This window comes from Seriola lalandi, unplaced genomic scaffold (assembly GCF_002814215.2).
Source record: "Seriola lalandi dorsalis isolate HSWRI2012SDOR001 ecotype SW California unplaced genomic scaffold, Sedor1 jcf7180002054502, whole genome shotgun sequence".
In the NCBI taxonomy this organism is placed as follows: Eukaryota; Metazoa; Chordata; class Actinopteri; order Carangiformes; family Carangidae; genus Seriola; species Seriola lalandi.
Genome location: NW_019525055.1, coordinates 985,197 through 1,121,049, shown reverse-complemented (window position 1 = coordinate 1,121,049; position 135,853 = coordinate 985,197). Strand labels below are relative to the sequence as shown.

The window sequence follows — 135,853 nt, the reverse complement described above, 5'->3', positions numbered from 1 at the left end:
AGCAAAGCAAACCACTGCAGAAACATAAAAAAACGCAGGCAACATATAGCTATAAAAATGAATACATTTACATTTCAGTAGTCCACATGTACATTTACATTTAGGCTACTCATTTGGCTTTTATCCAAAGCGACTTACAAGTGAAGGACAACACTAAAACTTAATACTATAGTATAAGACGATACAAAATACTGTATCAATTGGGCAACAGTAATGAGAACAGTTATTCTATTTTCCAGCCCTTCACTGTCACCCCTGCCACAAGTCATTACACGCGAAAACGGAAATGGTAAGACGTGAACCCTCTTCCTTTGAACTACACTCTCTGGTATGGGCTGAGTATTGCCTTGACGCAGGCGCAGTTCGCACCCGCTGCACGCAACTCCCGCAGCATCATTGAAAAAAAAGTCCCGTTAACAGCTGACTTGAGATCAGCATTTTGCACCTTCACCGCAAATCTCATCCCATCATGCAGTTCATTCAAACTGTTCCGGGACAGGGGAGATACTTCAGCATCTGTGATGTTACATCACATCTGAGAACAGGAGAGGATGTTGACCTCTACTGTTGAAATTGCAATGAAATTCACAACCTGCGACTAAAACGCAGCTTCCTCTACGTTTTTACATTTCAGATACAAATAATGTAACTCTGTGTGTGTGTGTGTGTGTGTGTGTGTGTGTGTGTGTGTGTGTGTGTGTGTGTGTGTGTGTGTGTGCATATATATTCACACATATAATTTAAATTTAAATTGAATTTAGTTTATTCACAGAACACATTTAAAACAACCAAAATTTCCAAATTGCTGTACAATAGAATAACATAAAGAGAAATAAAATAGCATAGCATGGTAAATAAAAATAAGGTGAAATAAAATCTTTAAAAATTAAAAAAAAGAAAATATAAAATGCTTTAGTTCTGATATGTTAATTACACTTTGCTGAACGTACTGTTTTGGCTCAAGCAAAAGGTCTGAATTTCTTCAATCTTCCTGTTGTATACTTAGAATATGAAGGTTAAAAATGCATTAAAGTAAATATTTCCCCATATGTAACCATGGAGAAAATGTTTGCAACCCAGATTTGCAGTGACTAATTGTCATGAGGTGAACTAAACCAAAGTGTGATTCCATCAGAATGACATTTTCATCATCCTGTCAAATTACCCCGCTGTGAGTTTCTAACTGACATCAGTACAGAACTATCTGATTTAAGGTGAGTAGTTTTGTCACATATAAAACAGTATCTAAACTAACCTTGTCTTACCTTAGCTTCCTGGTTGTGGATGCAGAGCTGGGCTGTGAAATCTTTTGCAGTTTTGCTTAACTTTGTGTGCAGAATTCTGCAAAAACACAGCAGTGTGGTTGAGTTTTGGGATTGCTGCCAAAACCATAAGGTGCTTCCTTTGCAACCAGTATAGCCTGCAGCAAAAAAGTTCACAGTGAGACACTTCTTACCAAACCCCATTCACATAAATAATTTCATTTTTAATAATATTGTTTGCTTCTTATTTGATTTGCTCGCTTCTGATATACTTTTTTTTTTTTTTGTCACTTTACATGAATTTTTTTAGATGCCAGCCATATTTCTTTTCATTATACACCAAAATCTAAATGACATGAAATGAAACTTCCTCTACCTGATACATCACTGAAATCCCCTGATATGAAAACAACTTTTATCAGTGGATCAGGAAATTAAGCCATCAACCAAACACTTCAGCTTCATGAGTATCTTCCTGTTCAGTTAAAAGTTTAGATTTTGAGACAGAGTAAAAAGTCATCGCAATATCTTTTCAACTGAACATGTGTAGCTAGCTCAAAGAAGGGAGCCTGCAGTGACTGAGCTTCTGCTTGTGTTATTAGAGTGGCTGGTTATAAAAGAAATAGTCGTTGTAGCCACTAGATGTCAGTGTTTGTAACAATCTAAATAAAGTCACTAGTGTCAGTGAATTCTGGGTATTTCAGAGAAACGGAATACACTGTGGCTCAGCAGCAGACTTTCTCTGTCTGTTTTAAGAATCCACTTTCAATTCAATCTGTTATCCACAGTGTAAATATAAAGAATTTCAGTAACATGTTCAATGTGATACTTTACTTTTAATTTCTTTGCATCAATTTGTTGGTTAAAACAGATTTGAAAATCTTAAAAATATGTTATTTTAAAAATACAATCAAAACTGCATTTAAAAACGATGTTTAACAGATACATATTTCAAATTTGTTTATTTTTTTATAGATTTATTTATAAAAATGGTTTCAATTTAATTTTTCCACACAAAATGTATGCAAGCTGAATATAAAATTATTATCCCTATTATTTTCCCCATTTGTATACAACTGGTTTCATCACTGACTAAACGTTTTCTTCACAACAAACACACTTTGAACAAGGTATTCAAAGTTTTCACTCAAGTTCTACATTTCATTACTTTTTACTTTATTTGAATGTTTAAACTTGAAGTAATTTATTTAATTAAAAAACTTGAAGCTGGAAGCAAATATTCTGCTGTCAAAGAACCTGCATTTACTTGATTCTTTATGGGAAAGGATTAACATGCAAAACATTTAGTTTATAAGATTAACTTAGCCAGAGAGAAAACACATTTTATCACTTGCCAGGAGGACTTTATATTGAACACATATTTTTTTTAAAGTATATTGAATATTAAATACGGATTAGTGTATTTCTCAACAAAATGTTGAATATGTAACTTTTACCTGAGACAAGCTGCAGATTGACTTATCTGCTTTTTGAGACTGTTACCTGGCTCAGTCTTCAAATAATGCTGGATGGCTTTACTGTGAACTTTTTAAAGTTGTTTTTATTAGTTTTTGACACATTTTGATGCAATGTCAAACATTTTGATGAATTTAATGCTTTCAAGATCTACTGAAGGCAGCAATGGTGGGAAAGCGAGATTAATAACATTAATTGAAGTCACTAATTGCAAACAGGATGGCTCATAAATAAAATGAGCTGTCTCATGACAGACGAGAAGAGATCCTTTACTCATTCACCAACACCCACAGCTTGTTGTCATTAAACATAACATATTTAATTTATTTCTTGATGTGTATTTAGAAGTTTCCATCTCTGTTTTGTGTTCTTGCATCACTGAATCTCAAGTAACATTTAATCAACAGCTAGTAACATGTTTGTCGCCTGTCGGTCGCCTTCAGAGGCAGCCAAAATTCATTTCTAGATTATCCTCCAGTCATATCTGGATGCTCTGCTTTCATCCCAGAAGCTTCAAAGCCAACGCTACGCTCACTTCAAACAGCCGTCACCGAATGCCAATCAAATCCCGCTCCAGAAGACAACAAACACTACAGAAAAAGTTAATCAACCCGGGCCAAGCAGCACCAAAGTAAATAAAATAAATTGTAAACAGATGCCATGATTTGCAACATATGGATAAATAAGGCAGTATGTCATATTTCTTTTCTTTTTTTTTTTTTTTAATTCAGTGGTTCACACAGGGTCCAAACTCCTCTACTTCTTCCATTTCCCTCCATTCCAACCCTCCATCCATCCATCCCAAACCCTCTCTTATGTGTCAATGACGTCACTGCCTGCTGCTGCTTTTTCCAGCTCAGAGTAGAAGTCCATAACCCAGGCTCTTGGTAATACAGGGGTATAAATCACTTCGCTCATGTTCCTGTGTTCAAACAATCCGAGACCAGTAACCTTTTTACCTTCGTCTCTGTAGGATCAAATGCAACATTCAGCGAGCTTAAAAGGTTTATGTCGAAGATTTAATGGTTCGAAGTTTCCACTTCTTCAAATTTGGAGGTATTTCTGCCGTCAAATGAAACACTGAAAGAGATGACATGTCCAAATGGATAAATAAAATCACTCATTCAGTCATTGGGCACAGTCCAGAAGTATCAAAATGAAAACTACTGATGCAGAGCAAGTTGGGTTTCATGTCATGAACTGATGTCTTTCATTGTGAGACGCATGAAATATTTGTGCTGGTCAGGACCCATAAAACATTGAAACAAAATCTCCAACTGCACCAACATTGTGTCTGAGCGCTGGTGAGAGACATGTAGAACTGTTGTAATTCTTTTTTTTTTTTTTTTTAAAACAAATAAATGTATGCTTGGAAGTGATTCCTTCAACAATTAGAGTTGGAATAGCAAATGCTAATTTCTGAGCTGTAATCATAGCATGCTTGTTGGTTTATTGTATTTTTATTTATTAAATAAATCAGTTAACCATAGCTGACAATAATGTGCTGATCCCTCTTTGCCCAGTATAAATAACTGACCGCAACTTGTTCTAGGACAAGCCAAGTGATGTAATGTCTAGAACCAAACACAAACAAAGTGAACGTGTTTCACTAAACAACAAAGATCTGTCTGTCTTCAGTATTTCTTCCTCTCCACACTGTTGAGAGAGGTATCATTGTGCCATTGTTCTCCTATGTGAAAACTATTACATGAGGCTTTAAGTTGGTGTCATCTTGTGAATTAAATTTAATTAAAATCCATTAGAAAGTAAAGTTCTATAAATAACATGAAGTTAATGTGAAAAAGGGATAAAAAAAAAAAGTGGTGGCTCAGTTATAAAAATTCACTTCAAACTGGAAAACAGAATGGAAACAAGCAGTTTTGCTTTGTATTTGGTATTTCAATTAACAGGAATTCAAATTTCATATTATTTGTTTGCCTTTTGTGTTGTTTTGATCAGCGTCGCTGTTTATATGTGGTTGACACGATAGGAAAAGTGAGAGATACGTCGTTCCTGTCTGAACTTTGGTAAATAGATTGGAGGCATGAGAAAATGTCAAGGCTGAACTGTGGTCAGAGAGAACTGCAGTGAGTCATTTTCACTTTGCATGTGTATGTGTGTGTGTGTTCATGTGTGTGAGTGAGACAGAGACAGAGAGAGAGAGAGAGAGAGAGAGGATAGAGAGAGAGAGAGAGAGAGAGAGAGAGATGTGGCGTGTTGTACGTAGCAGATGTAGCGATCTTTATCTCTCATTCATGGCGTCCAAGGAAATGTAGCGTAAGCTGGTTAACAGTCATTTTCTCAGTATCTGCCTGGTAGAGATGTGCTGATAGTCACTGCCATGTCGCTCTTGCAGCCACCTGCTGCCTTGTTCTGGGGAAACTGAGGCGATGCTGTAGCATTGCCCAATAGTGCTTGTGTGCCCACATGCTGCTCCGTTCATTGATTGCTTTTTAAATGTTGCATAGTTGCAAGCAGGTATTACCCAATAGGAATTGCGATAGCAACTTAACTTAATGTATAGTGAAATAAGCTGCATTCACTTAGATATCAAATTATGGTTGAAATCACAGGTACAAGCATTATAAAACAGAGTATAACATTATTCTCAAAAAACAAACAAAAAACATATGACCCTTGTGGTACCCAGCATCTTTCATCTTCTGTATCTGAAATATAACTAAATGTTCAATTTAGAATCATCATAATCTAGTTCTATTAAAACTAAATGCAGACTTAACATATGACCACTGGTATTGTGTAAACTGTGACACTCTTTAAATTGACACTGACTTCGCTTTGTCAAAAGACAAGCCTTTAAAGATGGCACCTTTAAAGGCTTACCTACTGTAATGACAGAGCTGTATTGTAAGGGGGGGCTGGGCCACCACTGGTGGTTCTTTAGGACACTTTGGATAAAAGCATTCACCAACTGACATACAATACGCCAAACCATCCCAAGTAAAGCCTATATTTTAGGCCACACTGATCAGGAAAAGCTTATATTCTGATTCACATCTGCCATTGATAATCACAACATGAAACCACAGGCTTGGCAGACAGAGGAGAGCTGTGGCCCTGCCAGCACGTTAACCACAAACTATCAAACTGCCACGCCGAGCCTCCTGCGATACACTGCACCCAGCATCAGTGTGTGTACTGAATACAGGATCCTGTAATCAACAAATTCTCCATATTCTCCCCCTCAGGTGCCTTCGCCAACATCAAAGGAGGTAAAGGATGGTGTGGTATCTCTGTGTGCCTGTGCCTTCTACTGTATAAAACAGCCCCAAGACACAGGCGGGGAGCAGCCGAGGAAATTTGATTTCATGACTACCACGTTGCTACCTGGCAGGTAGGGCTGTGGTTCATGTGTTTTGTAGGTTTTGCCTGCAAGCTGATCACACCAAATGCCTCTTTAAAACTGCAGGATCAGATATGAAAATCTCTGTGCCAAAGATCCAAGTTTTTATGATTCTGTACGGAGCAGAAGTGGGGGAAAAAAAGTACAAAAAAAAGTCATTCAGTTTGACTGTTATTTTGGGGGAAAATTCACAAATCAACAATGTAAAGTTCTGCTATAAAATTTTTTTTTTTTAAAAGCGATGTAAAAAAATTACTGAGTGACCCTTTAAAAACCAATGGAACATAAGATACACATCAAGTACATCAACACAAAGCCTAACATTCTTCTGATTAACAAACTTACAAAGTGAAGTGAATGAAATGGAACATTTATCATTTTCCAGTGAAGTTCTTGTAAACAAGTCTTTCTCTACTCGGAAACTGATGCCAATTAAAATTTAGAAAACTTCACCCCAGTCAAACACACTTCATTGAAAACGAAAACACTGACTTCCTCCAACTGTACAAGCACTTCTAATATAGACATTCTTGAACTTATGACTTATTGATTTCTACACTTTATGTCTCCTGAAATAGAAGCATTATATGGTTTCATATAATATGGGTTTCTCCCACTGTAGATCACAACTTTAACTTGGCGTTCAGTCAGCATTCATTTTCATTTACGCATACCAAAAAACACAGGTGTTTGAAATCATTCAGCAGCTGAGTATAAGTAGATCCAAGTGTAAAGCTAATGACTTGACAGTATTAATATCAGTTGACTGAATTTAAATTTTCATGTGAGATTTGTGGGGAAATGTTTTGTTTCTCACCAGTGTGGCTCGCAGAATGACCTTGGTTGCTCTTTGACACTTTGCCCAAACGTTGAAGTTACTGAGGTTAATTACTGCAGCGAAGGCCCAGAGAGAGAACCTGTGCACCAACTGAAAATCCCTGGCACTGAACGCCAAGCCCCGAGCTAGTAACCTTAGTGTGCGTTTTGATCCTGACTTGAATTTCACATCAGAAAAATCACCAAAACTGGCTTTTATCTTCTCCGGAGTACAGCCAGATACTGAAAGGCAGATGCCTGCTTTTATCACCAGCAGACCTGACTACTGTAATGCTTTCTTTTTTGGGACATTCTAGATATGGTGCAAATGCAGAAGCAGATGTTTCATTGGTTGCCCATTAGATGCAGATTTTAAAGTTCTGTGATTGGTTTTGAACTAATTCCTAACTTCAGCCTGCTTTTAATAAATGTTCCCCCAGATTCATTCCATTGGCTCTGTGATTTCAGTTTTAGTCAGTTGTTTGTATTTAGCAATCTAGTTTCTATTATTCACTGTATTTATTAATTGTACTATTACAATATTGTTTATTTGATGAAATCTTCGCTGAGCTTTTTGGAATTCCTTTCACACCTGCAATCTTGCCTAAAAAAGCAAAGCACACTTGATTTGATTTGATTTGATTGCATTAATAAATCAACTTGTCTTATATAAATACACATGAATCAAAATTAAAATTAAAAAAATGCAAAGAATGACAAAATTCAACTTTGCAGGAGTCACATCCTTTGATTTTATGCCAATAATCATTCCACCTGAGTGAGCCTTGAACCGAAGCTTTTCCGTTTTGTTTTCCTTGTTTCAAGGATAATTTGACATTTTGAACTGTAGTCTTCTGCTTTCAACATGCACATATGGTCGCCTGCCTTACCTAGATTTGGTAGCAATGTGAATAATTTGTGGCTGAGCTTTGGTCAATGCTGGAAGACAAAATATGCAAGGTTTATGTGAACATTTAAAGTTATTGAAAATATGGAGCGGGTTAAGATTTTGTTGTTTCTGTGCATCTGCACAAGAATAGAAATGTATTCTGCCTCAAATGTTTGTCTTGAATGTTGCATTGATCTTACAGTAAAGCCTTGATGTTACAGGTTTATACCATTAATATACAGTGAGGTGCTTAGGGAAAGTTGTGTTTGTTAAATCACTTGTGCAATTTTAAATGTTGAAAATTCACTTTGAACCTCAATCAGTTCCATTCACAGAGCTCAGCTACCTGAGAGAGCGTTACAGTTTGGTATAATGAAGTGAAGTGGTAAAAAGACATTTTCCATTGGGGTGTATGATCAGCGCCTGAGATCTTCCAGTGGTTGTGTAATTCTGTATGTCCTTAAGAAGCACGCTTCAGTATCTTCAAAAAGCTTCTACTGTAGATGCGAAGAACTCTTTTCAACTGAAGGAGATGTGAAGAAATCAGACGAAATTGTTGTCTGGGTGTAAACATGCTGTTTGATGAGATGCTAACGGTTAAATCTAAATGCCAGGCCCACCTCAAGCTAACGTACAGACAACCACACACACAAACACACACACACACACACACACACACACACACACACACACAAACACACACACACACACATGAACAATCTCCTCAAACACCCACAGAGGCATGGACACACATATACACTAATGCTTAGAAACCCACCTAACGTGTGTCTAAATTTACTTCTTTCAACACTTCTTTCACCAGAAAGGACTACAGAAAATATATTTTCAGATATCAGTCACTCAATAAATGATGAGAACATGGAATCTAAAATTATTCACAAATCATTCGACTGTCTACAGTGTGAGAAAACATAGAATATATAGTATTTCAGTAACTCCTGTGTTGCTAGCCCTGAAGAGTCAATCAAATTACTATTTAATGATCACAAACCTCTCTGACAGAATAATCATGACGATCAGTGATTCGTGACACGTGCTCTCTGATGTGCTCTCAGCGAAGGTGAGTGATCACAGAGAAAGCTAGAGGCAACAAAAAGTTGCCCTCTTTTTGTTAACTTGAATTCACCCAGAGACAGCACAGTGAGAGCAAATACTGTTCACCATCAGTTACACGCATTCACACCTGGGAGCTGCCCAGTACGACCACAGTCTGGTCCGTCTGATGTGTCTGACACCACACTGTTCTGCCTTGGAAAGTCAGTTTTTGGGTGTAAAAATGTCATGTTTCAACTCGCTGTAGTCAAAGGCCAAAACAAGAGAAAAAAGATCTTTCATTTGTTTTATTTGTATAGCCTCTTTCATACGTATTTGGTGCATTTCAAAGTTTTTACAGATGACAAGCTGAAAGTAAGACAGTACAAATACAAACAGCAAAACCACTGAAATGTGCATTAAAAATAGAAATGATAAAAGTGAAATAATGAAGCCAATAAAAAGGGTAAAAAAAAAATCAGAAATCAAATAAATTAAAGACAATAAATATTTTTTAAAACAAGAATACAATAAAAAATGGCAATTTTATAATGGCCATAAAACAAACATCTAGAGAAACATAAGGAGAGGCAGTAAAACCATTCTAAGAAACAATACAAAAACTCACAGGTAAGAACAACGTAAAGACTGAGTGGAAGTGTAATGTAATGTAACATTGTAATGTAATATAATAATGTTTTTTAATTGGCATGTAGTAGTTTCCTGTTTTTACAGTTTTGGTTTGTTTTTCTTCATAAAAAAATGACAGTTATGCACAATATAGTGACAATATTTCTGTTAGTTAGCTTTAACTTCTACTGTTTCTAACAAAATTTTTACTTAATGTCAAAAGGCTCATGGGAATTGTATTTGTTGAATGAAAGGGGCCGTGACCATGACAGACATCTAAGTAGGAAATACTATATATATTCATATTTATATACAATAAACTATTCTTAAAAAATTCAGTACTATAGTTTAAAAAGACCCTCTAATGTTTTCTGTGTCTATATGTTCTTATCATTTAACAAGTAATCTGACCTACCAGCCAAATCATTTTAGAAGTCTGGGGTTTGGGGTCTGTCTAAACTTTTCCGTCCTATTTATCTTTGCTAACAAACATCCTAACTGCATCCAGAACCAGTCCTCGATATGGCAAAAAAAGAAAAAAAAAAAAGAAAAAAAACTTCATTTAAAACGTATGTTGTTCAAAGAAGCTTTCTCAAAAACAATGAAACTACAAAAACACATCAAATGAAATAAATGATAAAAAAGAGTTTATAAAATGCAGAGTTAGACAGAGTTTCGTAAAAATGTATTAGCCCATTCCTTCTGATGTTTTCCCAGAGCAAAAACAAACCAGTTATTTTCTTATCGATATGGTTTCACATATCACAGTGAAATGCTTCTTTAATTACATGTTATGACTGATATAATTCATACGGTCAAAGTCACATCTCCATTCAGTCAGGCCTCGTTAGCTGTGATGTAATACATTATTATCTTTCAGCTCCCTCAATGAGAAAAGACCAGCTCTGCTTTTCCTTGATACCACCGACTTTATGTCTGATGATGCAACCTCAAACCTCAGTTACTCTTCCCGGACATTTTGTCAATCACAAAACCCCAAATAAAGGTTTTACACAAACCTCTTAAAACCCTCAACAGCTTCACATCGCAACGGCATTCAAATTAGTGCCATATCACCCGAATCTCACCAGAAGCCACACATCAAGAAATGTTTGGGATTGTTTTCTGTGTATGTTTACAACAACCAACAGACAGAGCTGATGTGGAGATATGTGTGGTGACACATTTGTCGCCATCGCAACAGGGGCCCTATAATCTTCCCAATCAGGAAAACCAGAACAAATTAGGTTGTGCAGCACTTCCAGTATACCATCACTATAAATCATCATCATGACCCCCAACGTATACAAGTACACAGGGCCTGGGAGAATAATGTTTGTTCCCAAGATTGGTTGGCAAGTACTGCATGATATACTGTGAGAAGAGTCCCATTCGCATGTACTTCTCACACACTTATTGTATGGTAGAGTGAAACTACAGGTTACAGGGACTGCAGGGTTCGGGTTTGGCCCTCATCCTTTTTCATTACAGGCTTTGCTGGCTGTGAACAAGCATCAGGAATGTCAGTGTGATTGTTAACTGTCACTGTGAGAAAGCACAGTGCCACACACACAAAAAACCCCCACCAAAACAAAGACCTGACAAAGGAAATCACTTCAAAATCAACACAACAAATAATGAGACTTTTTTTTTTTTTTTTAGTCTATGAAACTTTCTCAGAAGCTAAACAAGACTGAGAGTTTAGAGCCAATGTAGCACTGTGAGGCTGCGCGGAGCTGTGCTTTGAGCATGCTAATGCTAGCATAGCAACATGCTCACAAACGACAACGCTAACATGCAGCTGTTTAGCAGGAATAATGTTTACAACGTTCACCATTTAGGTCTAGCATGTTAGCATGCTAACATGTGCTAATTAGCAGAACACAACTGAGGCTGATGGGAATGTCATTCGTTTTTTCTGTGATGGAAATGGGTTATACAAAGTGCAGAATATGATTTTTCTATTTCAAGGTACACCAAAGTATTGGAAAAGTTGAAATCTTAACCAGATGATAGCGCTAGAGAGAAAAATTAAAGGATCAGCCAACATTGTTATAATTTATCCTGAGGGAAACATCAATTTCACAGCAATTTATATTATAGTGTATAATATAAATTTTGCTAAAAACCGCAGAGGTGAACCTGCTGATGGCACAAAAGGGAAAGTGAGGGGAACACGAAAGCTAATGAGATCCATCCTCTCTGCACCATGAATGTATATACCAGACTTCATGGCAATCCATTGCTGCAGAGCAATGGGGATCCTAGACTCTGAGGGGCCCCAGGCAAAGAAGCCAATCGAAGCTTCTCCCTGCGACAATTTATAGATAGATAGATAGATAGATAGATAGATAGATAGATAGATAGATAGATAGATAGATAGATAGATAGATAGATAGATAGATAGATAGATAGATAGATAGATAGATAGATGGATAGATAGATGGATAGATACATAGATAGCACCACAAGCATTTCCCTGGTTTGCCTCTCCTGGCGGTGCGCCTCTGCTGCTGAGATGTTCAAGTGTGGACCAAAGTGATGACAGACAGAGCAACACTGCCATTCATAGAACCAGCTCCTCGAGATTCCTCAAGCATGATGTGTTCTCACACAGCAACTGTTGTTGCTATCATGAGCAGCTGTTTTAAAGTTGCAAATAAACACTAAAAAGCAAAAACAATATGAAACCATGATGAAGAAGATTTTCTGGGTAGTTTAGAACAAAAGTTGTATTAATATGCACCTCCATAATCTCCATATCAGTTTCAAGTTTGTTTTAAAGTCAAATAAGAAAATATTAATGACTGAACAGCCACAACAAGAAACTTCAATTTCATTCAACAGATGCTGTTTTTTTAGTCATTTGCTTCTTCTACGTGTTTTGAAAAGTAAAACTGCGTACTTTGAAGGAGAAACCTGAGAAAAAGAGAGAGGGAGAGAGAGAGAGAGAGAGAGAGAGAGAGAGAGAGAGAGGTGAACAGTCAAACAGAAAAAGGCAAAAGGAAGTAGTTAACCCAAAAAAGAGAAAGCAAGACGCTGAGGAAGACAGGAAAGAAAAATACTGCAGAGGAAGAGTGACTCGGAGAGGGAGAGCCAGAAAGGACCAGTTCAGCTCCAGTTGGATATTCAATCTGTGTTCTCAGTCTCTGAGTCAAGTAAAAACCATCAAAGCTTGAGGTTTGGGGACTCAAAAGTCAGTTCAATCTCCAACCATTTCCCACAGCCTTTCAAGGGCTGCCAAACGTTTATTTGTTTTGGATTAATGTAATTAACCCCCCCTTTCCTGGTGTCACACACAAGAAGCGAGTCACAGTGAAAAGATTACAAGGCCTCTGCTTCTCATACATCCAGCCCCGGCCAGCCCAGCCCAGTGGCTCATAGATTTCATATCAGTGGATTATACTTTTCTTTAGCTTGACATGTAAATCTCCCTTTAACAGTTCTCACAAGCACATCGGCAAATGCTTTGCAGTCCATGCTGTAAAAAGATAAACTGGAGCGTAGGAATGATGAATGCCTCTGCAACGTATGTGCCTTCAGAGTTACTTATACATGTGCACAGTAACTTCCAGTTTTGTTTTGGGTTGTGAACGCTTGTCGTATTTTGAAATTTATAGATATTTATTGGAGAATTGTTTGTCCTCTCGTAGAGTTCACGTGACTTTATGGCAGCTGTTAAAAAAATTAAATCGAATGGAAACGGTTTTTGCCTTTAATGCAAAAATAAAGTTTCAAAAATGAAATCATAATAAAATGCTTGTAAAGATAAAGCTTTTTGATTTATCTTCAGAGGGAATGTCTCAAACGACTGGCCGTATATCTGCGTACCATTATGTTGTGTTGAGTTTACTATTTGCTACCCCATTAAACTACAAAAAGAAATCATATTATTGTGTGTGGGCTCAACATATCTCTTACTGAGGCATTCTAAAATCCTCCTGTAATTTAATAAAAAAGAGTTTCCAGATTTCCAGTCCTGTATGGCAACATAAACCACTTCATCTTGCAGTGTTGAGTCATGTGAAACTCTTAAATCTCTAAATATTAAAGTATTCAAAAGCAAAGAAACCCCTGCTGATTTTTGTGATTGCAAATCCTGAGATCATGCCGTGTGTTTTAAGTGGGTTTTTAAGTTCCTCGACTTGGATCATAAAAATTTACTCTATTATACTTCGTTCAAAAGTATAAAACAGGTTTTCACAAACCAACTCATCGGCCTTTCCACGCAGGCCTGAGCCATAACTCTTCTGGCGTCAATAATTTTTCATGTGACAGAAGTCACAGTAAAAATGATGTGTGAGTGTGTAATACATTAGTGTTCCAGCCATACTAAAATGTCCCATAAATCGTAGGGGTTTTCTGTTTCATACGCTACATCTCCGTTCATTCCAGACGAAGAAAAAAAAACAAAAAAAAAAAGGAAAAGTATTGTGAAGATTTGACAATCAAACCCAGATGGGAGAAAATCATTTTTCAAAATCTGGTACAATGAATCTTGTGCTTTCTGACTTTGCATAACTTAGAATGATGAGATGTTTTTCTTCAGGCTGTGAGATGTAAGTTATGGTTTGACCATTTCAACAATCATTCACATGAGGGCACTCAAAATCTTTTTTGAAGTCATAATACAGTCTCCTGAAAAGCATCTTTGAATAGCCCCCCCCCCCCAAAAAAAAAAAACCACTTCACCAGTTCATGTTTGGTGTTGTCCTCATCTGTTTTGTACATTTTTTGGGGAGTTTTGCCTCCGCTGAAGATAAAATCTTTTATTTTCAGTGAGGCAGATTTACATAGTCAACGAGCAGCTTTAACCTTCAACAGAGAATAATACCAGAGCGACTGCTGCTTTTTCAAACTACATAAACCTCCCTTCCTCCTTCTGCTGTGATGATGTGGTGGAGCTCACACCTTTTACTGAGGGCCCTCACTTAGATTAATTCCCATATTGTACCTCAAGAGGTCAGTCTAACTCCCTGTGCCAGCAGTGGCTGACCACCACGACTGATGACCAACAACAAATGTTTTTGAAAGAGGGTGTTTATGTGAATCTTTGGGTCTGTCATTCAAATACTGTACCTCTTCTTCACTAAATAATGCAGTGTAATACAACAGGACTTATTGATCTCTTCTCCATTCAAACTGTTGTTTAAATTCCTGTTCAAACGGGGCCTGAACTGTCATCCTTTGACAACTGAGAGATCTTGTGACTATTTGGACTCCCTGGCAAAACTGTCCCTGAGGTACACAAACTCTCAACCCCCCAAAAAATGCATAATACACTCACATATATATATATATATATATATATATATATATTTGGGCTCAACATTTATGCTTGTACTGTACTTAGTTACTTTGCAAATTAAGACTTTTATACAATGTATAAAGTTGTTAAAAGTAACTATCTATCTATAAGCTTTCATTGAGTTTGATGGCAAAACAGTCTGCGACATCAATAGCAGAAACAGATTTTGGAATCAACTCAGTAGCATTTTTTTCCTCTGATGTCCAACAAACGTACAGGGAGAAATGCATCAAAGAAGAGCCAAAGACAAACAAGTTTCCACCCACAGCATCTCTGAAACACCTGAAAGCAACGCAGCCAAACAAAACACATCTAACAGTTTGGAATAAAGCTGCTTGTTATTCTTTTATTTCTTATTTTGTTCTGGTTTTTTTTTGGTTTTTGTTTTGCTTGATTTCAACTTCAGTCTCATTCTATGCAGGCTTCTGGGAAATGAAAGAAATCATGAGTGTTGAATGGATGCAATTTTCCTTTAATCTAGTGACTTTCAACATTTGTAATCATCTGCTGCCACCGCCTCCATCAAACCAACATGTGGTTAAACTTTTGAGAATGAAATGTAATAATTCAATGTGATTTACTACACTGAATGGAAATTCTTTGGCATGTCAGTGGTGATTGCTATTACTTCAGTTCTTACTTGAGGATTTGTCTTCTTGGGTAAAACCAACTCACAAGCTATCCTATAAGAATGCGTAAAAAGTTATTTTTAGAATGAGCCTTAAATTAAAAGAGACTTGGAAAATGAACTCTGCAAGCTCTCGATGCTTTCCCTAAAGCGAACCAGTGCAGAAGTCCTCTGCTTGAATCTTTCCCTGTTTCCATGGCTGCTGCCAGTTTGCTGGAGAAAAAAATAAAATAAAATTGCCAGGATGTTTTCTTTGTCCTCCACGACACTCCCTACATTTGACCTTGGCTTCCGATGAGGCTGTATGGGCCCTCTGTGATGCTTAGGAAATCACAAAGAGCCGGTGAATGAATTGGTCTTTTAACAATAAGTATTCCCTCTCTGCTATGACTTGCAGTACTGCAACACCTTTCTGATTTATTCTTCACAGTGAAATTCCTTCAGTTGTAATATTGAGTTATGAAGCAAGAGAATAACACAACTGTATACGTGTATTGAAATTCCTATATTTATCCTCTGGATGTCTATATTTTAAATGTTTGCAGTAGCAGGAAATGTTTTGTGAAGGTTTCCTGCAGATCACAAATTATTTAAACCTTTTTTTTTCCAACATAGAGACACATGTAAAAAGTTTTACTTTATCAGAAAAAACCCAGTGGATGATCAGAGGAAAGACAAAGATTCAGAGCTGCAGAAGTAAAAGCATGTTCCAAAAGCCTCAAGGCAACCAGGAAATCTATATTGTCTTTTTAAAACATTTCTCAGATTCTTATTCGCCTGAATTTACAGTCACTCTCACCAATATACATCCTAACCTTTGCTAGAATTGCAGTTTTCTGAAGCCTAAAGTATTCTGAAGTAGAAACAACAGAGACAGTGGCAGCTCCAGCAGGTCCTGGCTCTGTTTGACGTAAGCAGCATATTTTCCTTATTTGAGTATGGGCTTTCTCGTGTTGCACATTTTACTCTGTCTTTTTCTGATCGGCGACATCAACTCTTTGTTTGTTCGTATAATCACTACACAGACTATATGTATTCTCTCTTATATCATTAGAATCCTGCAGAACACTTTTGCAATTCAAAATTCAGTTTCTTAGGAACAGGGACAAACAAACGTCAATATTCTGTTTCACAACTCCTGGATTTTACAATTTGCCGTGCTTCATTAATAGTCTGACTCATCAAATATTTTCTGCCTGTTAGAGATAGTGTGAGGAAAGACCACATATCTTTTTATGACTTTTGATAATAGTGTGTACTAATAATGTAACTGTATACAACACATCAGTCAAATGATGTTTTGTTTTTTCCTCTTGTCCCCTAAATGACACGATTTACCATGCTACATCCCTTTTTCTCTGTCTAAACTCGGTCCTGTTTATCTTCAATATTAAGAGGAAACATCAGTTTAGAACTTGTACAAAACAGGAGTCCTTGTAGCGTTAGAGCTTGTTTCATAATCAGAATGACATTGCCTTTTTAATCGGTGTCAATTTTCACCAGATTTGTTTTTCACCGGTGTTGCACTGGTGTTATTTTTACCTTATGATCCAATACTGAAGTCTGGCACCTTATGCAATTTGACAGTAAGTGGAAAATGAGAAGCTGAAGTTGGGCACTGTCTTAAAAGTGCATGCACGTGGCTTTAACTGGATAGGACATAATGTCTGTCATGGATAAAGGAGGGCTTTGTGTGAAAATATAACAGCATATACCAGGTGGTGTTTGGACTGAGGGCCTGGAAATGATACTTTTTTCCACCTTATTACTACATCCATGTATCTAAGTGTCTGTGTGTGTGTGTGTGGGTGTGTGTGTGTGTGTGTGTGTCTGTGTGTCTGTGTTCATTTACAAGGGGAGCATACATGTAGTGTGCACACTTCTAGATAATTTGCTGCTCCCATGCAGATGTTTGTCTGCACACATGTATGCACGTACTGTGGGCCCGATCCAGAATCCTTCATCTCCAACTGTATGGACTGGCATGGAAATACTCACACACACACACACACACACACACACACACACACATATACACCCATAGGCTCACACACCCACTCCCCAAACCTAAACAATGATCCATCATAGGAATCCACATCCTCCTCTGGGCCACATCAATCCCTTTGCTGCGGAAAAACTGATCCCAGAATCGGCTGCTAACTGTCAACTGCAGGACTCTGAGCCGCCCACTCACCACTAGAAAGAGACCACTGTGGACGCACGCATTTAATAGGCCTGCCATCAGAGTAAATGGAGGCTTAGTTTGAGAGCACTCTGATCTCTCTCTGGATTTGTGACACTCCTCTTTTTTGAAAAACCTCAAGGGGAGAGAACACAATGGTGGATCTGTCGAGGCCGTAATTGTGTTTTTAGTTTTAGTTTTGTTCCTTGTCATTGAAGGTGAATTGTCTGGCATGTTGTAGCTGTCATTGAGGTTTGTGTGCGGTGCGTGTGTGTGTTTTGCATGTGTGTGTCCTTGCATACATATAGGTCTCTGCACTGTCTGCTGAATGAATGAAACATGCAGCAATTAGAAGTGGCTGTTGGCAAACATTCAGTGACTTTTGATCCAATTGGAGATACCACCACTTCAAATATAAACCATGGCTGCTGAATGAATGCACAAAATAAAGACACAATAATATTCAGTTTCGAGGGATGAGGAAAAGCTCAATACCTGATTTGATAAGATGAAAGCGAATGTATAAATTCTATGTTATTGTAAAATATTACATGTAAAGGTTTTTTTTCCCTTAAAATCAATATTTTAAGGGATCAGTCATGTTTATGTGATGGATTCAATGTGTGTGTGGGTGTGTGTGTGGTCCACGTAGCACTGATGTTGCAGGGACCTAAATCTGGTTACACAATAACATTGTGGGGACTTGTCTTCCTTGTGGGGACAAGCAAGTCCCCATGATTTAAATCATTAACTTTTAAGGTGAAGACATGTTTTAAGGTTTAAGGTTAGAGTAAGGCAAGTAGAAGTCTCTAGGGAATTAATGTAAGTCCATGCAATGTAAAGTCATGGAGTGTGTGTGTGTGTGTGTGTGTGTGTGTGTGTGTGTGTGTGTGTGTGTGTGTGTGTGTGTGTGTGTGGTCATCGTAACCACCACTGCTGCACCCTTAGGATTCCCCACTGATTCAGTATGGACAGAGACATTGTAAGAGAGAGACGATCTGCTTAAACAATCATGAAGAGAAACGTCCATAACGCTGAAGATGGCAGTTCTATGACACATGTTCCACCCCTCCCCCAATAAGCCAATTGTCTGCTTTATACTCGCCAAAGCGGATAACATATCAAGCCAATCACGTTGTTACACTGGCACAAAACGAAACCTTGCACATGTGTAGTAGAAGTATAACCTGTGAGGAAAAGCATTATAAATCTTTAAAAGCAAGTGGTAAGACTTAAGGCCCATAAGGACGTTGGTATGGATGTAGCTGCCCACACTCTCTGTGCTGCTCTACCATTGACTGATCCATGCATTGATTATCGAGGACTGCAGTCTTCCTCTCCCCATGAACAATGTACCCACGGACACACTAAACATATTTCTCATTGTCTACCGTGATGATCTTCTAGTGTGTTCCAGATTCCCGCCGAAGAACGTGGGAAACATAGGAAGGGTCCAACTCTTCGTGACAGCAGAAAGGTGTGACTTTCATGCCTCCAAAGGTTTTTTCTTGGGATTTGTGCTCAGAGGGGGGACCATCCAAATGGACCAAGGTCAACCCCTTTGTGGTTTGGACTGATCATAAAAATGTAGGATATGCAGTATACACACTGCACAACAGTTGAATTTGGGCTCCTCCTCCCCAGTTACGTGTTCACCTGTTCCCCATTCCCTCATTAGCTCCCTAGTATATAAAATGCTCCATTTTCACTTGCTCTCTGCCAGATTGTCTTTGTGTCATGTGCCTTAGCTTTCTGGTGATCTGTTCCTTGCCTTGTCTGTTTTGATCTGGATCGTGTTTTGGACCTTGCCTGTGTTTTTTTGGATTTTGCTTCAACCCAACCCTTTGTACTCTGTTTGCCTGCTTGGATTTTTGTCTCCTTGCTTTTTTCAAAGTAAAAACTTTTAACTCTGCCTCCCCAGGCATCACCACAAATTCCTCTTTGTGAGAGTTACAAAGGGATTTTTTAAATGATATTTTACCGTTTTCCAGCTTCTTGGCTGCTGAGTAGACCAGTATGTAGATGTGGATGCAGCTAAGATAAATGTTGAGATTTGGTTCAGTTACAATTTTAAACAACTTGGTTTTCAAGGGAGGCTATGAACAGGGAAGTGTGAAGCCTGCTCGTGAGTTTATTCTAAAAGGATTATAAATCTGTTTTAACTTTACAGCTCTTCTACGGTGGTAAACTATAAAAAAAGAAAAAGAAATATGAAAGAAAATCAGCTGTATTTGAAGGCTACTGCAGCGAAAGGAAACAGTTTTTATTGTAACAAATAAATACTACAATCTTTATGAAAAGTAGGCAAATGTTTCTATTCCAATATAGAAAGCTGAAGTCAGAGTCAGAATCGTATTATAAACTATACCACCTCCATCAAAATTTTTGTAAATTTCAATCTGGTTTCACCATTGAAAGCAGATGACTATGTTTGCCTCTTTTTATTTCCCCAAAATTCATTAAAGACCGAACCAACAAGGCAAAATTATACAGAAGTAATGCAAGAAGCGAAAAGTAAACGAAATAAAAACATCAAATTAAAAACTGAGCAGATCTCTGACATCAAACAGTAAATAAAGAAGAAGAGAGGAACGAGACTTTGATTATTAATGTCGTGTTTCATGCAGTGTGTTGTTTCCTGGGACATGAAGCTCTGGGCAGAACCTTCATCAGAGACACAGTCGGGCCTCTCTAGCTGTGGTGAACACACTAACCACTAATATCAGGTTGGTTCAGCAGAGGAGAACAACAGCACGGCCACACTAACCAGACAGCTGCAGCTTCCTGCATCACAATATGCTGGAGGAGGGATTAGCCACTCAGCTAGCATAATAAAAACAGCAACAATACTGATGACAATAGTGCAAATAATTATCATAATTACACTAACATCACTATGCTGCTCCAACCACAACTGCTCCCATGGAAATGTTGTATATGAAATAGAATAGTCAGATATGAAAATGATTCTAAACAATAAATAAACACAATCACAACAGGAGTAGTTTACCACAACGGCAATAACAATTTTTACAAACACAATGACAGTGCTAATATGTTGTTTATGATGAATGCACAGCTGAGGTTGAGGGGAATCTCATAAATTGTTTGGCAAACTGAAATTTTGATGGCGCTAGAATGTAAAGTCCAAGCATCACCAAAGTCATAATCACATCATTTTTTTTTATCTTCAAAAGACCTTGAATATCTGTTGCAAAGACTCATCATCTGAGGACCATAAATGTCTGCCCTAAATTTCATGGCAATCCATCTTATAGTTGTTGAGCTATTTCAGTTTGGATCAAAGTTGTGGATCCACCAACCAACAGACCAACATTGCCTTCACTAGAACCAGGCCACTGGCTAAACAATAGAAAATTGATTCAATAAAAGCACATTACAAAAGAAATACAGGTGAAGACAAACGTGAACGTGAGTGTTGTTAACTCTCTCCAACGCTGACGCACCAGAAGGTGGCAGGAATGTACAAAGAAAGCTGACAACCACCAAAAAAAAACATCAAAAGAAGAAGAACTGTGTTTTTAAGGTGGCACCTGACAATTTCCGGATCCAACTGAAATTGCAGCACATCTTTCAGCTAGCAACTGTAATGAGGTCAGCGGCGGATGATGTGATTCATGCAGGCTAACTAAAATTATCATTGCATTCTACATTATACCTTTACTTTTTTAACTTAAAATTTATCTATGTAGCCTACACTTTTGAGTTGTCCTGCTTTATGACACATTGTTTAAATGGTAAAACAAATACCCACATTGGTTTTTGTTGGCTTTTTAAAGCAATCGCTGTCTGTGATTCTCGTATTCAATAAAGTGGCAATGATTGGGGGCTGGGGATGGATGTGTTGGTTATACTGAAAAAGAATAGCTCAGAGCAGCACATTAAAAAAAACACACACAAAAAAAAAAACACAGAAGAAATTAATCAGTTAGCTTTTTTGGGACTATGAACTTCCACGTTCCAAACTTCCAACTTGTGAACTATGATCATGAACTAGTTGATTTTAATTTGTGTGAACTGAACTTTGAGCTCTTGTGAAGTGTGAACTTGCACAGCACTGGTCACAACTGTTCCACTTACTACTATAACCAGTTTTAGTTTTACATTTTGACGACCACAAATACTACTATTACTGCATCTCTGTTGTTGTTTCAGTGATGCCCACGAACATCCCTTTATTATAAGGAAGTATGTTTTTCATCACAGGGTTCATCTGGACTCACATCAACTATGTGACTTCTTTTTTTAAAGACCTTGTCCTGCTGCTTTAAATCAACAAAGACTGAAACAATAGCCTAATGTATTAAGCATAGAAACCGAACCACTGAAAGAAAAAAAGTATATGTACATTCTGTGGCTTAATAAATCTCTGATGCTTTTGCTGGTGGGGAAATTGAACCTTAATAAAACAATTTTTCATACAGATCTGCTGTATAGCGAGCGTCTTGTGTGGCTCTCACTTACACATTTCATATTTAGCGGTCATTTTTATGCAGAAGGAAATAAAATTGATCGAATAAACCTCTTCAGTTAGAGAAGACAATTTGAAGTTGTTAGAGTATTATGTGTGCATTTTTAACTTCGCTGAGGAAGTCGTGTTTTCACCCATGTCTGTTTATTTGTTAGTTGTATACAAACCTGGTGGCGAGAGGGGATGGGGCATGGGCCAGGGAAGAACCATTAAATTTCAGAGCAGATCCGGCTCATTTACTATGGATTTAAACATTTTTTCTCTGAAGTCTGTTGTATGTTGTTTGACACTGGCCTTGGCTTTCTAGTTTATGAATGTGTTTTGAACTTACTGGAGGCTGCTGGATCTCAAAGCCCACTGAATACTTATTTGTGGCTAATTTAGTGCCTTATGGGTTCGCTTTATTATGTTGGATGTAAAATGGTCAGTGTACAGTATGTCAGTCATGTAATCCCTACTCTCTTTTCAAACCTTTTTTGCTGCTGAGTGACTTACAGCTCAGAGTTTGGTCATTCATGCGCATGCACCTTTGGACACAGGACAAAAGCTTTTACTCCACCCTCCTTATTGCTATAACTGTACCTAATGCTATTAGAACTACTTCCTCTACAACTGCAATTAATATGCCTATGACTTCTACTAAACTAAACTGCTACCACGATTGCAAATACTAGTCTGTAAGACGATAAATGTACTGTGTAAATAATGTACTACCTGGTGTAAATCCTGTCTTTCTGATTAGTACTACTATTCATACTACTGCAACTACTGCTTCTATGGTATTACCAATTGTTCTGACCTTTTCATTTTGCGAGATGAGATTACTTTTTTTTTTTTTTTTCCTGAAAGTAAATGGCAATGGTGGGAATTAATATCACCACACTGGAGTGAAAATGTGCAGTGAAAAAGAAAAAACAGTTTGTTTCCATTGAGCCAAGCTGCTGCTTTGTGGTTCATCAGTGTGTGAGTGTGTTTAGATTTGAATCAGCCAACACTAATGTATCAAGCTTTAAATAGCAGGCAAACTGCCTCAACTCAGGGAGACTACAGTCTTTTCAGCATTTTCTTTTTTTTTTTTTGCAAAAGTGTGTTTCACACGTTCTGTGGTAAAAAAGCTGCATGTGCATGTCTGCGTGTGTGTGTGTGTGTGTGTGTGTGTGTCTGCGTGTGTGTGTGTGTGTGTGTGGAGCGAGGAGTGAATGGCTTGGCTCCACATCAAAGGCCCCTGCGAGTCTCTGCATTAACGAGGCCCTTTGTTTCCTGCCTCCCAGATTACAGCACGTCTCTCCCTGTGTGTGTGTGTGTGTGTGTGTGTGTGTGTGTGTGTGTGTCTGTGTGTCTCTGTGTGCGCGCGCATATGTCTACGTATGTGTGTGAGCGTGTGGAGGGCACAGTAACCTGTAGACCGAAGGCCAAAGCTTGATCCTCCTCCTCCTCCTCATAATGTAACCTAATGTAACCAAAACCAAGCTGATCCAAGGTCAGTGCATCGGTTCTCACAAAGAGTATAACTCATGTAAAAGTAAAGTCTTTACTGAGAGAAAAAGAAGAAAAAGATACAAATATCCAAGCAGTCTGAAATAACTGAATTAGGACATGTACGCACAAACAACTGCACTGAATGAATGAAAGGATGAATGTGTGGACTGAAACTTGAAAACATGACAGAACCCCCCCCCTCAAGACACGTCTCCTAACAGCCAACAGTTGCTTGGCCCAGGAGGAAGGAGCATGAGAGACCACTGGGCCGCTTCCATCTCATGGCTGTCTCGTTCAGTTTGGCTGTTATTGGGTGCAGGGAAATCAGAATGAGACTGTTTGACCTTACCCTAAATGTCCTAGTGCTCCAACCACACAGGAAGGGGGAAGTATTTCCTCTGTCTCCACAGGGTTCTCTTCCCTCTGAAATTGGCAAGAAAGGGCGTCAGGTTTGACATTCTTGGAACTTCGGAGGTAGAAGAGAGTGAAATGAAGCCAAACCAATAAAGGGAAGTTCCACCCTCTCGAGCCAGTATCTCCATTCCTCCAGTGCCAACTTGCCTGCCAGCAGCTCCAGGTTGCCTTTGTCTTTATTCTTTTTTGCAGATGACAGCTTCCAGGAAAAGAAGGTGCGAGGGTGCACCCTCTGATCATTTGCTGAGTGTTGGGAGAGGAGCCCACCCCCCGTCAGACGCATCCACCTCCACCACAAACTGCCTGGAAGGATCAGGGAGAGTGAGAATGGGGGCAGAGGTGAAGCGTCGCTTGAGCTACTCATACAAACTACCTCTGCAGAGGGAGACCAGGAGAAGGGATCTTAAAGGAGGTAAGAGCTGTGAGGGCAGCATCCATGGAGCTGTTATTCCAGACCAAGCATCTCTAGGAGTTGGCAAATCCTAGGAAATGCTAAAGTTGTTTGCGGGATGTGGGCTGAAGCCATTCCGTGACTGCTTGGACCTTGACCGGGTCCATCTGGATGCTTGACTCTCTGAGCACAAACCCCAAGAATGAAACATCTGGGACATGAACATCAGACTTTTCTGCTTTCACGAAGAGTTGGTTCTCTAAGAGTTTCTGTAGGATCTTTCTTACGTGTCCCCACATGCATGCTGGGAACTCAGATTGAGAGGCAAAACTAGGGACAGGAGACAGACAGACAGCATGACAGTGCTCACGCCAGCCTAAAATCACCCCAGTAGTAGTGGGGATTGTGTTTAGCTTGCCATGGGTAACCAAGAATTACTGGAAGTTGAAGGGCATGTGAATGATGGTTACCTAACATGCTGAGGTGCACTGTGTGCAGCTGTGTGGTGGGTGACTAAGGCAAGGAGGTGGCCATCAAGAGCTTTGTTTCACTTACTTTCTGTGGCGATTGCAGAAGTCTTGTATCTTTCCCATTGCCGAGGTGAGGTGCCGCAATGAAGAGCCATCAGCTCCCACCGGGGACCAAGTCCGCTGGATTCAAGGTTGCCAGATTGTATTGTCACACTTCTCAGAAAGGGGACAAAAGAGCATGACTCCGAAAGCAGATGTAAAAGTAAAGAGTGTTTTCTTAAAGAAAAAATTAAGGATACAAAAATCCAAGCAGGAAAACAAAGTACAAAGAATCCAAAAAACATTGGTAACATCAGAAACAGGATCAAAGAACAGAGCACTGGAAGGCACATGGCGCAAAGACAATCTGGCAGAGATTGGAACTGGAAACGGACCGGTGTTTATATACTCTGGAGCTAATGAGGGAATGGGGAACAGGTGAGCAGGTGAGTGAGGTGGAGCCGGTCAGGTGATTCTACCAGCAGCTGAAATGACAGCAGAATTATCTAACATGTATGCTCAAACAACCGGATGAATGATAAGACCGAAACTCAATTACATGACAGTCAGTTTTGAATGAATTATCTTCATTTCTGTAGTTAAACACTTTAATTCAAAACTGTTGTATTGTCATCTTTCCACATGCACTATATTGTATTATGCAAATCCAACTAATCTATGTATGTCACTACACAGACAAAGCTCTATAGTGTATAAGTAATTGTACACTGATTGTCTATATCTGATTCCCAGTAGAAAACGCTCTTGTATTTCTTAAGCAATACATGCAGAGTGAACTCAACCATCATAGCGTGGAAAAAGTAGATGTGTGAAATAAAAACAGCAGCATTACACATTTGTAAACTGTCTTAATTAGGACAATCCCATATGTTGAATCCTTACTTGGATGTGGGAGAAAAAAAAGGGGATAAATGAGTGCGTCTCTGGGTTTTGACAGATAGTCTATTCAGTAAAAGATTAAAAATAGTTACAATCTGTTTATACTGTAGATACATTCAAAAACAGATTTTATTTTATGTTTTCTGGATTGCTCAGAGACATGTTGGAAAGAACGTACAAGTATCATCTTACATGCCCTGAAACTGAGGGAAAAGGGAAATATTTATGACTACAAAGCCATCTTCCTCTCTTGGTATCCATTATTTCATTTCGGTCTTATATGATCATTGCAGGGTTACATGAATATTTCATATTACAGGATAATCACTGGCTTGTCAGTGTGAAAACAGTCCCATACAGATTATTATGTCTGTGATGTAAACTTTAAACAGTTTAAACATTTTAAGCAAGTTGCCGGCAACCTGTCATGGAATACATTCATCAAAAACAACCTTCCAACCTCCGGAACTGCCTTCAACCCTGATGCTTCAACCTGCAAATCACCTCACCTCACCTCAGTCAACTCAGCAACACACTGAGACAAACCTTGCGGCGCATGTGTTCGTGTGTGTGTGTGTGTGTGTGTGTGTGTGTGTGTGTGTGTATGTGTGTGTGGTGACAGAGCGTGACGCAGAAGCTCTTTTGCTGCTATTTCCAGTCACTATCAGACCTGTTTTTCATAAGCTGGAGCATGATTTGTTAATGCACGTCTTTAAAAAGTTCATGAACTGAAGCAGGCCTGAGCGAAGATGGAGCTGTTCCAACCACAGTTCGCTCGCTCTTTCCTCTGAGAAGTGAGCAGGCTGCGTGCAGGCATCTGAAGGGTTTTGCTCCACGCAGAGATAAAGACTGTTCAAAATGAAAAAAAGAAAAGGGGGTATCTCCTCTTCGGGATAGCTCAAAATGAAGGAAAACAAAGCCATTTCAGAAGACGATCCCTGGATCAGACTCAGTGAAACACAGCAATCAAGACCTCAGTTGCCCAAAGAAAACGAGTTTTATAGTTGGGATTTATTTATTTATTTATTTTCAATTTGTGCTTTAAATTGGGAAAAAAATCTGTCGCCCATTAGATGAGCATGGTTCCGTAAAAAGATTCACTAGCATTTCTTCATAATAAATCTATTGGAAACTGATCTTTAGCTTGTAGTTTTGTCACGTGATCTAGATGAACATTATATTATCAAACTACTTCATTTATGTATTATTAACTATACTTGTGATTTTTTTGATGTAGTTGCTGAACTTACTGCCGGACATGTTATAAGTTGCTCGGGACGAGATAAAATATATATTAATTACATCTCAGATCTTGTGCTGTAGACACAAAGTCGTAAATAAAAGTGTTTGCAACTTCGTCCACTGATCCTCCACTGAAGACCAGCGATGTGTTTTCAAAGCTCTTTTCCTCCACTGTTTATGTTTGTTGATTTCACCCCCAAAGCCCTCCAAAGATCTGTGCTATCAACTCATAAATGTTTGATAAGGAGCTAACGAAGAGGTAAAGGGACTGCATTCTGCTAAATCAAAAGAGACAGACACATTCAAATCAGCAAACACTCAGCAAACTAGAACTTGAACAAGCCTCATTATCTGGCACAAGATATCAAGTTCTCAAGTCAAGTCTTCTTTTTTTTTTTTATTTGGGCTTATTATGCTGAGCCAGTATCTTCCCTTTTCAGCACATTCATGCAGACGAGAGCTGAGACCAGTCTCGAACTGTCGGCCAGTGAGCGGTTTCATAGGTGCAAGTTGAGTGTCTTGGACATCTTAACGGTAGCTGCTGGAGAAAAAGGACCACTCTTTTCTTTTCTATTTCCTCCCTGTTCTCTACTTCACTTTCAAAATGATCAGCTCCTCGTCTCAAGATGGCTTCTGTAACCTTTATTCTTGATGGTAAATCGTGTTACTAGTGCTATGTTTCCGTCTCTGTGTACCACTTCTTAAGTAAGTGTGTGATATTCTGAAGTGATTCAAAGGTTATTCAGCCTCCTACACAAATCGAACCCACCCTCCCATGTGCTCTGTGCCATCCCATCAGTTTACTGCTTCAGTCAAACTCTCTCGTACAAACAAAAAACTTTTGTACAAATTTCAAATACAGGCTGTCGCTAAAGACATATCTCAGATAATAGCTGGTGAAGGCAACCCTTATTCTACTCTGCACAACCCAAACATAATCCTCTGCAACCTATTAGTTTTTCTTGCATGCAGATCGGTGGTTATCTTGGTCCACTTAATATTCAAAAACAATTAAACATAAATCAATCATAATCTTTAATCGCACTAAAACCGCATTATTGTCAAATATTTTATGTTTTAGATTGTTGTTAGATTAGTTCACTGCTTCATAGCAGGACCTCATACACAAAATAAAACTGTTGAAAAGATTTGTCGAGGTTCCACATTGCTGGCTGGATGCTGCCTTGAAGGACATGGTTTTGATTGTAGGAAAACTACCAATAAAAAGCACACAAGTGGTTCCAGTTAAGAGCTGTTCGCTTGGATGTGGCTTAACCCCAATGAAAGGACATGATTTAATTACTCTGCAGCTTTAATGCGCCTGATGTTGCTTTAGAAAGCATAGTATATAATCTTTTTTTGAACCGACTGTGATTCATCTTTTCAAAAAAAAAACATGTTATAGAAAGAACATTTCCCCACACTAATGATTAAGCAATGGAAAAGGACTCGTTGGAATTATCATCACATATTAAATGAGTTCTTTACACACTGTCAGCGGAGTAAAGCAACGTAAAGTGGAGTTTGCGTACTTTGCACAGAGTGGCATTATTCATTTGGACTGTTAATCTTTCTTTAAAAACACATTTGGGTTGAGGCAAGAGCAAAAGATGTTATCCTGTTTCCCCTTTTATTTCCTATCAACACTGTGTGTTGTCTAATACTGAATTTCCAAACCTCATTGGCTTGTGACCCCTTAAACTGAAGCAAGACTTACCAGGGACTCAACGCATGTGTTTACCAGTTGTGACCATTTCAACCAAAGATTGCGCTTTTTTCCTTGTTTTATTTGAATACCTTTCAGAGGCTTGAAGAGATTAAAAAATATCAAGTAGTTCACAAGAAACAGAACAAAAAAGTGATTAAAGTCTGAAAAAATAAACACATTTGTGTCGCATATATAACATTTTTTTCTGTTGTCCTCTCCTGTCTCTTGGACTTTCAGATTTATCCTGCAGCCTCTTGTGGGGGTCTGGACCCCAAAGTTGGAAACTGGTCTAGCAGAATGCAATATTAACATATCTTTTAGATTTTTCTGACTGAAATGTAATGCATGCATTTTGAGTAGTATGTTATAATAAATAGTTTTAACTGGAACATAAATACCAACACTACCCCATTTGTTTTCTAGATATAATCATGCCTTTAAAGCTTAGAATTACTGCACAGGTATTGCTCTTCTAGTTTTCTATTGGCTTTTAATAACCAAAAAACATAAACATCTCTGCATCAAACGTGTTTCCATTATCAGAACAACCACAGTCTTTGTCATGTTCAGATATAGAACTTGTATCTGTGTCTGAGTGTGAGAAGCTCGCCTCCTGGGGTCACAGCAGCGACACATCTTTTTGTTTTCTGTGTGGGCTGCTTATCTTCTATCTGCTCATGTTTCCTTATTTGGCCTTTCCTGCCAACAGATGATGTCTAATGTCACAACAGTCATTAGAGCACAAGATAAAAGATGATGAGAAAGGATGCACAAGGTGTGTGTGTGTAAGTCACAAAAAAAAAACCCAAAAAACTGGTCTGGTAAGGCAGAGTGGTGTGATCTTGAAATACAACTCTGATCAGACAAGAATAATCAAACTGTTCATAGCAAAAAAAAGAGAGAGTAGAGAGAGAGAGACAGAGAGAGAAAGTGAGAGAGATAGACAGATACAAAGAGAGAGAGAGTGTTTGTAGGTCAGAGTGCCTCAAAGTATTTCAAGAAGAGAAGGCATGTGTAGAGAGAGTGTGTTCATTTCTGGATTTGTTTTGTGTATCTGTCTGTGAGAGAGACAGACAGGCTGAACACAGCTTATTGCCTGAGGTGAACCTGTGAACCCATGTGATGAATGTGTGTAACTATCAGCACAGATATTCATCGGAAACTGTTCAGATCAGAGTGCGGCGAGCTCATGAGGCAGTGGCCCGCATAGAGAGGTGCTGTCTCTCTGGAAAAACAGCTGTCTATATTTAATCAAGGCGAATAAACAAGGAGTTTAAACAACTCATTTATAATTTAGATTTGCATACATTAAAACTGCTCATTTTAATCTTTTTATTAATATGCATCAACGATATTGTATAAATATGCAGTTTTATGCAAATACCAGGCCCATTTTCTGTTTGTATTTAATTCTGTTCCCCAGCTGTGGATCATCATTTTCATTCAAGGCAACCGACTCAGATTAAGTCAAATATTAAGTCACTGCATGGGAGTGTATAAATATTTCTCAATTAAAAACTCTGAAGAACAGCTATGCTACTGTATCAGCATTAAAAATGCATTGGCATGGGGAGGAAAATAGGGGAAGTTTGAGTTTGATAAGACATCAGAACTTTAAGTCTACATCTTTGAACTATGTTTTTTTTTTTCTTCTTTCCCTCCTCCAATCAAGTAGTTGCAATAGCTAGCACTTTTTTGCTGTTTTGGAGACTGTTACAAAATCTGGGGGATGTAAGGACCAGCCAAAAACATGATGTGCCTCCGTTATTGATGAGCCTGCCGTGCCTTCTGATGTTTTTCACAGAATGTCCTACATTTTGCTGTTTCTTGCCTGAGCTGCCATTTTTCTGTCGATGCAAATGAGGAGTTTTGTTCCAAAATGTGGAAATTACCAACTGAACAGTGTGACAACAGCCACTACAAAAGGACTGCTGGGATAGAAGTAAAGCCTACAATGTTTAATTACCAAAGTTATCAACTAACTTGAAAGACAAAGCATTTTAAACAATGAAAATACAGCTATCTTTTGCTTGATAGACCTGTATAATTGTTAGGAATTACTAAATGGACATCCTTTGGGATGAGTGCTCATGACTACGTACATATTTTATGTAAACCAGTCACAAGTAAGAGAGGGTGGGGTTTCAGGTAAAAGAGGCAGCTGATAGGATCCCCTGTCTCTGTCATCAGGCTGCCATCTCTTTGGTAAAGCACAGTACACAAAAGTGAAAGTAATTTTGTGTGTGTGTGTGTGTGTGTGTGTGTGTGTGTGTGTGTGTGTGTGTGTGTGTGTGTGTGTGTGTGGTGAGTTTATTTTCATCAGTTTTGTAAATTAAAGCAAAAGCATGCATGTTGTCAACAGTTGACAATATTTGATTTGGGGGTGAATACACATAACATAGATTTACAATGTATTGTCCCACATGTTTATTTATTCTTTCATTCATTTAAATAATTCATTTATGTAATTAGGGCTGCAAATAACTTTTTTTTTCATTTTCTCTGTCAATTATATTTTTGAATAAACTTCAAACATTTGGTCTATACAATATCATAAAACAGTATTAGTTACCCATCACTAGCTCAAGTTGACATCAACAGAAAAATCCCAAAATATCCAATTTACAATAATGTAAGACAAGAAAAAGCAACAAATTCTCACATTTGAGAGGCTGAAACCATCAAATGTTTGGCTGATTAATGGATTATCAAAATAGTTGCAGATTAACTTTCAACTAATTGTTGTGTATGTGTGCAGATAATATTCAACACCCACACTTGCATAAAAAAAAGTATAGGTATTTGGGATGAAGGACATGAAGATCATGAAGTTTGTTTTTAAAAAAAATCTATATGTTTATTTTATAGGGACAAGGATGGATCACATGCCACTGTTTTCATACCCTGTTTGCAAAGCCTGTCCCTAGATGAGCCTCACTTAGGAACCTCCTCTGATAGAAAAAAAACTAGCCTACTACTATTTGTAAATTTCATGATTCCACTCTGGATAATCTTGTGACTTTAAGTATTATACTTTCAATTAAAATCCTGCTAAATCTGCAATAGCATCACCAAAACTGAAGTTCCGTTGGATAAAAATGCAGGGAAACCTCAAAAAGAAGCTCTGTAAAGAGCGACATGGAAGATAATGAACTGGCTCCACATTAGAGAAGAAAATCCTTTTCCCCACATTTGAATATAAAAATGAGTTTTAGCTCCTCATTGTGGATCATCATCATTTGGAGATAATTTGGTTTTAAACCAGTTGATGACAAAAAAAGTGCAGATTCTGTGTAAACTTTGATTTAGGATTAAGGCTGAGCTGCAAACTAATGAGGTAGTGATTATCATTTCATTATTGTAAATAGAAAATAAAATCTGAGTAAAAGGAAATGAATGAAAAACTAACTCTGGCAGGAGCTTCTTTGAGAAATAATCTGTATTCATTTATTTTATTTAAGCAATATCACACTGTAAAACACATTACTAGTAAAAGATATAAAATGTTGCCTCTTAAATAAAAATATAACCTAGCAACATCAGCACAACATAGCTTATTAAATGCATAAAAATGGCCCCTGTGAGTGTTATAATGTATTTTGTTATGATTTAATGTGTACGTAGCATTTTACTGCTAATTTTCATTATTTCTTTATCTGTTGGGTAGTTATAATCATTAACAATGAATCATATTTTATTAGCAATCATATACTTCTTTAAATGCAAAAAGTAACTCTATCTTTCAGATAGGCTAAATGTAATGGAGTAGTAGTATAATGTAGCATGAAGCAGAAATGTTAAAATAAAGTACCTAAAATATGTATTTCAGTACAGTACTTGAGTAAATGTACTTAGTTACATTCCACCATTGGAAATAATGAAAAAAAAGGTTCAGATGCAAAATAAAATGATTTTGTTTCCTGAAACCATAACACATGATGAGTAATCCTGACAAAGGTATCAGGATGAACATTTTTTGCCTGCAGCCACTGTATCTACACAACCTCAGTGTTTCCCTCGGAGAAACATTTGTTTTTCTTAAGTGAAGGTTTGGTGGCAAAATGCAGCAGCAGACTTCTGCAGCCAGGGGACCGTGGATGGTGTGAACACGCCCCTGGAAGTCATGAATAATGCCCGTTCAGCTGAGCTCATGGAGGCGATGTCTCTTTAAGAGTCTCAGCCTCTGCAGAAACAATCGTACAACCCCCCAACAAGTCATCGGACCTGTCAATCATCCGGTCGGCGCCCTTTGATGCCTAGTGTCTTGGGCTCAAATGAGCTGTTTGCTGTTGTAGGGAAACATTAGTCCTCTACCGACCAACCAGCCGGGGGACGCCACATCTCAACTTTTTTTCTGTATGCGGTGGGGGTTTCTGCACTTTGGAGGCGCCCCAGACTGAGGAGATTTAACGCAAAAGTCCTTTCCATTCTTTTCTTTATTTATACTTTCTTGTTATTGTTATTTTGTCCTCTTTTTTAAAAAAAAAAAGTGTGAAATATCGCAAGGGGGGACGTAGACATGCCTCAGCTCAGCAGCGGCGGCGGGGACGACCTGGGAGCGAATGATGAGATGATATCGTTCAAAGACGAAGGAGAGCAAGAGGAGAAAATCCAAGAAAATGCGTTCACGGAGAGAGACCTGGCCGACCTCAAGTCCTCTCTGGTGAACGAGTCGGAAATAAATCAAAGTCCGAACGCAGCGGTAGGTGGCACAGAGTGTGTGTGAGTGCATATATACACAGAGAGAGAGAGGGAGAGTGTGTGAAGTGTGTATGAAAGCTTGTTTTATTTTACACGCTGCTGACAAGCGTTGAATGAGGCCAAAATGAATTGCCTTCAGGGTTACAGTAGTGAAATTCCCAGGCTGCCAGAGGTTTACTAGCCAACAGGACAGGGATGCTATCGCCTATCAGAGGTGAACAAAAAGAAACACAACATAAACTAGGCCTATGATATAGTCACTCTCACTCTCTGGCACTCCATAGAACTTGTGTGGTTGTTTTAATTCGGGGCAAATCGCCTTTTTCTTTACTTTTTTCTTGTATTCACTGAGCCTGTATTTGTTGTCGGTCCCTTCCAGGCGGTCAGACGGGGACAGCAAGGCGAGCAGAGGGGCTTCGCAGAGAAACACCGGGAGCACCTTGACGGTGGTAAGAACAAGAAAACTAAAAACACAAACACAACTCGCTCTCATCCGGTTTGAGTAGCCACTATACTATCTGAGGAAACGACTGAGAAGCGATGAATCCCCCCACCCCCCACCTCAGATACACTGTGTCAAAGTAAGGAGTATTTTGGTCACGGGGACACGTGTTGCTGCATTAAAACTACCTTCAAGGAGTTTGTTTTCAGGTGTACACTGCAAAAAGACGTCCGTCACCGTCGTCAGCTCTCTACATTATCTCTCAAATCTATCACTTGGTGATGAGATTTCCTCTGTCTCTGTTTCAAAGTAGCTCGACTCAAGAGAGACTGACGTAGAAATGATCTGCTTTAAATGTGTTTAAAAGTTATTTATTGAAACATGGACTCTGGCTGAGATAATTACCCTCTCCAGCAGAACATAGCAAATATTTTTAAGTGTGTCTTTATACTGACAGCATGATCTTCCCTACGTTCATGTATTTCAACACCCTTTAGATTTACAGGCTTTTTGAGAGTCAACCCTTGACATTTTTTGCAGTGTAGCTCTTGCCAGACTTTGCCAAAAGTGGTGTCAGCCAGGTTCCTTGAGAGATTTATTTGAGCTTTTTTTCTCTTTAAGGATACCACCCAAAAGAACAGAGCGATTCCACTTTAGCTCCCATACATGGCAGTTTTAATTACAGGCCTCACTGTAGGCTGTAGTCAGTTAAAAAACTAATTTCAGTCATTTCTAAACGGAAAAATCTTCCCTCATTGTTTCTTTGAGCAAAATCCTCATCATATGTGGATTTGTGGTCACATGTGCACCTATTTGAGGGGGTCTTGAAGAAAAAGTGAAACCCACAGAAAAACATTTTGCACCACCCTGAATGATGGTGATTGCATTATTTCATTCTCTGTAACACTGTTTCTGGCCACGTTTTTGGCACCTTCTGAAAAGCTCAGCAGTGACAGGTGATCAGACTGGAACAATAAAAAAAAAAAAAAAAAGTTCAGTGTTTCTCTCTGTATCTCATACAGACCAGGTGTAATCTGGTTATAGCTGACCCACAGAGAGGCCTCTGATGCTTAATATGGGTGGTGGTGAGAGATAAATTAACACATAGGCAACAGGAGTTCACGCCTCTCAGGCTAGGTGACGCTTGTAACGCTTTTGTCTCAAGTATTGTAGTCTGTGCTCATACAAGGATATAACATGTAGTAACTAGAACACTTGTAAATAGTTGACCTACTTTGTATGCACGCTTATTTTGGATGTCAAGTTTTTCTTTTTGTTCTGAGACACACAGCTAAATCTTTTTTACAACATTGTAGGAGTAAGTATCAGATTTTATTTTATTTTAATTCTTTACATGTTTCTCTTACTCCCTAGTTAACCGATACCTGCCCCCTCAGAGACATTAGAAAATAAAGGAAAACTTGTACAAACTGGAAATTTAGATAGTCCCATTAAAAAAATATTGAAGTTTTTGAGTTTGTAACTCTTGTTTTTCTCTTTTTCGTGTCTGACCTCAGTGTCGAAGCAGCAAGATGGAGGCATGTACAAGACACCGGCGTATCCTGGGTATCCATTCCTGATGCTGCCTGACCCCTATCACCCCAACAGCTCAGTTTCTCCATCTGTAAGTCGACTTCTGTTTGATTTTTTGATTTTTGATTTTTTGCTGGCTGCAGTGCACTGGTCACTGTTTTATCTCCAAATGGTTTCTTGTGTTAGTAGCTGTGGGCAGTCTGTGGTCCTTATCTGCTCTTGTGGATGTCCTACTTTAGACTGCAGTGCAAGTTTGTGCACTTCAGCTACTATTTGTATTCTCTGGTATCAAACACTGAACACATGGTTTTTTTTGTGCTTCAAGAAGGAAACAAGCTTCATTTGATGAACTTTTTTAATAATATTCAGTGTTGGCGGTGATGCTCTTTCCATAGTAGCTCACCACTGCTGAGGAAATAAGAAAGGCACATACATTCAGGGATGAAAATATTTGAGCCAGAGTGTCCGTATAGTAGTAGTTTTTTATTTTTGCCTGAAGCAAATATCAGAATTCAGTAGTAAGAGAGATGGTGTGGACATGACGGGCGATAAAGTGGCTGTGATTTTTTTCTGGTCTGTCTAGATAAAGGCATGAACATTTCCTCAGGGTATTTCTGCTTTTTCCTCATAATGTTTTTTTTCATATGATGTTGCAAATTTCTAAACTCACATCAGCTGAAAAATCAGCAAGATCTTCCTTATTAGATGCAATTGGCGTACTGTGGTCTCAACTAGGGTTTCTCTGAGACTTAACTTCTCACAAAAATACCATTTGTACCGTTTTATATAAACAGTCTAATGATTCTTTTGTTGCTAATTAAGATTTGACAGATAAGAGTGTTTTGAAATAGTAGTAGATTAATCTCAGTTATCTGTCTGCAAACAGGTACTATATGAATTTTTAAATATTGATAATAGTTAAGCTTTTTTTTTTTTTTTTTGCAATTGATATACCTCTGTCAATTTAGCCCAAGAAACACCTCCCTCACCTCTTCACACCGCAAAGCAGAAACAATCAATTTATATATCTGTACAGTAAATCAACCTGCCGGTAGGTTAACACAGTGAAGGTTAATTTAGTTTCCAAAGAGGCTCCGTCAGTGTGAGATCACAGTCTCACTGCAAATCAGTCGCAAACTTTACATATGTTCTAATTTGGCTTTGAACTGTGCTGTTTCCCCTCTAACTGCCTTATAAAATGAAGCGGTCTTAAAAACACAGCGAAATGAAATCAAAGTGCCGCAGCCTCACGAGGGAAAAGCAGAAAAAGAGCTTGTTTTTGTTTACGCCTTTGCTGAAGTTGGAATATGATTGATGTCGTCATCATGAACCGTTTCACATGACGTGTTCCATCTGTTTGTACCCGGGTGAATGACAAGAGGTTTGTTGCTGCCTTAATAGCTGTTCTATGTGTTAAACCGCTAAAAGAAACATCAGAAAGACTCGTGGAAGGATTTCAAGTATGCAGTATCACTCATCCAGCCAGACAGCCCTAAAAAATTAATCATAAAATCCCTTCAAGTCACCCATAAGAACCAATATCCATGGATAGGCTGACTAATTGCACCAAACATGAGCGGTTGTGCCTAATTCATTTTTCACGTGCTGTGTAATCCTGTTGCCTGAATTAACCCCCTGCTCTAGTCGACAAGACGTTGCTAAACAGCAGAGACACCTGTTTGTGAGATCACATTTACTGTAGGCTGGTCTAATACGAGGCATAGTGAATGAGGAATCGGCTTTATGGCCAGAAAATGTGATTTTATTTTTTTTTTTAATTAGTTACTACATTTTTTCTAATGACACCTTGAAGTTTCTGAGCCATGTTTGCACCACTGTCTTCCTCAATGTCTGACCCAGCTGTTAGTCCCTGGATGTTTTGAATGGGTCGTTGAAGGGTCAAAAAAAAGAAGCTGATTGTTGTTACACTCTCCCAAATAAAATCATTCCCCTAAAAATAGCTCAAGCTCCACGGAATTTAAAAAAAAAAATTTTTTTAAGCTCTTGTCTTTTTCTGTGAATCCATTTCTCCACCAGAGGTTTGACAGTATAAAGTAAAATACAATGATATGAAATAGAGCTTTCAAGTAAACAGAGGGAACCCTCTCTATGTCGATTCTCGATTGGACTATAAAATACTTTTACACTTGAATAATATATATGTTCTTCGTCTAGTTTAACTTTAAACCAGAAGCTTTGATTTTTTGGAAAAAAATTGTCTTTTAAAGATGTTTTTATTTTCTATTGGAAAGAAAATCTGACAGAAAGCTAGCACTACTTGTTCGGGCCCTATTTTTATTCCTAAAAGCATGAACGATACACACACAGACAACATTTACGTTAGCGTCGTCCTTAAGTCTGTCACTCATAAACCTACACTGAGATAATTGAATGAACTACTAGTACGAGCGAGTGTACTCGTATTTCCTTAAACATCTTTATACTTGTCGTTGCATAACACAGTACATCCGGCATCACGTTAGACAAACACGGTGAGCAAGTGTGATGGTATTTGTCGTTCATCAATGTGTCTCCACCTCTTTTATCTCTCTCTCACAATCTTCTCTTCTCTTCTCTTCTCTTCTCTTCTCTTCTCTTCTCTTCTCTTCTCCAACCCTGGAGTGCCAACCGCAAAGCCTCTCAGAGATTGTGTTTGTTGAGGGTGGGATGGGGGTGGGGTGGGGGGTTAGTGGTGGCAAGATAAAGAGCACTTTCTTTCCCTGTGTGTCTTCGAGACTCCACACAATGCTCACTTGTTGCTGCTTCCCTTGTAATTAGCCCGCTGGTTGTGAAGCGGTAGCGACGTATCAGGCCCCGTCTACCTGCCACTTGAAAGGCCCGAGAATAGTGGTTAAGAAGTTTTTTTTTGGGGGGGGGGGGGGGGGGGGTGATTATGGATGGAAGAGATGGATCAGAAACTATAGGTCTGGGAGTCTGACAGAAAAAAAAAGGGCGGTTTGGTGTTTTTCTAGTGTTGTGATGTTAATATGGGACACGGCGACGCATGTTACATCTCGTGTCTGGCTGCTGTCCTTCAGTCTTGGCATAGTGACTTTGAAAGTTTCACAATTTGCAAGTAGTTTCTTATCACAGTGTTGGCATTTCTAGGAAGAAACCCTTCTATTATATTTTTTGAGTAATCATTTAGTTTCTAAATGTATATATGAATATTTAATGTAAACATTATGTAAAAAGCAGCAAATACTCACATTCAAGGAGATGGAAGCATAGTTATAAGAATTGTTGATAATTTTTGTCCAGTTGATTTATTGACTAATTGTTTCCGCTTTGATTATTTTATAGGGCCTTTCCAGTGATAAGAATGTAGACACTAAATCATCCGTCTCTGGCTGTCTCTGTCTTTGCTCCTGTGCCCCATGTTGATATCTCATCAATGAGTTGATGAGTTGTCCCAAAAGTTGATGCATTTAACTTAAATTAAATTAAATATTGATTCAATTTGGCCAATCTATTCATAATCAGTCAGTAAATCGCTTAATCGATCAAGTGTAAATTAATCGGCAACCACTGAGATAGTGGATCATTTGTTAAGGTGATTTCTAACATTCTCTAGTTTCAGCTGATCAAATGTGAAGCTCTTTTGGTTTTAGAGCGTTACTCAGACAAACTATGACATTTGAAGATATTTCCTTTGGCTCTGGGAAATTGTTAGGGTCGATTATCTGATGTTTTAAGTATGCTAAACAATTATTCCTGAAAATAATGTGTGATTAATTCTCTTATTGTGTTATTATCTGCTGTTTTTGCATCCAGTTTGTTGAGAGGCAGTGATGGTAATCTTACATACATCTGTGGAAGAATGAATATTCTCAGAATTTACCAGCTAAGTTGACAAACAACAGTTTCTCAAAACCTTTGCATGTTCCCATAAACTGCTGCAAACTGTTGAACTCATTGTGAGAGCATCAGCTGAATGACTGTAAGGCAGATATTAATTGTAATATTTGCCTGTGTGTGTTTCTTTCCCCCTTCCTTGGGTAAACCATGTGGGTTTATCTTCCATCATAAGAGTATTTTTTTTATGTGTGGTTATTTATGACATTTGAATACTGGCCTCCCTCAAAGGAGGTTTGAATCTGTCTGAAGATGCACAACCACGACCATCAGGGGTCAGATTGCATTTCATAGAACATAGAACAGGAGCAAAAAAAACAAAACAAAACAAAAAACAAGAAACCCCAAGAGCTGCTGTTGTTCTAAAAAGATTAACATGGTATTTTCCATGTTCAACCGAAAAAGATTTTCTGAAGTGGACAAAAGGATGGATAAATTACACCCCTTGTTTTTCTGGTGGTTTTGTTAACATCGCATGTTCTCGCACTTCTCTGGTGAGAAGTCATTTTTACAAAGCGGCTGTACACTGGAAAGGCTCCTTCTCCCATTCAGCGATAATACTCGTATTACAGCATTTCATGGGGCATTTCACTGTTGTTATATTAATGGAGATATCAGCCGTCCTCTCAGAGGAAGTGGCCAAAGAAGGAGATTTGTGGGATTCAGAGATAAGACTAAACTCCCTCAACTTGTTGTCTTTGGATAAAGCTTTATCCGGAGTGTGTAAGGCAGTGCATATTGTGTTTGTGTGTGCGCGTGGTTGCTGTTTAAGTTCATTACACTAAGTAATTTGTATGTATCTAAGGTTTTGGCATGCTTTGTGTGTGTGTGTGTGTGTGTGTGTGTGTGTGTGTGTGTGTGTGTGTGTGTGTGTGCGCCTTCATCTGCATGTTTTCTCCTCAAGTTTGTTGCCTTAAGCTTGTGTTTGTATCCAGGGTTCATGGTGTGTTTTGTGTGCTAATGTTTTGTGTGTGTGTGCATGCATGCGTGCGTGTGTGTGTGTGTGTGTTTAGCCAGACTGTGTGGATGCTGCATGTGTGTCAGACCTTCACTGGCTGTGCGTATAATGCTGTGGATTACCAGAAGACAGTGTTTTTGAAGGGATCATCAGTCTTTGTCGTCTCAAGGAGTCAAACCCCAGCAGAGGGGAGATTGTCAATAAAAATAACAGAGTGTTTTTCTCTCTTCAGCATCCACCTATCTTTCTCCCAACTCCCTTTGCTGTTTGCACGTATCCACCTCTTTTTTATTTTTTTTATTTTTTTTTTTTTCATCTGTGCTGTTTTCATCATCCTAGTTGGATCTAAGCATCGATTTCCTCCAGTTCAGCTTTCTTTCTTCATTTTTTTTTACTCTTACAAAGCTCCAGAATCCGCATTAATCTTGAGTTACAGGGAAGCATAATAGGCATAGGAACATCACACTCAACCTGAAGGACCTGGCTGTCAGAAAGCAACCACCCTGCTGAAATGTTTTTAAGCAACTTGCTGAATCTTTACCAGCTCAGGGAGTGCTGCAGTGTTGCTGATGTGTTACATTATCATCATCGTGTTAGTAGCTGCTGATTATGGTTTGTGAAAGAGTTTTCATAGAAAGTGGACAGAGAATGAATAGACAGAAGGGCTTGGGAAGGAGAGAAGAAGAACAGTGTGAGAGTGAATGACAGTGTTTCTATGTTGTGGTCTGTTTGCATTCATTTCAGCTTGCTATTAACCTTATGACCATACCTTTTTAAATAAAGGTCTTTGCTCATAAACAGATAACAGTCTAACAGATTAGTGTTTCCCCTAAAAGTTCTGATATTAGTGTATTAGTATTAGTTATTTATAGGGATGGAGGAGAAACAAATGGTTTTGGTTATTAATAGACCAAACTTCATGCAACAGTTCACCTGCAGTATAATATTTCAGAACCTCTTGCTACGGAGCACTATTAACTGAACAATGAACAATAGTTATCCTTTCACTTCCATAACTCAAGCTCCACTTCCTGCAGCTGCTTCACAATAAAAGTTTGATTAATGTTAATTCTAGTTATTGTTATTCCTGCTTTGCTGCAGTGGACTTGAGCTCTGATAAAACAAATGATGGCAGAAAACGGAATGACTCCTCTGTGTGAGATCAAAGTAAGAGCAGGAGCAAAGTATTAGAAGAAGTCATGTTGCCTGATTCTTGTCAGAGATTGGTGGGTGTTTGGTCAAAGATTTGTGGTTATTAGTAATGTATACCCATATGAGTTTGTTGTGTCTACTGTCTCCTTTCGTTCAGTTTGAAAACACCATTTTGGATTGAAGTTTGCATTTTAGAGTAGCCTTAACTTGTTTAAATCAAAGTGGATTTTTCCATCTGAAAACCTTAAAAAAAAAAACACACAATTAAACTTCTTAATGTAACAAGGAATGATGAAGCTCCCTGTGGAGACCTTTTTGGCAGGTTATTGTCTGAAAATTGAGAGGCTGTTAAATGACTGATATTCTGCTGCATGCAGTTTTATTCATTGTCAGAGAGGCTGTGAAACTCCCTGTGATGTGGTCATGAGAAGACGTCAACAAGCTCAGAAGACAATACACTGCTCTACAACACTTTCCCGCTCACTGTACCTGGACATTGACTGTAAAAGGCTTACTGTTAATTTGGGAAAACAGTAAAATGTTTGTTTACAATGCTTTTTGACAACATGTAAACTTAGTCACCGGAATTTACAAGTCAGCATATAGCAGCGCTGTGTAGAAAGGGCAGCATTGTTGTATCATTTGGGGGAAATTCCTGCTCATTTGACATCTCATTTCACAGACTAATATTGAAAATTGACAGGAAGGCTGCTAAGAGACAGTTTACATGTTTGGGAAAGGTAGGGGTAAAACGTCGTCATTGCCAAGACTCTAATTGCTAAGCTTCGAAAATCTCAACTATCTCAGCTGTCAAAGTGTCCCTTCATGGTTTTTAAGCAAACCAAACCAGTGTTGTTAGAATTTCCAAATCTAACAACATACAAGGAAATGGCAGTTTTACTGTGTTTTCCCACTTCAACTGATGGCTTGTTTGCATTTTCATTTTTTATTATGTTGGTGGAAGTTAAAGACTCGTGTTTGTAGCACATAAACTTTTTCATATGCCTCCGCCTCTTCCTTGCCTCCATTCAGAAATCAGTTGCTGTTGCTAACAAGCTCCCCTCCCCATCCCCTTTTCCGCCTCCTTGTATCTTTCAAATAATACCAGGTCGATCCTCCAAGATCAAGGGAAGGGTATGTGTGTGTGCAAGTCTCTAGGATCTTGCCACTTCCTTGTTTCCCATTGTACTGTGGTGTTGACAGGGGGGTTATTCAGCCAGCCCCTAGTCCCTTGGTAAACAATGGCAGCAACACAGGCTGAGGCCTCCCTAATCCCCCCTTCACACAGACCCAGGGGCTGGGATGAGCAGCACTGGGGCCTCCCTGCCTCTGACTGGCTACGATAAGGACCCTGCCGCTTGGATTTAAGAGGCCTAAAAGAAAAGCAGCTTTCACGATAAGGCAGCAAAAGCTGGGGTCGGATGGAAACCTTGCATCTCCAAATGTTGTTTTAAGTACTGTTTTAAAAAAAAAAAACAAAAAAAAAACAACATATTATATATATATACACATCAAGACAAGTTTAAAGTAACATCTATGTTACTTCACATACATATTGTCCAAGTAAAAGACATGTGTAAAAAAGCTACCAGTGTTGGAGTTTCTAGTGTGTTGAGAGCTATGGGACGGTGGAACTGGCAGAGTCTTAACTGGCCATTGTGGTGATGTATGTAAGTGCGAGATTATGATTGTTTATAGTCTCAGATTATTGAGTGAAATGAGGTTGACAATAGGGCAGCAAATCTCCATTGTTGCTCTTTGGCAAACATGCAAAAATCCTTGTTCTTCTTTCCTCATTCACATCAAATAATAAGCATTTGAACCTTGAAAATGCCTTGCAGAAGAATGAAAAAACACAGGTTTGCACACGGTTGATGCTCTAACATCATCCTTGACAGTACTTAAAAGTTAGTAAATCAGAGAGAAATAAAATGTATGTATATGTTCAGTGGTTTCCTGACCTAATGAGATCAGGAGAAGGGCTGCAACTGAAGATAATTCAAATTGTCAATTTATCAAAATTTTAGCCCATTACCTTGTTTTGATCAACTAATTGGTTAATGGATAAATTGCTTCAGTGCTAATCTGGAGCGAAAAGCCAATGAAGCCTCTGATGTCTACGTTTAACCAGCATCATGTGTCAATGAAAGACATGAAATACCAAGGAAAAGTCATTATATCTCTCGTAGAGAAATCCCAAACCAGTGCTTTCTCTCGGATCGCAGATATACATTTAATTACTAAATATCTGTGTGAGTGTGTGGACTTGTGTGTGAGTGGTTGGCATGTTCAATCAGTCTTAGGGAGATCGGGGCCCCTGCTGCTTCGGAGAGGGACAAGAAATATAAGCAAAAGATCAAAATAAATTTGGATCTAGACAGATAAATAGACCATAAAGAGAGAGTTTAAAGACGGAGGGCTGGAGAGGTAAAGAGAGCATTATAGAGGGAGGGGAAAGGGAGGGGAGGGAGATTAAAATACAAATGACCATAAGAGCTTTCTCATCGCCCTGCCGACTTTGAAGTTGCGGGCTGTGAAGACACCTAAAGAAAAACTGTTCGGAAGACTATTTCAAGAGCGGAAATGTTAAAAGAATATCAGAAGAGGAAAAAACCCCCTTGGATGGCCCCGAGGTGTTTACACCTGTAATTATTCATCCACTTATTTCTTTCTCCCGCATAGGGAAGGTAGGACGGGGGAAATGGTAGAGCAGTAAAAGACAGGTGTTGGCAAAGGAAGTGTGGGTTTGTTTGATTGATATTATTAACTGTTTTTCTCGTTTTATACATTCAAACGTGTCAACACAGACAAAATGTGATATGTCGACTGTTTTTGTTCACACAAACCATCTCTGAGCAGAACATCAAATTGATTTTGATACCTTGCTGCAGTTGGTATGGGAATAACTAAGAACAAGAAGCGGAGACGGTTGGTAACCTCATGTGGTGGTTGCTAGTGCTTATGTTTCTCTAAAGTAAGACCACATTTCCCATAATTCCTCCCCCGCTTCCTGTCACCAAGACGATGCTAGAGGTCAAACGTGTTGAAGGATGGGTTTTTTTTCCCATCTACCTTTCACTTTTGCTGCCATCAGCCACTGAAACAAAAAGTGAGAGTTTCAGCTTCATTTTAGTGGCCATCTTCAATTTTCATGCTGTAAAGTGATCTCCCGCTCTGTTGTAATGCAACATATCAGACTAACTCTGACCCGGTGGTATGGAGCATGCAGTTCAGGCGAGATTCAGTTAGATACTTAATGGTTACAGGCATTTATGTATCACATTCTCAGACTCCAGATTGTTAAATTTGAGGATTTGCCACTTTACTGCACATTGGGAGATGAGCAGTTTTTTTTTATGTGTTCACTTTCTTGTGGCCTCTCTCTTGATACTTTAAGGTGTATAGACAAGTCATTCCTTGCTGGGATTTCGAGGGAGGGTGGAGAGAGGTCAAATGACGAGTTTAGAGTTGCGCCTGAGTCACCTTTGTGTGTCACAAGTCCACTCATCGTTTAAAACCGTGTGAGAAGAGTAGTGAAAGAGAGAGTAACAGGTTTAACTGTTGCTTCTTTTTCACTGCGATGGAATCCTACAACTCTCAGCACTTCCAGTTAATTTGAGCTATGGTGGTCACATTTAAGATGGACAGCCTTTGTTTATTTAAAATTTAATAAGAGGAAGTGAGAGAGAGGAACTTATTGTTTGGGCCCCAGTATTTGTCTGGGAGGTCTTCAGGAGGTGTTCGTGTGCGTGTGTGTGTGTGTGTGTGTGTGTGTGTGTGTGTGTGTGTGTGCGCGCATGTGTGAGTTGCGGGATGATACACTAAGGTGAGTCATTGGCCGATAGAGCGAAACCATGCAGTTTCCCCTGTGTTGTTGTTTACAGAGTGAGCTGTCCAGGCCTCCCAGATGTGTGTTCTCAGCTTGCAGTTAATCAGTGACAGCATTGTCTCTCCTCCACACCAGTGGATATCAAAGTAGTCACACATACCTACTCATTCATGCTGCACACCTAGTTTGTTTGAAGGTTGTCGGATCATTTAATAAAAATATGAAACCCACAACAAAGTCTGCACAATTTAAAGCACTAGTAAATCACTCTGAGACCTTCAGGTTGTGGATTGGAACTCCTTCCGAATATATGAAGCTTAAAAAAATGTGGTTAGGCTTTAGAAAAGACAATTGTAATGTAATTAATGAGCTCAATGAGTCCTCAATATTGCTGATATCCTCAGCCATAGTTATCAGAAACAGCTTTGTTTAGCCGGTCACTTTAATTAGACCTGTAAACACGCACCCATGTCACAAAGTTTGTGGATTAGTGGGCCACTCTCACAACCTGCAAACATGTTGAAACCCTCCTCCCTCCCATGTCCCGGGTCAGTGAGGAGTTTCAATGTACACAAATAAATCTCTGCCTTTTAGCCTGCGTGTATCTTGTGACATTTGAAGTGGAAATACTGGCTTTTGTTATTATTAAGTGTGTGCATGTATTCAAATAAACAATTAAAATGCCTCGGGGAACATTTAGCTGTAATAACACAAAGGCTTTTTTAATTTGTCTACCTGCAAATGAAAGAATAGACATTCAGATCAAACAGTTTTAATCCATGCATTGATAAATCTGTGATAAGCACGTGTCTGCATCCACTTTTACTAAATCCATGCATCTACCTTTTCTTTATTACTCACAGTATGTTAATTTTGCATAAATAAACTACAGTGTATATATCTATTTAATCCAATTCGGAATCTGTATTACTGTCATTGGAAACCTGCAGCATCCAGTTTTGTCATTTCAAGAGCATTTATTTCCAGCTTGAATTGTCCAAAGTGTTCATAAGAGAATATACACATTGAATATAAATTCCTGACAGGTTTGCAGCTGTTTTCTGACAAATCAAATGATGGTGATTATACTCTGTGGGTTTCTGTGAGAATGAGAGGTTTTTTTTAAGAAATCACATGACCTGTGGGAATTAGTCTTGTTTCATTTCCTTTTTGCTACTGTCAATAATCAGCGTGTTAAACAGTCACTACCTCTCTAGATTAGTAGAGGTTGACACTCCACATATTGCAATGTGCTCACATACATAATTACCCAGTACTTTCCAAAAAAAAAAATGAAACCAAATGAAATTAGATTCTTTCAAGAATAAATCTTAGGTGCATTCACTTAACCAGGAATTTGCCTTGATGAGCTGTATGTCAGATCATTTACACCAATGTGACATGAAAAGGTGGAATGAAATGATTGTGCAAAGCCCAATCACTAAAAACACCCTGCTCAAGATCAACACGGAAACTTAAGCTTAGCTTCATCTTCGGGCCACATCTCGCATCTTGCACATCCAGCAAACGCACATGACTTTCAAAGCAGTATTGAAGAAAGTTAAGAAGTTAAACCTTTGACACAACAGAGACGCTAAAATATCCACCAAAAAATTATTATTTCTGTAATGAAATGTAAGGGGTCATTTACCTCCACTCATGTTGATTTTGACATTATATGAGCTTGCAGTCTCAGCCACACATGGTGTGTTTGCCTTTGTGCCAGGGCTTTTACTGTTTGCAAACAGAGTCAGTGTGACGCCCTTATGTTATCATAGATGACAATTTGCCATGTGATCGGCCTCTTTCATCTGTCCTTGTAAGGAAGTTTACAACCTGTTTACTCTCTCCTACTGAGAGAGACTCGGTGTGTGTGGGTGTGTGGGTGTGTGTGTGTGTGTGTGTGTGTGTGTGTGTGTGTGTGTGTGTGTGTGTTTCTAGAGGGGTGGTAACTCACTTCACATCTCATTTTGATTGTGGATCTGGAATAGGGTGTAGTATAATACTATAGTAGATACAGTGCTTTGATTATTTTAGGTGCATGTCAGCGTGTGTTGTTCAGCTTTTCTTGGTCTTGATTTTTATTTATTAGTGCACCAACAGAACATTTCAAGATGAGACTTGGTGATACATTTCTACTCATCTACTGTAACTGACTTTCTGTCCTCTTTGTGCTGCTTTTAATCTGGGAATTCAAATGTATTGTACTCTTGCTTGAATTGGGAGTCCCTCTGTGCAAGTACTGTTCAAGTACAACAGTAGAAACTGTACAAATACGAATAAAGAGCCTGTGATCCCTATGAATAAGAACTTCTTTTTTATAAAGGCGCCATGAGAGTGTTTTGTTTATGCAGTAAATAATGACTGATTCATTGTTTCGTGCTTAAAATGTCATGAAATATTTAAAAGATGCCCTTCACAGTTTCCCCAAAGCCCAAGCTGACAGGTTCAAATTGCTTGTTTTGTCTGAGCAACGGTCCAAAACTCAAATATATATTTTTTTAAATCTTAGACTATTTGAAAACCGGAAAATGCTCACATTTAATATTTAACTGATAGATGCTGTAGTGGTATTGATCTTTTCATCTAATTGTCTACCAGAAGGTGAATAAGCCTATTTCCCAAAAGCTCAAACTATTCCTTTCTTCCATACAAACATATAAAAACAATGCCAACACAAAATACTGAATAACTTCATTACATTAATCAATGTTTAGATTAATCTTTCAGTTTAATGTGCTCTCAGGTCGTATCATGCAGCCCTACAGTGACTGTACCTCTGGTATAGATCTTGTTGGTTGACTCTTAACTGTCTTATCTGACAGCCTTGTTAGTTACATATAGTTTACCTGACCTGTGACTCAAGGATAAACTACAAGATAATTTGGTAAATCATCATGTGGTTTTCAGTGTGAATAAGTGTCCACATTTAGTGTCTTGATATTACTAATTCATAGCATACTGAAATATCTTCCTTTACCCCACTCGTCCCACCCTCCAAACCTCAGCCTCCTTGCCCGGCCTTTATCATCATTTTAATATGCACTTTATTAAAATAGTGTTCATAAAAATAGTCGACTAAATGAAACTCAAACCCCATCCTCCTCCTCCACCCCTCTCCACCCCGTACCCGTGGCTCTGCCCAGACCAGCTGGAGCCTCCACAGCCGCATGAAGCAGCCCAGCACACATGGCTGTCATCTCAAACACACATGCACACACATGCACACACATGCACACACAGAAGCAGAAGTCTAATCCTCCCTCATATGATACTCATCTGCTAAGGGAAGGAGGCAGTCTCTGCCTTTATACACTCTATGTATACTGTGTGTGTACACACACACACACACACACACAGTAACATATAAATATACATACAAAAGTCCAACACTACTGAGTTAACACCTGTATACTAATATCGCACACACATTTACCACACAAAGAAACACACTTATGTACACCCCCATCCTCACACGCACTAGCAGTAGTATTATATAGCTTTATTTCCTTCTCTCTCCATGCACTTTGACACATTAACATATATCATAGACACACACACAACACAGAAACAGTTTAACACACAGTGTGCATTGTTTGACAAGGAGACCCTACCAATCGTATTATTATTACTGTCATTGTTTCCCTGGTGAAGTTAATTGATCTTTTTAGATGTAATTGTTTAACTTGTTCACATTTACACCATGCTACATCTAAGGTTTAGCCATCAAATTGCTTATGATGCCTTGTCTTAAGAACTCTTAACAAGACATTCAGTTATCTTATCTATGCAGACAGGTGCCAGATTTAGTGGAGTGAGTGTAGAAACAACAAATGCAGCTGTTTCCATACAGTAATTTCAAGATTAGACCTAGTGATGCATTTCTACGCATCCGCTAACTGACGATGTCTTCTATTTAAAAGTGTTGAGAGGAAACATACACTGCACGAGGGGGTCACTGAATGGTTTGATGGGTATGAAAATGATCTGAATCCTACGGTATGGCCTTCACAGTCAGCAGATCTCAACCCAGACCATCAGCTATGGGGGATTTTTGAGTGACTGGTTTGCAGTCTCCATTGCTATCTTCCAAACACCAAATGAGGAAATATCTTTTTGGATCATCCCTCCAGTAGAGTTCAAGCTGATGGTGGAGTGACATCTTCTACCACCCACTTGGAGATTTTACGCTTTTGTGATGTAACTTTTCCAGTTACTCACCAGAATAATAGATAGATAGTTACATTATTCGTTATATTGCTGCCCATTACTCAGCACAGCTCAGTCAAAAGTGCCATCAAACAACTCCAGCCCACACGTCAAATACCCTGAATCTAATATGCGTGGAGATAGAAAACAAGACACTACGGTTTAACAGCAGTGTCTACGTGCCTGTCTACCTGCTCTCAAAAGAAAATGCCAGGCAGTGAATATGATGATGACGAGCTCTGACGAGAAGACAATTACACTTTCTACAAAATAAGACTTGTTTTCTTACCTGTGTCTGCACTGCTGAGGAAGTGCTCACCATGGCTGCTGGTGTTTCCAGTAACTTTACTCCATGGAAAGACAGTTTCCATGGACTTAACCTCCTCTTGTGGGTTGCTATTGTATTCTGGATGTTGGATTTCTATGAGCTGTAACCTGCGCTGTTCGGCATTATTTGGAAAACTGTGAAAGTCAACTTGTTCAAGTGTGCAGTGTCCACATCATTTTTCACACTCAGGAACCACATATTTCACGGTTTTGGTCAGAAGTTTGGTTTGCTTCAGGGTCTGTCCCATCAGAGCCACTCGTGGGCGGGACATCTGTCCTGGTAACCAATCCAGTGCAACTCAATGCGAACATGTATTTTGTAAGGCACAGCAATGAATTTTAAGGTTACCTGAACATTTCGTTTTGAAGTCTGCAAAGTATTACGAAAGCTAAAATATGGCTGTATGTTTTTAAAAAATGACTGACACTAAGAGAAGGTGTGAGCGGGAACCTCGGACGAAAGGAACCTCGGTAAAAGGAAATCTTTAAATCGGTCTCTTTTATAAAAATTCAGTCTCATGGTTTTTATCATCATATCATGCAATGCTTGCTTGTGATATTATTGATATCATTCTTGTTGTTCCTAAAAGTAAAAAACAAATTTCCCATAAACTCCATATGTATTGTCACTGTACTGTTTCTGTACTGTAAGAGTCCGTCCTCTGAATTTGTTCTTACTACATGGCATCTCTGACTGCGCAGAGAGAGGACTAGCACCCTCTTCCTACTTTGTGCTGTAAAGCAGATTTCCACTAGCTGTGGCGATGTCAAGCGTGTCAGTGACCGAGTTAGTAGTTTGACATAGTTACGTTAGCCATGTTAAAATGACCGTGTTGTGCCATTCACAGAAGCAGTAAAATGAGCTGAATGTGTATAGCTGCCCAGCGCTAGAGGTGTTTGCACGATATGATTTCTTCAGTCTGTGTAAGCTCATATGTTTTGGCACTGCGTCCATGTGTTAATGTCATTTTTAAGCCAGAAAAGGGAAAGGGAGGAATTCCCTCTTCAACAGGTTTCCTCGTAAGGAGCTCGGTCATGCGTCAAATTGATTTCCTACCTTTGTTTCTCCCTGTTTTGTAAAGTACGGAAAGACACCCATCGCCACGTTTTGTGGTCATGGGAACCTTTTCAGGTCTACAGGGAGAAAACTCTCAGGCTTTCAAGAGACGTAACACTCGTACACAAACACAGGCAGACACGCGATGTGAGTGTATTTTTTTCCCATCGGCCTTAACTCTGTGATGGAGCGAGAAGACAAAGACATTGAGAAAGTGTTGACCGGGAATCTGATAACTGCGTCAGGATTTCAGATTCAATGGAAAAGAGAAGAGAGTAGTGGCCTTGAGGAAACAAGGAGGGGTGATGTTGTCTCGAAAGAGGAAGGGAGGGGTTAAGGGAGGAGAACAAAAGGAAGTAGAAAGAGGAGTGGAATGTGAAAAGGAAGACAGAAAAAAACAAAAACAAGATGCTTCAGTGACAAATCCAGACACAAAGTAGTTGTCACTCACAGCCAGCACTTAATATGTTTAGTTTCAGGAAGTAATGAAGCTCAAAGCATTTTTAATCAGCATATGTGTGTGTAGGTGTGTGAAGGTGCTGTGGTAAATCGGCTTGTGTGAGCATTTTTCAAGGCCAAACAAAAACTAGAGCAACTGTGATGAACGCTGCACTGTGGTTGGTGTGTGTGTGGGGGGAGTGCGTGTGCGTGATGGTGTAGGTGTTGCACATAGTACAGGACATGTATGTGGGAAACACTGTATGCACACAAGGACAGATGAAAGGGAAGAGGTGGGTGGGCAGGAAGTGAAGAACAAAAGAAACGCATCATTTGATTTATCAGATGACTACAGATTTGGTTGATCAGAAGCAGGAAAAAGATGTTGGAGAAAGAGGAGAAAGTGGTTGCAAACGAGTGTGAGTGAAATTGAACGAGGCTGAACGATTGATAGAGCGAGAACAATGAAGGAAGAGAAGATAACTGCAGTAGCGGAAGGGAGTTAGCAGTAAACAATGAGAAGCCGGTAACCGCTTTGTGCACCTGGTAAAGCAAAAACCACAGCCCCAGCTGAAAGAGACTCTGGCACCTTATGAACACCTTTAACCGTTTCACCACTGCACTCAAGGAAAAGGAACACAAATCCAGGGCTAATTCGAATCTCGAAAGTCAGTTTTTACTTTCATCAATAGGAAGTGGATTTGTTTGAAGAAACCAAAGTGGGCAGTGCTGTCACAGTCAAAATGATCGAGACTGAATCATTTTCACTTTGTTTGTTTTTTATAGATTTTTTTTTTTTTTTTCCCCCCTTGGCCTGCACTGAGTTACAAGATGCCCCTCTTTCGTAGCTTCTGTTTTCTATTACACAAATATTAAGCTTTTATTAAATATAAGATAGCAAACTGGGTCAACCACAGCTGATGAGGAGGATTTTCCCTTCACCACTGCTGCACAAGAAAGACATTTCATCCTCTTGCCACATTTTAATCATTGAACGCCCCGCTTGAAAGTACAACCTTTCAAGCCCAAATTGTATTCCTCTGTAAGAGTCTATTTGGGCTTGAACCACTCTGCTTTTTTTTGTTCTTGTGTAATAAAACATGAATTTTAAAGGGACCTTCCAACATCCAGAATTCACAGTTGCAGTGTTTTAGACTCAGAACTTGGACAAGAAAGATGTGTGTGTTTTGCACACTGAAACCTAGAAATACACCATTGATAATAATGAACCAAAGTCATATTGTTGTGTTTTTGTTCGTGTGTATTTTTTTTTACTTATTGTTACTTAAGCAGAGCACCCTATTAATGCAGAGGGAATTCAACCATCGACAAAAATCGACTATCTTGACTGATTTTAATTATAAAGAAATAAGAATCATATTGATCAATCCCATGTCTTGGTTTCTAGAGAAGTGTATTTCTTACACTTTAATGTCCCTCAGGGTGACAAGATAACTCGGGGGAAAGTACAGTATGAAAAACAGCTTTTTGTAGAATTGAACAGCTGTAATGTCACATATTACTCAACTGCACACTAAACATCATTTGAAGCACCAGTCAAAACCTATGAAATCAGTCAATCAATCCATAAATGAAGACGTGGGCTAGAAAAAGGCAATTAAACCTGTGTGTATCATGTCACTATGAAGCTGTCAGTACATCTCCGTAACGCTGCTGAAAGATTTTCAGTTCAACACTTATTGTATTTGGCCAAATATACTCTGAAACCTCCATAAAGTAAAAGTTATTGATAGAGAAACAAACAATGAATATGATCATAAATGTATTATTGTTTGTTTAGATCAACCAGGCGCCATCGATAAAATTGTTTTTTTTCTTTCGTTCAGAGGGAATGGTAAAGGATGGGCTTTTTTCTGACAGACAGACATTCAGTCAGACAGACAGACTCCATCGATGACGTTTTTATGGTCCCCTTGATGACTCTCCCCTCCAGACAGGAGCAGATTTACAGCAGGCGCAGGCACAGTCAGCCCATTGTCAGGACCCCAGAGGACTCATACTCCCCCGCTGCGCCGCAGAGCAACGCGACTATCACTCCTCCTTGACTCTCTTTATGCCTCATAGTCGTTCTGTTTTCGTCTCTCTCATTCACCTCATCTCTCACTCTAGTGTCTTCTCTGTTTTTCTTTTAAAAGTGCGCCCGGGGTCTTAATACTGCCAATTAAAGGCCGCCTATAACTCTGACACTGTCACAAACAAGCAGCGCAGCATGAGTGCCATCCAGGCTCCAGTTGATCTCCCCGCAGAGTCACATTAATCCCAGGCCAATAGAGGGAATACTGGTTTCAATTAAGCATCCATTAACTGAACATCAAGTCAGTGGTATGCTGTTTTGATTAGAGGAAGCAAGGAAGAAGACTTGACTTCTTTTTTTCTTTTTTTTCCTTTTGTGCATTTCACCACAGAGAGAGAAAGTCCCCCAAGTGTCCCTGGAGACTCCTCACTGCCACTTAGTTTTTTTTTTTTTTTAGAACAGTCGGGTTCCAAGATGACAAATCGTCATTCAAAAACCGTACAATAACTCAGGATTATCAGCATGAAAAACACATAAAATAATCTATAGTGCAATAAGTGATCATTCCAAGTATATTAAGACAAAACTGCACGTACCGGGGAATGGATTCATCTGTTGTTGAAAATGAAAACGGAATATTTTGTGTCAATGTTAAAAACTTCTTAGTTGCTCAAAAACACACAGGATTTTTTTTCGTTTCCTTTTTTAAGTTTCCATTGCTTGATTTCTGCTCTGGCAGACATAAAATTACAAAAATATATATAGATAAATAAGTGAAACAGATATGAGCATACATACAACTGCAGACATACCGTACGTAGAAATACGTATATATGTGCATGTACAGTATATACAACTGTGGAGAAATATGGAAAGTAGGAAAAAAAGGCCGGATGAATGTGACATGCTGTTACATAAAATATAACCTTGATATTACAATCATGACTTTAGTTATTCCTTATGGCAAGAGAAAGATTACTACCAACTGCAGTAGCTGTATTCAAATGTTATTTGAAGCTGAGTGAGATGAGCAACACTTCAATTTTTTTATTTGCTATACAAAAGTGTACTGAGGGGTCTTCTCCGCCTTCTCTGCTCTCTGTGTGTGTGTGTGCGTGCAAGTGCATCATTTAGGTGTGTGCCTGTGTTCGTTGTGTACAGTTAGACGAGGTTAAGCCTGTTGTGGTTTACCATGGAAAATAAAGGCCTCGAGTCTTATTGTCACCTGAACAGCAAACACATACACACACACACATACACAAACACACGTACACTACACACTGCTCCACCCTGCGTGCTGCTTTTGTGTTGCTGGTGGAAAATTTTAAAGGTTCACTTGCTCAACTGCATCTCCTTTTTTTTTTTCTTCCTTTTGCTGCTTTAAATGAGGAGAAGTTACTGTCTGCAGAAGCATGTGACCTACAATGGAAAGTCATTCATAACACTTAAGAGATAAAATACACTTAAAGCAGTACTGATAATTAATTGGAGTCAGTTTTTTAAACCTGTAACAATGTTTGAGGATTTTGTCATGTTTTGCTTCTTGTGGATTTATCAGTTGCTTTTCTGACTCATCAGCCAAGCAACAAATGTGTAGGAAACTCAAGATGCTCCAAATTAGCACATTCATCCCCGGTTGTCATGGAGAGACGTCACATTTAAGGCTGCATTTCCCAGGTGTTAAAGTGTTGCATGAAAGAACAGATAAGCAGTGGAGCAAAGCAGACGTCTTGGAAATTCACAAACCTTGTTGCACGACATCAAATTATCTCATAACATGCTGGCAGTGGATGAGGTGCTTCGTCATGAACCAGTGATGGAAAAAATCACAGAGTTTGATCAGTGAAGTAATGGGATGAAAGCCTGTTCGTGCTTTGCAGTGGCATTTCGTTCAGTAGCTAGAGGCAGGAAAGGAGGGAAGGAGTCCAGGATGGGAGCAGTGATGTCTGGTTTGGCTTCAGTTGAGCTGTTTGGTTTTCTGGTTCCACACCATGTTTCTTTTGGACTAAGATTAAACGAGTGAGGGAATGAGGGGGAGAGAGATAGGAAGGGACTTTTAGACTAAGAAACAAATAAATACAGATAGTGGGAGAGATGTTGTGAGAGTGAAAAGATGAGATGCAGACAGTTTGTTTTATTGGTGATTTTTTTTATTCTAAATGGATTAATAATGTCTGTACTGCAGGCTTGCTAGCTTAGTGTTACTTATTGCCAATTGACTCTAAAGAGCAAGTTGCTTCCTGCACCAACAGTGTAGTTTGCTACTAATTTTTAATTAAGAAAACTCCATACATTCAGAGTTATGTCGATATAGGTTGACAAGACAATCTCATCTCAAATTGCATTTAGCCATAGCTGTTCTGGACCTTTCAATTCCATCACATGATCCTCATCTTTCAAATTTTCAGCCAATATTGATGAGAAGTTCTGAAAGAGCTCAGGAAAAAAACAATCCTGTGACAGTTGTGCAAACTTTGCTGATGAAGATCGTGTGATCTGATTGACAGCTCCAGGTCAGCCACTAAATAAACCTTGAGGTTAGATTGTTTGTCTACTGCTGTAACATATTCAGTATTTAGCCAGTGTTATTAAGTTAATGTTAAGGTGCTGCAACAATTACTTTATTTACCAAAGAACATCTTAAATAACAATTCATGATGAATTTAGTGATTTAAGTGGTTCATCAAGTGAACATTTCATACAGTGGTTGGTTAGATACACAGTCCTTATTTTCTGATAATTTATAGGATTGACAAAGTAACCAACAGATTAGTCAACAGATCATTTGCTGTGACCCTATTAAGAAACAGCAGCAGCAGCAAAGTCGGACTTTCAGATATGTAACAAGCTGTTGGTGGGGAAAGAAAGCAAAAAAAGACCTCCGATATGGCAGGGCTCCGGTCCGTAAATGATTAAATCATGTAAAAATGGAACATGCATCTTTGTTTTCAATTGTTGTCCGTGCTGTGCCCTGTATGTTGTGCGGAGACTATCGGCTCCATCATAGGGTGGTTGGAGCCTGGAGGCGAAGCGAGCCATAAGGGCTGCTGATGGTTAGCCGCTTGGCTCGGATGGACCAGTACTGAGAGAGTAAAGGCCCGGGAACAATTATGGCTTAGTAGGAGTAACGGAGCTGAGCCAGGCAGCTGCTGGTTGTTTTTTCTGAATATGCAATGTGTGTGTGTGTGTGTGTGTGTGTGTGTGTGTGTGTGTGTGTGTGTGTGTGTGTGTGTGTGTGTGTGACTAAGTGTCCTCATGTTTGTGTGTGTTCAGGGGGCGTCCAGAGGGAGCGGTGCTCTCATACGCAGCCACATATTTACATTACAAATCACGACTAAACAATTCGGCCGACCACAGATGCAAACATCAGACGTTTTTATAGACTTGAGGGATGGATAAGAATGATGGAGGGATGTGCAGAAGAATGCATGGATGAGGGCATGAAGACAAGCAGGGAGGGAGTTATGGATGGATGGGTAAGTGACTAGAATAAAGTAGTAGTCTCTAAAAGGACCATTCCAAGTATTTGTTGGAAAGATTTGGATGTGTGCACATTTGTAGTTTTTTGAGTTTTTCTTTTCAATTAGTCAATTAATTGTTATAAATGATCAGAAAATGGTGGAAGAAAATTACTTGTTATGTCTAAAACCAAATATAGTCAATCCACTGTCATATAAGACTTAAGAAAACCAGTGAATATACTGTACACTTTTGTGAGGCTGAAACCACTGAAATTTGGGTATTTTTGCTTCAAAGATGACTTAAACTACTAATTGGTTATCAAGACTGTTGCTGATTCATTTTTTGACTATCATTGCATCGACTAATCCTTTCCGGCTGTGGAATTTTTTTCATCATTGTTGGACTTAAATGCAGTTTAAGTGTAGATTCTGAAATCTCCGCACTGCATTAGCCCAGAATGATAGTGTAACTTTGATGTTCACTTTGATGGATCGTGTAAACAAGTTTCAAGAGCCTACTATTTTTATACTTTACTGAAATGAGTGGAAACCAATGGCTGTCAGAAAAATACATTCAAATATTGAAAACACCACAGCAAAGTTCCCAAAATAGTGACGTAGAGTAGATGTGAAAATGGGCTTAAGGGAAGGCTTAAATTATCCAGGTAAAAAAGTGTTGTTTGACAGTCATAGGTCCCTCATGCAGAAAAAAAGTCACATATGACATCACGGTTATGGATAGATTGGGCAGTCTTTGTGGGAAACTTTGCTAAAGAGACATCATATGTACCACTACAAGTTCTGCACACTTAACCTTGTGACTGTTGCTGCTTTTGTTCCCACCACGGCTGTGGAGGACGCCTTACAAAAACGTTACCAGGTCCCGAGACGGAAAATTGCAGGAGTGTCTGACACAGAAAATCGTCTACGGTCATGTTCCCACATGACGCCCACAGGGAAAGTTGTCTGAGGATTTTACACTTTAAGGTGCATAGAGTGAACTCTTATATGAGGAGCACAAGAAGAAGAAAAGAGTGAAGGAGTGAGCAGATGACAAAAGCTGATTTAAAAGCAGAGGTTCCTTAGTAGAGCCAGCCACTTTATTTTGGGGTGATAATTACACACTGTGGGCAAGTCACCATGTTATTAGTACAGATGATCGATAGCAGAATATCAACCCCCTCTGTTAGCTAACCAAGCAGCTTGGCAGGCGCTCTGTAAACCACAGGCCTGCCATGCTCTCTAGGGGACCCCTCATCCACACACACATGCAGACAAAAACACACTCAAAGACAAGAAGAGACGCGCACACTGAATTTTCCTCCAGATCATGGATGCATACATTCTTAAATAGATGAAAGGAAACAAATGGGTACACATACACTCGCATATAACATGAGTTCACAGAACAAACACATAAATACACGGACATGTATGCACACATACGCACAGTATGGCAGAGAGAACACTGTGCCCCAGAGATGGCGAGTGGTGACAGGCGGTCTCTCTGATGCTGCTGCACAGTGAGGCCCCCTGGGCCTGTGCATGCAGCTCTGTGGTGGAACACACCAGCGCTGGCTCTCGCAAAGGTTTTGGACAAGCTCCACATGTGGTCAGCTGGATGGTAGCGCCCTCGCTTCGCTCTCCCAAAGTACACAGATGACTCCACTGGAGTTGTGCCATGTCGAAATCCTCAACACAGTTTATTGCCCCAAAATGAGAGCGAAATCTTCTCTCTTTCTTCTTTCTGTTTGCGCTAGATTCAAACAGACAAACACAATAAAATGTAATTTTATTATTCCTGCACTTTTAAAAAAGAACATTTGGCCTCTAATGAACACAACGCATAAGACTCAGTACTTTACTGAGGATTGCATGACGCTAATCATAGTGCTGAGACGCCGTCTGCACATCTAGAAGTAATGCCTGCATTCATCACAGAAGTCCACTGATAACTTAATTCTAATAAACTTAAATAGCATCATTAACAGTCCTGGAGCAGTCCTGTAGTGTTCTCAGTCCATGAAAATGTGCAGACAATTGTTTAGTTTTGATTTGGTTTTGGGGATTTTACACTTGTGTAACATTGGTATCAGATTGTAACATTTAACATTTGGGAATTTCTCAGATACTGTATAATACCATAATATTTGCATAAAGGGTAAGGATGATGAAAAATATACAGTAAAAGCATTTTTAATGGCATTTGAAATGAAACAACCTTTTAGCCTGCAGTGACATAGTTAAAATAATGTCAAATCCTGACCTTAGATTATATTAGATTAACTGTGCCTAATGGAGGAATTTGACCTCGTATGTTGACTTTTGTTTTGTCATAGTGTCAGTCAATCATCTCTCGACCTGTCCAGAGACCCCAGACCACCCCAGGTTAAAACAGACTGTCCTGAAGCACAAAACAGAATCTGCACTGTTAAACCTAGCGGGGAGTGCATCTCTCCTCTCCAGCACTTCTTTGAGTTCCTGGAGATAAAAGCAGCTGGCGCAACATCAAATCGATAGGCCCATCAATGGGAGCATCTCCCGAAGATTAAAGAGAAACTCGCTCAGAGACAGAGAAGGAAGCTCGGGTGCTCATATAGTACAAGACCTGGCCAGTGGGAAGGGATTTAATTGATGGGTAGAAGGGAGATGGATGAAAAGGTGAGGGCTGACGTTGCTGTAATGGGGTGGTGTATGCTTGTGTGTGGTGCTTCCTTTTGTAATCAGTTAACTCTTCTTTTTGTCCATTGAAAAGAGTTCATTCATCTAAATATTTATCAGTTTTAACATCACAATTATTTATCCATGCGTTCATTACTACATCTCCCTGTACATCTGTGCATCATTGTTTTTATCCTCTTCCCTGTCTTCCTAAATCTCAGCCTCTGCAGCTTTCTTTTGTAGTGTTTGGCTTTCTCTCCCTCCACATCCAGTGGCCTCTCTGCTTTCATTATCCTATTTTATCTGCTTTTCAAATTCTGTGTTTGATCTGTTAAAAGGCATCAAGCACAGATCTGCTCAGCAACATTACCACCCTCCAATGATAAGGACACGCATAAGGACACGTGAGTCTGTGAATACTTAGCACAGACTTTTTGCATATATTGTGGAGAAGACTCGTCTTCACACGTAACTACAACTGAGCTATCTAACACAACATATTGCAACTGCTCACAAATAAAGCAGTTTACGACATGTGAACAGAAACTAGAACTTGACCTCAATATTTCTTAAGGTCATAGAGCTGTGATGATTTTTCTTAATTGTAGCAGGCATTCTTCACTATCTTCTTACATTGATTCATTGAGAATATTATCTGCCATTTTGTCCACAGTGAAATTAATTATTAGTTTCAGTCCCTCACGTAATGTTCACATCAAGCATCTAAATGGGGAAAAAATGTGATCTCTGTGACTTTGGCTGTGGTGTGATTGTTGGTGCCAGACGGGCTGGTTTGAGTATTTCTGAAACTGCTGAGCTCCTGAGATTTTCACAGTCTTTAAAGTTTACTCAGAATGGTCAAAAAAACATCAAAAGATCCATACCTATATATATATTTATTTTGTAATGAAATTACTCTTCTACTCTTGAAACTGTCAAGGTAAGATAGTTTATGAGTGCTGCCCTTAGTATATTAGATATATGTAATTAGATTGTCATTGTTATAACCACAAGTTCTTCTTTTTTTTTTTTCGCTTCTTAAGTTAGCAAACTGAAAAGAGGATGACTATTGGTCTGTACCAATAAGTTTATTCCTGCCTTTAGGAAACAATCTGCTCACCACCCTCAGCTCTGACATTGATTAGTTGTCCTTGGTTCCTCCCTCCTCCTACCAGAACACACCAGAACCTTCTGTCCAAAAGCAAAAAGCAATAAAACGCTGTGTGAATCCCTTCAGCACGACTTGTCACAACCACCAGCATACATTGCACCCTCTCCCCTCCCCTCCCCTCCCCTCCCTCCCTCATAAAAAACCTCATCTAAATGAGAGCAGCATGTTGGGGGGGGGGAATATAGTTAGGGAATGTACAAGGCATTCAAAAATATTCTGTCATAGCGAGGAGACCACAGGACGGGGCCTGCGCTGAGCTGGTCTGTGTGGTTGTGGGCCGGAGTATGTGCGCGCTCTATCTGAAGCCACATCAGAGTCCTGAGCCCTGTGTAATGTGATCTGGATGGGCAGAGGAGGGTTCCCCCTTGGATTCAGAAGAACCGCCGCTGAGGTGCAGTGCAGGGAAGGGCGGTCAATGATGTAAGGCACTGCTTGGTAACAAACAATTATGGCTGTGGGCATTGTGACTTTTTAACGGACCATTTTCTCCCACCACGATGCCGATCGCGACGTGTGTGCGCCACTCTGTTTTTCTCCGTTTCTAATTCTTGATTCTGTTTTCTTTTTATCTTTCTTAATCTTTTCTTCTTTCTTTTTTGTTTTTGTGTATGCGATTTTGCTTTTTTTTCTCCCCCCCAATGAGCACATGACGGATGTTGCTGTTCAGGTTCAACGTTAGCCTCAAAACCTTCAAAATATTAGTACAGCACACTAAAACTTCACTTTGATGCGTGGCCTGAGTTTGATTCAAACTCCAAACCTTGACATTGTTCCTGACGTCCTCACAGAGCTCTCTTTGGATTCAGCTCATCTACTTTTCTGCTACTGTCCTTCCTCCTTCATCTGTCTCTGCATCCCTTGTTCTTCCTTTTCTTCTTTTTGTCTCCCACGCAGTCTCTCTCTTCTCCTCATTCTGTCTATTTCTGCCTCTTTTATTTTTAATTCATCCTCTCCTCCATCTCTCTCTGCACTCTCCATCCCATTTCATCTCTCTCTCTCTCTCTCTCTCTCTCTCTCCCCCCCTCTCTCTCTCTCTCTCTCTCTCTCTCTCTCTGTATCTCTCTCTCTCTCTCTCTCTCTATCCTCTTGCATTCCCTCTGCTTACTCAAAGTCTTGAGCAAACAAACAAGCAGCGGGGTGGCTCGCGTCTCCTATCTATAATTCAAGCCAGTCAAACTACAGCGAGGATGTTTGCCAAACACATGAAGTGCATCTCTCAGCATCGTACAGAGAGAGGAGAGAGAGAGAGAGAGAGAGGGCGAAAGAGAGGAAAAAAGGGAATATGTTGCACCATCATGGCTTGGACTCAATTCACAGAGATTATCCCAGCATTGAACTGAGAGATTAAAATTATGTTTACGGCATTTCTGCTTTGTTTTGATTGAAAACACACCAGGGTGAGGCAGGGATGATAGAATAGGGAGGATATTATGTGATCAAATTTGAGAGCACAAGTCAAAGCCCCTGTGCTTTGAGGGTGAAAAGCACAGGCACCCTAAACTTTAAGAGGTTTTCTCATAAAAAAAAAAAAAAAAAAATGAAACCTCCTTCTTTACAAGTTGTATGAAATCACAATAAAATGTTCAAGCAGTCAGACAGCACATAGCTGCCATCTGTCAGTGCTTTACAACCTGAGGTAACTAAATCAAAATTTTAAGAGCACACTTTTTATCAAAGGAGGGTTGTTTTTTTTTTTTTTTTTTTTTTTTTTTTTTTTTACTTCAGGGCTTCTGTGTCTTGCTCAAGGACAATGATGCAGCTGTGTAACAGTAACTAACTGCAGGCGTTATCCATCATACAGAAAAGCATCATATTCCCCCCCATGAGACCAAGCCAAACCACTTGTGGTAACAACAACTTATAACGATAAATGAGAGTCGAGAGGAAAACCAAAGCTGTTTTTCCAGGTGTTTGGACGAAACTCCAGAGTGTAGTTTTCAAGTCCATCTGAGGTTCTCTGGCTAAAACCCTTCACTCCTGGTGAAAGGAGTCTTGTAACATTCAATTCAATATATTTATTTTAAGGCGTTCAAACACATGAAGCAATAAAGTGTGTGTCGTTTAAAATTCTTTGGGTTTAACTGTGAAATCGGTCTATTTTGGTGGCATAAACGCAGTAAAGACAGCTTTGCGATCATGCTGTTTGGACAGGTCACCATGGTCACCGATGATCGTGTAGTGTGTCATGGTTTGTGTATTTAACTTCTTTCCTTTGGATCCAATCACTTAGATTGTGTTTGATTTTTATGGTTTGAGGTTGGAGGCCTGATCCTCTGGGGAGACACGTGGGCATCTTATGGATGTACTGATATTCTGCTGATGCAAAACAGCCAGTGTGGCAGACAAAGGCTGCAACTCTTGATTTTTTTTGTTATTGATTGATCAGTTGATTGATATGAATGTGAATGACACTGAAATAATTTGTATACCTTGAAGTAACAACATCAAATATCTTCTTAGTAGACTGTGGGTTGACAGAGCTGTTTTTAAGGTGTCAGTTCCCAAAAACACAAGCTGTATTTTGTCATTTACTCTTAGTACTGACAAATCAAACGCTTATCGCCCAAAACCAAAACTGCCTACAATGATTAAGGTGGAGGTGAAAAAAGTTTTTTTTTCATAATTTATGGGTGATCTGACTCTTTAATTACTGAAATCTGCACCCATGTGGCTTTTTTTCATTGTTTGTGTTCTGTCCGAACAAATGAAATGAGTGGAGCCATAGATCTCACATCAAGAGCTGGGACTTTTTGCGGCCTGTGGTTGAAGCAGCGTTTTGGTTGCCACGGTTACAGCATGCCTGCTCTGCTTCCTCACTGCTGCACGGCATGTAGAGAGGGGACCAGCCCAGCAGGTGGGCTGAGAGAGGAAGAGAGGTACAGTGGAAAGAGAAAGAGAGAGAGAGAGAGAGAAGGGGCTGGTGGGAGGTGGGGCACGCCGCACATCCAGAGGAATCGCTCCAGCCACTGGGGTAAAAGGAATTAATCAGAAAGAATAAATTAGAACATGAAAGTAGAGAGAGCGAAACAGAGCACCTCTCTGTCTACTCTCTCATCCATCCATCTTTCTGTACATCACTCTATCCTTTCCTCTACTCATTTATTTCCACATTCATCCATCCATCTCTTCTTCTCTCCTGGTCTTCTAATTGTGTCGCTTTTTGTTCTTCACTCCAGAGCTGAAATGATTAGTCGATCATCAGAAAATAATCAGCAACAATTTTGATAATCACTTAATCTTTCTGGTTGCAAATGCCACTATTTGCTTTTCATAATCTTCGAGGGCCATTTAAACAGTTTTCTTGTTACTTTCATTTTAGACTGCACAATTAATTGAGAGACTAATGGTCAGGAATGAAAATAATTGTCGGATGCAACCCTACTTTAGTAATTCTGTCCCTTCTTCCATCTTGTCACTACACCTCCCGTTTGTATAGACCCCTTCCTCTAATCTATTTTAATTCAAGCTTATCTTATTGATAGGAAAAGTAATTATATTAATTAATTCAAGCTTATCTTATTGATAGGAAAAGTAATTATATTAATTATAAATATATTCATAAATCAATTGTACAAATTAAAGACTCAACTGATCACCAAGGCTGTTTCCTGTTCAGCAGAGACCTTGTATCATTAAAACCCTTCATTGATTTAACAAAAACATGAGTTGATGAGTTTTTTGTATAAAAATATTGTTTAAGGTTAAACTTTTATTTTCTGTCATAAAGAAATATTCTGTGGAGCTTGTCACAGACTTTTAGAGAAAGTCACAATTTTGCAAAGAATGAATGGAATAATAAATGACATACAATAACAAAACTGTTTTAAACAACTGAATTAAAACCACAAAAACTCTTGCCTTATAACAGTGTTTTCAGTCACTTAGAAGCTTGCAAGGGTCAAAGGTCGTCCCTTTGGGTCTTTAATAGCGTCTGCATGCACCAGCACTTCTGATGGGACTGTGTTTTGTGTCAGCTCTCAGTGCGGACACTGGTCATCAGTGCTGATTAACAACCACTTCTCAGACGTGTTTGTTGCAACAACTGTAATCTTTGGTGAAAGATGGTCCTTTTAAACGCTCCTGAGTCGGACTGCTTGATCTCTCTGAGAGACGATGAAAGGAATGAGCTGATTGGGCAGCCGCCTTGGGGCTCTGGTTCTTCCCTGATCTCATCTGATGACTCGCCTCTTCCAGACTGTGTGCGCGCGTGTGTGTGCCTGTTGGTTTGTGTGTTTTCTGGCTGAGTTTTGAGTTTGAGCTTTCTGCTTTTTTTTAAACAGTCAAACTGTTAGTTTAACTCAATTATTGGTAAAGCCCAACCATCATGGTACAACTGTGTTTCATGTCTAATTAATAAAGATACTGGATAATGAATGATAATGGTTAGTTGTAGCTTGAGTATTTATTCATTCAAACGTTCAGTAGTAAAGAGCAGCCTCGGTCTGACACAGGTGAAGCAGGATAATCTAATGAAGATGCTTTTCACAGTCCTTTGATGTCACAATTGTTAATTACTGCCACCATGAGTGGAAGTGTTGAGTAAGGAATAGACAGTGGCTTTGTTGTAGTTTCTTCACACAGCTGTATGACGCACAGACTTCAACATGTTTCGTAAAGTTTGCACATCAGTGGCACTTTCAAGTCCCCTTGAAAATGGCATGAAAGTTAAGTGACCCTATGACCTGCTAGAGGGACTTTAAAGATTTTTATATGCATGTACAAATTAAACACTTCTATTTTTGTGTTTTTAAAAAGTGATGCAACATGTGGAAAGAATCAAGAATTTGAGAGAACAGTTACAGTACTTGTAGTTTGTGTCGTTGTTTAAGTTGGTTTGGTTTTTGGTTTGTTTTTACAGATTTTCTGTTTAAATAGTGATGTAAATTCTAAACTTAAATGCAAATTTGTGCAAAAACCATCTCACTTTTCGAAAAGCAGATTGCCTTTCGTATTTCTTATTGCACCATAGACCTTATCTGTGTGTGCAAATGAAAAAAAAAAAAAAAAAAAAAAAGCTGTATTCCTATTTGAATTTGGGATGTTAAGGCCATTCATCACACTTTGCCCCCCAGTTATTTCTTTTGCATGGTCTTCAATGCTCCCATAACACACAAACACCCAGGGATGAGATTATTTTGATAGAAACATCAAAGCAGCAGACCAGACAGAAAGCACCGTGCACATGAGGTGAACGTGTGGCCCAGAGGGCAGAAAGCATGTAAGCTGATTGAGCTGTCTGCTTCCCCAAAACTTGACTCAACAACAGTTGGCCCTTCATGTAGAGTCAGCCATGTACAACCACCTCGTCAACGCCCTGATGGCCACAAGCACAACACACAAAACACAGAGCACATTAGACCTATACACTGCTACAGCTACACATACTGTGTAGGAGAAGGGTAAAATGCACTGCGTATGTGCTATTTAAAACTGTATGCATTGACAGATGTATTTTAACTAAGGTGCTTGAAAGTAGCTTTTTATTTGAAGCTTTTCATGCTCATAAAAATATATTAACATTTATCATAATGTCTTGTTGTTTTGTCCTTCCAACAGTCCAAAACCCAAAGATATTCGATATAAAATTATAAAGAATACAGAAGAGCTGGAACAAGCTAATATTTGTCACTTTGAAATAATTAATCGACAGCTTGATACTTGACTTTGAAAATTTCCACATTTCAACATTTGGTTTTTACCTGTTTGTTTAATGTTTAGATAAATGGGTTGACTGTGGGATCAGATCAAAGATTAGCTCTCATCACATCATCCCCCAAATAAACAAGTTGAGTTAACTGTGTATAACTATCTAGAAAAAAAAACAAAAAAACGGGCTTTAACTTTGACCTGTGTGCTTCTTTTATGTGGTAATATGGCTGCCATATTTGTGTAATAAATAGATAGTGGCTCACAGGAAACCCGTCACTGCATGGGGTTTTTTTTTTATGTGTGGCGGCATTTCCCATTTGGGCACATGGTCTGGTATTTAGGCTGAGCTGGTGAGTGAAAGCTCGGCAGCCGTAGAGGAAAGGTTTCACTATGAGTGAGCGATAGACATACTCAGCAGGGGACGGGACCACATAACCTGCGGATGGGGATTGCAATCACATTGGGGATCTTTGAGAATAAAATTAAAAAAAAAAAAAAACGAAAGCTCTGAGGCCTGGTGTTTCCTTCCCTCATACAGTACAGTAGGTAGGAGGAGATTCACCAAAAGGTCACTTTTATTTATTTTTTTCTTTCCTTCATGAGGATTGGATAAAACTTTCATCCCTAGACCGCAGCCACCAGATAAATCAGGTCAGATAAACATAGTTGTGGAAGTTTGACATTTCACACGGAAAACAATCCCTGCTGGCTTGTCTGAGAATAAATGCAAACACAGATGCCTTTTCTGCCATGGCGAGCCCTTGGTGCCTTTTTGACAATGCTGTTATCAAACCGCCAGATTTTTTTGGCTTCTGCTAGCCAGCTCCCACAAGGCAGACAAATATGGATGTGGCCTGAAGTAGTTGTAGTATCTATTGTTTGAATGAACGAAACCCTGGAGGAAGTGTGTCTCAAAGAGGATTTATGTCGTCTGTGGTCGCCCCATTTCCTCTCAACTCCCTGTGTCAATATTTTTGTTGCAGTTGATTGCCCAAATGTCACAAACAAGTTGTTAATTGTGGATCGTCTTATAGAAATAAACAAGTACACCATTAATTAGCTCTCTTTAGGACCAATCATTAGAGGTCATTTGTGCAGACTGAAACCGTCACCGCAGTCTAGAAGAGAAAGTTGCCTGCTCGTCTGTCTCCGTCCACTCATTAAGAGAGTGATAACTCATTTCTAAACGGTTGGATTTGATTTTGCACCCAGTCACATCCATGGCCCTGGAGCCAGCTGCAGCAGAGTGGAGTGTCGTCTCTCATAAAGAGCTCAGAGGCTTTCTCACCACATTGAGCCGGAGCTGTGATGTCAGATTAGGTGTGAAAAGTGAATCTCTTTGCACTCTTTCCTGTCTCTTTTTTCTCTTCCTCTCAAGTTTGGTCAACACTACCGCTTCTGTTGCAACTACTACTACTACTACTACTACTACTACTAATAATACCACCATCATTTTTACTTTTTCTGCTGCTGCTACAACTAATACATATGCATGGATGAACAAGCTGTGCAAGAGAGATGAGAGATGGGAAACCAAAGGCTTAAAGAAATTATACTAATGCAACAAGTCCTCCTTGGTCGTTTGTAAAGGTAAGTAAAGGTTAGAATAATAAAGGTGTGGTTAAGCTTATAGAGCGATAACAGTTTGGTTCGGTTTAGGCACGAAAAGAACTTGGTTAGGTTTGGGTTAAAAAAAGTGTTCCTGAAGAGTAGGGAAGCTTCATTGTCATGGTTACAATAATAAATACAAAATTAAGGTTGTGGAGCGGTCATGGGTAAAACAAACAACAACTATTGATTTCAAACAGGAAATGAACAGCGGTCTCCAATGCCAAAGTCCTGTGTTTTGTTGACCCATCCACCCGAACCTCCTCCTAACACGGACTTTCGCTCTCTACGCTACATCACCTGACCTCCTCCTGCTCCCCTCATTACTACGGCCGTTAGAGGTCACACAACAATAAAACATAACTGTGGGTCGAGATGAGCTGCTGCACAGTCGACCTATGAGCTTGTTTTCTTTTTCACAGCACAGTCTCTATTAATTATGGATCAGAAAAGAAGGAAAAGTAATTAGAGGTGAAAAATGAATAAATTCAAAAAGTTTAAAGGTTGCACTCTCACTACAAGTCTGCAAAACTACAAATAAAAACAATGATAATAATAATAATACCTCCACTGCTAGGGTCCTTTATATTTCTGATGCTATGTAAACATTATTACAAATAGCTGTAAAATAAAATGTGTAACTTGTTTGATTTTTATTTTGTAATATCAAGATCTATTAAGATTTAGTACCTCAAACTGCCAGGAAGAAAATTCTGGCAGGGAAATACTGAACCCACTATTTACTAATGACCCAAATTCCTCCCTAGAATGAGTAGGTGACCTCTGTGTCCCCACTGCGGAAACAAATGGAAGTAGAGGGAGAAATGATTGTGTGAATAATGAGAATTTGGCGATCAGATTTATATGCATCACTCCTACCTGGATCCAAATCTATATGGATTTCCTTATCAAAGCTTAAAAGTTCTCAACAAAGCACAAGCATTTGCTTTTGCCGTTACATCCTTGGGGACGCTCCAAATACACCATCGCACCACTGTACGCAAAAAATGATAATGAGTGAAAACTGGACTCATCATTCCCTGTGCGTATCACGTTTCAGTATATTATGCATAGTACTACATACAGGCACAAAGCACTTCTCTGTTGGTTACAAGCAGTGGTTTCTGATTCATCATGGCCATGGCCCAGATGTTCCAGTGGTGTGTGGCAACGGTGGACGATGTTGTGTGTGTGTCTGTGTGTGTGTGTGTGTGTGTACGTGTGTGTGTGCGTGTGCGTCTATTTGCATGCACACACACCACTAGGCGTGTCTTTGCATACATGCACTCATGCGGGCCTATGAGCACTTGTGTCTGTGTCTGTGTGTGTGTGTGTGTGTGTGTGTGTGTGTGTGTGTGTATGTGTGTCTGTGTGTTTGTAATTGGGGAGTGGGCGGGCTTGTTGGGGGTGGGGTGGTGGGGGTGTTTGGCCCTTTTTTTAAACATAGCCGCGTTGTTATGGTTGCCTGCGCTTTGATGTTGCCCAAACCTCCAACTAAGAGGCTCTCATTTTGGGCTCCTGACTCTGGAGAAGGCAATGATTTCCAGATTGGGAGACCTACTCACTACTCTCAAGACTGACTGCTGCGGTGGGACGGGCTGTGGGGGGTCATGACGGTCAGGCCAGGTCAACCTGGTGGTGCTGGGGGCAATGCAGAGGGTGTAGATGTACAAAGAACAAGATGCTGACATAAAAAAAAAAAAAAACCTGGGTGTTCATGTGATGTTTTTGCTGAGGTTGCTGAGAAAGTTAGTTACAGTTAGGAAAAGAACATAGAAACTATTAAACCAGACTGCACTAATCCAGATTAGTTGTTTATGAACATAATGTTTAGAGCATAGAGTTGTCTGTGCAACTTCTGCTGATGAAGATGATTGTGACACCAGAAACTATTGGGAGTCTGAGTTATTTTGTGTTAATTAGACTGAACATTAGAATAGCAGCAGCAGGGGAGAAATAAAAAAATCAGTAGTCCAAGAAGATTACAGTGCTTAATGTACTGAAATAACACAGTAAAATAATTACTTATGAAATGTTGTTCGTATTAATGGCATAATACACTTTAGACAAAATAGCAAGTATTTTATCTGTCAAGGGTTGCAGTTTCTTTGACCTGGGTAACATCCCTGGTCAAAGGAATTACTTAATTAAATTGTTGCATTTCCTGTATCTTCTTATTTTCCACATGTATACTGTATTTTTGTGGTCACAGGTTTCCTGGCAAATAATCAAGATTTTCATCCTCAGAAATCAAATGACATACAGCATAGCCTTTTCCTCTCAGCAAAAGCAGAAACCTTTTCTTTTCACAATCTTATTTGTGTTTTCTTAGTCATACAGGACAGTTTCAGAATTGGTCAGTGTCAAGAAGTTCATGTATTTCACACAGCTGTGCCTTCTCTCTTCATTAACCTCCTTTCTGGGAGTCGATAAAGTCAGATCAGGTTGATACTAATGCCGATCTAATCTAATATCATGTTGATCTAGGCCAGGAGTTTCCATGGGATCAAATGCTCTAAGATTCTCAGGTCTTTTTAGTGAGGAGTTGCCACCTCATATCCCCCTCTTACTCACATGTTTTCTTTCTCTTTTTACATCTTTGTTTCACTCACTCTTTCTTTTTGCAGCTTTTCTCTGTGCATGCAGGTGTGGGGAATTTTACCGCGCTTTTAGACTCAGAGGTTTTTTTCCCTCCTATTCACCCACAAACCCAACACTTGTGTATACGTTGTATACATAGAAATGTGTATACATAGGAAGCGTTATTGCATTTAGAGCAATGTATTTGTGTTTTTTAAAGGACACCAAAGAGGTGCAAAAACTACTTCGAACTACCTTGACATTTAACTTGCACCACTATGAGAACGTAAAAAGAAAATGCCTACATTGTGTTAAATAACCATTGATGAAATGGATTTTCTCCACTGAATAGTTCTGCCCTAATTGAGTGATGGCACTCCAGACTGCATCGATTGTCTGGCTTTGGACGCTGCTACAGCTTCCTGATTTATAGAAAAATCCACATCGTGGGTCCAATTTGTTCTTTCACACTTACATAATGCATAAAAATGTCAGATATTAGGTCAGATTTGACAAGCGCTGAAGTGAGAATACACATTTAGTTATTTCTCTTGTCTCGCAAGCTGCTTAATAGGAACCACAGTGGTAACTAACTGGAGGATTAGTTGGTAAATTTCAAACACACTTTTTGGTATGCGTTTTAGATTTACTGTGTGGTGGATCTTTCTGCCTGGTCTGCACGGTCAAAGTCAGTAGTTCAAAATGGCTGCAGAAAAACTGAACAGACTGAAACTCATTGTGAAAAAAGACACTTCATTTCAGAAGTTTTCTTTTTCTTTTCTTTTTTTTTTCTTTTTCTGCCTTTAGTATTTTATTTCACTTACATTTTAGAAAAGAAGATTCATAAGCTGGAAACCTTTCCGAACAACAAATTCTTGAAATATCCAAATTGTAAAGAGATTCCTCAGTATCATTGACTTTCATACTCCCTTTGTCAGTGAGTCATTGCTCAGTCATTGTAGGAAGTAGAAATGGCACTGAGAACATGATGTGAAGAATGTGAATAAATTAGAGCAACTCAAAACGAGATAATTTATTCCTCCAAACTGTTAAAATTTGGAAGCTAAAGTCTCGGATTGGCTCATATATTTACATGTTTTCCAAGTTGCACCACAGCCAAAGCAAATTTTTTCACAAAAGGAGCTATCAGTTTCTTATTTCACAACCGGCACATTTGTTGTAGTAGTTAATTCACATATCCGGTTTGATTCACAAACTAAAACGCAATTTTACAAATTGTTGTTTTCATTTGTCTTTGAAGGACGTTTTATTAAGTGCGGTCTTGATTCATTTGATGACTAAACATGACGCCGTCATGCTCAGATCTCTTTGTGAAAAAGCTCTTTCCTGCAAAACAGTTTGATTGCAGCCACTTGAAAGGATTGCAAAGAGCCAAGGTGAATGCACCATTAATTCCCAGCGACTGTCTGTATTTTTGTTTTATTTATTTTTTTAATTTCTGCCACACTAGGGCAAGGACAACTGTGAAAGAAAGAGACTGAATGAGTGTTTTTAATGTGCCATCTCCGTGAAATGTGAGATTAAAGACGTTAGACTCAAAAGCAAGAGGGGAGGGGGTGGACAAAAGAGAGGACGCTTTAATTTCCGCTTCAAATATGAAAAGAGACGAATCTACTTAGTGTGTCATCTGAAAACTAAAGAATACATTAGAGGTGTTTTATCAGCATAAGGTCCTCTAAATGAAGGTGAGTGTGTGTGTGTGCACTCATAAGCATGCAACTGCGTTTCTTCGCACACATGTGTACGTGAAATACATACATACGTGTGTGTGTATGTGTGCGCGCGCGTGTGTGCTAGTGTGTGTGTCAGGGTCAAGGTGGAGGGCATCATTACAAACAAGTGATGTCTGGGATCCCATTAACTCTTTTATTCAACAGCAGATTTCTGTTCAAATAGAGTGGAGATAAAAGGCAGCAACAATATACTGATAAATCAAAGGCCTTTCAAGTGAAATGAGACTACAGAGAGTCTGAGGGCTACGTTTACGACTGCCTGATGCTCTTAAAAAGGTGTTGATATCTAATTGGAATTTTTAAAGTAATCGCATCTTTGAAGTAATTATATCTTTGATGTAATCAACAAACAGGAGATTTATTATTCAGCGCTGCTGCAGTTGGCATTTGACAGTGGACTTCTTCATGCGTATGTGCATGCTTACATGACTAATGTATGTATAGTGATATACAATATACTGTGACTCTCTGAATGTAGCCGGTGTATAAAAGGATCAAAAAACAACCAATGTGCAACAAGTTCATTTTCAATTCAATCTTTATTTAAAAGACATTGTAGAACTTTATTTAAAGGTACCCTGTGGAGTTTTCTTGTAAACGAACAAAGTTACAATTACGTTCAGTGCTTTCACTTTAAAACACATTGTGTGTGTCCTAAAGGTCTGACAAACATAATAGCATTTCTGTCCTCATAAATATTATTGCAAAGCTTTTTTTCTTCTTTTTTTTTTTAAATACTTTAAATTGTGCATTGTTTACATTAATACTTTTTCACTGCTTTGTTGGTGCATTGTTTTGTATGTGTATTACCGCCAGCAACTGTTGATCAGCAGAATAGTGTGAAACCGGTGGCCTTGATGTTTAACACAGCAATATTTCATGACCAAGGTCAACACAGCAGGATGATACGATAGTCGACAGCAGAATTTATAAAGCGAGATGCTGTGCTAGAGTTGACTTTTGCAACAGGTTACTTTGAGCATCTTCCTCCTTTTTTCATTTTGAGGAGGGAATTTAGAAACATTATTAGATAGGCCTCTGTCTTATTTTCCAGCATCAATGCATGGACGTAGATGTGGGTCTCTACAGTGCTTCCGGTATGGGTTGCACAGGCATCAAATGGCGCAAATACCACATAACATGGCCACCATGTGTGTGTGTGGGTGTGTGTGTGTGTGTGGGTGTTCAAGGTGGCGTTTATCCTTGTCAAAGTAATATCTTTTAAAAAATCCAGATTTTCAGTGCGACTCAACAGTGAATACAGATGTGGCAGAAGCAGGATTATCAGGGAATGTAGAGAGAAAGGAATTTGTGGAATTTTCTCACCTGTGTTTATCTGACCAATCACTGCAGAGGGTGAGTGTGACCGCCTTATTGTACGTTTGAGAATCTTACACAAATAGGGTGACACAGATCCTCCGTCTGAACATCTCAAAAGACATTTTCACCCCGTTCAGACTGTGCTAACAACACTTCTGACATGTTGGGTCTTCGTGCTTCTTATTAAAAATAAATAAATCAAGGTTCCATCGTTCACCCTGTATTTACTATTGATTTGTACTAAGAAGTTATTCCCTCACGATTTATGTCATTCTGCAAGGGTGGGTAACTCTACTCCAGCAAATTAAAGGGTGTGTGAACACTTTTCCCTCATCTGTGTGTGCCACCTCATGTGTGTTTGTGTGTGTGTGTGTGTGTGTGTGTGTGTCTGTCTGTCTGTCTGTCTGTCTGTCTGTCTGTCTGTCTGTCTGTCTGTGTTTGTGTGTGTGTGCACCTGAACATATGTGTAAGTCCTTTGGTTTCTTTTGTATCAAAAACCGAGCTGCGTGTTTCCGATTCAAAGATGCTGTGTTATTCGATCTCTTGCAAGTGTGCGTGTGTCCCACTCGTGCATGTACACACTTGTCTGTTCCAGCTAAGGTTAATTATGTGTAAGTTTTGTGTGTGTGTGTGTGTGTGTGTGTGTGTGTGTGTGTGTGTGTGTGTGTGTGGTGGGGTGAGGAGGGGGGATTTTTTTTTTTTTTTTTTTTTTAAATACAGAGGGGTTGATAATTATGGGTTAAATGAGTGCTCTCAGTCAGCCTCCCTGAGTGTGTGTAAAAAAAGGAAGGCGCAGCGAAAGCCACTTCAAGGCCGGCTAATTACCCCGAGGAAGAGAGGAAACATAAATGGACGATTTTGCGGCTATAATGTTACAGCAAAACGGCTACATCAACCTCAGCACGTGAAATGGAGCCACAGCTACGTTTGAAGACTCCTAGCAGCCCTGCACAGATGTGTGTGTGTGTGTGTGTGTGTGTGTGTGTGTGTGTTTGCATCCATATGTACAGAATCTGTCGAGAAGCAGAGTAGGTGTGTATGCATGTGTCTGTACATGTAGTGTATGAAGAATGTGTTAACCAAGTGTGATTTGTGTGCAATAGTTCACATTTGTGTATTCTGTATGTGTGTAGCGGTAACATCTGCTCTATTGTGTGTCTCATCGAATACTGATGTTTTTCCAGCTACATTTCTTTTATTCATTTATTTATAATAATGTGAAAACTGATGTAAAGAAGATTTAATTACAGTACTGGCCATAAGGTGTGAGTTTTTGATGATGATAATGAAAAATTTGCAGGGTACCTGTTTTCATTGGTAAATTAGTGCTCTGTTGAAATTGGGATGATTTAGTTGCCTTTGTTCTCTCATTACATAACACAGCCAATGGATCCGTTATATTCTCAGTTAGGGCTGAGCAGTATATCGACTTTTTAAGGTTTATTAATATATTTTCAAACAAGATATAGGGTGAGACCACACAGTTTATATCAATACAGTTTGATGTTACATAACTCGTTTCTTCTGTAAAGCCGAGCTAGTGTTTTAATCTCTTCTCCTTCCCTCTCGCCGTGAAACCCCTGCCCCCGCTGTCCCTCTGCATCTGCCCTCAAACCTTGCCTCACTTCCCAGCAGGTCCACCTACAACAGCACCAGTCCACACTACCCGAGAAAACCTTTTATAAAAATAAAAATAATGGTTCAGTTATTTAGAGAGAGAAGAAAATACCAAGAAATATATCGGATATCGCCATTAAACCTAAAAATACCAAGGTACGGTTTTCGGTCCATATCGCCCAGCCCTATTTATATTATATATATTTGGCGTATTCCTAAAACCACAAAGCTCAGAGTATCTGATTCTGCTTCTCCGGGTTATTAGGAATGCAGACCCACCTCATCTTAACCTCACCACGTCCTCCACCCCGCTCCCACACTGCCTCCTTCCCTGCACCCACCCCCCACCCTCACACCTCCCACCCTTGGGCTCTCCGGTACAGAGGCAGTGCGTTTTGTTTTCATGTGTCTCAACTTTAAAAGCGGTTTAGCAGTTTGATCTTAGCTCCACAGCTAGCCGTGTAGCATACACATGAGAATTGGTTTGCGTGCGTGTGAGCATGCAAGCGAGCGTGCGTGCTTGTGTTTGGCCAGTGAGAGACAGTTTAAGGTGATGGATAGGAAAGGAGCTGTTGAAAATGTGTGTGTGTGTGTTAATGTGGAGTGGAGTGTGTAGAAGCTCTGCCTTTAAGTGATAAGGTATTCACTTTGTAACTCAGCAGGAGGCCCAGCAAGTAACACCAGATCTGCCCCTCTGTAGTGCTGATGTTACACACTCATGCAAGTAGACCAACACACATGCGCACACACACACACACACACACACACACACACACACACACACACACACACAGGTTTGTCCATCTCAGTGTATAAAAGAAAATAACTTATACTTAAATAACACTTTTATCAGACATATTCGTATACATGAAATATTCATATACATGAAAATCACTCTCAAGCTTTCGAAGACCTAATACAGCGTGCAGACAAACGCACGCACGCACACACACACACACACACACACACACACACACACAAATATATCCTTTCATGCACATCTGCACTCACACTCGCACAGAAAGACACATATTTATACTTGCCTCCCACAGAAACAATTACAGTGCCCAGTCCAGACACACACACACACACAAACACACACACGGCCTGTTTCAAACACATGCAGTGTAACTTAGTCCAAGGCTGCCTGGTTAGCTGCCTCCAACACTGCAAACCGCTGTGACATATCGTATGTCAGCCAGCATGCTGTGAGCATTAGCAATAACTAGATTTCACGTAAGTTATTGAAAGCCATTTGTAAACAGAAACATGAAAGCAAACAAGCCCGCACGCAGCCTCACTTGATCATCAAAGGCTTATCGATCAAATGGTCCTCCTCCTCCTCGTCCTCCTGCTCCCTTCTCAGCTGAAAACCAAAGGGAGCAAAGTACAGCACATCTGTTTGTTCCAAACCATGTTTAAAATGTCCAGCTTTCTATCTTTCTTTTGTGTGTGTGTGTGTGTGTGTGTGTGTGTGTGTGTGTGTGTGTGTGTATTCATTCTATTGGATTTTTATATCAGTGAGCAAATGTTAATGTCCCCACAAGTGTAGACAAATGCATAACTCTTCTGAGAGACTGACCTTGGCATCTTCATGTGTTTGTGTAAAACTGCACTTTCAGACCTCAGTGGTTTAATCAAGAGAAGAAAAGAGAGAGAATTGAGATTTTCTTCTGAATCGGTTCATGTTCGTATCTGGTTGAAAGCTTGTAACATCTTTTAAGCAAATGAAAGAAAAGAAAACGTGCATTATTGTCAGGTTCGTTGATCATCGTCACATGTTTTCTTTTGCTGAATCTGTGATCCTTCACGATTCTGACAAAAAAAATTATTATACAAATTATTCTACCTTCTAAGATAGAATTTTCTTATATCATCCTACATTCTGAATATTCTCTTTTTTTATTGAGTCATTGTAATCAGTCCTGCGTCCTGGAATATCATATTTTTATAATTTTACGCATTATATCTGTGACTTAGAACATTTCTCGCAAACAGTTGAATTGCTGAGATATGGGAAACGGGTCCCTCTGAAAAGGTGCTTCCAGTTTTCAAACGTGACCCACCTTTTTGATCATAGTTGCTGCATTTGGTTTACACAGGTTTACACAGCATGAGGGGGGTGATAAAAAAAAAAAATAAAAAATAAAAAAAAAAAGGTACAGCGAAACCCACTGCTTGCGTTTACCTATATATAAGTGTTTTTTACCCTGTAACCCCTATCTCAATAACTTAGTGTGAAAAAAAATATAGAACATTGTACAAAGTCATTCTCATCTCAGTTCATTTTATGTTGTTTTGTTGTGTTAACAGTCCAACAAAGTGTCGGTGGTGCAGCAGTCTCATGGGATGCACCCGCTGACGTCTCTCCTGCCCTACAGCAACGAACACTTCAGCCCGAGTCCTCCACACCTGCCCACAGACATGAGCCAGAAGACAGGTGAGAACACACACACACACACACACACACACACACACACACAAACAAGAGGTTTATGTACACAGTACAGGCCTGTACTGTAGGTTTAGACATGGAAACACTGGAGAACAAACACACACACGCACACAAGACAGAGATTCATGTACTCATGGACACACACAGTCGTCTTTACTGATGTTGAATTCTTGTTGAAAAACTGAATTACACACATTTAAGAGGTCTCACACAGACACATACACACATATATACACATGCACAAGTAAACACAGACATACCCCAGACAGCTGCTGCGTTGTTGCTGAAATCTGTCTACACACTCACTCTTCTGTTTGTGCTGTCGACGCATCATTCATCACTTCTACACAGATGCAGCACACACACACACACACGTACATGCACACACACACAAACTCATTGCCTCATTCACCAGACACACAGTAGAGATGCAATATATTCATATTCTTGTTTTCTCTCTTGTATTCTTGTTTTCTGTTTCTTATCCCCTCGCTCTCGCACACACACGCAGTATTTGTTGGTCTCTACTCCCTTCTCCTCCCCTCACACATGGACACACACACACACACACACACACACACACACACACACACACACACACACACACACGCACAAAGATGGAAACAATTAGGGTGACAATTGCACAAGCCATCGCAGCAGCACACACAAGGTTCTCCTTAGCAAGCACTGTACGTACAAACACACACAGTCCTCTGTTTGGAAGTCACAAACAAACACACCCGACATTTAATCACTGTAGGATTGCTGGATTTAGCCCCTGATGGAGGCGGGGCTAAAAGGGTGAGTGTCTGTCTGTCTCACACTTTGCTCGACTATTGGCCCCCTTATTGTTGAATGAGTTGAATGTATTCATGATCCCCAGAGGATGATTCACCATGAATTTGTTGACCTCATCGTGTCACAAACCAACATAATTGTCACTTTCAAATCAAAACTTAAAAATATAGTCATGGAATTTTTTTTTTTTTTTTTTTCTTATTGTTCAGCTCTTTCTTTCATGAACGGCTTTGGCTCATGGCCATTGCATGGAGGCTCCACAGCCACTGAAATGTGTCGGTTAATGGATAAATATGAAACAAATTGGTTGGTACAAATGCTGTGTGAGTGCAGTTTATTTTCTGTTTTCTTGTACACCTGTGAAACTATTGACAAGACGCATCAAAGGGCAGACATTCACTTTGCATTATATATTGTTTGTTGTGTGTCAGTGTAGTCTAGACCAGTAGGTTCACATTCATTAATGTACATGTGCTGTGGGCTACATACAGAAGAAGCAAACCAGGAAGAGCACATTTACACTCCTATGAAAATAAAACCCATTAATGTTAAAGTAACCAAGGCCTGTCCTCTAGCAACTAATATCTAATGCTAGTAATCTAATGGTAAGGTTAATACTGTGACCCACATCGGGTCAGCACTCGTCAGTGGAGTTTGACGCCGGTTCTACACTGTATGGTTTTGATGAACTGGCATTTCTTTCAGGTATAGAAATGAATGTCACTTAACCAAAAATGAGAGCGAGAGAGAGAGAGAGAGAGAGATGGAGAGAGATGGAAAAAAAGGCAGAAAGGAGAGAGAAATTGAGGGCAAGAGAAGTGGAAATTACACACGTGGGTAAGCGAGTGATTGAGTGTATGTGTTTGTGTGTGTGTGTGAACTAACAGAGAAATGAAACTAAGTAAGTAACTTTTATTTGGTGATTAATTGATGTAATTCTGTGGTTTATTAGTGAAATGTATGAAGTGCCTGCCACTGCAGACTACAGTTTCTGATACAATAAGAGCCAAACAGATTATTCACGCTTTTTCTTCGTATTGAAGGGGGTAAAAGAAACTGAAATCATTTAGCTGTTTTACCACCCAACATTTTCATACGGAGCTTCGCATCTTCAGGGACCAGTTGTGTGTTTATTGATTTACATATAAGCGTGCTCAGCAACACACATATTTCAGAGTGCTTATTAGATTTTTAATTAAAAGTTGCTTCTCAGGAAATAAATGAACACTTCACATATACAACATACATACATACAACTGAATACAAAAGGTGCTGACACCACAAAGATGATGAGCTAAGACGGGCTAAATTAAAGTGTGGACAGCATATTGTAACTCTGTCGAGTGAGATAGGTCACAGTTGAATACAGCTTACACCTATGATACAATGGGTCGTCCTCAAGAACAGCAGGAAAGTTTTTTAGTGTGAGTGGGATAATCAGAGGATTTTTGACAGTGATGATAACGACGAAAGCAAGTACTTCTATTCATAAAAAGGAGAAAATGGGAGTAGAGACACACGTTGAAAGCAAAATAATAGAGTGAAGAAAAACAGAAACAGGAGATAAACAAAAGTCTTTTCTCAGCTTTGATTAGATATTAGAGTCTGACCTCAGGCAATCTCCTGCCTACTGCGTCTGGAAATCCCCTTTTTCCTACAAACACACACTCCCCTTGTCTCGTCTAGACTGTGTGTGTGTGTGTGTGTGTGTGTGTGTGTGTGTGTGTGTGTGTGTGTGTGTGTGTGTGTGTCCATGACTCAGCCCATAATGACAGACTGAGCCACCTGCTTCTAACCCCTTGCACACAGACACACACACACACTCACACACACACACACACACACACACACACACTCTAACACCTGGCTCCTGCACATAACCTTTCTCACACCATCTCACCTGAATTCTGACTACGTTTCCACACGCACACACACACACACACACATACACACATACCAGCCTACCTCACTTCTCACATCATTCATCCACTCGTCACAGATAGGGAGCGGTTACCTCATCAGTGACGTCATTTTTTGCCACAACTATGTACCCCTCTGTCCTCAAACTGATCTCCTGCACCACTGCACTCAACTCAACGTGGATCAATATGGCTTTGTACCTGCTGACAGAAATTGAGGGGTTTGCAGTATTGTATATCACATTTACATCGTGATGTCTACATAAGTGCTAAGTAATATGAAAAATGCATTTATTTATCTTAGTGTTCTGTGCCCAGTGCTTCTTTAATCAAACTTTTGTGATCTCATATAATATTTACCAATAACACTCCACCATGTTTGTTCATCCATCAAAAATGCTTTTCTTTTATGTGTGAGAACAGCAGACAGTCACTTAATCTATATCTCTTTCCTACCGCAACACACTCAATACTGTTGCCATCTAGTCGCTCCGTCTTCACAATAGTAGTCTGGAAAAAAAACCTTAGACTTGTTGAATCTTGGTAAAAGGTAAAGTCTTCAATCATATTTCTGCTCAAAGTTGAAACTGCTCTTCCTTTAACCCCCGTCATTGTACGTTGAGCTCAGCGCTACTTCCTCTGTTGTTTCCATTAGCACCCACTCACTGTTTTCACTGCCTAAAAGTTACTGCACCTTAATAATGTAGCCCAGTGGAAAAAAAAGTACTTGCAGAAGTTTTGGCAAAGTAAAGATTTTCCTGATCCCAGTTCTAAATTTGACAGTTGAAAACATGACAGTGGAGGTTCAGACGCTGTCACACCTAAGCCCTGCTTTACGCCATCACCTCAACGATACAGCAAGAGACTTAAAATAAGAGACTTACACTGACAATGACAGGGATGCAAGGATGCTCGTTTCCATGGTAACCATGGAGCTTGGTAACAATTTCTTTCTTTCTTTTTTTTTTTCTTTTTTTGTGTTCTCATGCAGCCTCACTAGTTAGATCACAGCCAAGTAAAAACTAACTGATATCACTGTTATCTCTGACAGCAGTGCAGAGCAGGACAGCAGTGATGGTTCAAATCCAAATCACAGAAAACATCTCTGCTGTAGTGCTGCTGAGCAAAACCCTGACATTGGATTGTTTTCATACATTTTGTAAACATATATCATAGACTGTCCAATGTCATATCCCTTCAAGTTGATATAATTATGGTTGATTATTTCCTCCAGAGCAGCAAAACTTAAAACTTTCTTGTATTAAGGCAGGTCTAGGTGTAAGTTGTAGTATACAGGATAATAATAATCAACATCATTATTAGTTTTATAAAAATAAAAAAAACTTGATTCATATATTGTTTTTCATACTCAAAGTGCTTTTCTTTGAAATAAAAAGAAAGAGCAGAGAATTTAATCACTAATCTAAGGCTACGCACAGCTGTAGTGTCCTCCTGTCAGGTTGTGTCTGACGTGCGACCCAGCTGGTCAGTCGGTTTAGTCATTTCTCCTTTCAACCACACGTGAACCACTTGTGTTTCAAAAGTGGAGCTGTTCCCAGTTGATTGAGCACCACCACATTGCTTTGACTGTTTTTCAGATATGACTGTTTGCTCGGACATTAGAGCATAAACTACGTGAAAAAGCAGAAGTGAAAGGTGTCTGCTCACTCTCATACTCTAATGTGCAACATTAACACTTGCTGTGTCGTCTCGTATGCTCTCATGATATTACGTGTGAAAACGGAGAGTGCAAAGTAACTAGCTGCATATAGCATGCATCAGTTTAACTGAGCAGATTTTTGGTTTGCCACTGTATTTTTATTTATTATTGTTACATCATTACTTGAAAGATAAATCTGGTGGTTTCCTGTATTTTTCAAATTGTCAAGAAATCCATGAAAACCTTGAAAAGATCAAAATCAACAATGAATTGATTTTAGGAACAAGTGTATCCAAAGCCTGGTATATCTTTTTCTTCTGTTTCATAGAGCTTTATTGTGCAAAAACTATTAAAACCACACACCAGTGAAGCACACTGTCGCACTGGGTGACATATTTATTCATTACTATCAACTCAGACACTAAGTCATTCCCACATACACAGTCTGCTGTTGTAAACAAACACTGAAGTGTCAAGTTTGTATTAATCCACAGTTGAAAATGGTCCCGAACAAAAACACAATTTACTCATGTTGGAGTAATATTTTCTAAAAACTTAAGTGTCCAGTTGTGTTTGTTTTTTCTTAAATTATATATTTGTGATACATTTTGGGCTTAGTGCATTGTGGGGCAGATTAATGCCTTGTTGGTTTGGGTCCTTTTTATAAATTGGTTTGACAGTAAGAAAAATACAGAGATGTTTTTAGTTTTTATCTTTTTGTAAGTATAGTTTTAAAAGCTTAAGTCTTTTTTCTTTTACCAGGCCCTCAATTACGATTACATTAGAGTAGCTACCCTCTGAGGTAAATTGTTGCTTTCTAATCATTTGAGAAAAAACCTTTGTCACCCTTTGTTTACTTTTAAGACAATACTCTTTTGTACACTTCATTCATCCTTACGTGTTACATTTTATTTATCAATCAATAACTCAAACAAGATTCAACAATTGAAAACGAGGTTTTGCATGTCTATATGTTCTTGTTACCTTTTTCCTTTTACATTTGGGAATTATTGGAGAGGGGGTTTCACTCTATATGAAAACATGAGAAAAGGATCACCTGTATGTATGTATTTGAAATCAAATGTGAATGTGATGAATAAAAACACAGATGAGTCATATTAGACAGGGCTTTTAGAATCTGTAGTTTTACACTGTAAAAAAAAAAAATGGAATTTTACTATTACTGTGACTTTTGATGTTTGTTCCTCTACTTATGTAAAATTTGTCAGCACTCATTACTGTCCTTACTGTAACAAAACACTACAAAGTTTCTTCTGGTCTTGGGCTCTTTTATGTATACCACACAGGCAGGTTGTCAAGTCATTTAAAGGCTCAGATGCTGCAGCGCTTTCACTCTCAGTGGTTATAACCACCACAACACATTATCAGTGCAGGAATACTATTTTCAGCTCTTCGACTCTCGGTTTAACATGCACACATTCTGATAGCAAGCTCATGCTGAGCTGGGTTTGACTCAAATGGTTTCCCTTTGAAGTGTTTCCCGAGACGCTAACATGGAGACCGTGAGATAGTTGCTGTAGTTGTTATTAGATGGCTGCTTTAAAAGGGGCATTCCAAAGAAAACTGCCCCATTACTGCTATTTTCCCCTTAACGTTTCCCAACAACAAATGGTGTCAAAGCTGAAGAACAAAACGTGACTTACAGAAAACAACGTCATGTTTCCATCACGTTAAAGTGTGACAGATTAAAAGCTAAAATAAAACCCATGCACATTGTGTTTTAGGATTTGTGTTTTGATGTTAGCCATACAGTCATTTCAGGGAACAGGGTTGGCTTCAAAAAGATAAACTTCACTATCTCAATATCTCATAAAGTCATTGTCACTAATTCTCTTTTTCATCAGTACATCATTTTATATCTATTATGAATATTTGTTGCAATGTGTTTGAGTATGTGTTGTCATCAGATTTCATTCATAGAATTCTATCAGTTCACTTTTAACCTTGTGCAACATTAACATAGACAGAAAATCCATACTAGCTTTAGGGCATAGCCCAGTAGCCCTCTGGCAATACAACACAAATGCACATGTTGGTGTGTTGAGTGTGATGGAACAGGATACTGGTGAGATAGATGTCACTTGTGAGGCAGGACTGCACAACTCTGTTAAGTTGTCAGCGCAACAAATGTTTTCTCTGTTACAGTGCTTTCTTGTTAAATGTAAAAGTAGCGCAACGCTACAGGGTGCTCTACCTGATATAGAGTTGCATGTTCTGTATTCACATTGAAATTTTTAAATCTTTACCCACCCAACGTAACAATCCTATAGGTTTTATGTTATGGCAACCAGATTTTATTATTTCTGCTTTGTCTCTGAGAAATTTTCTTTTAGTCATGTGGGTCAAAACTACTAGCAAGCCAGTGGGAGGCACATATCGGAGCTATAGATGCTATAGATGTCGTTGCACTTGAGAATAAAACATGATACCAAACAGTTGCTGAATTCATTCAAATGATTGATTAGATTGATGCCGATTGTGTTTTCAGTTTTCTCAACACATAATCTGTAGTTTTCGCAGGCTGTTAGAGGAGCATGCAACAGGAATTTTCAGCTCAGTGGATGGAGGTTTCTTGCTGAAATTCACCTTGGGAGTCACCGTTAACGTCTACCTCAAAGTTTTTATGTACACAGGCTTGTACCATTGACTTTTTATCAAAGAACCAGATATTTTGTGAGTATAGAATAGATCTGAATTTCTCTTCAGCTCACCAAACACCAGGAACAACACAAAAAAGACCCAGGATCCAAACCGTTTAACCAAAAGTCCCTTGTTGTTTTTGTACTTGTGTGTTTGTTTGGTTGCTTCAGGATCACGCTCCACCAACGCACTGCTCTCATGTAAATGAATGAGGAGTCTGTGTTTTGTTACGCAGGGCTGTTGTCAGTCTGAACACAGCCTTAGGGTAAACCCTGTGTTTACAATAAGTGGAATTTACCCTGATAACATCCTCCTATATGTTGAACTTTGTTTATGTGACTGAGTTTGTTATATGCTGCTGAGAAAACTCCTCCATGTTGTAACTATGACACATGCAGACCTCTGATGGGAAGATGTTACAGTAGGGATCAGAGAGTCAAAAGTCCTGTCTGTCTTTTAGTACTCTCTTAGCTCTTCTTAAATATATGTATCACCTGTCTGTAGAGAAGTGTACTGAAGCCCTCAGCTGGTTATGTTGCTTGTGGTGGCTTAAAACGGACTTTAAGTTAAGTCAGTTGTAATATCTGTTTAGAAAACCGTTACTGTGTTGTTATCAATAAATTTCAAGCAATAACATTTTTGCTATTAATTAATTTGATCAGTGAGCCTGCTACATCACCGAGTATTTCATTAGTAAAAAAAGAAACTTGAGCTTCAACTTTTTTAGGACAACCACATTATTAAGATGATAAATAAATGCAAGAAATAACAGATGTGACTAGTGACTAATTCTTCACAGGACAGCATAGCTTCTGGCGAGCACACAATGATGGAAATAAGCCAGGTGAGGTACAGGAAAGGGCAAGGAAGGCGAGCCTGTTAAAGTAATACAGGGGGATTGATACATTTTGGGAACAGATGATAAGAAGGATGGGAAAGGGAAGATCTGAGGTCTGTAATGAAGGTGAGAGAACGGAAGGAGTACATGATTGGGGGGGGTAAAGGTAAGAAAGGGGTGAGAATGAGGACAAAACTACGGAGTTGGAGTGCCTGGATAGTGGGAGGGTCGCAGGGCAGTCAGAAAGGATGAGGGAGGAGAGGAGAAGGGAGGGAGGGAGGAAAGGCGTGGTGGGATAGACGGAGGGAAGGGAGGAAGGATCGGAGTGGTGAGACAGGTCGACTGACTCACTCACATTCCTGTCGTCCAGATTTATAGCGGCTCGGGGTCCTGAAACAGGCCCGGAGCCGCGGCCAAATTACAGTCATCTACAGCATTCCTCTGCTGCAAACACAGGTTAGCAGCCGGGCCACGCTAAGTGCTAGGTGCTGCCTGTTGACAAATGACTTCCTTTGAAGGGCACAAAGAGAGAGACAGAGAGAGGCTGGATATTTACTGTGTGAGGGCAGAGAGTCAAACTGTCTGTGTTTCTTTTGTTGGAAAACATTTTTGCTAAAAGTAGAGATGAAGAATGTTTGTTTGTGTGTTTGGGTGCGTGTCTGCCTGTGTTTTTTTAAAATGTGGCTTTCACTGTGGCCCTTAACTTGTGTAAAATAAACCAGTCAAACCAACCGGTTACATCAGCTCCCAGTGGAGGGTCCTACACACTCTTACACACACTGTAACCCAAGCACACACTCAGACACACACTGTGACAGGATGGCAATCTGAGTGTGTGACCTGTGTAAAGGGGATCTTTGTGTTTAATACCAGGTTCCCAGACTACTAATAGTGCTAATTGCCCTGTGGACTCAGGGCTGGGGCCAGGGGCCACTGACCTGACCTTGTGTGTGTGTGTTTGTGTGTGTGTGTGTGTGTGTGTGTGTGTGTTTATAAGACTAAAATATAGAGAAATTGCACTATTCCTCAAATGTGTGTGTACCTATTAAATCATTAGCCACAATATGCAACAGAGAAAAGAGAGCGATTATAATGCTGTGTGTGTGTGTGTGTGTGTGTGTGTGTGTGTGTGTGTGTGTGTGTGTGTGTGTCCCCTCCAGGCGTTCACAGGCACCAGTCCCAGGACCTCTCAGGGTACTACTCCCTCCCTCCAGGCGGTGTTGGCCAGATCACTCCCTCCATGGGCTGGTGAGTCTCTCTCTCTCTCTCTCTCACACACACACACACACACACACACAAAGAGACACAGCTGTACATGCTGTGACTCACATAGTCCTTTGTGTACTTGTGATGACCTTGCACTAAGTCACATTCATTCCCTAACACACCACAAAGGAACACACCATGCCAGTTGAAACTATTAGTCAATTAATCAATTATTCAACAGGGAGAAAATGAATCTTCACTGGTTCTTGCCTCTAAGTGTAAGATTTTACTGATAATAAACCAAATATCTTTTCAACTATTAGGCGGAAAAAACAAGCAATTGGAAGGCGTCACTTTGGGAAACTGTGATGTGCATTTCTTCCTCACTTCTTGACAAAAAGTGATGTTACACATTAATGTTGAGCATATTTGAAAAAACAGTACATTAAAACAGAAGGGCATGTAGGATTACAGCAGCTGTAACTTCCTGCAAAGTGCAAAGTTTTCTTTCTAATATTCGTCAAACATCACCAAGACAAAAACTGCACAGCAGTTGCACTGTGTTTTAAAAATGTATTAACTGATAATACAGATAATAAAAAGCACTCATCTTGACGGTTGGAGAAAACTATCTCTTTGAGGCATAATCAATTAAATGATCAGCATGTAAATAATCTGCAACAATTTTTATAACAATCCAGGAATCATATTTGTAATTTTTCAAGAAAGAATTGCACCAGAATTTACTGGTTCCAGCTTCTCAGATGAGAATATTTGCTCCTTTTCTTTGTGTTTGTAAATAGTAAACTGAATATCTCAGAGTTTCTGACAGTCAGTCTGACCAGACAAGGAATTTGAATGCATGGGAAATTTTCAACATTTCCTGATACTTAATCATTTAATCTATGGATTGGTAAAATAATAAATAATGAAAGCAATCATTAGTCGCAGCCCTACAAGCATGCTTCTCACCATTAACCTGTAACCAATGGAACTGCTAACGTCTAACGAAGCTGTAATTTTCCTCTGTCAATCTTATCAAACACCATCATCATCTTCATTTCATCACATTACATAAACACACACAAGCATACACACACTCTGACCTAAATCAATGGTGCATACGTCACTCTCTCACCTGGTGTCAGAGTGGCTAACCCAATGCCCCGCTGTCATGGAAACCACCTCCTTTGATCCTCAGTGTTTTGCACTTCAACCTGTGGCCTCTGGTCTAAACAAAAGGAATGTGGACAACTGCAAAATTAAGACAAAAAAATGAACTAAAATAGTGTTTCCTAGTTATACAAACTTAACTAAACAGTGTTCTAGACTCTGTATCTTTCTAGCTACAATCAAGTCCTCTAAGTCAATGTTTATGCTGACTAAAATCAAATTATCAATAAAGAGACTTAATGGGATTTGAAGCTGGATGTTGCTGCCAATAAATCATCTCGCTGAGGAGAAAACAGTGAGCACAAGTCATGCAATATCGTGGTCTTGCTTACAATAATACCTTCACATCTAAATGTGCACTTTTCTGTTTCCCTCAAGATGTGGTGGATTCTGGGAAATGTTGGCAGCCCTTTGGTAGATTCTGGCCTTCAGTAAACTCACAAAAAAAAAACCAAAACTGTATATCAAAAAGTGTGTGTTTTTGGCTTTTGTCCAATGCACTGTGTTTTGGTTTATAGTAGCAGAAGTCCTCTCGGCCTATGTCTTGATTTTCACAATAGTTCCCTGTGGGGACAGAGCAGCAGCAGCCGCAGTGGTGGTGTAGAAAACTCTGCAGTGTGGGACGCCTAAAACAGCCACATCTGCTCCACATTCAGTTCTTTTTCATTTAGGCTTTCCATCATTTTGGAGTCGATTTGTGAGCGCACAATGTCATGCTGGTTGATTGTGAACTTCTAATGTCAAGACTTCCATTGATTTATGGATCAACACAAATCCATTTATTATAACCTACTGTATCTGTCTGTGCCTGGACAAAATCCCCTGCAGGAACAGTTAAAGGCTTACATCAAATGTCACGGAGATTTGGAACAGAGGCTTAAAACTTTGCGTGTCCATTTGCTTACATGTGTGTTTATGTCTGTTTTTTTCTTTTTAATATTTCTGTAGGACGAGCTGTCTGTCCCCAGACAATTTTCAAGTCTGTGATTTACAGACATTTTATCTTTTTCAGACAAGAACACTTCACTGTGGATTTCCACAAGTATTATTAACAGCTAATCTCCTTTAACCCAGATTATCTGCTTGTTTTGGCGCCTTTGAGAGCACTTCTTTGTTGAAGGAAGAGGAGGAGGGGATAACATAGAGAATGAGTGGTTAAATGTCAAACTGTTGTTTTCTGTTGTTTTGGTGCTTAGCCTGGTCTCACGTTCTGTTCCTTCATGACCACCTCCACGTGTCCCCCGCGGCCTGTCAGCTGGTCGTTTAGTTGCCTCGGACCAGGACGGTATCAGGAATCATTTGAGATCGGTTCTGTTGTTCGAATAGAAATGGCTTTGCAGTGTCAAATGCTGCGGTGGGAGCATGAGTCTCACAAACATGTTGCATTATTAAATTCTGTGTGTAATGAGGGCTGAAGGGGGGATGTTATAAAGCTCTTTAACTTCTATTGTAGATAGCAGAGTGTTGGACTGGAAGGTGGAGTGAAAAGCTGGCCGTCGTAGAGAGGGGAGATGCTATATTGTTTAAATATGGGGATGGCACATTTTCATACACACTATCCTGGAAAGCATTCATAGTGTCGCACTCAGTTGTTCACATGAGAAGTGACAGAAGTACTTGTGTAATGAATGGGGAATCCAAACCCTGCCTTTTTTTTCACCTCCACCCAACTGGCCAGTCATCATGAGCAGCTGAAATTGAAAGTATGTGGGAGGTTAAGAGATTTAGTGTACCTGAAATGTCTTTTGAGAGAGATTGAATTCAATTACTGTCCAGAAGAAAGAAAGTAAAGCCAAAAATCAATTTTTTTGCTAATTTTTGTTCTCCAAAGTCGGAAAATCGTGCTTATTTGTCCCGTAAATTCATACCTGAAGAGCGAGAGAGCAACCAGATAGAAGCAGGTATTTTTGAGGCATGCGATGTCAGTACAAATAGTTAATGCTGTCATTCACTGACATTTTCAAACTCACAGGGATGAATTACTTTGTTGTCACATGTAGTAAAACTTTAAGAAAGGAAATGGACAAGACGCTGACCAGCACAACAGAGCCGTCTGCCTAGCTTCTCACTTCATTCCCAGCATACCTCTGTGCAGCCATGCCTTTCACATGGGAGGTTTTTTTTCCTGTTTGAGCGTGGCGTCACCGTCACCATCAGGAGCTGCTGTCTGCAAAGGTTTAGATGTTGTTGATGTGTATGATGTTGGTATAGAGGGCTGTTGACCAAAAACACATCACACTGATTGATGGATTTATATGGAGTCCGGCTGTTTAGCTTGACCTGCCTTTATCTGAACAACACTTGACCTGTGTTGTAGTGTGACCTCGGTTAAAACTGGATTATAACATGAATGGTCCTCCAAGGGCTGGATCTCTTCCCAGCCTAATGGCCTGCGCTGCTGGGCTTTACTGTACGTGCAGCACGGTGTCCTGTGGCTAAAAGATGGATACAGTTGAGAGGATGAGATGGGATGTGGAAGTGTGAATGATGGTGATGATGATATTAATGATTGTAGGGGTAGTTTAAATGCTGGATGTGGATTGGGTTGCATACGTTGAAACATAAGGATGAATAAGTTGAAAGGTGGGGGGATGGTTGTGTTGGCTCTCAGGAGGTAGAAGTGTGGTCTTCTACATATCAAAGGGTCTTGCTTACATCCCAACTCCACCCTCGACCCCCAACGGTGTGTGAGCGTGTGTGTGCCTCTGCTCCCGGTAAGCCGAGTATTGACACACAGCTGTCAAGAGAGCTGATCCAGACTCTCTATGGGGGATCAGCGTGCATCACAGCGGCACAGAAGTGGCTAAAAAAAAAATCAAAGAAACATCAAACCACAAGGTTTCACTCACTTTACTGGTTCTGAAGTTTATTTTTATTTATTAATGTTTGCACATAAAAATGCATCAGTGTAAAAGATATATGCACAGAAATGTTAAACACACATGAACATAAAGATAAAAAAAGAAATTAACTGAGAGGTGGGAAGCTGAAGGCCTCTCTTTAAACTTAAAGTTCAAAAGAAACATAGATTGTATTTATTATAAATAATAAGAAACTGAACACAAATTACAGGACAAAAAAAATACAAAAATGGGAAGAAAATTGCCTAATTCCTTCATTGTAACTGGGAAGAAACCAATGTTTAATATGCTTTCAAAATAGAAATGAAGATGATGAATGTTGGACAGTTTGAACTCTGTAGTGTCATTTTAGAGTGTTCTTTCATTGTCTTTGAATTTTATGAAACTGAATATAAATTAATATTTTAGTCTAATTAAATTGACCTACAGGGATAAACATCCCTACAGGGGCTCAACAAACATTTACCTGTAAAGCTAAAAGGCACCAACTGTTGCCGTCTCTCCCCTCTGCTGTGCTGTGGCAGGCAGAGCCAGCCAGTCTATCCTGGCCTGTCCCCCTGTGGATTCAGGCAACCCTACTCCTCCAACCTCCCCAGCGCCTCCTCCTACTCCAGGTACCGTAGCTGGCTGGTTGGACCAGCCCAGAAAGGAAAAAAAATAAAAATCAAGCAACGCTCTGCATCATCGACTCCTGTTTACAGCACATTTAAAATGCCTGAGCAGGAGCTTTCCATTCACCATGGCAAACCCCTGCTCACTCCCTCCGTGAGCTTCCATTGGGCAGCTGCTGTAAAAGTCATTTTAGAGCCAGTGTGCAGTAAACAGGACGAGTTCAATGTTTCGCCAAAAAACAAGCCGAGTCAAGGCAAACTGAGCCGAGCCAAGCTAACCACTGCTGCAGAATACAAAAGGCTGACATGCACACACGCACGCACACGGAAACACACACACACTTTTCTACCTTGAGTACCATCAGAGCATTAACTGCTTTTATCTTGCTATCGTTGGCTTTTATCTCTTTTCGACTCTTTGTTATTTATGCTCCTGATCTATAACACTCACTAATAAAACTAAATTTAAAAAGCTAATGTTCTGTCAGATTTTGTGATGCCATCCAATGCAGCAGGTTTGTTTTTCTCCCAGGGAGACACAGGAGCACTGAACCTATTAGTGTGAGCCCTGTGACCCCGCTGTGAGTTTGATGTTTAGTCGTAGTCAGTATTTGCTTAAGACTCATTTGAACCTGAACCACAGTTTAATGTTCTCTGTATACACACACTGGATTTAAGTGCTCGGTGCTCGCAAAAGACAGATGCTTTCTCAGCTGCGTCGCTTTGCCTGTCTGTCAGGTTGTCTGCTGCGTTTCAAGCACAAGGCCTCAATCCTGTGGAGTTAACCAGCCTGTCACACGGTCTGTTTTAGACCTGCACCGTGCCACATAGGTGGGGAGTTTTTAAACTGCAATTGTGTAAAAGCTCAGATGATCACAAAAACTTAAAAGCCAATCTAAATTTATGAATTCAAATGGAGAAAATGGTTAATTACCATCCAACCTTTAACCTGAGCTCCGAGGGGAAATGCATCCTCTGTATTCAGAATAAACATTAATTGCAAGTCTTTATCTATGCAAGTAGTTCATTATATATTTCTTTTACTAGTGCCTTAATTTGTCAAGTGCAGTAAACCCCACCTATAAGCTGCTGCTCCACGCAGGTTAAAACAAACACTATGAATATTTTTTTACTTATTATTTGACCCGACGCTCACTCGACTGCAGCTGATGCTTACTGCTGCTTTCCTGTCAGTCAGACTCTACTTTGCTCCACTTATCTCTAGAGCATTTGAAGGTGCTGAAAGAAACTTGTTTTTTTTGTTTTGTTTTGTTTTGTTTTTTTTTACTCATAAGAACATCTACTGATACTTTAATCTGAGAAATTCAAGGAACAAATATCTGGAAGTAAAATCCCACAAATTGTATCTTTTAGACTAAATGAATAGATTTGGATCATACTCACTATTTCACTCAAGGCAGTGTTTCAAGATATGAGGGACTACTGTCCTTGTCTCCCCACATCTCAGTAAGGCAAGGACGCCCTCTAGTGATTACAAATGCATATATCTTTATCTTATCCTATCTTACTGAATTAAGAAACCAAATCACACGTTTTAAGATCCATAGCAAGGCAAAAATCCCACCTCACGCGACACGTTGACATAACATCACTTTCAGCACCAAGATGATCTTTTCATGCTTTCAGGCGCATTGCTTATCAAAACTCTCGCTCTTGCTTTCACACACCGTCTTCTCTGCCCCATGATTCAACGCATTTCTCTGAGCTGACTAAGACTTTTTTTTTTTTTTGTCACTCTCTATCTCTTGTCTATCTGTCTCCCTCCACCCTTCTCTCTTTTTCCTCTGTCTTTCTTTTTTTTCCCCCTCCACCAGGTTCCCTCACTCTCTGATGTTGGGCCCATCAGGCATGCATCCTACAGGGATCCCCCACCCGGCCATAGTGCCCCCTACAGGCAAACAGGAGCACGACCAGTATGACAGGGGCATGTACGTGTAAGTATTGTTCATGTTTCTTACTAATTTTCCCTTAACCTTTAATTAATGTTTTGAGATATTAATTCTGCTATCAATATGGAAAAAATAAAACTTTTTACATATGGTATGGTATGTTGCTTTAGACTTTAAATGGAAAATATCTTACAAAAGGACAATTAAATGAATGAAATTATGGATAAAAAAAGTACATGTATTTTCATTAACCTCAACTCATTTTCCTCTTTTAAATAAGTAGCTTTAAATTATTCATGCTGTCTGACAGTTAATCCTGTGATGCTGTATAAGAGCCACTGTTGATGAGCTGTAAAACTAGATTTAAAAAGAACATCATAATATTTCAAGATAAAAGTTGCAATGCTTAAGGAATAAATCTGTAATATTTTTAGAAAAAAATTTAAAAAATCTTTTACATTTTACCATTAAGTGCCACATTATCAGAGGTTTTAGCACTACTGAAGTGAAAGGAAAACAATTACATGATTATGAGTCACATGTGTTTTGTAGCAGTGACTAGAGCACAGTGGGGGACCTGGCTTCCTCCAGACAGAGATCAAAACAAGTTTGCTTAAGGATTAAAGCACAGTGAGCGTCTAAAAAATCTGTGAAAGGTAGCCAGAATGAACTGTTGTACTAGTTTGCTGTTTATTGAGTGAAAATAAATGCTCTGCTCAAATCCTGCTAATACCCCAAGGCCAAAAAAAAGGAAAGAGAAATGTGCTAAAGCTAAAGAATGCACAAGTAATATAATAATGTGATACTTGTGTTCTTGAAATAACTTTTTTTTCTCAAAATATTCCAAGTTGAAATCTCAGGTTGTTTTTATTTCCAACAGTGGCCCTTATACTGTTGCATGTTCCAAATCTTCACTGAAGATGATGATGTTTACACAGTGTAAAATATCAAGACCCACTTTTTATGGATACACGGATGATTTATGATGTCTGTGTTGTCTTATGTTCACTGTAGCGTACTTCTTTAATACACAAATGGCCAAAACAGAATATGACTCTCTCTCCATCTTTGCTCTCAAATTCCTTCAACAAACCCCCCTCACCCAACACCAGGAAGCAGCAGGTGGAGCCCAAGCGGGAGAAGGAGCCCAAGAAGCCGGTCATCAAGAAACCCCTGAACGCCTTCATGCTCTACATGAAGGAGATGAGGGCAAAGGTCATCGCAGAGTGCACGTTAAAGGAGAGCGCCGCCATCAACCAGATTCTGGGGCGGAGGGTGAGCAATGCACACACACACAACTACATGGAGATAAATCCTGTTTCCAGGTCAGTCTGTAATTTCACACATGAGGAACATAAGAGGACTGTAGTAATGTGAACTCTGTTTCCCTCACATATTGGTGCTACTGAGATTATACAACCCAGACTGGTGCTACTGGGATCCTGAAGAATGATATATGTGATAAAAATTTGTGGAATAAATTACTGCTTACAGTCTATGTTGCTACATCTATATGTTCTTTTAAATGTCAGCCTTTTTAAACTTGCCTTTAACTGATGTGTATGACTTTTATATCTCCTGATCAATATTTAATTATTTTATTCAGAGACTGCATAGTTCAGTAGATGGTAAAGGTGAGGCGTGATTAGATTTAAGATTTTCTCTCACTGTTTGTTGTTGTCTTTTTTTGTGTGTGTGTGTGTGTGTGTTTGTGTTTTTGTGTGTCTCCAGTGGCATGCGCTGACCCGGGAAGAGCAGGCCAAGTACTACGAGTTGGCCAGGAAAGAGAGACAACTCCACATGCAGCTCTACCCGACCTGGTCTGCCAGGGACAACTATGTAAGGGCTTCCTGTTCTGCTCTTTCTCCTCCTCCTCCTCCTCCTCCTCCTCCTCCTCACTGAATGTTTTCTTTTGCCATTAAAACTCCTGGTACTACATCAGTGTAATCCACAAGAGGAAAAAAAAAAAAAAAACATGTTTTCATTTTCCCGAGCTCATTGTAAAAACAAAACCAGGAAGATGTAAAAGTTTTAGGACGAGGAGGAACTCTGACTAAATGTGATGCAAAATTGTGGAAAAGTCATGAATTTTACTTGGGTTGTCATGGGAACCATATCTAGAGTAAAGAAGTCATTTGGTTGCTACGGTTACAACATTGAACTTGTTGCAAATAGAGATGTAATTAGAGTAGAATAGTGTAATGATTTGTTTTTTAAAATATGTATGTAATATGTTGTATTGCCTCACAATTATTAGGCAGTGAAAACGTTTGCTTTTAAATCATTATATTAGAGTAAAGCTATTAAATTATAAACATAATCCATTAAACCTACTTTTCATTACATTGTCGACCTATATCTCATTAAAGAGAAAAATGTCCCTCAAATAATTAAAAAGAAATATATTAACTTGTTCAACTATAGTGTTTGTGCTGCAAATCTTTTTTTTTTTTTTTTTAATTTCTGAAGTTCATAAAAGCAAATTGAGAGAGCTATTTCTACTGTGGCAGTTTATGACATTGTTCAGTATTTATTAAATGAGTAGCGACACACTCACTCACTCATCAAAAGCTGAGTTTGACATTAAACAATTCCTAGAAGCAGAGAGCTAAATCTGAGAAAATGATCAAATGTGAGAAGCTCTGGAAAGAACAAAACAGTTGATGAAACAAAAACCAGGAACCGGTCCAACCTCTCGACTTCTTTTCTCTCTGCTTTGATTCCCTGTAAATTAAGGCAAGATGCAAAAACAGAACAGGATAAGTTCAATAAAACAAATCTGGGTTTGATAATATTTGTTGTTCTTACCTCAGAGCTGGAAGAAATTACTTACTTCACTTACTGGCTACTGCCTCTACAACCTGCATGAATATTGGCTCCCAGACATGTCAGTCAAAAGTCATAAAAAAAAAAAAAATAACGACACACTTTTATGGCATGGATTTATTAAATAAGTTTCTCAGAATCCAGGGGTAAAATCAAACCTGTGTGGTGCATGCATTTTAGTCTAATGTTTTGGGGATGTGCTGTGTCTGGGCTGCTGTGTGCCTCTCACTTGTCAGTTTGCTGTTGAACTCTTGCAGGAGGCGGGCCTTAGCGGGGTCGCAGGGGAAAAGAGTAAAGCTGATTGGGTAGGGACACGTCTTATGGTGGATTTATGCCTCTGTGGTGGGAAAAAATGAGTATGTGAAGAGCTGCATGAAAGGGGTTGTGGGTACTCCTGTGCAAAGTTTGCATGCACCTTCCAAAAAAACCTTAATGACTCACACACATCAGCCACACAAACAACACACAGGCAACAGCAGCTGCAGAAAGAAAGTCCCATTGGTCAGTTATGGATCCATGTCACTACGTCTTGCACGTTGGTTACGAGTGTGACACACAGAGGTATAAATCAACCCGTTTTGCTTAACTAACAGAGAGCAGGGCCGCATGGCTGGCCTCACTGCCTCACTGCCTTGGTTTTTCATTTACTTATTATTTTATTTTTTATGGGAACATTTTCAAAAGTAGAGCACCTCACTTTTGTCAGTACAGCTAGACAATAAATGACACATGGTGTGATTAAACAGAAACATAACCTTTTGACACAGCACTTAGCAGTGATGTAGCAGTCATTTGCTTTCATAATAATTTCAGGTTGAAGTAAATCTCTAAATGTGTGAAGAAAATGTGTCAATCAACTAAATCATCTTTTAATTGTGGCACAAATTGCTTTTTAGTCACGTTAGATATCTGGCAGAGAGGTAACCTGTTTCCGCTTTTCTCTGCTGTACTATCTTGTTTCTCTTTAGCTGACCAAGCTGAACTCTGTACACAGGCATGTATGGCACACGGGGTATGGTGACACTTTGCTTGGGCTGTGGTTTATAACACGTTCATAACGTCTGAAGGAAGTGCATCATATCATAAACATGGACACTGATTCAGTTCTAGTGTCATTCTTCACTTGTTGTTTTTTGTTTGTTTTTTTCAATCACATGTTTATGCCGTAGCTGATGGAGGAGGGCATTGGCAGTTTTTTTTAGCATTTTTTCAAAATAAAAGTCCCAACCCTGTCTGGGGAGAATGCAGCTAAAAAAACAAACATCCTTATATTCTATCCAGAATATGTTTATAAACCAGAGCTCAAGTAAACTGTGACCATAGGTGGAGAAGCTACTGCTGAATGCATTGAGCTTTGGGCGCAGCATAACACTGTGGACTCTGTCTGCTTAGTTCATAGGGGTAAATGTTGTGGCTTAGTACAGTGTTTACTCATGCTGTATTTAACTAAAGGGACAACAGGCAGGCAACTTTATACTGCATGTTTAACCTTTTTCTGATGATAATGACAGGAATGCATTACGCTTTATAACCTGTGATCATTCTGCAATAGTTCAGCAGCAGCCAAAACGAACCAGTTATTCATGAATGCAAAAAGGCATAGACGTAGAGCAGCAGGGTCTGCTGGGCACATATGTATAGACTCGAGCTGTGTGATGACGACATATATACAAGCATGCAGGTCCTCTAGCTTGTGTTTAAAATATTGCCTGCTTTATTTCATGAAACCTCCTCACTCCCCATCACCTCTGCGGTTAAAAGAAAAAAAAACAACAAAAAAACAGAACAGTCACTGGACCTACTAGCAAAACAGGAAGTGAAGAAGTTCCACATATCACCCCTGCAGCTGTGGAGGGTCTCTCCTCCAACTCACTCAAACTTAAAAAAAAAAAAAAAACAACCTACATGTAGTGTATGCACACACATGGACACACACATATATACACACACACACACACACACACACACATACGCCCACAGACATAAAGCTTCAGAGAGGTGCAGTTGCAAGAGGAGTTGTTGTAACCACATAGACACAATGCTGACAGCGAGCTGAGGAGGGCAGACATTTGACACGTAGGCGGTAGATTTCTGTACCCACATCCTTCATCATCTCACCCAAATATGAGGCCTCACTTCACCATCACTGGATCTGTGTGAACAGCTCTGATGTTTATCTCAACAGCTACGCAGTACAATCAGCCCAGAGACGATGAAATATGAACACAAATAGAAGACTTCTGGTTATAAGTTAATCTTTAAAATGCCTTTTTAAAACTGTTTTTTTTTTTTTTTTTTTTTTGGGAGGGGGTCTCGGATCTTTTCAACAGTTATTTTTGAGCACAGGTTTTTGCATGAATGGTGTTTACAAAGACCGTAGTAATGCAAAGTATTTTCTTTTGTTTGTTTTTCTTTATCTTTCTTGCTTTTTTCTTGCCTTTGTAAAGCACTGAAGATGGTTGCCTGTTTTCTGCTCTTCACTTTGCACTTTTGCAATAGATTTAAATGTTACATAAGAAACCTCGGCTTTTCATACAGTGCAGATTCTTGTTTGGGACCAGGTCTCACTCTCAAAGCCAGATCTCACATTAGGGTAGTAAACAAACATATTAAGCTAATGATGAAATCCAGAAATTCTTTATGGAGGTCAAACCAGACACATCAATTCATAAAGACAGGACAGAACAGCAGTACAGTCCAATTATCTTTGCTAATGACTGGCTGATCAACTAATCAAAGTGTGTTATCCTGTTTGAGACAAACCAGAGAAACTGGGTGTATCAGCCACAGTCAAAAATCTGCTCATAGTTTTCAGCCCTGATGGTGAATTTGTAACAATTCATGTCCTTTCATCAGCTAAGCCAAACTCATGTCTCTGTGGGATGTTCTTTTTTTTTTTTTTCAACAGGGCAAGAAGAAGAGGAGAAAAAGGGAGAAGCAACAGGACTCCAACACAGGTAAACACCCAATGGTAAAACATTTAATCTCTCCCTTCAGGTCAGATACCATGACAACATGTTTCAGTACGAGGAAAACAAATAGCCAGTGTCAATTCTGCAGTATTTGAGAGAATTCAGTTAAGCTTGAAGTTGCGTTGGCGCAGTGTAGTGTTGGTGTCTTTGAGGCAGGATGTGTCTCTAACGTCAAACCACCCACCCACTCTGTTTTCCACGTAACCTGAATTACAATCATTTTAATCCCCGGTGCAAAAAACTTTATGTCCTTATCTTAGCTGGTTAACATTTGAAATGTCAGTCAGACGTCAAAGCAGTTTTCCCTTTTCCTTCACCACATCAAGTCGATCAAAAATATTTTCTCATCTATTATCTTAAACCAATGAAGTGATGAAAGCACACATCCTCAGTAGATCACATACTGTACACGTGTGTTCATGCCAACACTGTGGCAGTAACTCGCATTAGCACCAAGCATCCAAAGTGAGAGAATAAGAGCTGGTAGTAGTAGTTCCAAAGTTAAATAATGCAAATCTTAAATGGCATGCAGGCCAACTCGGGTGTTTAGAGATTGGTAAAAAAATATAGATGATGTTAGTTAGTTAGTTAGTATGGTCAGCTGATGAATGAGCCACTCATGGTGAAGCATGAATGACTGCAAGTATAATTCGACTGGACTGACGCTGTGCAGCTGATTGAAAATCCTAGAAAACAAACGCAGAAAATGCCAAGATTTTCGACTAAACGTCTGGTGTGAATCCTAAAACTTATCATGGGCATCATTAAGTCCAGCTCCAGCATCAAACAGAGACCGTAGGAATGTGTATTTCTGGATTTCCTCCAGAGATTAAGCAGTTTATGACTGTTCTGTGTCCAGTGACTGAAAACCGTAATAAAATCCTGTACTAACAGATGCCACAGCATGGCTGCCCTCTCTGAGATGCTCTGTGTCTCTCTGTATGCCTTAACTGCCTGTTTCCAGGATGACTGACATTTGTTTCACTTAGTTTTGTGTGTTTGTGCGTGTGTGTGTGTGTGTGTTTGTTTGTGTGTGTTGGGTGGTTATTCTGGTGGTTGTTGATGTTTTGCTGTGCTGTAACCAGCTACTAACAGTTTGACTTGACGGCTCTCTCTGAACGGACTGCCCTGTCGGTGCTTTTCCCTGCTCTGACAAGCTCTTGTGTCTCTCTCTTCCTTTATCCTCTTCTTCTGTCTTTACCTCTCTTCCCTCTGTCCTTCGCCATCTAACCTTCTTGTTCTTCTGCTCCCCTCTGTTTTTCTTTTTTTCCTCCCTCTTGTTTTGCGCATGCTGTGTATTGTGCTCAGACCCGGGCTCTCCTAAGAAATGCCGGGCTCGCTTCGGCCTCAACCAACAAACGGACTGGTGCGGTCCTTGCAGGTGTGTACCAAACATCCACACCCCCACCCACTCCATCGCACCGCACTGCTGCCATTCCAGCCAACTCCTCATCTCTCGTCCCATCTAACCATCTGTTCATCGGAGCATCATTTCTGTCTGATGCAGTTATTCAAACGTTTCTCAAAGGCAGAGCTGCTCTGGAGGTAGAAATTATGTCCTCAATGTTATCACCTTCACAAGCTCTCATGATTTATTTTCCTCTTCTCTTACCCTTTGGCCTTTTTGTTAGTCTTGCACTAGTTACTGAATTAAGTTAACAATCTCCACCCACCAAGCCAATGAGATTATGTCTGCCTCGAGACCAGCTCCACCTCTGAAAAATGTTTGAAAACCCAAACTGAGCTCTGCATGCATGTCTGTCACTAACTTGCTGCTCGGCAAAATCATTAGATCCATAAATATGTAGTTATATAGTAAAAAAATAAATACACTGTATAAACATTTTCACAGTTGAAAAAGTATCCAAACCTACTCCTCCAGCACAGTCTACTTCTCTGCTGATTTTGACTGGAATATCACTTTAAGTCAGTAACATAACGCTCCACATTATAAAGGGTTAATGTCAGGATTACTGTTCCAGGATCTGTAATCTTTTCAGGTCCAAAAACGTATCCGTTAACTCTAAATAAGGCGTCACAGGTGAATAAAAACACTTGACCCAGATTCTCATCTTCTCCCGTTTCATTGTTATGTCGATGTCTCGTCAAAGGTCAAAAGTGGTTTGGATTCTGCAGCCTGTTACGATGCATTGCATCATGTAGGCCCTGTAAAGTTAATGTGGTTAAAGGGGGAATACCACTCAATAAAAAAGCTGTCAGAAAGTGTTCGCAGAGCAGTTACCTGGCGCTCAAAAAACATACCTGGTACATGTTAGAGGAGGGATACCAAAAAGTAACGCTGAGCTTTTGAACTTTTGTACTTTTTTATTACAGTACTGAAATCAACACTGCACAGAAATGAGGCATTTCATTTTGTTCCTGGCAACTCCACGTGTTCTGACAGATTTATGAATTCGCACAAGTTCAAATCGTAAAATGCCCAAAAGTCAGACACTCCTAGATGGAAAAAAAAACATTCAAATTGTTATTGCAACTTGTAAATTCAGGCTACAGTTAGAGTTCTTGTGGGATTTTGAAAAACATCCGACACAAAGCCATTACAATGATAGAACTTATATCTTGTTGGGTAGCGTCCCTCACATAAGCATCAGCAGCTAATACCAATTTTCACCCAGGCTGTAAATGCCCAAACTTGTACAAAATATTTCAACCCTAACATTTAAGTTATTGTAGCTAAAGCCCTTGATCAGATGCAAATGGTGCTGAGTTGAATAAATTAGATGATGCTGGGAACTTGCTTGAAAATAAAGCTGGGAATTTCCCAGTTTGTGAGCACAGGGTTTGTCTCAGTCAGCAGGAGTATTATTTTTGAAATACTTAGTGTTATAATAGTAAAACAGGAAACTTGGTTTACAAATATTAGTATTAATTTAGTGATCAAGCACCCTGGCAGCGCAAGGGGATTTATTCATCTGCCAGTGCTGTGCATCCAAACAACACTGATCCAAGTGGGGTTTTTTTTTCCCTTTTCTCAAAAATTGTAACAATTTCAGTTCTCTTTCTCTGTAATAAAGCAGACACATGGTAACAGTACAATATAAATCATCAGATGGGGAGGGGGGGGCTGTCACCACCTCATACTGCTCTGGTTTAGTCACACCAGGATTTACAGTAGACGACAGCCGACGGCTTCACTGCAGGAGTCAGGAATCTGTGTGGTTCTGCAGAAAACGCTTCTACCACAACAACACTGTAGCAACCCCGTCGTCTTCCCCACCATCACGTCATGGAAACCTGAGTGTGTGTGTGCGCGCGCGTGCGTGTGTGCATGTGTGTGTGCGTGTGTGTGTTTCGGTTTGAGAGAACAAAGGGGGGTGAATGTGGTTAGAGCAAATCCTTATCACCACAGCTCAACGCACATACACACTCCCTGCAGCTTTGCATTTTGACAGCGTTCTCATGCCCATCTGCTTTCAACTTTCTCCATTCATGCGATGTGGTAATGGGCGCCTTTTGATGGTGAACTCTAACATTTAGAAATCACTTTCTGTTGCACTCTTCCTCCCGCTCTCCCTCTTTCTCTGTCTAAATATGGCCTAGCGCCTTTCCTTGCGGTTAAACCTGGTGACTCATATCATATTCTGGTAATGATCATGGGATCCTGTTAACTGCTTTGATGCTGCACTCAGTGGTACACAAGTCTGCTTTTGAATATAACACCTCACTAAGCACAGCACTTCACTGCTGCTGTATATTAGGCAGATGCAGTGAGTTTGGTGCAGACCAGGACGATAGTGTACATGGGTGATTAATACGACCTTATAATGTTTCAGGACACTGTCCGAAACACCATGTGGTCGGGAGGTCACTAATAGTGCTAAATAAAAACAATAACACTTGTATAGCATATTAATTATATTAATTGGAAGGATGAGTGGTATTCCCTGCTCTCAAATAATAAACTGTTTATCATTACACAGTTGCATTAACCAACACAAATATAAATTCCCTTCGCTTCTTGCTGAGAGTTTGATGAAAGGATCAATATCATTATTAGTCTCTGCTTTAACTATGGAGCTAGAGCCTGGAGACAGTTAGCTTAGCATAAACATTGTAAGCAGAGGGAAGCAGCTAGCCTGACTCTCTCTCCAAAATAAAAAGAAGTGCACTCATTTAACTTCGTTCTTATAAATATTTTCAAAAAATAATCAGGAGCCAAGAATTTAATAAATTTTCCAAAATGGATTTTTGCTGTTTAAGACATGTCATTCATATACAGATGTACATGGAGTGACACTAATACTTTTCTGTTGTTCATTATGACCATGCAGTGTGTGTCCATCTGTTCATTGACCTCAGTGTGAGTGATGCATCTTCACTGAAGCCTGCTGACATTTACCATCCACACTTTATTCACAGATAACTCTCTCTGACTGTTCCTAGGAGGAAAAAGAAGTGCATTCGCTACCTTCAAGGAGGAGGCTGCCCCAGCCCAACTTCTTCAGATTTAAGTGCTATAGACTCTCCCCCCTCCTCTTCCCCCGCCCGCCACCCTCTCTACCAGCACCAGCGCCAGCGCCCCCACTCCCCGGGCTGCTCCCCACCGCCCACCTCCCCGTCAACACGCCTTCCCTTGTCTCCGCCAACGCACACACGCTCGCACACACGCTTGCCCCTGGAGCAGTCTGCTGGCAAGCGCAGTGACTTCCAGCAGCCTCCAACGACCAAACACACCCACACACACCTGGAACTGTCCGGCAAGCAGACGCACAGCTCGACGACTGCGCTGTCTGCTGCCAAGGCCGCGGGACTTTCTCTCAAAGTGCTAACAGAGACTCAGTGATCCAGTCGGCACACATCCCTGACCCTGTTCAGCTCAGCATCCTCCAGAGCCATGAAGATCACCTTCCTCCACCTGCCTTCATTTTCACATTCATCTATACCTTTTGTCAGATTTAAAGAGAGAGAGTGACCGAGGTAGGAAGGACGGTGGGGCCATCCTTCAGTCCATGGTGACAGCCGGCCCATATTGAGATATTAGCTGTGTCTTAGTTCAGAGGCTGATTTCTCCAGAGTACATCATTAACAGGTCAACAGGGCTTAGTCCTTCTCGAAGCCTCCTTCACCCGTTCAGTTCTTTCATCGAGCATTCAGGAAATCCTTGACAACCTGAAAGACATCATGTTAACCAGACATGTGGTTCACCAGTCACTGGGAGATATAACACGTTATCTAAACAAATGCAAGAGGCTGTTTTAAAATGCAAAAAGAATCTATTTATTATATGTACAAAAAGAAACATACCAGCTCCTCCCTATGAGAATGACTTCTCAGTAATGAACTTTGAAATTATTGATTTGGAAGTTGACCAAGACCAACTGAATACTCCTGAGTATTTGCCCATGACGCTGACCTGTCCCATTTGGAAGAGAAGGCAAAGACTTGGCCTGGAGGGTCCCACCCCTGAATTGGTGACTGAAACCCTGCCAGCTCCAGACCACACAACTCCAGTTGTTCGGAGGCAGTCCTGCGCTGAAGGCAGAATTCATCTGGAGCCTAAAACAAGTGGTTGTTTGGCTCCATCTGCTGCAGTTAAACTCTGCTAAAGTCATTAGTTTTACCTTAAGGACTGCTGTGCCTCTGAGAAGTAATTTTACAAATAAGTCGTTAGCACCTTCGCGCCTTTTTCTGTTTTTTTGCTTGTTTGTTTTACAGCTGACCCTGTGCTTTGACCTCCATGACAATCATAAAATGTTTTGCAAATGAGCTCTTAATCAAATGAACCACATCAACAGGCCTGTAAAAAAAAAAAATTAATTAAAAAAAGGGCCAGATTTACCCTGCAGAGAGAAGTCAAGCAGCAAGAGCTAACTTGGCATCAATGCGAGAGAGAGGGTTGTTGCACAAGACTCACAGTGTTGTTACATACGTGTTTTCCCCCCACATGTGGGGGCCCATAGTGACAAAGGAGATGCCAGCGCCTTTGCCTCTTTTACATATCACCATTACAGCTATCACTGACATACTACCCATCATCCATCACTATTACTGAGACCAAACCGTTAATCCATGAGAGGGGAGCAGAGACCAACAGCCAGCCAGCCTGACCAGCAGAACCTCAGCTCTGAAGAGGGACAGAGTCACTCTTGTAGCTGCCATTTTGTGAACTGTTTGTTTCATTACCTGTCCAAACATTTTGATAAATACCTGTGCAGCTCCTTTGACAGAAAAAATTGATTTAAAGCAGGTTAAAAAAAAGAAAGTCTCAGATTCACGAGAGAGAATTCCCTCTTTCAGTTACATTATTTCTTTTAGGCACTTTCACTCTGTCAGTCTCTTGCTTTATCAACTCTTACATTTTTGTTCTGTTTTCTCCTAATTTGAGGTATTTGTGTATAAATCTGTTTTTTGTTTTTTTTTAAGGTCAAATGTTTTTGCTGGTGAGGAAACCCTCGAAGACAAGTCTGTTTTCCTTTGACTGAACATTTTGCAGCTCCATTAATTAATCTGAGACCAAATGGGTACTATTATATTGCATTGTGTTGTAAAGTTTTATAAATGTGGCAATTCCCTATTATAATTAAACTTTTATATGTTTTTATGTAAAAAAAAAAAAAAAAAAAAAAAAAAAAAAAAGTGAAATGACTAAAAAAAAAAAAGAAAAAAAACTTCTAGTTTCGACCATTTCTTAAAGCAATACATTTTGTGTTTGTCCTCTCGTGCAGAGTTTTACTTTTGGTCAGGTGTTACTGCAGCAGCGTTCAAATGATATCTTATGTTCTCAATCTGTGCATGTTCCAACTTTAATGTAACAAGAAGACATTTTGACTAAAAAGGCTTTAATTTACTGTTCTGCTTGAAGCTTCAGACTCAGCTTACGACTCTGTGGACAAACTGTAGGCTGAGCTTTTGTACAGCAAAACTGTTTTCCTCCAGCAGAGAGAGCTCTTGTGCTAGAAATAGCTTGTTAATTTGAGGTCGTTCACGTCAGTAGTGGGAACACCTCAAACATGTCTTTTGTATTTTTTATGCCTTGGACGCCTCTGATGTATTACTTGTTTTTTTTTTTTGGTTGATGTATTAAAAGTGTTTTGAATAACTTGTCCATGTTTACTGTAATTAAAACAAGGTTATTTCGAGAATAATTGTAATGGGACATAAGTTTAAGGCCTCGCTCCTCAGCCCCTAGTACCTTCAAAACAAATAACAGACACCAACCTTTTTATATGTTTTATTTACTCCTTCAGTATATGTGTAACCATCCAAAAAGCCAGCTTATCTGAGAAGTTTCCTATTCAATACAACATGAATTAGAAATGAGTTACCCAACACTGTGTGACGACACACACGTACTTCAAGTCCAGAGGACATTAAGCGAAAAAAAAACAAACATCTTTTCCACCTCAAACCTCACTTTTCCTTTTAACACCTCATCCCTCTCTTAACATGGTTTCACAGAACAAATGCATTTACTGGGCAAAAATAATATTCACCCTTTCATTTCCATTGTCAAAAAAGCCATTTTATTTAATCAATTAACCTAAAAGAAAACAAACATGTCCAGTAAAAAAGACAACCATAGCAATTAATAATAGGGGAAATATGAAAGGACTGTCTTCTAATCTTTAAGGGTACAAAGCCATGAAACCAGGACTTTTTATTTTATGTGAATACACAACATGAGAGTTTGGAAACAGAAAAGAGCTTCTTTACTTAAATTAATAAACACCACACAGGCAAGTTAAAATGGTCATGCTATTGGTATACGGAAATTGAGGAAAGGGGATGTGGGCATGTGGCTCTAAATATACTAAATGTAAATATTAACAAGTATGAACAACGCCAGTGCAACCAGTTAGCAGGGACAATCCTTTTCAGTGTGGTAGTGTTGGCAGGATCTTCCCCTTTACTTCTCTTCACACCACTGGTTCTCTTTGCGTACCTGTGGACGAGAGGAGCGACAAGAAAGAGTCAACTCTCAAAGCTGTGATTCCTCACACAGGTTAGAAAGGTTTGATTTCATTTATGTTTTCTTTTCTTTTCCTTTTTTTAAATTTATCTTGAGCAACATTCCAAAGCAATCCAGTTCTCATGAGTTACACTGCCGATCAAAAGCTTTAGCACACCACTTGAACCCCTTGGAGCTGATTTAGCATGAACTGTACAGAGGGTGAAAGCAAAGCAACCTGCACGTGCAAAACATTTGTGTGAACTTCTGCAATAGCGTTGGGACAAACTTTCTAAATATTTGAATGCCATTGTATACAGAACACCTCTAGTGTGTTTGTCTGCTGAGTGGATTAAATGTAGGATTTACGATTCCATGATTTGTTTTTTTCATCTTTATTAATTACACTGAGACATTTGAATTTCCGTAACAGGGAAAAGAAATCAGGTGTTCTAATACTTTTGACCGGTACAGTATATAAGACCTTTTCTGACAGACAGATGATGGATGGAATAACTACCTGGGCTTCCTCCTCCTCTGTGAAATCATTTTTGATGTTGAAAGTCTTCCTGATCTCCTCTGGGGTTTTGCCTTTGATCATGTTGGCCACCGTCTTGCAAGTGACATCTAACAGGCCTTTGATGTCCAAATAGTTGGCAGCCTAAACAGAGAAGACAACAGTGAGATGAAGAGGAGCAGAGGGAGGTGGCAGGGAGAGGAAGGCTATAAAAGGAGGGACTGACACCTTAGACTTCCAAGGGAAATATCAACACTTACAGGTTTATTAACCAACCAACCGAGAGCATTGTGTTTTGGATTCACGTTAGGCACCACAGTAAAGAGACCTAGCTAAGGAAAAACATTAATGCAGGTGTAAATGCACACAGAATGCACTGTGATCAGAATGCGATTGGATCGGTCAGACCATATCTGTAGGAGGAGGTTGTGATCAGAAGAAAGTTGAAAGGTGCTAAGGTTAAGCAAGCCCAGGAAAAGTTACAAGTAGTAGCAGTAGTGTGAAAGTCTTCCTTTGCGAAAAGATATTCAAAAATGAATGTTGTCATCCATAATATTCATTCCCTTGACCTGGGACACAGCAGCCCTGTCAAATAATTGCATATTCAGATTCAATCACACACGGGCAGAATCGAGCTAATGAGAAAGATCCTGTAGATCAGATGTCATTATCCACTTACAGTATCCAGATCACGTATTAAAACCAAGTCTGAGCAGAGCAGCTGTTTATGCCACTATGATAACTCTAGTGTGTTATCATGACAACAATCTTTTCATCCTTTGCCACACAAAACCATGAGGTAAACAGCAGAAACATTAATCTTCCAGGATTGTATGCTTTCATGTTTTAAAAAACAAAAAAACAGATAACCAGACAAAAACAGCACTTGACTGAGATCACTAAACAAAACATCGCCTCCTGCTGTGTTCCAGTGAACTCACATCCTGTCATAACCTCTTGAACTTTACATACACCATTCAACGGCCACCGGCATTGCTTTGCATTCATTTTCATTTTCATATGACACGGGAGCACCTGCACCTCTGCCTCTAAAGCACCTGTGAATGATTCAAACAGCCGGGGGGGAGGTGCTGTTTAAATCCATTCAAGTGACAGACACCACGACTTGTGTTTCACTTCCTGGAAGCCCACAGCTATGGCAACACCTATTTCCTAATCTCTGCTTGGGTTACCTTTCACGTGTTCTGCCTGATTTTCCTTCACATGTTGCCCACAGAAAACTCCCTGTTGTTTTTCCACTTAAAAACAGTCCTTTCAAATCCCTGCCTCTTCTGCGGCAGTCACCCAAACCACCCATCTCCCAGCTGTTGCTAAGCAACTTTTATATCTCTGTTAACAAAATGAAAACTCAGTACTTTGCCACAGTAGTGAGTTAAAAAAAAACAGACTGCAGCAAAGGAGGGATCACAAAAGAAATGTGCACAAGTAGATGACAAAAGCTGGCACTAAAGCAGAGGAGAATGTCACAGTAAAGGTGATTCACAGTATATCAAATCAGGATTTCAGTGGAGTTTCATGAGTTCCTGATTTTCTGATGCTTCCTCACTGTCAACAACTTAAGGGGATAACTTGGGATCAGTTAGCTCCAAAGAGCAAGTTCAAGCAAGGCAGGGTTTTTGTTCGCCCACTGAAACTAATTCTGCTACAATCACCCTGGATTAACATTTTTGAAAAGCTCTGGTTCAAAACTGGAACACTAGTGAACAGACAGAAACGAGCAATATCCTCACTGTAGAGATGTTCTGGTTTGTCTTTGTGTTCCACAGAGCGCTCGGGCTTGTTGAATTTAAAATGTTATTAAACAGAACACTGTTTAGTGTCTGCACAGATTGATGACAGAACATTATGTGGAAAGGTTTTTGCGCCAAATTAAACCCACATCACAGACAGAATGAGTGAAATGAACATTGACATTTTTATATAAAAGAATTCTCACACAGTACTGGTTAAGAAACATTGTTCAAATGTAATGGTTAAGGTTAGTGTCGGCTTCCTGGGAATTCATGTACAGAGCATTCAGAGTGTTCATAACCATTGATTTTTTTTTTCTTCACATTTTGTTGTCGCAGGCTTATGCTAAAACTGAAAAAAATAAAATTCCCTCATCATCTGCACTCAATACCCCATAATTAAAGTGAAAACAGAATTTTACAAATGTTCTCAAATTTATTTAAAAAAAAAGGGAAAAAACAGAAGTATCACATAAGTATTCAGTCCCTTTGCTGTGACACTTATGCTGTAAAATTTAGCTCAGGTGCCTCCCATTTCTCTTGATCACATGTTTCTACACCTTGATTGGAGCCACCTGTGGTAAATTCAATTGATTGTACATGATTTGGAAAGGCACACACCCGTCTATATACAGATTGTGTGGTGGCACAGAGGAAGCCACACATGACGCTTACAATTATTTGTCCTTCTGGAAGTTTCTCTCATCTCTACACAGGTTCTCTGGAGCTCAGCCAAGGTGGCCATCGGGATCTTGGTCATCTCTCTTACCAAGGCCCTTCTCTCTTGATCACGCAGTTTGGCAAGACAGCCAGCTTCAGGTACAGTCCAAACTTAGATTGTTCTAAACTTATTCCATTTAAGAATTACAGAATCCACTGTGCTCTTCCTTCAACCTCATGTTTTTTGTTTTTTTTTTTATTTTACCATAAGGCTGTCTGAACACTTCCTGAATACACTGTAGCTCAAACTAATGTAAATGTAATGTAATGCAAACTGTATTTACCAGAATGAGTTCAAACAAGGTGCCTTGGTCCACTTTAAGGAACTCCTGGTCCCACACAGGAATGTCATCTGTCCTCTTCTCCTTGTTCTCATCGTCCTCAGGAGGAGGAGGGTCATCTTTGTGATGAGTGCACCACTGAATCACCTGGGAAAAAAATGTGTGCAGGCAAACACAAACAACTTTAATCAAGGTAAATAAATAATTCATCTCTACGTTTAAAACTGTGCACAAAAGGTTTAAATACCACACTAAAATTGTTCCTCTCATGTAGTATCACTGTGCGACTTCTTTCTCTTGCTTGTTTTATTCTTTTGGTTTAGAGAAATGTGTTAGATACAAAAATTCAAGGTCTCCAAATGGATTAAGAGCATTAGAATCTTAAAACCCTATTATTTAAATAACTGTATGTCTGGAATACAAGCATGAACTTGTTGAACAGACAAAGAAACAGGCCTTCAGATCCCTCTACTCCCACAAACATGATTAGTCAGTTTACTGACAGGAACAACTTAGCAAGGCCAAGAAGGAATCAAATAGCTTGTGTTTCAGTGAGTGATAGATTAACAGTAAAAAAAATAATAATAATTTCAACAATGTTTTGACAAGCCACATACACACTCAGTTGTCAGTTTATTAGGTCCAACTTGTTCAAACAAAGCTGTGTGTGTGTGTGTGTGTTTCATCAGCACCACAAACTACACACTCCAAAAATGACTGAAGTTGAATCAACACCTCAAAACAGCTTCAACAAAAACTCATAAAAAAGACCAACAGATTGGCATGTGAGTGCAGAGTACATGGATTCAAAATTCAATCTGTTTTTATAGAATTTTTGACTTAAAGCAGCATCATCTCCCCTTCATGTACAAGTCAGATGAAAAACACCCATGGCAATCACTAACTCATGCTTTTTGCTCAAGAAGGGAAAAAAACACCCAAACTACTACTGTAAGATTTATGTTGACCATAGAGGAGTTTTCTTTATTTGAACATATCATTTGTGAATGTAAATCATTATTGACAACGCTGAATTTAACAATTCAACATGAAGGAAACATGTCTAGACATGTTTGAGCCCTCAGTGGGCAAATTTGACAGTAACAATACTTCAACAAAACAAATCTTTTTTTACATACAAGTCTGACATAGACTGTTTGTCATCGTGTGTGTGTGTGTGTGTGTGTGTGTGTGTGTGTGAGAACATGTGTGATGTGATATGGTGTGTGTGTGTGTGTGTACTTTGTACCTTCTTGAGGATGGCAGCGTTCACATTAGGGAGGGGAACTGGGTCATCGTCTCCTTCATCATCCATTCCCAAATCTGCCAAAGAATCAATGAATGTCACACATCTGTCTGCACTGTATCTACCATGTTGTGCATTTATTTAAGTAGAATGTAACCCCTAGATTAGTGCAGGGGAAAATGCAATGGACTTGAGAGTTTATGATCATTTGAAAGTTATACCTTCTAACATGGTCTTGATGGTGACAGACTGCTTGGCTATCTCAACGTCCACCTCGAAGATTTCCCCATCCGAGCTCTGTAGTTTTATTGTGGGCATTATCTGTAGAGTGCAACAATTGGAATAAATAAATAAAGACAGTAAGTTGTAGCTACATTAACACATGTGTACACACTTTGATTAGCCAACAAAATAAACTCACCATTTACAGATGACACTAATTCTACGTCTGGTTATTGCTAACGCTACAGCTATCTAACTACTTGACAACTTGTGAGTTATCCCGGAATAAACGGTTCACATAATGAATAATTAAATATCTACTGTGGTAACGATACACATGGAAGAAATGTTAACATATTCTAAGGTTACCTACGCGGGCGTTGTTATTAGCAAAATCAAATCAACAGACAAGTGGTTAGCGATAAAGCGCTACCGCTACCAACAAGCTAACCAACGATACATTTAGCTGCCTATTAACACAGGCTAACCGAGGGTAATGCTAACCAAGTAGCTGACTTGATATCAGATACCTTTCATAACTGAAAACCCTAAAGGGGATTCCTATAATGCATGAAACACCAGAGAGTGTTGTGCGTTTTGGACAACGAACAATAATCTGGGTTTAACAGTGAACTAACCGGGCAGCTAGCATTACCACGCACAATGCTAGCATATTAGCTTAACGTTGCGCTAGCGCCCTGCTACGTCAGTCAGGCCTCTTAGCAACCACAATCAGGAAAATAAATATGCAAACAAAATATAAAAATAATCGTTTTGATCTCAGTCTTCACAGGTGAACAAAATATAAAACGGCACATTCGATTTTACCGTTAATGTTTTAATTCAGATCCAGAGGTGAAAACTCCTCTGTAGTCAACAGTGGGGCCTGGCAGACGCGGAGGCACCGTAGAGCGGCTGGAAGTCTCTGGATCAACCTGGTGAGCCTGCCGCTCAGAGGCTGACGATCGCTTTGTCAGATGCTGGAGGGAAAGAAGGGGGGTGGCCGCATGAGAACAGCTTTTCCTGTTTATCTAACCCCATTTTCATTTTCTTTTTCAAAGTTTGACATGTGACGCACTAGTATGGGAAATATTTTACTTATTTATGTTTATCAAATATATACATGATCAAGTTTAGAGATGAAGCAGATTGATATTGGACTATAGTATTGCGTGGTACAAAGAATGTGCTTGATGCCCAACCCTTTTCTATTTAAGCAACAGAGGACTGTTAAATAGGTCTCAGTTATTTAAATGAAACTAACTGAGAGGTTTAGAGTGTCTCTTCACCGGGAGCGCAAACAACTGGGAAAAATCTGAAACATGAAATGGAGACACAACTAGACGCTGTTTTATACACTTACCATAAGTGTTTTATATCAAAAATTAATATGAAAAGTTACTTCAGCTATCATAAATGTAGTGCCGTAAAAATAACAATACTTCTTTCTGAAATGTAGTGGATTAGAAGTGTAAAGTACTAAACATTACGCCAGTCAATTAAAGTAGACTTCAAGTACCTCAAAATTGTATTTAAGTACAGTCATTTTGTAAATGTACTTAGTTACTTTCCATCACTGTATTTGGGATACAGTATATTAAAACTTGTCTTGTCCACTTACTTTTACAGTTTTGAAAAATAAGCTTAAAATCTGTGCATGATGACTGTAGTTACTGTGTTGTATAATGTAGTGATAAAGCTACCACGGAGTGGCGCTTTTTCCTCAGTGCGCATCCTTTCTAGCTGATTCTATGGTGCCTTCAAGTACTCCTCGAAAGCTGATGTTCCCAAACTTTGAGTGCAAAAGTACCATTTAACTTATTTCTACATGTTGCATCACAACTGCTTTTTTCATACATAACATACTAAAAATTTGTATTTTTCCTGCCCCATGTTATTTTGTTTTAAATGTCAAGCAGCACAGCACTTTAGCTGCAGCAGTGGACAAATGAGAGCAAGTATGCACATTAGGCATAATGCATTTCATATACTGTATGTCTGTATGACAACAAACAAACAGTAGGAAAACAGTAATATTATCCAAGCCAAAATAAATAATAAACAAATTACAAAGTAATATGTCACACATCTTTAACTCAATGTAAAGCCTGCCTTTTTTTGGCTGGTTCATTTGTGTTTCACTCATATTTACATTTATTTCTGGTAGTGCTTGAAAACTATTCTGAGGTAAAGACTATAGAATCTTATAGTCTAAACTTAATAGTAAATACTTTAGCTTTTTTTAACTTTTTCTTGATAAAAGAAACAAACAGCTATCTAGTTGACAGATAGTTCAGGTACCACTAGAGTGACACTGTCCAAGAGGAAGGCAGCCGTGAGTGTGTGCCAACCTTTCCAAAACAACACCGACTGAACTAATTCCTTAAATGTAGCACTGCCAGCCAAACTGCGGGCCAGATGGCTGACCTACTGGCTAGTTGGTGAACTGGCAGATTTCCAGGTGGTTAAATTCAAAATTAATTACAGGTCATATGTACCTAACTACAGTTGTCATCTAATTAAGGGCAAAGTTTTTCAGTATCATAAAAAGAAAACAGCACATTCACATCAAGGAGCCACCTTTGTCTTTATTATTCAAATGGTTTGGTTAATACAGACTCTGTAGTTCAGAGGGAGTCAGTGAGTTGATGTGGATGAGCACTCCATCATCTGTCAATCATATAGACCAAGCTGGGTAACTGCATAAGAAGTTTTGCTTAAAAGTTACACAGGACAAAGAAACCTTGTGTAAACCTTGCCTGATGGGGGCTTTATTTGTAATTTAAAAAAAAAAAGAAAAAAAGAAAAATCAAAAAGGAAAAAACAAAATCTGTAGTGTGAAATCTTTTTCATCTTTTGACATATGATACATTTCTTTAGATTTACAAAAGTGCAAACAGATCATGTTCAGATCTCCTAAATATAATAAGCCATGGCATGTGGGATTCAAACAGCCGCATCTGAAGTAGCAAATTTTTGTCTTGGACCTTGGTGCCGTCAGTCAGCTACACAGGTACAGGATGAGGAATTTAAACATCACTGTTGTTGAACATAGTGGGAGAGATTTTCAATACAAGTCCTCAGGTCCTCAGCAATGAATATTGTAATGATTATGGCACACACCTTTTGGTCCATCCATAGACACAGAGACATTGTTTTTGCTAAATGCTTAAATAGGTCTTTGTGTGGATATACAATGTGCACTGCTGTGTAGCCCCCCCCCAGTCTCCCACCCTCCCCTTCCTCATTCATGCTGTTATCGGTTGAAGGTCATATATCATGGCAATACTGGACTTGACTGTACAAGGGTCGAAGGTCAGAGTTTACAGGAAGTAGTCTGGGGTGCGACGAGTGACATGAGGCTCCCCTCTGCGAGGCGCAGGATCAAACTGCAAGCTGGGTAGAGGAGAGAATAAAAAGCAGAAAAAACATTAGCTGTTTAGCCATTTTCAAGTCATACATATTCTAAGTATAACACATGTCAGCAGTGATATTAATATTTTGCACATAATTTGAGTTTAGCAAAGCCTATAGCTCTAGCTAATGTGAAAAAAATACTCTAAAGTCATGCAGAGCTTCAGCTTCACCAACTCTATTTTTTTTTTTTAAATATACTTACAATGAGTATTTGAGGGTGTCATCTAGTTCCATGATAGCTGCTTGGTTGCCACAGCGGTAGCAGTAGTTGGGAGCACTAAATATTGTCACCACATTCCTCTCATGGCACCAGTTGTAACCCTGGGGGAAGCAGATGTATTATTCACTGGAGATGTATAATTCAGGAAAAAAGTGCTACTATAATGCAGATCTGAACTGCACACCATGTTCTTGGACACAGTATGACAGAGCTAGCTGGTGTTTTGACTGTTCGCTTTTTTGTTTTCTGGAGCAGTAGGAGTGGTTCTTGACTGTAGCTGGGAAGTTTATATATTGTAACAGCCACTTTACATAACTAACAATCATTCAGACGTCTGTACAAACATGCATGGTAACACAAACCTCCATAACCAGCTGGTGGGCACGGGACACCAGTGTGAGGCGGTTGGCGTGGTTGAAAGTCTCCGAGATGTCCTGACCGAAAGTGTAGCCGGCTCCTCGAGGAGAGATGCCCCAGCCACCGCGGTCGTCAGGGTCTGACCACAGCAGGTCACACATGGGACCCTGCGGAGGGCAAAGAGGAGGAGGAGGATGTTAGCAAGGAAACACTGACACAGCCCTGCTATTGATTAACTGAACAGCTACCATCTGCAAATATAGTGAATCATGGAGAGAGGAGAATATCAACACATTACTTCCTTTGTGCTTTTTATGTATTGGTCATGATCAAGTGATAACAATTATTTTCCACCAAATCTTGTCCTTTTCTGTTAAATTCTTTATCTTTTGATATCTTTGCTTTTGAAAATTATACACACATTTCAGTATTGTCTTTACCTCATGTGGCACTTCCTGTAAACGGTCCAGTGCTCTAATGTGATCCAATGTATCTATGGATGGTGACAGGCCTCCATGAAGGCAGAAAATCTGTAAGGAGAAGAAGAAAATTTGACAAAAACATTAAATTCTATCAAAACATTAAGTCCTGTTCAGTCACTGCACAGTCTATATTCATAAATGTGAAACCAACCGACATTTGTTCTCACCTGAGAGTCTACCAAGGCAGTGAGGGGGAGGTAATCGAACAGGTCTGTGAAGTACTTCCAAACATTGGCATTACCATATTTCCTTAGGCACTCGTCATAGAAGCCATACACTTGTGTGATCTGTCTGCTCTCATGGTTCCCTCTGAGGATTGTGATGCGCTCCCGGAAGCGTACCTGAAACACGAGCAGAGGCGGTTTTTTTGGGGGGGGTTTTTTGGGGGTTTTTTTTCCTAGAAAGCCCTATCAAATTTCAGTTTTGGAATAAGTCAAATTTGTGAGGACTTTTTAAATTATTACAATACTCACCTTAAGTGCTACTAGTAAAGTGACGGTTTCTACGGAGTAGTACCCTCTGTCCACATAGTCTCCCATAAACAAATAGTTTGTGTCTGGAGATTTCCCTCCGATTTTAAACAGCTCCATAAGGTCATGGAACTGGCCGTGCACGTCGCCACACACCGTCACAGGACATCTCACCTCCTGGACATTTGACTCCTTGGTGAGGATCTCTTTAGCCTAAAAAAACCAACACACACACATTTAACTGTGGTTCATGGATTGAAAAATAAAGAAAATAAAAAAAAACATTTTAAGTGAGAAATACCAAAACTCATACAACCAAACCCAAAGAAGCTTAAAACATCACAAAAGTCAAGATGGTCCATTTTTATAAAATATGATCATACTCATAATCCTGATGGCTATTTAGATATCAATAATTTTTTTTTTATCAATAACTTGCCATTTTACTTGTATACCATTTTCCCCAATTTATGTAATGTGTTCTGCTTTACTGTGTTCTGCTAATTCAAATGCAGGAAAATCCATGTGAGCCTGCACTGCAATCACATGCTCTATACACTGTAATTTTCTATCTCATTCTTTGTTCTCCATCTTTATTTCAGGAACAGACAATTTCCTGCCAGCCTCTCTGCACAATTTCCACATCGCTCTCCAGTGGGGTCTACATTAAGATGCTACACAGTGATTACAACACAACCCCCAACATCACCACCATAATCTCTCCAAGGAAATAAACCCTGGTATGTGTTTGTGTGTCTAGTTTTCTGTGGGCCTGCCTTGCAACACTTGGAAAGACAGCTCTGGTTGCACTGCAACATTTCCTAAAAATCAATTAGTGTGATGCTTCAAACGCCAAGGAGTGGAGAGTGGAGAACAGTTGCTGGTGTTTCTGGATGAAACACTTGGTTTACTCTGATTATTACTTTAAGAAGACTCAGCTCTAGTTAGGAGAGCTGTGGCAGAACAGTCAGCCACTGCATGGAAAAGTCAATCTGGACTAAAAAGAATTGTATGACTCAGTATGTGGCCTACAGCCCTACTGTTTTTAGAGGAAACACTTAGTTACTGTTGTCAGCTGATTCAATGCAAACATGGGGACAGTCACACACTGATGGAACACTCAAAATATTTAGAGGATTTTCTTCCACGGGTCAGCTGATGCGGGATAAAAATAGGCTAGAAGTCACCATTGGCTTTGTTTAAACAACCACCTTTGTGTGAAAAGTGACAGATTCTCCTTTTTTTTTCTCTTTTTTTTTTTTTTTTTTTTACATATGCAGTTCTAAGCTTAGCTAGCTTTTAACTAGAGTTGCTCTGATTCTAGTATCAGAAATGCTTCCGATACATCCTAAAACAGGATATCAGGAATCAGTGTGTATGCCAGTCTATGCACCAATCTGATTCCAGTCATGTATTGATAAAAATAAAATAATTGATTGCACCTCTGTTTGATTTAAAAAGGAACACAAACATTCTGTTAATAATTTTCAATAAGCAGCTGCCTCATGATTGTGCAGCCTTTACCAGTACTGATTAAAACAAAGCTAAAAATAGGGGAAAGCTTTAAAAAGTACTAATACTAAATCTGGAGACCCACAACAACGCCTATTCCTGGAATCAGTGCAGCTTGGCAGGCCGGTCCGACTAAGGGGGTCGGTCAACTGGATGAGCTCTTTTAAGAAGCTTGGGAGCGAACAAAGCTCAGCCAGAGAGAGAAATGCTCTGAGCTGAATGATCACCAGACATGTCTGACTTCCTGAGCCGTGTGAGAGCAAAAAGAGAGACATATGGAAACGGGGAGAGCAAGGGTTAAGAATCACACCAGCTTTTTATACTCCAGCCATTTTCAAGCGTTTACTGATATGTGATTCTAGAGAAAAGGTCACTGTCCAGCCACAATAGGCAGGGGTTGTTGAGTTCTGTGTGGTTCATATAATTGTTATCACATAACAGGCTCGTTGAAAGCAACTGCCGATTTGGTTTGGGCAAGCACGTGCCTCCTTCCATCTAAATGCCTGGTGTGTTGTTAGTGGGAACATTTTGAGCAGCCACTGACGTTTCACATCGATCCATTTCAAAAAATAGAATGTGACCAGGGGGAGAGAGACAGTGAATTGACAGTGACAGAGTGCTGAAGTTGGCCTGTCACCGCCGGCAGATGGGACAGAGAGAGACAGACCCACAGTGACCAGGACAGGACTGCAGCACTGCACAATGCTGACCTATATTACAAACAGATACGTACACACCCTCCATGTGCCTATACTACCATGTGGCAGGAGGCCTTTCATGACTGGACTCTGGGTGACAGATTGACCAAGGCTTTGAACTCTAAAGCAATTGACTCACTAATCCAGAGAGAATATTCCACATGCCTGTATTAAAGTGGAACAGCAATATATTTTTCATCCGCCCCTTTCCTCCCTTCCTAATTACTGTGAATGAGATGAGGGGAAATTAACAAATACAAGCAGAAAAAATGCATTTTAAGTGGACCAGGTCAGTCTGTCTGTGATCCTCCTATTTACTGTTCTAAACCTTCAGCTGTCTGCATTAAGTATTACTTGGGTTGAATTGGAATGAGCATTAAATGTGGCAAATATAAAAAAAAAAAAAAAAAAAAAAAACGTTAAAAATGGTAGACAGTGGGTAGAGTGAGTAGAGTTACCCAATCCAAGACATAATTTAAAATGCCATCTCTCCCCCCCAATTCATTAGGACATCCTCTAAAATTTACTTTGCCAGTGTATGACTCTATATGACTCTGTAATTTCTCTTTAATTTATTTCTGTGAAGTTTTTACCCTCTTAATTCTCCACCTAGTCAAGAGACTTTTTTCATCTTTAATGAAAACTCCACAGATGTAAATAAATAAACCTCATTGTTGCTGTTGTAGTCAGTGGTTCCAGTTACAAGTTGACATCCTAATCAAAATCTATCACCTGCACCTTATTGTAAAAATATCTTGTAAAAAGCCTAAAATGCCATTTCATTTCATGATCATGTAACAAAACATTGCAAGAAAAACAGGACAGTAAACGAAAAATAAAAACAGAGCTAAGTTATAGTGGATCAAATATTACATAAACCTAATGCAATGTGACCTGCTTCTTCTGGCAACAGGGCAACGTCTTCATAACTCACTATTTAAGCTTGGATTTAGTGATAACCTCAAAACCATTTATTCACGAGGCGACGAGTCACAGCTCGTACCATGGATGACAGCCCAGTGGTGAATGAAAAGATGACGGTAGAGATGACGTAAGCACCTCTCCCAAAGTACTCTGTAGCAGAACCGACCACATAGGGGCTGTAGGGAGGGAACCTCGGCCCAGATTACAGCCCTGCCCAAGACATTAGATGCCACACAGTCAACAAACTGCTTAGTCGAGTGCTGAGAACTGAAGTCAGCGTTTTTCCCGGCTGCCGCAATATAATCCCATTAAAGTGAGATAACACAGCCAAAGGTTCTCCTGGAGACAACTTAGGGCAAATTAAGCTTGACGACTAGGCAAAACTACAACTACAAACGATGACCTCACTCAATAAGTTTATAGTGGTTAGAGGTTAAGCATCTTCCTGACAACAGCACTATAATCAGAGTGGAAATCAGCACCATGAGCAGCTAAATGATGGCAAACTGTCAGTGTTGTCAGCTTTTCTACCATGAGTGTGTGAGTTTTGCTGAGATGCCAACAACCTTTTAATCAGCATCAGACATTTTGACTCAAGTGTGATCACGAGGATCACCGTGTTGCTGCATACTAATTGCTAACTGCTAATTTCTGTAAGTACAATAGTGACATCAATTAGCAAACAAAGCTTTATTTACTGCCATGACAAGCTGCATCAAACTAGTTTGAACATAGACAAAGGTCATACAAAAGACTTCACTCAGTGAGCTGGCCAAATATCACCACATGACCTAATGATTACATCACTTCAGATGATGTCATGTGATATTTATATTTGACAATGAACTTGGGTGAAATAAGAATTTCCTCAGCTTTCATAAGGAAATTTCCTATTTACATTACTGTACCATTTTGCCTTTTATTTCTCTTCCGTGTACAGCACTTTGTAATCTCCACTTGTAGATGATTTAAACTAACACAAGACAAATGAATTGGATCCAGCCTAAATTGTCAGTAAACAATGCCTCATAACCGTATCAAATGAGCAAAGACATAAACAGCACAGGGTTTGACCCTTAAAAGACAGAAACAATGTTTGAATGGTTATGTAACTCTCAAAAGGTTTATTTTTGAATAGAGAGAAAAAAAAAAACAGGTCATGAAAAGGATATGTCTCTATCTGAAGCATATGTTGTGCATCTAATTAAATTTACTGTGTAACTGGCAAGGACATAAAACCCATTTCCAGTGAACCGAGCATTGTCTGCAGTCACCTAATTTCAACCTGTCAACCAGATCACACTATTAACTGATCAAACAGATGACATCACAACTCTGTATCCAAACAATATTTGCAAAATACATCAAGAGCCTTGAGAGAAGGAAATACTGCAATGCTGACAAACTGGAAAATGTGCATCCGATTAACAGGATAAAGCTTATAGGTTTTCCCTTGTCCCTGTGCTCTGGACACCAGACAGGAACTCTGGTATGTTCTGCCTTTTTGGAGACAGCTGGAAAGAAGAAATGAAAAGACTGAGGACAGATTGCACAGCACATCTCATTCCTCCACACCCCCATACAGCCCAAAACAGAGACAGCCGTTCTCTGAATCACAATGAACACTGTTATCCTGAGTCATACACTCTGATCCCCTTAGCAACAAAAGCTTTGATAGTGTTAGTGATGCAACTCACAATCATATCCTCTCCTATTTTTAAATCGGGGAGGATGTTGTGTAGGTACATTCTGCTGAAGATATTAAGAGAATTCACAGAGGGTGGGTGGATAAATGCAGGTAGACAGTAGTTTGGAGCAGCTGAGTTCATATACGCTGTGACAATGATAGAGCCTCAGGGTGAGGAAACCATGCAGCTTTCCTTTTTCCTCTCGACTACTTTTATGGCATCTTTGCTGCATTAGGGAGGAAACAAGAGAGCAAGAGGAAAGAAAAACAAAACATTTGTGTAGCTTGTTGACTGTGCTCATTTTTCATCATATTTATAACTAAGAACTGTTCAAAGGGCTCCCTAGTCAATCTGTTTTTTCTCAATCATCAAAGAAAGATTAGCAGAGCCAAATACATGCTGACAGCTTAACTAGTTTAACTTCTTGAGTTTACACAGGACTGTCACAGCATGGTCTACCACCACCACCACTACCACCACCACCACCCTGCCCCATGGAGATGGCTCACGTCCCAGTTTGGGTTCTCAACCCATGGTGAAAAAAGGGGCTAAATAATGCATTTGGAAACTACTGGAACTGGCCTTATCAAAGCTGGGAGAAAAAAGAAAACAAATGCTGGGATTAACAAGCCCCTTGAGAATAGTGTGCCCTTAACCTTCAGTGAATAGCACTCCAAACATGGTAGTGGGTCTAGTTTTTGTGTCCTTTTAAGAGCTGGGAGGGATACAGCTGCAGTATAGAATGAAAAAACACTACAGGCAACAAAAAAAAAAAGTCCAAATGTAGTCTCTGTTATCATGGTTAAATCTAACAGTAAATACGAATTTAAAGAAAACCAAGATACCAGAAAACTAAACTGTCAACCATGACTTCTAACACTGACATCCAATAATCAGAGACAGAGGTGTCAATTACTCCAGCAGTAGAAGCCTAGTAGAAGTCTGCAGCATTGGTTGGATGCTTACCAGCCAAAGGAGGAGCAGAGCAAAAATATCATGGTTACTGAAAATAATGGTAATGGTTTGTATTCAGTTTGTAGTTTGCATGAATAACTATAGAAGTTAAATAAAATAAAGGTCACCATCAAAGCCACGATGTGCTGACAACAACTCTGTGACCATACAAATGGCAGTGTCAGAGGGAAAGTCTAGAAGTCTAATAAGCTGTCTGTTTGGTGGTCCACTTTGTTTTCAGTCACAAAGTTATTTGCTTACACTTGTCTCTGTGCTTCCCTGAGTAAATGACCCATGGAACAATGTCCTGGAAAAGTGACCCAGAAAACGGAGCAGAGGTATAATAAGGGGTCAGAGGTGAGATTTGCCACACTCATGATATATCTTTGACCAATGAAGTCATGTTTTAGGTTTGATAATTAACTACTTTATGGCCTAGTAAACACATCTGCCTCACTAATTATTGGCTTTACAAGTAAATGTGAAGCTAGATGAGGAACAAGGGGTCAGAGGTTTATTGCAACTTTCTTGACAACCTGTAAGAAATGCAGAGTAATCATACATAACATAGATGAAAAATTAGTGAATGGTACTGTAAATGTACTGTAAAAGTCAACCTGCCTCTCCATGGCTTCAATTTTTTTTTCCAATAAGTGCTTCTTTGCTGGAAACTTTCACTTATCTCTTTTCTTTTCTACCACGTACCTGTTTACATACATACAACATGAGGTATAGTTACAGTACTAAGTAAGCAGTCAGTCACTACACGTACAACGTTAAGCTGAGTTTTACTGCCACATCTAGCTAAAAGAGATGCTACAGGTCAGTGACAGCCTGAATGAGGAGGGCTGTAGATGTGGTATGTGACTTGAATTCACAGTATGGCTGACCCTGTCTGGCTGGTAAACCCTCAGTAAGCGACGACATGTGCTTGTAATTCACAATTTCCAGACATTTCTAACAGGCAACGGCCCAAATGCCCTAAAAAGAGAAGGCTAGCCGCTCATAATGATAATGACAAATATACGCACAGCGCAGTGAAATGTACACTATAGACGCCATTTTAAGAATGTCTGGAAGGCGGCGGTAAGGAGACAGAAGACGTTGACAGTTATTTAGGGTTGGGGGGGGGGGGTCATTTTTGTTTTTAAATATCTTACCTTTTCACATAGTGTTTTCACTTGTCCCTCCGACAGCTGCTTGCATTCGTTGAGCTGCTCGATCCACTGATCAATTTCTTTTGTAAACGCCTTTTCGTCCATTTCTGTGTGTTTTTCGGGGACGCCGCTGTTTTGTTTGCCGAAACGTTAGTTTACTTCGTTGAGGACACGACTGCCTCGGATGTTCTTCTCTTTTCCGGAGCTTACAAAGCGGCCACAGAAGGTGCTAATTGCTCTCTTATTAGAGGAGGCATGGACCTCTGGCTGCCAGATCGCTATGATTTGACTGAATTGAAACTGAAGAGAGGGAGGGAGAGACGTCAGTTTGTGATCCACCCTAGAATTGAGTTTGTGTCGAGTTACCCTGCAATAAAACGTCACACTTCCGGTTCGTTGTTTCTTAATAAAAGCATTACCGCGCACTGTGATTAAAAAGGCCCCAAAATTAACGATTAAAGAGACCCTCCAGGCATGTTTGAAGATGTATAAAATATTCTGCATTGAATCATTTTCTTTTAGGGTTGAAAAAACATCCAGATTCCACATAATACCTGAAAAATGCAGGTACTGACATATTGACATCAGTTTCCTCAGCAGTAGCTAGAGTAAGCCCTGCTTACTTTGTTGGTCTATCAGTGGCGAAAATCATTTGTTTGTTTGTTTTTTTATTTGTTTTCCCCTATTACTCTCTCTGTCTTTAACCTAGAGATTAATCATTGTATGTTTGTTGAATACTATTGCAAAATTGTAAGTCTATAATGGTTTGGAGAGGAAATGAGCTGATTCTTTAGAGGTTTTAGATTTTTTAAAACATCTTTCAAATAAATTTCTGTATGCAGAATGAGAAAATATGCTAAAATACCTTAATTGAAACTTTTTGTAGCAAAATTTACCGCCCAGTGGGAAAGACGTTACATCCGGTTTAAATCTGGTTGAATGTGTTCAGCTTGACGTAATATCAAAGCGCCGCCCGACGCAAATAGCAATCGGAGACCAATGACGGCAACTCTGTCATTGGTTCAGCGAGCTGCTTCCTCTGCAGTTTTATTGGCCCGCCGTTTAATAGAGAAGTTACTAACACACACCAGAGAGAATACATCATCGCTCCCCTGGAAGCATGTTGTGAATTTTATGGTTTCGCCATGATGTCACTGTTATACACCGAGCCAAGCCCGCATTAGGTAAACAAAACAAAAGGCAACAAGTACCTGTCATACCTGATAGCCTACAATATTTAAGATTCCGTATACTTTCACAAATATAGGCTATGTCATTCAATCGCTACTCCACAGAGATTAACATTTCTTGTATGGTATTTTTGAAGTGTATCCTAAAGGGTGTATAACCTATAAATAATTATTGATTCCCCAGACAGCCTATAGTCCCAAAGCCCAGTAATATTTACTCCCAGCCTGAGATTCAGTCGGTAGAGGTTTTGATAAAAAATAACTAAAAAGGCCAAAACCTGTAATGGCTAACACAAACTGTCAGGTTATTCTAACAGTGTTGTCTGTTTATACAAAGCCGGATACAGTCTTTTCCTCTGTGCCACAGGCTTCCATTGTTATCCAAAAACTATTAAAAACGCTTCAGTGAGCCACATGGTTGCACTTAGTGACATGTTACTTCATTAAAATCAATACTGAGTAGATCCCAAATACACTCTCCTGTTACTGTAAATATTCACTTGCACACAAAATCCGTGGCTCAAAATATCCCCCAGCAAGTGTTCTATTTACCACTTTTTATGTATTTGCTAAAAACAAACAAACAAAATGAAAGTATGTGATAGTCCCCTCTCTACAGAAGATGGAAAATATTAAGAGGCGGACTAACACACCGTCAGTTTTGCTCTTTTCATGGGATTTGTGGAGACAAAACTATGGGATAACATCAGCCGTATCATGGGCGGATGTTCATTACATCGAAGCTTTCTGGTCTGAACTGGTTTAAATGTAGCGGCAAATGTTCCAAGGCATTTTCACACATAAGTGACTCTGTGATTTGACTCATTTTGACCATTTGATCTTATAGTGAGAAAGCTGTTACGCTGTTATCACATCGTGTGTTAACTCCAAGGCAGTCCTTTCCTTGAATATAAAAGTGCTATCAATGGAGAACTGAAAATCATTTGCTCAATAAGAAACACACCTCCTTAAAATCTTAGTTAAACTAGCAATGTAACAAACCAACATCATTTTAAATGAGCATTCAGAATGAGACAGTTTTTATCAGACAGAGCTTTGGTTAACATGTAAAAGCCTTTTTGTCAGCAGTTTGTCTTTATCTTTCCAGTGTAAGAGATTCCCTCCAGCCTCAGACTGTGATTCAGTGATTCAGAGCCTTTTTTTTTCTTCACCAACCTCCTCCAGGGGAAATAAAGATACTGACAATAATTTCCCTTTGTCTGGACTCTGTAATGCCAACAGGATACACATGTCTGAAGCTGCAAAGGGAGTATCACAGGTACAGTCTGTTCCCTGCGGAAAATATTTTGTTCCTTAGCTCAGCATGTTGTGTGCCCTGCCCTTACAAGTTACCATTACTTTACATTGGGAATGAGTCTCACATGAATAATCCACAGTAGGATGACACCAGTCCGATTAATACGTGAGAATATTAATAACTATCCTCTTCACCTTCAAAATCACAGAACAGAGAGGCAAACCTGTGACATAATCCATAATCTACTTGCTGTGCAGGGGACTGACATTAGGAGACTATTTGTAAAATATTCATTTGAACTGACAGACTGAACTAAATTCCATTACCAAAATTCTGGCTGAGATTCACTGATGAAAGTTTGTTGCATGCTTTTAAAGGATTACTTTGGCATTATGCAGCTGGTTATCTTATTTTTGCATTACAGCTGGAAACTGGGGTGAACAGTGACTTCAAGGCTACAAGAAATAACCTCTCATAAAACCACAAATTGTCCTTTTTTTAACACTTTAGTTCTTGTACAGATTAAAGACACAAGACATTACATGTTAGCCGGTTAACTCCTGCTGTTTCCAGTCTTTGGCTGGTGCTGTGTATTAAAAGACAGGCATGAGAGTGGTAAAATCCAAAATCCATCAGCACCCAATGTAATGCGTACATTTTCCCTTTTTTTATTTCCCCTGCATTGTGACTTTAAAACTGCTGATCATTCATCAGTTATTTCATCCAAAAGTACTGAGATTCCTGCCTGTTGGAACAAAAACTGAAAGGAATTTCAAGACACATTCATTTACAATGACCTGCTCACATTTCCACAATCTCAAGCCAAACAAAAGAGACATTATTGTTCCATTATTTTTGCCTGTTTTACTTTTAGTAGATCTGTAGGGTTTCTGCTATGTCCGACCTCTGTAGTGCAGATGCAGTATAACCTGATTCTGTGTGTTAGCAACAGACCATCATAACTCAATGGGAGGGACCTTTGCCAGACACTTGTCAGGGATGCTGTAGATAGAGGTTGACAGAGGCCACAGGTGTCACTTTAAACTGAATAACAACACAACACCCAGGAAAGCAAGAATACATCAACCTGACTTTAGTTTCTTTATGTATGTCGTGTGTGTGTGTGTGTGTGTGTGTGTGTGTGTGTGTGTGTGTGTGTGTGTGTGTGTGTGTGTGTGTATATGTGTGTGTGTGTGAAAGGTTGACACAAACCCAGCTACAATGCAATATTCCTGGGTCCATTCAGTCCACCGTTCAAAATGCAAACCTCTGTCTCCGCCACAAAAAGACAGCACACATCAAACAAGAGCCGTGATCAAAGGCCGAATCTGCTCTTCCTTTCAGGGCCGCTCGCTGACGCACTGAGACACAAGTATCACATTAATTTATAATCATGCATGTCTTAAATGAAACCTGTTAGGTTTCCTTTGTAAACACGATGAAACACGAGGCAAGATGAAAGAGGGTGAAAAATGGAGGAGGCAATATGCTCAAATTAAACGGGGGTGGTTTTTCATGTTTCACTGCTGGCACCGACCCAAGACAGACACTTTTACTGATTATTTACAGGAAAGTGCTCTTATCTTCATTTACAACCATCAAGCATTAGGTCAAAAAGACAATTACCTTCAAAACAGTTTTGGTTATCATAAACACAATTCTCTTGCAGATTGCATCAGTGAGGGTGGGTGTTGTCCCGCCGAAATCATCATCCATTTTTGGTTCAGTTCTATTTTAAAAAAGCAGCAGTCAAATAGTCCCACATAGGGTGTGTGTGTGTGCTGTGATGACGCATCTCTCAATAAGTTCTCTAGTTAAGAAAACAAAAAAAAACAAAACCAGATTAAAATGTGCCAGGCAGAACCACTGCACTGTGGTTATTCTGTTTTTCCTGATTGAGCCTCTCCTGCAACAACAAACCATCTAATCATCCACATTTTCGAGAGCGCTCTCCTCATGATTGAAAATCCCTGTTTGCACGTTCACAGTGAAAACAAGCAACCATTTTCTGCTTTGCACAGACTTAAAACAAAGGCATCAGCTGCATCCTTGAAGAAAGAAAAAAAAAAACCCAACCAGTATCTCCCTCTGGATCATGGTAATCAGTTTCAGATCAGTCGTTTCATTATCTGCATCTGCAGATGTGTTTTGTGTTCATTTTGTTAAAAACAAATTCTGGATCATGCTTATACTCCATAGCCCTCTGGCATATGATAAGCCTGTATTTCATCAAGTATCAAGTCTCAAAAAGTGTGACCCTGTAGCCTATTTTAGATCATGATAAGCATCCTCTGGATCGTTGTTTTCCACATTAACGTTTCATCGATCACTTTGGAAACAAGCTCATCCGGCCTGTCTGTTGTTGTCACCGTGGCTTCCCCGGCGAGCCGACTGGGCACTTTTCCAACCTGGCAGACCCCAGCAGCTAAATTGCCCTACTCATGTGACCATCCTGCCTTCATTTAGTTTATCTCTTTGAGGAATTTAGCCAAAATCCTGTTGCATTTTATCTTATCTTATAGTGTCTTATCTTGTGTGGTGTTTTATACTTTTAAAAACCCCAGTCTTTTTATATTTCCTTGTGTTTCTTTTATATGCTGTTTTGATGCCTTTTATGTCTTACGTACAGCACTTGGAATTGCCTTGTTGCTGAAAGGTGCTATAGAAATAAATTTGCTTTTCCTTGCCTGGCTTTGCAATTAAAAAAAAAAAAAATGGTTTTGTAAAACTTTCTCCTGTGAGAAAATTTCTTTCTGGGATCTGAATTTAATTTGAAGGATGCGTCAGGGAATCATTTTAGATTATTCTATATGTGTAACAAAAGTGCAAAGTAGGAATAGACAAAATTAAGTTGTTTAAGTTTTCCTTCACTTTTCATTTCCCAAGAGTATGCATATCTATGACTCTCACTGAAACTACACAAGAAAATGGCATCTGTCCCTTTGCAAACTGTGAACAACCTGAATAATACGAAAAGACATTTTTAACAGGTGGATTACACAGTTGGTTAGCTTTCATCATTTAGCTTCATCCAACTGCATGCATGTGTCCAGTGTCCCAAAAACTCTCACTCTCTATCTCTCTCTCTCTATCTCTCTCTTCGTGGGAGTGATTACATTTCAACCACCATTGCATAAAGCGGCAAGCAACAATGGCAGCACAATTCAAGAGCTTTATCCATAGTAACATATCTCTCAGCCGTGCTGTGGCAGGAAGGAGACACTGTGAGCTCCAACACGCCATTAAGGATACACCAGGATACATGATTTTTTTATCACCAACAATCAAATGGCTGCAATTCATCAGAAGGCCTTAGTCTCTGTTGTTGTGGCTGTTTAATTGTAAAAAAAAAAAAAAAAAGATATTCAGATACCTGCTGCTGCTGCTGCTGCTGCTGATCAACATCTAAATTTAAATTCCCTGTGTGTGCCAAAGAGGTTTGGATAAAAGCCCTTTTAATTCCAGGCGAGCAGATGCAGAATGCATGTTTGATGCTGATGCCAAGTTATCAGGTTGGCCGAAGCCTCTTGTAAACGACACCACCGGAGACATGTGTTTATCTGTGATGCGGCAGAGGGAAAGATCATGATGAATGGCTTGTTGTGGAAAGTTGGATACTGTTTGTGATATCAGATTTGAAGAGGCAGTTAAAACCCTGGAGGTGGATGGGACATTGTGCCATCCTTAATAATAATAACAACAGCTTATTAGGCACACATAACACTCCATCAACGGTGCACTGTGAAGTCATGTGATGATTACCCTCTGCATAACCTTGAGATGCTCCAAATAAAGACAAGGACACAGACAGACTGCAAGAGACAGACACATACATTAACAGAGAAGAAGCCCACGGTTTATTCAGTAGTAGTTTTAGATGCATACATAAATATACTACAGATAAGATAATTAGAAAACTTTTGAGGATTACTTTTAGGAAAATACTTTTACATTACACAAATCAATAAAGAAAATGTATTAGAAATAGAATAAGAAAAATAAATGTGGTATATACATTTATAATATGGCACATGATGGACTTTTTTTTAAATCATTTTGAAATGTTATTTTCACTCTTTTTAGTTTCATTGGTATTACAGATGTTTGCTTTTTCAGTTTTCCTTCATCTATCTCTTCCTGTCTGTTGGAGAAAATGTTAGTGATCCTTTTTTTGCATTTCAGACTAAATATAGAGAAACAGATATAAAACAAAAAAAAGAAAGAAAGTGAAAAAAGAAAAACAAGAGAGAGCAAAAACCTCTACCTCTCTCTCTTTCTCTGTCCACCAATTAGCATCCAGTCCTGTGTCTCCAGGATACCTGAAACCATGACAACAGCAGGTTACTCTTCCTCTCTGAGATCTTGAGCGCCATCTGCTGCTGACAAAGAGGAAGTGCAGGCTGCTTATTCTCTGTCACTTTGAAGACAGACTAGAAGATGAGCAAGAAGTCTTGTTATGGGAAAAATTCCATTTGTTTACCAGCGTGTAGGCAGTTATACTCCATTATAGTCCAAAATAGTTTTGTAAAATGAAAGCTCACCGACATCTAAAATAATCTGTGCAACAAAGGGCCTTTTTTGTGTACTTGTGCTTTTTGTTTACTTGAGTATTCAAGGTCTTTCTGGTGCTTTCACAGCATGTCATGGTCTTCATCAGCCAATGGAGCTTACTGGCATGGACGTGGCTCAGTTGTCATCATTTGACTGAAGTATGGAACTTGGAATTAAGTAATAACAGGTGGTTGTATATTGGTTCGTGATCATAATCCCTGTTTCTGTTAAAGAAGACAAAGACCATGAAATGCTGTTGAAAGCTGTGGAAAAAGCAAGTGTAGTTAAAATGATTTTGTAAAACTGTATTTTTTATAGCCACTTTTATATTTTGCTCTTTGTGTGCTTTCAGAGATTTCAGCACATCAGAAGCTGTGATAAACATTTTCAGTTTTACTCTCCGGTTTTGTTCATTTCAGTCAGACCTCATACCCTGTCTTTTTCCACCACCACATGACCATATGTCTAATAAACAAACCTGAAACCAATAATCCAAATGTTGTTAGATATGGAAAACCCAAAGCCTAAATTGTGACTCAATTTAAAAAGAAAAGAGATTGACAGAAGGCAACAAAGGTGCAACCTGCACTGGTTGTATTTATGGTCTGGTGCTATGACAGCAAGCTATGTACTTGTTTGTGTGTGAATTAACATTTAGTAATAGATCCGTCACCATGTTTTTCATGTCTCACTGATAGGCCTACATACTATATAAATGTATTGCTACAAAATGCCCTGTTGTTGCATCAGTAATGAATAATGAATTGCAACTCTCTGTAACCCAGTGGTAGATTTTTATTTGGTTTTGAGCATCTTCAAAGTTTCACATATCCCCCAATTATAGCGACAACGAGAAGCTTTTATAACAGCAATAATATAAAAACAAGAGCACTCTACTGCCACATTAGATACAGCCCAGTGATAATTAAGCTTCAACCATCCCTCTGTCTGATTTTTCCAACTCTGAAGTACCACATCTCTGTCTGTTTTACTCTTCAACATACTATCTTGCCCTACAGATCTTTTCCAGCCCAAACACTACAACAGAGGTGAAGGGCGTTTTCTTTGTCCTGATTCATTAGGACATTTTACAGACCTCATTGTCAGCAATGTTTCACTCTTTGGACTTGTTTGACAGAAGCAGCTCCCAAATGAAATCTCTCCACAGTGAGAGAAAATGGGAGCTTTTGGAGGGATATTTTAGACAGCTCTCTCCACCACCATCAATCAGAACACCAAATGAGGGAATATGCTTGGGGAGAACTGCGTTTATCCCTCCAGTGATGTTCAGAGACTCTGTGCACTGAATGTGCTCTGTTCTGCTTGTGATGGTCCAGCACCTTACTAAAATGTTGATGTCATCAACTTCGGTGTCAGGCAGGATCCCACCCTAGGGGTTACCTTCAATGAAATAATCACTAGACAGGTCACTTCAGACCCCACCCATGTCGTCCACCCAGAGTACAGGCTTCTGCCCACAGGCAGATGCTTTAAAGTCCCCAAGTGCATGCTGAATGGTTATATGAACTCCTTTGTGTCCTTGTGCATCAAAGCTTTAAACAACAAGCTGCACAAAGTCACACTTGTAATATTAATGTTATTTATTGCTTATTTGTCTGACAGTGTTAAGAACTCTTGTGCTTTACTGACAAGCTAGCCAAACCTGTGCAAGCTCCTTTATTTTATTTTTTACTCATCTTTTAACCTCTTAACCCCCTATTTATTCTGGATGAAGACACATTGCATGAAGGGAATGTGCAGTGGTTTGTCAGTGGCAAATCTGAGTGTGTTGATTTACTATGTGTGTGTATATGGATGACACATGTGAATGTGCTATGTATTATATTATTAGTTTTTTTCAGTAGCTGATACTGTATGTCCTAGACAAATTTCCTTCAGGACAATATGGTTTTAATCTTTAATCTCATAATATTGCCTGGACAGACCAATTAAAGATATTGGCAATGAGAAATGTGAATGCATCATATATCAGCTCAATATCTGTCCCTTGCCCTGAGGCTGAATAGATCCACTGTGAGGCACAGTCATTAGCGTTTATGTTACTGTGTCTGGAAAGAGTCCATTTTCTCTCTTTAGCCCTCCCAGACACAAAATGTTTTATACTGGAACACTGAGATTCAGACATCCTGTGCTCCATCACCGAGAGATAACCCACATGATAACAAGGCGGTGAGTCTGCAGCCACATTAATGGCTCAATTTAGGCACCATAGTGCTTAGAGAAAAATGCTAACATCAGCATGCTAACATAGTCACAATGACAATTCCAACATGTTGATGATTTGTTTAACATGTTCAAACAAAGTAACATCCAATAGTTGTTGAGCCATTTTACTAAAGGCCAAAAATATCAATCCCACTGTGGCACTAGAGGAAAAGTCAGGTGATCACTAAAGTCACAGACCAAGACGCTCCTACAGGCCGCAGGCTTGAGTGATTCCCTGAATGCTCACCAAGTCAGCTGTGTAATTTAATTTCCACCATCACCCGTGTAGATGTAACAAGACATTGCAGCGCTAGTGAGACAATTAGCTTGTACCATCTTAAAGCTTCACTCCTCATTAGCCTGATGGCTGTTGTACACGTTGATGGCTCCAGCCCCGCCCTAACACTCAGACTGCTGTCTTCCAGCCGCCGCCAGCAGGTTTCTGCGGAGACTAATGGGTCATTAGAGTGAGACTGATGAGAGAGGTAAAAAGGCCTGAGTGACCTCTCCATTCACAGAGCATGAGGCAGAGAAAGGGAGGGAAACATGCATTATGGCTCAATAAGGTTCAACCAAATATGAATGTCGAAAAAAATAGGCTACTAATATTACTAGACTGAAGACTGCACCTGTTCAGTTGCAGGGAAGAGATAATGAAACAATTCACTGCAATAAAAAAAAAAACTAGGCCTATGTTAATGAATGCTACATTCATTTCAAATCCACGGATCATGTTAGCTAGCTGTGACAGGAGAATAACCCCCTGTGTATAAAAGAAATGTTTGAAATTTAATTCAGGAATATCAACCCAGTTTGAACCTCTATGCACACACCAATAGAGGAGCCTTAACTGTAATTACAGCAGTGATTTTACATTTTGATGTACATCTGTAATAGCCTCCATGTGGCTGACAAATGTTTCTTATTTCAAATTTAAAAGTCTCAGTTAGATCCACAAGACTCAAGGAGAATTTAAAATGATTTAACACGATTATTAATTATAAAGTATATGAAAAGGTTTCAAAGTTTCACTGAAGCAGTTCTTTGGCTAATAGAAGATATGTTACACAGTTCAGAATACATGACTATAACCTTCCTCAAAATTACATGTCATTTGGTGTATGAAATGGTATATCATGAGAGGGAGAGATAAAAAGAAATACCTCTCTCTCTCCCTCTCTCTCTGTCTGTCTCTCTCTCTCTCTCAGTATCTTAGTGATTTCTCTGCCCTCTCTATTAAAAGCACCTGATCTCAGCAGTGATACTCTCTTCCTGCCTATTTTAGCTGGATCCAGGCCTTTGTCCAGCCTCTGACAGACACTCATGAGGTCATGATTTTCTGCTTGAAGCAGCCAAGCAGAGAACTACAAAACAAGCTATAACTACTTCAAGAAGCTTCAAAATGTCGCAAAGTTGATCAAAAACCTGATGCATAACAATCAGCTTCTTAGTCCTCATCAATCTATTACCAAACAATTTCCAAACAGATAAAATCAAGTTTTTTTTACCGGTGATGAAATTCCATAAATACTTGATTCCTCCACCCACGAACCCAGATAGCAACGCATGATGTAAATGTGTTTTGCATTACAAAAAGGAACATGCTTTTCATTCCTGGCTCATGGGGGAGCCAGAAAAGACGCTAGAGCCAGGCCCTTTTGTCTATGTGTGACCTACATTCTCACAATAGTGAAATGCTAACATGGCTGTGTGTCTATTGATAGCTGCATTCTCTCTCGGGGAGCTGGTCAAGAGAATGATTAAGATAGATTAGATTGCCAGTTATATTTGCTGGAGCTTTGATTGGGATTTCACTGAAGCCCTGCAGTGAGTCTGTTGCTCTAACTCCATGTGATCTCGGTCTGTGTCAATTTCTATTATTTTTGCTTGAGGAGAAGAAACAGTGAAGTTATACAGTAATTTTACCAGATACTACGATATGATTACTGCCATTGATCCCATGTGTGCAATCCAGCATCATTCTATAAAGTTACACTCCCCTATTCTTCTGCTTTGGATATCATATTTATTTGAATGTAAATGCCAAAATCATGACAGAAACCTTTCTTTCATACCATCGATCTGCAGATTATTTTCATGATTAATTGTTTGGGCTATAAAATGTAAAAAAAAAACACAGTTTCAGTTTCATCATATTGATTGTATTGATTGTTTTGTCTGACCAACTGTCCGAAACCCAAAGATATTCAGTTTATTAACACATCAGTAAAGAAAAGCAGCAAATTCTCATTCTCCCTTTGCAAATTAATCAATTGATTATTAAATAGTTGGCGATTGTTTTTCTGACAATTAATTAAACAGCTCTACAACAGATGTAACTGCATATATTTACATAATCAGCATATGTATTACAACTTACCTCTAATAACGCCAGTAAAATCTGAGTAATCAACATGTGATTGCTGATTTATGAAGGTGAATTTAACCCCAGGCATCACTGTAAAAAAAGAAAATAACAGGAGATGAGAAGAGAAGTTGATGAGAAATGAAATATAAAATCTAGAGAGAAAAAAAAGATGAAAATGATAAAACAGGAAAGAAAACTATTATAGGAAGAAAAAAAAAAAAACAGGACAAACACAAACCCTCTAATAATGCAACAACTACAAGAATCCTACTATGCAATTTAAAACCCACAGTACAAACATAAAACAGCGTTCGCAAGACAAATAATTTTTCTTTGTTTTTCTCCCTGACTGCCGGAGTAATCACACTAACGGAGTGCTGTGTTTACAGGGGGCCTGTTGAATTAGCAGTATTATTCTAATCATAGAGAACAGTGCGAGCATGAAAGCAAGATGGTTAGTGTTATCTCGTGTTATTTGTAATTTTCATGGACCACTGCTGTGCACACACACACACACACACACACACACACACACACACACACACACACACACACACACACACAAGGCCTGTGATCACACATCAGCAAGTATGATGGAAAGAAAAGGCACAAAAACATCTGACTCCAAGAGTGCTTCGAAAGGAAGTATTCTCTTTTGTGTTTTGTACAGTGTGATGCACTGTTATATTAAATGCCACTTCTTTTTTTCTGTTCTACTCTAATGATAAAGCTGCTGGGTGTCTGT

General features: G+C 39.4%; 3 protein-coding genes across 3 annotated transcripts; 1 reads left to right on the top strand and 2 right to left on the bottom strand.

Annotated features, from left to right (window-relative positions):
• The first annotated feature begins 32,965 nt into the window (after positions 1-32,965).
• Positions 32,966-106,054, top strand: tcf7 (transcription factor 7). The gene is made up of 13 exons (XM_087175810.1): positions 32,966-33,445; positions 33,824-33,893; positions 35,404-35,510; positions 77,414-77,540; positions 86,592-86,679; positions 91,196-91,285; positions 93,118-93,237; positions 94,305-94,467; positions 94,924-95,031; positions 96,276-96,323; positions 98,927-98,975; positions 100,299-100,371; positions 103,395-106,054. The coding sequence occupies exons 1-13, from the start codon at positions 33,263-33,265 to the stop codon at positions 103,792-103,794; spliced, it is 1,626 nt and encodes a 541-aa protein (XP_087031936.1). The 5' UTR covers positions 32,966-33,262; the 3' UTR covers positions 103,795-106,054.
• Positions 106,055-106,168: 114 nt separating this feature from the next.
• skp1 (S-phase kinase-associated protein 1) lies at positions 106,169-112,623 on the bottom strand. Its single transcript, XM_023413084.2, has 6 exons — positions 112,465-112,623; positions 111,636-111,735; positions 111,418-111,491; positions 110,172-110,315; positions 107,420-107,560; positions 106,169-106,893 (listed from the first exon to the last, which is right to left on the bottom strand). The coding sequence occupies exons 2-6, from the start codon at positions 111,730-111,732 to the stop codon at positions 106,858-106,860; spliced, it is 492 nt and encodes a 163-aa protein (XP_023268852.1). The 5' UTR covers positions 111,733-111,735; positions 112,465-112,623; the 3' UTR covers positions 106,169-106,857.
• A 1,581-nt stretch (positions 112,624-114,204) lies between these two features.
• Positions 114,205-123,845, bottom strand: ppp2cab (protein phosphatase 2 catalytic subunit alpha b). The gene is made up of 7 exons (XM_023413085.2): positions 123,519-123,845; positions 116,586-116,795; positions 116,280-116,453; positions 116,071-116,160; positions 115,636-115,797; positions 115,256-115,374; positions 114,205-115,032 (listed from the first exon to the last, which is right to left on the bottom strand). Exons 1-7 carry the CDS (start codon positions 123,618-123,620, stop codon positions 114,960-114,962), a joined length of 930 nt encoding a protein of 309 aa, XP_023268853.1. The 5' UTR covers positions 123,621-123,845; the 3' UTR covers positions 114,205-114,959.
• Between the last annotated feature and the right edge of the window lie 12,008 nt (positions 123,846-135,853).

Coding starts and splice junctions, on each gene's coding strand:
- ppp2cab (XM_023413085.2), bottom strand. CDS start 123,620: ATGGACGAAAAGGCGTTTACAAAAGAAATTGATCAGTGGATCGAGCAG. Junction 115,798..116,070: donor TACAGGAAGTGCCACATGAG/GTAAAGACAATA, acceptor TGCCCTCCGCAG/GGTCCCATGTGTGACCTGCT. Junction 115,033..115,255: donor GACACCCTCAAATACTCATT/GTAAGTATATTT, acceptor TCCTCTACCCAG/CTTGCAGTTTGATCCTGCGC.
- skp1 (XM_023413084.2), bottom strand. CDS start 111,732: ATGCCCACAATAAAACTACAGAGCTCGGATGGGGAAATCTTCGAGGTG. Junction 111,492..111,635: donor CATCAAGACCATGTTAGAAG/GTATAACTTTCA, acceptor ATTCTTTGGCAG/ATTTGGGAATGGATGATGAA. Junction 110,316..111,417: donor ACGCTGCCATCCTCAAGAAG/GTACAAAGTACA, acceptor TTTTTTTCCCAG/GTGATTCAGTGGTGCACTCA.
- tcf7 (XM_087175810.1), top strand. CDS start 33,263: ATGCCTCAGCTCAGCAGCGGCGGCGGGGACGACCTGGGAGCGAATGAT. Junction 91,286..93,117: donor AGCGCCTCCTCCTACTCCAG/GTACCGTAGCTG, acceptor CCCCTCCACCAG/GTTCCCTCACTCTCTGATGT. Junction 93,238..94,304: donor TATGACAGGGGCATGTACGT/GTAAGTATTGTT, acceptor ACCCAACACCAG/GAAGCAGCAGGTGGAGCCCA.